This window comes from Somniosus microcephalus, chromosome 19 (genome assembly GCF_052327205.1).
Source record: "Somniosus microcephalus isolate GS21.2 chromosome 19, FLI_Smic_1.0, whole genome shotgun sequence".
Lineage (NCBI taxonomy): Eukaryota > Metazoa > Chordata > Chondrichthyes > Squaliformes > Somniosidae > Somniosus > Somniosus microcephalus.
The window spans coordinates 20114128-20257871 of NC_141005.1; the positions used below are offsets into that span (position 1 = coordinate 20114128).

Here is a 143744-nt window from a genome sequence, read left to right on the forward strand (position 1 = left end):
GTTAGTCGGTATGATGGGGGAAGTCTATGAAAACAAGAGCTAGTTGAACCAACTGCCTCCCTCATCAGTACATTTTCCCTCATTTCTGTGATATCGTGTCGGCAAAAAAAATAAAACAACACAATATCCAAACGGTAGCTGTATGTGTAAACGAGTTTGCAATCTGTTGTCACTCTTGCCTGTCAGAAATGTCAGCCGCAACATTTTCCCACTGTTGGGTCCACTATCTACATAAGCCTCTGACAAGAAAGTTAGGCCCACTATCCTTTACCAAGATGGCGTCGCGTTCCCTCCTCCAATGAGACGGCCGAGCGGCTGCGGCGCGCCGACCGAATGAGCATGCGCAGTCAGCAGGCTTGTCCAGGTTTGACCCCAGCGTCTCTCCAACCCGGAAGCGGTAGCGGTTGACGGGCTTGTTTTTGATGGAGTTGTGTTTCTGTGTGTTTACGAAAGAGGCAGAAAGATAAAAGGAGAGAAGAGCTCGGGGTAAAGAGCCGTCTACTAACCCCTACAGCTAAAACTAGAGAGTCATCATCATTATACTATGTTAGGTTATACATATGCCAGAAAGAAGAGAAGTCCAGGAACACAAGAGGAGGTTTTGGCCTAATTTCTTATTGTTTTTGTGTTTCATATTATTCGTCAAATTTTTGACCTGATTTCTAATAAGTGGGATTTATTCGTTATGTAATTATTCTACGTGCAGTGAAGTGAATATAATCGTGTTGCTATATCTATGTGTGTGTATATATATCTCCAGTGCTGCTGTGTGATTGCAGATTGCAGGAAATTCATTATTAAAAAGAAAAATCTTACTTGCCATAACGTCGTTGTGACAGTTTGTACCATTCATTTCAAGAGGTGAAATTATAAATGCAACAGTGCATGGAGTGGATTTGTTAGAAAAACAAATTATTTGTTCTTAATCGGTGAGTTTTTGTGTGTGTTTTGTATTGTAAAGTTATGTGTAAAAGTTATACAGCATGTACAGGTCTACATGATATTTGTCATGAAACGTGCAAGGTGATTTGAACAATAATATGATCTTACAGTGTTCTGTCTTGTAGATGAAGTGGTATTGTATTTATTTGCATTATATGTTTAATTATCTAGTATGGCTTGCAGGGAGTTAGAAATTAATGAATCTATCCAGATGTTCGGATCAATGAAAACGAAGCCTTGAAATTAAATTACAAAACTTTTAAAAAGTTTAGATTTCTTCATGCAGTAATCTAGATTATGTTTTAAAATAATTCCTGTAATTTACAGTGTTGTCACTAGAATTTCAGAAAAGCATAATGGTGGTTGGCTTAAACCTGTGTTCAATATGCATTTGTATTGTGAGATACAACCAGCAGTACATTGATCAATTCAGTCTTTCCAAATGTGTCCAGAGAGCACGATTTGGGATGTATAACACTAGGGTAAAAAAGTGATGGTGCATGTCTGTCACTGGTGTTTTGAGGTGAGGATCACAGATCTTAGACTGTTTCACTGTGATTTCCCCCCCCCCCCCCCCCCCCCGTATAGCTTAACAAATAAGCTTGGTAGTAGATCTCTGGGAATGATTGTCTGAATCCCTGTAATCTTGCAATCATAAACTGTGGTCCATGGATAATATAAAGGTTAAGTACTTAATTATTGTTCTCTTCACCAAAAATTACAGCCTTATAATCACTGTCAAGCACATGTTATTCTCAACTTGCACAATTTGATCCCTTCAAAACAACATTGATATCCCTACTGTGTGTGTGTGTGTGTGTGTATATGTGCACATAAAGATAATATGTCTTTTAAAAAATTAAATCAGAACCTTCTAGATCTGTGTTACTTACAAGTCCTGGGTATGAACTTTTGTGAAAAAGAACCGCATGGAAATATACCCTACATGTGTCATGTGTCAACACAGTGGGGTACAGATACAGAAATATTTAAAAGCAGGGTTGTGTCATAAAACAGGCACATGGTGTTCTGGGTTTTATTACTAAAGGCATTGAATAGAAAAACAAGGAGGTGGTGATGAATTAGCAGGATATCTGTTAGACCACAGTTAGAATGCTGTGTACAGTTTTAGACACCCAGTTATAAAAATGATGATGGAGTCATGGTAAAGATGTAACATAGATTCACTCGGATGCTGGTGGGATGAGAGGATCTAGTTATGTATTGACAAGTAGTTTAAGGGAAGATCGAATGGAAGCATTCAAAATTATGAAAAGGTTTGAGAGGTTAAACAAACAATGAAAGATTACTTCCACTGGTCAGTGAATCAGGAACAAGGGCATAAATTTAAGATTATTACTAAAAGGATAATTTGAGAGCTTAGAAGAAAGTTTTTCATGATGGGTGTTATTACAACATGCAATACATTGCCATAAGTGGCAATTGATGCTAATCCAATCATGGTGTTTAAGCAGGAGTTGGATAACCACGTGAAGAAAAATATTAAAACTTATAATGAAGAGCAGGAAAATGGGACTCTGGTGGTTCGCATCAGTGTGAAGCTTGCAGTGGTGCAGCATAATAGCCAAAGTGGCATTCTGTGCTTAAATGTGTATGATTCTGCAAGCTCACATTGGCTGTATCAGTTCAGTTTACACCAGGTAGCTTATTGGGCTCTGAAATTTAGTAGCCAAATGGGTACTTTTGGTAGCCAGAAGCCTCTCTAGATTTTAACCTCTTTCTATAAAAACTTGGGCGGTGCCAGTCGTCATGGATATGTTTCTAACTTCTCTGGCAATGTTTTGTTCTTTCATAGGGGTTTCAATGTGCCCAGTCAAGTAGATAGCAATTTTGCTCTGAGAAGATGGATTTGAAATGATGCATGCAGAGTCTTCCTGTTATTGGTGTTCTGTACCAGTTCAGTCCAGGTCAGTCGGTGCCTGAATCAGTGCCTCATGTCCATGCACCAGGACTGATGAACTGATTTCCGGTCTCAGACAGCACTATACAGTTCAGGTAAACTGCTGCTTTACTTCATTAACTTCTTGTCCCCATTATTCTCTTTCTGTATGATTGGCAATGAAAGGGCCCCCATTTCTGCTGTTTAACAAGCTGTGAGAAGATGTGTGAGCGTAGTGCCAGAATGACTGTCCTTTCCACCTGTTGCTTCATCCGGTGAGCAAGCATTAATTCAGAAGCCAGAACCATAAGAGTTGAGAGCATGTGCAGGAACATGGGGCATAGGGAGCAATTGAAGACTGGAAAGGATGTGGGGTGATGGGGATAGGGAAGCCGGACTTAGTGCGGGATAGGCTGTGGTGGAGTTTTGGACGAGTTGCACCTTATGCAGGGTGGAACTCGGGCAAGCATTGAAGCAAGCAAGCCTGGAAAAACATAGGCACAAATAATGGCGATGAGGTAGTGGTGGAGCAAGGCCTTTTGCAGAGGTGGAAATAGACAGTCTTGGTGATAGCTAAGATGTAGAGCTCAGGATCCAACAGGGCACCAGGATTCTGCATCACTGGACACGGCCTAAATGAGCTGTTAGGGAGAGGGATAGCATCAGAGGGATGGCGTCAGGGGCTAAGATGTGGTATTTTCTGGAAGGAGAAAAACAGGATGTCTTCCGTCTAGTGAATGTCGAGTTGAGGAAAGTTCTTGCTCACCCAGGACATGATGTCAGTTAAGCAGTCAGACAGCACAGTGGTGGCAGGGAGACGGAGCTGGAGGTCAGTATACATGTGAAAGCTAACTCCATGCCTACAAATAACGCATCTTGTAATATGGACAAGGAAAAGCGTAGCATCGGCTAACCTAATCGCAAGCTGCTGTTATATTGGAGCTTTGCTTCAGACTGTGCTGACACTTTTATAGGAGTGTCCATAAATCTCTGTATTGGGTTGAACCTCTAAAGGCAGATACACTAACAGGGATGTAACTGAGTATATCAGGTATTGCTTCCCCACTGAGAGAAAATTCTTTGAGCCATGATCTCACTGGAACCTCAGTAAAGCATATGGTCAGTGTGTGAAATTTTCCTGCTAAGTCCATTTGAACTGAGAAAAATCATCCAGCAGTATAATTAGATCATCGATTTCTGGAGTTCCGCATTCGTGTAGTGCCTCATGAGAACATAACATAAGAAATAGGAGCAGGAGTAGGCCAATCGGCCCCTCGAGCCTGCTCCGCCATTCAGTAAGATCATGGCTGATCTGATCCTAACCGCCAATCTACTATCACAGAACCATCTCCTGAATCTAACAGAATTAGACACACAAAATAGGAGCAGGATCAGGCTACATGGCCCCTGGGCCAGCTCCGCTACCCACAGGGCCATGACCGATCCGAACCTAGACTCATGTCCAAATTCCTGCCTGCACCCCGTAACCCTTAATTCCCTTTACTTCTAGGAAACTGTCTATTTCTGTTTTAAATTTATGTAATGATGTAGCTTCTACAGCTTTTTGGGGCAGCATATTCCATGGACCTACCACCCTCTGAGTGAAGTAGTTCCTCATCATCTCAGTTTTGAAAGAGCAGCCCCTTATTCTAAGACTATGCCCCCCTAGTTCTAGTTTCACCCATCATCGGGAACATCCTCCCCGCATCCACCCGATCTAAACCCTTCACAATTTTATATGTTTCAATAAGATCGCCTCTCATTCTTCTGAACTCCAACGAGTAGAGTCCCAATCTACTCAACCTCTCCTCATATGTCCATCCCCTCATCCCCGGGATTAACCGAGTGAACCTTCTTTGTACTGACTCGAGAGCAAGTATGTCCTTTCTTAAGTATGGACACCAAAACTGTACGCAGTATTCCAGGTGCGGTCTCACCAATACCTTGTACAACTGAAGCAATACCTCCGTATTTTTATATTCTATCCCCCTAGCAATGAAAGCCAACATTCCATTGGCCTTCTTAATCACTTGCTGCACCTGCATACTAACCTTTTGAGTTTCGTGCACTAGGACCCCCAGATCCCTTTGCACTTCAGTACTTTCCAGTTTCTTGCCATTAAGATAATAACTTGCTCTACGATTTTTCCTGCCAAAGTGCATAACCTCACACTTTCTAGTATTGTATTCCATCTGCCAAATCTCTGCCCACTTACTTAGCCTGTCTATGTCCTCTTGCAGGTTTTTTATGTCCTCCTCACTCACTACTTTCCCTCCCCTCTTAGTATCATCTGCAAACTTTGATATGTTACACTCGGTCCCCTCCTCCAAATCGTTAATATAGATTGTAAAGAGTTGGGGACCCAGCACTGACCCCTGCGGAACACCACTAGTTACTGATTGCCAGTCTGAGAATGAACCATTTATCCCAACTCTCTGCCTTCTGTTAGATAGCCAATCCTCTATCCATGCCAGAATATTACCCCCAATCCCGTGATTTTTTATCTTAAGCAATAATCTTTTGTGTGGCACCTTGTCAAATGCCTTCTGGAAGTCTAAATACACTACGTCCACTGGTTCCCCTTTATCCACCCTATATGTTACTTCCTCAAAGAACTCCAGCAAATTTGTCAAACATGACTTCCCCTTCATAAAACCATGCTGACTATGTCCTATTAAATTATGATTATCCAAATGTCCTGTTACTGTCTCCTTAATAATGGACTCCAAAATTTTACCTACCACAGATGTTAGGCTAACCGGTCTATAGTTTCCAGCCTTCTGTCTACTGCCCTTTTTAAATAAGGGATTTTAAATGAGAGGATTTTGAGCTATATAACACTAAGGGGGAAAAATTCGGTATCAACCATTTTGGGGCGCTAACATCGGCCGGCCGCAAACTTTAGTGCGCGGCGCAAATTAGCACCGGCGACCGCGAAATTCGTCTCCAGCACCCCTGGAGGTGATTGGAGTGCTAAATCAAGCACTACACACTGCTCTTAGGGCGCTAACGTCGGGGAATGGGGTGCTACCTCAGAGCGCTACTCAAGCTGTCAATTACCCAGTACTCGGACAGACTGGCGCCTTCCAGTTCTTAAAGGGAAGGTTCAGTCATGCTGCACAGCCTCACTCTGATCATTGCTGCTTTTGACCTGGGCCTGCAAGGAGGTGCAATTCTTCAACCAGGAATATCATGGCTGCTCAGAGGCCCAGGGAGAGAGCTCGCCGGTTCAGCGACCAGGCATTGGAGGCTCTGGTTGTGGATGTGGGAAAAATGGGAAGCGCGCGCCTTTAAATAGCGTTCCCCCAGCTCCCAGCCGACTGCAAACCGTCCCCCTCTACCTGTCGTTCCTAGTGCCAGGCGCTGAGGCAGGGGGCGAGAATCAATTTCTGGTCTGGGATGCTACTGGGGCGATGCGCGCTTAGATGATGTCACAATCTCTGGGTGCAGGAGATCGTGGTGGTAGTGTTTAGCGCCACCGCAAACCGCCAGTTGAATTTCGCGGATGGCGCTAAAAGTGGCGCACACGGGCGATAAGTCGTTGGCGTCCCCTGGAGGCGCTAACCAACCGAATTTTTCCCCCTAAGTACTTCTAGTTGCAGGTCTGTTGGTGGTAGGAACAGTTTGAAGTGATTTAAGAGCATCACTTGAGAGGTGTATGTGCTTATGTTTCTTATTGTGTATCGGTACCAATGTGTTAAACACAGTGTAGAGGCTGGTGAGGCTTTATATTGAAGCTAGCTCATGCATGCATTCAAGAGGCAGACAATGTTAACACTCAGACTCCGATCAACAATAATGTGAGATTAGAATCTCATGTTATGCTGCTGAGTACTAGCATTTGGCCACAGAGAAGAAAGAAAAGAAAATTAAAAAAAAAATCTACTCTTATCTTGCCCACAGGAGCAAGAATGTTTAGCGCTGTACAAACCTCCAAATCGCAGTTCCTGGACAAAGCCCGGGCAGCTCGGGAGGAGAGGAAAGGACAGAAGGAACGCGAGCGTGCGACCATTCAGATTCAAGCGGTGGTCAGGAGGTACCTCTGCAGGTGTCGGCTGCTTCGAGAAATCAGGTCAGTTATTTTTCGAAAGAAGTTTCATAATGACACGATCTTCAAAAGAATAATAAACCTACCTCTTTGACCAAGCTTTTGGTCATCTGCCCTAATATCTCCTTATGTGGCTTGGTGTCACATTTTTTCGATAACGCTCCTATGAAGCACCACGGGACTACTACATTAAAGGTGTTATATACAGGAAACTTTGTGCTATCCGGCACCGACGGGACCGAGCTGTTGCCGTTCCCTCAAAACTGCCGGACACTCCAGCGCTAATGTTGAAGCATACGGAGATTTTCAGCTCCGTGTGAATCAACAAACCCTGTTGCTTAGCAACAGCTTCTAAACAGTCGGCAAGCATCTCTGTAGCGTCTCTAGCTGAAGCTGTTGCTTAGCTATAGACTTTGCAGAGCTTGACTGTTGAGAAAAAAGCAACGAAAAGAAACGAAAAGAAAAAAAACGGCTCCTGATTTTTGCCGGTGGCTCGAGCTTGCCGGACATTTAGCCTCCGGATAACACAAAGTTTCCTGTAAATACAAATTGTTGTCCTTGTTGTTGCAGAGAACAATCTAGAAGTAATAACATAACACTGTGCTTTAGAAACAAAACAAACTCCCAATAAAAGACAAAACAGCCATGATCTTAACAACAACTCCTAACTCTCTATAAAGCCAAAGAACATCCAAGACTTGGGAGCATTGCTCCCATATCTGTGGAGACTCTTCTAAAGCCTCAGTCCTTCCATTCCTCGTGGAGTTTTCAGGCTTTTAAAATACAGGAAACTCTTGATTTACTGGCACCCAAACAACCGGAAATCTCGGTTAACCGGCAAAATTCAGGAGTAGGTTTAGTTAAGTTTTTCTTCATATTAGTGGCCGTTTCTTGATTCTTGGCTGTGTAATCGAGGGTTCCTGCACTTGTTGCTAAGCAACAGGGACACTTGGTCTGTGGCCGGGCTTCTTGCACCTGTTGCTAAGCAACAGGGAAGCCTGGATTTGTTGCTGTGTACGGAGCTCTCGTACCTTTTAACTATCACTCTCTGTAATCCAAACTTTTTGATAAACCGGCACCACGCCGGCCCCGTCGGTGCCGGATAAAAAAGAGCTTCCTGTACTAGCTTGGTAACACCCCATTATTTCATGATCCCTTTCAGCCTGCATTATGGGGCTCAGGCCATCCCTACCTGGAAAAGAAACACCGTCCCAAGTGTCCTAGGAAAGCTGATCCATTCCAGCTGAAACGGTGAATGCCTGAACAGGGTCAGAGGTGTAGAAAGGAAACAATGGATAATGTAACATCTGCAGATACATGGCAATAGCCTCAACAATAGAGCGGGCAATAAAGCTCCCTCTCCTTCCAAACAATACAGTGAACTCTTGCCAGAAACCAGGAAATGAAACACAAACAATCAACTCAAAAAGCGAAAAAAGTAAGCGAGGAAAAAGAGATGCTATAAATTTGTTAAGCCACCCAACAACTGTTTTTTTTCTTATTAAGGTGGCCTTGGATTCATGATTTTGACTGGTTCAGTTAAAATCAATTCCCTCACAATTGGGAATAATTAGTTACACTTGTGAGGAAAGATTTTTTTATTCAGAAAACTCTTTTTTCCAACATTAAATGCCATACACATTGAAATAACAGTTATAATCTGTATAAATATCCTATTTGTGACTGCTGCCGTGACAGCCTTATAAGTAAAAGCACTGCCCAGTGTAGACCAGAAGATCTCGTGTTTGATCCCTGAATTCGCTGTCCTCAACTGGGATGGCTACAATTGGCCCCAGTGGGACCGAGGGACAGAGACAATTGGGCAGTGTTCCCACTCTCCTATCCCGTAATCCCTGCTGGCAAGTGCATGCGTGGATGTCGGGTAAAAACAGGGTCTGGCTTGGCCGTGGTGTTGTCCACGTGCTGCTTAAACTGAAAGGAAAATCTGAAAATTATCAATGGACATGGACAGAAAAACAGCACGACTTTTAAAGGAGGCACTGCGGGCATGACTGCCTCTTTGGGTATCCTGAGCGGCAAGTCTTCAAGGATCACTTAGAGTAGTACCACTGCCACCTTTCATAGGTGCTGCTTATTCCAGCAAGAATGCCTTAAACCCACTGCCATACTCTTTTAATCTCTCCCTCATCTTTTAACCACTGTCTTGTACTTAGCTGCTTCTTGATTTACCTCATTCTGCCTTATTTAAACCTTGCTAGTGTATCGCACTGTAGGCCTTGGCCCTTCACCTAGGCTTCTTAAAACAAAAACCCTGTGTGTCACCTTTCCGAGAGCCACTCTGTCGTCTTCCCTTTATGAAAATGTCACCAGCATTGGTTAATTAGGTGATGTTGCCTTTGCAGGATGGAAGTTGATGATTTTTTTGACATCAGTGAAACAAATTCATCAAAAAGAAGTGCGATCGCTGTATTTAAAATCACAAGGAAGTTGCTCTTTGTGTTTCACGTGAAAGAAGATAAAGAGGTAAGTGTGCAGCCTGGGGTTAATTCTATGCCCATAGGTGAGGAGGGCAAATTCATTCATTTGTGATCCTTTGAGCACTGCTGTGCCTTTTAGAAAATTATAGTTGACTGGGATTAAGTAATAAGGCTGTAATTTATTCTGGGGGTTCAGATTTCATGTATTCTCCACTGTCCATTTTTTAAATACTGTTTCATTAAAATTATCCTAAAAAATGTTAAAAGTGAAACAAAGGACTCTGGGACCTAAGTTTAAAACCAACTCCGATTGGATTGGCAATTTCACTCCAAGGTCAAAGGATGGCTGGTGTGGGAGATAGGAAAACTGTCACACCAGTGCTGTAGGGGATACGGTTTTGTGGTTGATGGTGAAGGCAGATTATTGGGGCAGAGATGAAAGAGGTTTGCCCTTCATCTAATTGTGTTATAACCGATCAGACAATCCTTGCTACTGACACTAAGGGCAGGATTTTCATTGGGCCGTGGAGTCGGGATTGGAGGCGTGTGGGGAGTTAAAATCCCGAAATCACGGGTTCCGACCCCATCCCGCACCCAAACCCACTTCCATGCCAGTTTCAAAGAAGGCGGGTACCCGTCCCACACTGGGACCCACCTACCCGAGGCGGGAAGGGGATTAGTGCCAATTAACTGCCTGTTAACAGGCAGTTTTTGGCCTAATCCCTATTTTTAAGGTTGAAGTGTGGGATTCCCGACGACTCCAAACCACGCCAAGTTAGAGGAGGCGGGCTGTCGAGTTGAAGGACTTGGAGGGGTCGAGATGTCGGTGTTCAGGTGAGTGATGGGTGCATGAGTGCAAAGGTAAGTGTGTTTGGTGTGTTTAAAGAAGTTTAAATGACCTTTTACCTTTACAGCCTTCCTTCCTTTAGGTTCCGGGAGTCCCTCATCTCACCGGCACAGAAAGCAGAATGGCTGCGAACTGTCAAAAGTGACAGCCTTCAGCTTACTGTGCAGGAGAGATTTCTAACCCGAGTCTGTGGAGAAGGACTCGGGTTAGAAGTAAGACTGTCAGTGTTTGTCAGCTTCAAACAGCTGTGAAACGCTGATATTTCATCTGTCAAGGACTCTTGACAGATGAAATTTCAGTCTGTGACGTCACCTGTTGCCGGGTGGCCGTTAATTGGCGGGCTCAACCAGGTCAATCAAGTGAAAATCATGTGGATTGGCCGCATCTCGATGGAGGCGGGACTACAACCCCGAAAGTTGTAGTCCCGACTCCTGAAGGAAAATTTCAGATACTTGGGGTAGGATTTTCAATTTCCCAGACTCGGCTTCCCTCATGTTGATGAGTGCAAAATTCTCAAATAAAACGTCGAGCTCTGGGAACTAATGCATCATGAGATCACATATGTGGAATTTAAGAGGTATCTAGTTTCTTTAGGTCAGCATGTTGGTGCTGTACGAAATGATAATCTGCAAATTTGACTCCATTGTTCCCCTATTTGCTGAATTCTTGGTCCTGGCTACGCCATCCTGCACCATCACCAAGTTAAGTGGACAGGCTGGTAACCGCAGCCCACAGCTGCCAGTGCCACAAGTGTAACTTTCCGTTGTTAGGACTGAGAGAATGGCTCCCCTTACACCCTCCAGTGAGCAACAAAACTAACTTCCATTTGACATCTTGTGCCAGCAAGCCAGTAGAGATTGGGGAGTAGAGATTGGTTTGATTTCGCCAAGCATGCACAACTGTGGCATTCCAGAGCCCATCCTTCTAGTGACTGCATAGGGGATCAATCACTAAATTTGTGGAAATTGGGAACACCATTTGGCCATCAAGCCTCAATGTTGCATGCATATCCTACCCCTTCTCTAGATCTGCATAGGTTGTCTGAGTAATGAGTTGTTATTTCTTTCCAGAGACTTCAGAAGCTGTGCCGCTGTATCCTTAATAGCATGGAAGTAGAGAATGAGCCCAAGGTTTGTATGTAATGGTATTGGATTTCAAATCTGTTAAATGTTGCCCATTTCTATGCACCTCTGATGGTTTAGTTGATAAATGTTCTGTCCAGTGTGGAATTCAGCCATAAGACCAGCAAGGTCAGGTTCAATTCCAAGTCACATGGAGTTCCAGGATGTTTTTGGGATTTCATTCCGTGATGTTGCCAACTTGTCCAGAAAACTAAGAACCAATGGCCTTGATCATCAGTCTTGTCTCAGCTTATTTACCATACTGGTATTAGTAAACTATAGGGGAAAAAATAAACTTAAGCCAATTCACTCTAATGCTGTGCAAAACATTTATTGTGTGATGTTTTAGTTAATTGCTCCTACCAGTACCAGCGACAGGTCTGTAACCCACCACTACTTCACTCTAGTGTTACACAACATAAATACTCTCTCCAGGCACAATGCAATTTGGGAAGGACAAAATCTGTAATACACAACGAGTGGCTAGGATTTGGAATGCACTGCCGGGGTGGTGGATACAGATTCAATAGTAGCCTTCTGAAGGAAATTGGATGAATACTTGAAGGAGAAAAAATTGCAGGGATATTTGGGGAAAGAGTGGGGGAGTGGGACTAAGTGGATTGCTCTTCGAAAGAGCTGGCGCAGACTGGATGGGCCGAATGGCCTCCTGTGTTGTACTATTTTATGATTCTATTCGAACACTGAGTGTTTTACACAGTTCAAGTGGACATATGAAAATTTCATACAATCACCTTTGAACTTTACTGAAATCCCATTGACAGGAATATTGAGCTGGGCCTGGACAGTGCAGATAATTTATGCATTTTTATGATTGTTTTTATTGTCACTGGTGCATATTTAGCAGTATCGGGGACTAGTGTGTGCCCCTACAAGCGTGCTCCTGCTATTTTTTGGGGGAACAGGATTATTGACCAATTCTTGTTGCCATCTAAAATATATTTTAAATTTCCTGGCTGTTTATTCGCAGGTCTGGTATGTGTCATTAGCACTCTCCAAAGATCTCACCCTGCTATGGATCAAACAAGTTAAAGAACTACTCTGGCTCTGCTGTGAGCTTCTAAAGCAACTGAAGGTAAATTGAATCCTTCTTGTACAAAGTTCCAACTGTGCATAGAGAGGCGGGGGGGCAGAAGTGGAAACTGCTAAATTGCTCGTTCAAAAAAAAAATGACTGCCTAAGTGTAACCTGTAGGATTTCAATAGACGGACTGTAATGCACACTAGACCAGAGTATTTAGTGAGGGTGATTTTTCCCTTTTTTCTTTTTCATGGAGATCTCTCTGGGCCGCTATCAATACAATACAATACAAATCGCTTTATTGGCATGATAAGGTACATCTTATGTTGCCAAAGCATCAAAATACATTTATGGTTGAACACATAAACGCGGTTCCATTCATACAGTGTATAAACAGGTATATCCCTGAGTTTATAAATATATTTTCGCCTTGTTTATATATACTCTTGTCTTAGTTTACTGGTTGTCCCTCTGTTCATGGCAAGCTGTAACATAGTGTGCCGCCAGTGTTACACAGCTTCTCTCCTCCCCCAGTAGGAATGGGAGTTTTTGGTTGTCAGTCAGATTTCTGAATTCAGGGCATATTTGTGAGAATTTTTGATAGAAATTCTCTCTGATGCCCTGATATTTTCCACAGGCTGTGAGGAAGTGCATCTCTGTCTCAACTACTCCCTGACTGCAGTGAGAGCATATCCTGTCTTCTCTTGGCAGCCTGGTCTGCCTGTGTCTGCCTTTTTCGATCGCTAGGCTATGTTCGCTAAGTCTGTACCTTGTCAAGGTTCTTCTCAGTTTGTTATCCTTTACCATGGTCAGGTAATCAGCTATGTTGTATTGTCTGTTTAGGGCCAAGTAGCAATTGAGTTTGCTTTGGGTTTTTGTTGTTTCTGCCCAATATGACAGATATTTTTCCTTTTGCTTAGCGACGATTGTGTTGGGTCGAATTCTTTGTGTTACCCTGTCACTGTCACTGAGCCAGATGATTCATGTCATTTTTTAATGCCATGTGTGTTCTCACTGAGCTTATTTAGTGTATTCGTAACAACCTACCATCAGGAAAAAAAATTGCGGTTAAGCCGCTGATGTGTTGCTTCTGTAATGCGGTGTTTTATGAGGAACAATTGTTGGCTAAAATTACTATTTTTCTCAACTAAATTAAAATTAGAGCTAATTTTTTTCTGTGAAGGCAGTAGAGGAGCTGCCCTCCAGAATTCGGTAGAGTATGGGGTGGCTCAAAGTCCTGTTGCTTATTTAAGATAAACCATGGATTTATTTAACAGATGGAAATATTTGTATTTTTTGTTTTGCAGCCTGATCTTCTGCAGGACTGTAAGTTCATCACATTGTATCTCACTATGCTGGTCACATTCACAGACATTTCAACCTGGAAAATACTGAGGGGGAAAGGTCAGTGGCAAAACAACCACTCTAGTGTCTATTTCTGCATTAAGTCGCTGATAAATTGACGTTTTTCAAATGCTGTAGACGTTACTCTGGATTTTTGAGGTACAGGCAATTAGTTCCCACCTAATTTTCTGTAAGTTCTGTATTTTTTCCCCCTTCCTCTTTCTCTTGGATCTTGCTGTTCTGTGCCTCTGCACATGTGTCCAGCTGTCAGGCTTGTGCCTTTGCCCCTACGTAACGCAGCAGCCCAAGTGATCTGCTGTTCATTTTTCTCCCCTCCCTGTGTCCTCTCTGAGGAATTGCTTGTTCTCCACCAGGTGCTCTCCCCAATCAGCACAGCTGAATTCAAGAACTTACTGTGTGGGAATCGCAAGTTTCCGCCCATCATAAAAGCAGAGTAAAGAGTAGATCAGTATCATATATCTTTTATTTCTGTTTAACATAATGGGAATCAATATAACTATTATTTGAATGCAAAATAGTACCTTGTTCGCAGCCAAACATTTTTTTGATGTGATTTATTTTTCTTCTTCACTCCAGTTTTCTTCCTCTCCTGAAGCTGCTGACTCGTGCTGGAGTATAATTCGACAGGCATCGGGCATCCTCTGATGCCTTATCCAAGTGGCTAATCCTTGGATAGGGAGTGTCAGTAGGCTTTTCAATTGCAGGGGGCTTCAAAGCTGAGGCCAATACTATCCTCACCCGATGCCCACACATGCATTTCCAGCAGGGACCACTCGAGAGTGATCAGAAGTGAGAACCCTGGCGGATTTTTCACCTCCCTCCCTCTGTTCCAAGGTCACTGGGGGCCATTGTAGAGCTCTGACCGCCACTTCAGCTAATTCAGCACAGAGAGTTGAGCCTGAACCTTCCGAACAGTGCAGTACATTCACTAATTGAACAATTGAGGAATTTATGTATGTAATCATTTATGTGGACCACATTGCTGTAAAAAGAAATAGTAATTGTTAATTTCTGAAAATTTTGATAGCCACATTTAAATGTAATGCTTTTAGAGCAGTGTAGAGATTTAGGCCTAGAAATTGGGTTGTGGGCTCGCCAGGGCTGTAGCGCCAGAAATTTTGCGCCAGCGTTAATGCGGCAGCGCCCGACGAAAATTCGGTTGCGCCGGCCCCAGACGGCGGCGGGCGCTAAAGGAGGGTTTTAGCGCCTGAAAACGGGCGTTGAATTGGGTTTCCCGGCGCTAATCCCCCGCTGCGGCACCCGATGCGGTGCGGCAGGCTGGGGAACTGCAGGCCTCCTCCTTCTGTTAAGGAGGAGCTGCCTGCAGCCGACAACTGTCCGGCGGATTCCCCCGACATCTGAGCCCGGCACCTCGGGGAAGTGCCGGGCTCGCAGCACACACTCATCAGGGCCACGGGGGAGGTGATGCAGGAGTCCGGGAAGGGAGGTGCGGGCAGGCGGCCGCCGGGAACGCGGCCGGCCGCCGCTCCACCTTTATGCGCCGGCGCAAAGGCGTGTAAGAACACTTTTCACATTCGTTAGTTGCGCCTGCCACGGGCGAGGCGGGCGCAACTGAATTTGGGCTTGGGGCCAGGTTACCACAGCAACCGGGACGCTGCGCACACCGATGACGTCATCGGTGCCGGCGCAGCGCTACCGGCTAACGCCGATGGTAAGGCCCAAGTCAATTTGCAAAACGGCTATAAGTCCGGCGCAAGGCCCTCTAGCGCCACTAATTGGGCGCTAAGCCCACTCAATTTCTAGGCCTTAGTATATTCAGTGAACTTGTTGACCTCTCATGTTGCCAACCCCACTTGTTATCCTTGATGACAGGAGAAGCCCTGAGACCCGCCATGAACCACATCTGTGCCAACATCATGGGACATCTCAATCAAAAGGGATATTACACTGTGCTACAGGTTTGTCCAAAAATGCTGCTTAAATTCAGTAAATCTAGTGTTTGAAAAGCCACTGTGCTGTCTATTGTTGTCGTTACTTTCAGTGAACATTAGGGATGAGACTGAGCTTTATTGTTAGCCAGATGTCTGATATGAGCAAAAAACCCCATCATCGGGTTAGGGAGTCTCCAAAGAAAACTGCTGAGAAATCCTCACAGGTGGAGTTTCTGTTTGCCTTACAGGGCCATGCACATTGTCCCCATAGGGGCACACCCCACTTCCCTATGTGAGACAATATCGGGTCTGATTGTTAGAGACAATGCTTAAGGACCACAAGTACTCCAAAACATGCTGCTGGAGTTTAACCAGCTAAAATTGGGCAGTTTTTCATAATACAGACTGAAGTTGGCTCATGTCTCTACAAGTATGTATAGCTCTTAAGGCTGATTTCACCTAGTATACAAAATCTTTGTTTACATCTTTTTTGGTTCGTTGGTAATGGAAAATAAGTTTTTTTTTAATCTCCAGATATTGTTAACAAATGGACTGGCAAGATCCAAACCATCTCTGTCCAAAGGCACTTTAACAGCTATTTTCACCCTTGCATTACGGTAAGAGATCTTGCTGAGCAAACTTCATACCTTCTGGTGCATCTTGCCATAAACCTTCCTTAAAGATGTCAGTTAAGTTTTCTATAGTAACAGAGAAATAAACTTCATAGATGAAGAAATCACAGTCTATCTTGAAGGGCCACATGAACAATGCAAAAACAAATCCTTAATCAACCACTTTACTTGCCTGTCTTATAGACTCTAGGTTTGGCACATATTCTTCCTTTGTCATTGATACTTACAATGCAGCTCATGGCTGTTTGCAGCCCACTTCCTCGTTACCTGTGACTCTAGGCAGACCTGTGGCTCGGTGTACCCCTGGATCGAAGCAAAAGAGGAAATAGCAGAGGCGCTGACCATCATTTTCCAATTCTCTCTGGCTTCAGGTGTGGTACTGGAGGACTGCTAATGTGGTACCCTTGTTTAAAAAGGGAGAAAAGGATTGACCGAGTAATTACAGGCCAGTCAGCCTAACCTCGGTGGTGGGAAAATTATTGGAAAGAATTCTGAAGGACAGGATAAATCTTCATGGCAGACTGGTCATGAAGTTAAAAGCCCATGGGATCCAGGGCAAAGTGTCAAGTTGGATTCAAAACTGGCTCGGAGGCAGGAAGCATAGGGTAATGGCAGATGATAATAAAATCGGCTATGTGGTTGATACTGAAGAAGGAAGCTGTAGACTGTAGGAAGATATAAATAAATTGGTCAGGTGGGCAGAACAGTGGCAAATGGAATTCAATCTGGAGAAGTGTGAGGTAATGCATTTGGGGAGGGCTAAAAGGAAAGGGAATACACATTAAATGGTAGGACACTGAGTAGTGTAGAGGAACAAAGGGACCTTGGAGTGCATGTCCACAGACCCCTGAAGGTAGCAGGCCAGGTAGATAAGGTGGTTAAGAAGGCATACGGAATGCTTGCCATTATTAGCCGTGGTATAGAATATAAGAGCAAGGGGGTTGTGCTTCAACTATAAAACACTAGTTAGGCCTCAGCTAGAGTACTGCCTGCAGTTCTGGTCACCACATTACAGGAAAGATGTGATTGTACTAGAGAGGCTACAGAGGAGATTTACAAGGATGTTGCTGGGAGTAGAGAATCTTAGCTATGAGGAAAGACTGGATAGGCTGGGTCTGTTTTCCTTGGAACAGAGGAGGCTGAGGGGAGACCTTATTGAGGTGTATAAAATTATGAGGGGCCCAGATAAAGTGGATAGAAAGGATCTATTTCCCTTAGCAGAAGGGTCAAAAACCAGGGGGCACAGATTTAAAGTAATTGGTGGAAGGTTTAGAGGGGATTTAAGGGGAAATTTCTTCACCCGGAGGGTTGTGGGGGTCTGGAACTCACTGCCTGAAAGGGTGGTAGAGGCAGAAACCCTAACCACATTTAAAAAGTACAGGAAACTTTCTGGTATCCGGCACTGACGGGACCGAGCTGGTGCCGTCCCATCAAAACTGCCGTAGAAACCAGCGCCAATGTTAAAACATACGGAGCTTCTGAACTCCGTCTGAAGCAACAAACCCTGTTGCTAGCTTCAAAACAGTCGGTGCAGCTTGCAAGCGTCTCTGTAGCTAAGCAACAGCTTCAGCTAGACGCTTGCAGAGCCTGACTGGAGAAAAAAAGCGATGAAAAGTAAAAAAAACTTATCTGCACCGACTCCTGAATTTTGCCGGTGGATAGAGCTTTCCGGACATTTTTAACCTCCGGTTAAACGAAAGTTTCCTGTACTTGGATGTGCACTTGGGATTCTGTAACCTGCAGGGCTACGGACCAAGAGCTGGGAAGTGGGATTAGGCTGGATAGCTCTTTGTTGGCCGGCGCGGACACGATGGGCCGAAATGGCCTCCTTCCGTGCTGTAACTTTCTATGATTCTATTCTATTCTATGGATCGCCATTTGTGGCCTGCCCAGCTGTAGACCTGGTCCGAATCAGCATTCATTGTGTTTTCCTCTCCTCTTCCTGTTCTCCAGCAAAAGACGGCATTTTAAGAGGCAGGGCTATCTCATCTTCCATACAGAAATTAAAATCATAGAATCATAGACTAGTACAGCACAGAAGGAGGCCATTCGAACCCAGCGCGTCAGTGCCGGCTCTTTCGAAGAGCAATCCAGTTAGTCCCACTCCCCACTCTCTCCCCATAAAAGAGCTTTATTCAAATTCAAATTAAATGTTATTTTTCCTCTACCTTCCTATGGGTAAATACCTCACCTGCAATTGGCAACTGCTCCCAGCAACAATCATTGAGCGCTTACTGTGCAAGGAATCACAGGCGTAGACCCACATCCCATCACTGGTATGCAAATTGATGCACTGTTTCTGAATGTAGACTTTAAGCAAGACATTGAAAAGGGAAACTTTCATTTGATGCACCTTATTACGCTTCTCAGAAACATCTCCGCACTTCCCATACAGTGAATCACTTCTGAAATAGAATGACTGTAGGCAAACACAGCCACTGCCTTGCACGCCGCACGATCCCAGAAAGGGTAATGAAATGAATGATCATTAATCTGTTTTTGGTGGTGGTTGAGGAAGTAATGTTGGTCGGGACACTTCGAATACAGCCAGGACTTTGATTTGATATCTGAAAGACAGCACTCCGCGAACTCTCAACCCATTGACTCCTAGTTAAGAACCTTACCAGCCGAGCCAAGATTTTACAATTAATTGGTCTGGATTGTGGGGCTGAATCAGAATGTTTGATGAGTAACATTGTTTTAGGTCAAATCCAAATGCAGAGGCTAGATGGGCCTTGGAGTTGAAGTGGAATCTCCTGTTGAAGAGCCTTAGGTTCCAGTGTCCTAGCTACTGGTCTCAAAGTAACTACAGGAAACTCTTGTTTAAACGGCACCTAAATCTCTATTAACCGGCAAAATTCTCACTCCGAAACCAACACCTCAATAACCGGCAATGTTGCCGAGTCCGAGTCTCCCGCGGTGACCGAGTTAATCAGTGGGGTTGGTTCTCCAAACTGCCACTACTCGGCTTCTTAGCGCTGTCGGAAGTCGGAACACCTCAATAACAGGAGTCTGACTCTCCCGCGCTGCCGGTAGTCTCTTCTGATCCGCCATTTTACAGGGGTACTGTGTGTCTCCCACGCTGCTGGTAGTCATTGCATTGCATTAGCCTCAACTGGCAGTACTGTACTTAATCAAGCATCTTCCACCATCCATTTAACACAACATTCTGTAGGTGAGTACCCAATTACTGTATACTGCACATTTCTTAATTTTTAAGTTTTCCTTTGTTAAAAATAGCCTCGGTAGATAACCCTCTCCGTCATCCGGAATTTTTAATCAACTGGCAACACGCCGGTCCCGTTGGTGCCGGATACCAAAGGGTTTCCTGTATTACAATTTGGGTGCACTCCAGCTACTTTTTCTCCTGCCTAACAGATAGATACCCTTCCAGACGCAAGGCCATGCTTTCTGTGAACTGAATGTGACCTTGTACATGAAATATTCTGGCATAGTGAGCCACATGATAAACAATGAGCTTTTTTAGGGATGAGGTGTGCTCTGGAAATAATGCAGATTATCTTCTAGCTGCTGATCTTTCTGCTTGATGGGTAGATAACTCTCTGGCAGACCATGTATCACAAGCTACAAACTACAAATCAGGTTAATAAAGAAGTAAAATTAAACGGAAGCAAGAGAAATCAGCAGATTGCACGAGGTCATAATGCCTCCCATAAACTCAAGTCGTTCTTTCAAAACCATAAAAGTCCAGAAAACTTTAAGGAGTTTGTAAAACTTTCAACAATTTCCATTCTTTATGCAACACGTTTACGTGAGAAAGACGAACCTATGGAGTTCTCCGTAAACTTCTGCCCAGACAGCGCTACAGCAAAACGGTAATTCATAAACCAGCAGAAGGCTCCAGTATTTATTTCTTGGTCTGGTGGGCTCTGAGTATCGAGCTCACAATCAACACCCGCATCCTAGCTCTGAGGAAAGATTGGATAGGCTGGGGTAGTTTTCTTTGGAACAGAGGAGGCTGAGGGGAGAATGAATTGAGGTGTATCAAATTATGAGGAGCCTAGATCGAGTGGATAGGAAGGACCTATTTCCCTTAGCAGAGAGGTCAGTAACCGGGGGCATAGATTTAAAGTAATTGGTAGAAGGATTAGAGGGGAGTTGAGGGGAACTTTTTTCACCCACACGGTGGTGGGGGTCTGGAACTCACTGCCTGAAAGGGTGGTAGAGGTAGAAACCCTCATCATGTTTAAAAAGTACTTGGCTATGCACTTGAAGTGCTGTAACCTGCAGGGCTACGGGCCAAGAGCTGGAAAGTGGGATGAGGCTGGATAGCTCTTTCGGCCAGCACAGACACGATGGGCCAAATGTCCTCCTTCTGTGCTGTAAATGTCTATGATTCTATGATCAGACATGTTGGCTGAAATGCTTACTGCAGCAGATTCACACCTGGTGGGTTAGCAATCCCAAACAATTTGCATTACCTCTGATTTGCAGCCCAGTAATCAAGTTCCTGAAGAATTGCACCTTTCTGGACAGTGTGAACATCTACCTATTAAGTCCTCTATCCCAGAATGAATTAATTCTGGATCAAAACTTCTGGGTCTAGTACTTGGGCATATAATTTAAGCTGACACTTCACTGCAGTGTTGCATTGTCTGATGGGCTGATTTTTGGATGATATATCACATTGAGGACCTGTCAGCCTGTTTAGGTAGAGGTAAAAGATCCCACTGCACTATTTGGAGAAGAGCTCTCCCACTGTCCTGGGTAACATTCTTCCCTCAAAAACCCACCAAAACCAGATTCACTGGTTGTTCATCTCAATTAAACTAAAGCAAAATACTGCGGATGCTAGAATCTGCCTTGTTTACGTACATAACAGTTGTGACTGCACTTCAAATGTAATTCATTGGATGTAAAGCGCTTTGGGACATCCTGAGAAGATGATAAGTTGCTATATCTATGCAATGTCTTCCTTTACTTTCAAACCAATAAGATGGCAAAAAATCTACTTCCACAGCTTGTCTGTGTAATTGAAATGACTTTATTTACAGATCTATGAGCTTTAGCTGGTGGGAATCTTTTGTCTGGATAATGTGTGTATTGCAGCTTGCTGACGGCTCCCAGCTGTGGAGTAACCACTTTAAATTAAAGAAATGTTAAAAATATTGGCCTAGAAATTCATTGTAGCCACTTTTGGGGCGGTAAAGTGGGGCGGCCGCTAAAGTTTGCGCCCGCCGCCAAATCGAGGCCACTTCTCCGATATTCATTAGCTTCGCCCTAAGAGTTCGCTCGAGTGCTAAAACTGGTGCTGGACGCCTCTCTTTGGGCGCTAAGCCGGAGGTGCTGATCGATAGCGCCGAGGCCGGGCGCAGCGCAGGTGCGGCCATCTCGTGATTGACAGCAGACACCCTGGCGCCGGCCAGCTCTTAAGGGGGAAGGTTCGACTGTGTCTGCTGCCACGCCCTGGATAGTGGAGCCCTCCAGCTAGGCCTGAACACTGCTGCTGGACCCAAATAGCGCCTGAAGCCATGCAGAAGGCCCGTGAACGTGCGCAGCGCTTCTCGGAGCGTGATCTGAGTGTGCTGGTTGGTGCTGTGGAGAAGAGGCGCCATGTTTTGTACCCGGACAATGGCAAGAAGGCGCCGTTCCGCGTCTACAGGAGAGCCTGGAGGCATGTCGCCAGCAAGCTGTCAGCCAACAGCGAGGTCCCCAGGAGTCCAATGCCGCAAAAAGTTTAATGACCTCACTCGCATTGTCAGGGTGAGTACCCTTTCCAGTGACCTCCTCATCCTTGCATGTGCACCTCACATTATGGGCAAAGGGACCTGAAAGCCCCAATGGCCAGCCCTCATCCAGCAGCGATGGGACAGGCATGAACATCAATTGCACATTCTACACTTAACACACTGGCCAAACTATTCCACCATGGGAGGCAGTGCACACAAGATCAGGGCGACACACTGGCCAGGCTATTCCACCATGGGAGGCAGTGCACACAAGATCAGGGCGACACACTGTACTTAGAGGCCGTCCTTTCTCTTGCAGGCCAAGCTGGCGAATAATAGGAAGAGCCGGACTGCGACCGGGGGAGGCCGACCCCATATCCAGCCACTCACCGAGCTGCAACATCGCGTGGAGTGCATCATGGGTGGCCGGGTGATTGGGCCCGTTGCATGTGGAGATGCCGACCCTGTTCTGGCCAGCAATGGTAAGGACATCACCTTTTGGACCTCTCTCGTCCCACTTGCGCATCAGATCTACATCCTTTGCCACTGTCCGACCAATGCGCTGAATGCCACCACTCATGCATCCCTTGCTGACGCCCTCTCCTCACTCTAAAGCTACTCTTGTGCCTTCCTGCTTTCAGATGGTGAGGAGGAGGTCCCTGAACTTGCCAGTGACAGCCCCTCAGAAGAGGAGCAGGAGGAGGAGCAAGAGGAAGGCGGCCCATCAGGGGAACCCTCAGCCGCGGCCACCCAGGCCAATGTAGGGGACACGTCTTCCCTGGAGGGGAGCGTGGCGGAAGTGTCGAAGGGGAGGGGAGCTCATGGGACCTGCGGCCTGCAGAAACGCGGGAGGGGGGTGGAAGCTCGGCGGCCTTCTCCCCAGAGGGGGGATGCGTCGGAGGGGAGTCCAATTGCTGGGCCCAGCGGCGTCCAGCAACGCAGGAAGGGTCGGCCAGCTCGGCAGCCTTCTCCCCAGAGGGAGAGTCCGGCCTCCAGTCCGGAGATGGTCTTCGCCGAGGAGATGGAACGCCTCGAGGACTTGTCCGCGGACTCGGAGCGCCGGCACACGGAGCTCATGGCGGCAGTGGCACGGTTGCCTGAGGCCATCGAGTCCCTCTCTCGGAGTGTGACCGAGTTCGGGCCCTCAGAGGCCACCAGTCGGGCGGAATTCCGGGCAGATCAGGCAGCGAGTCGGGCGGAATTCGGGGCAGCTCTGGCAGCGAGTCGGGCGGAATTCGGGGCAGCCCTGGCAGCGACTGGCCAGGTGATCTGTGGTGCCGTCCAGTCACTGGCTGCTCTGATGCGGTCAGTGAACAGGTCAACACGGGCACTCACTGCTGCCACACTCGCTGTGTCAGCCAGGCATCGCCAGGGCACCCGGCGCGCTGCAGCAGCACAGCGGTCTGTCCCTCGGCAGATTGGTGCACATGCTGCAGTGCTGGCCCGGGCGAGTGCCAGTGTCTCAGGCGACCAGCGAGCGCCTGCCATCCGCCAGCTTGCCCCCATTCCTCCAGCCGCCACTGCCACTCCCCCAGTGGAGCTGCCAGGAGCTGCTGCAGCGACTGATGCTGGCCAGCCACAGCTGCAGCATTCAACAGCCGCCCGCTCGACGGCCAGACCTCGACTAGGCCGACCCCCAAGGGCATCTGCCGTCACGACATGTGCCCCTCAGGAGCCTGCCCCCAGCCTTGCAGCAGCCAATGGCCTTACTTTGAGGAGGAGCAGCAGGGCGGGCAGGGGCCACACAAAGATGGCCAAGGCATCGCCCTAGCGGGCCAAATAGTCGAATGTGTGGCCAGTTGTGTTTGTTTTTTGAGGCCGAGAATTGGATGTTTGTTTTTTGAAGGCCGATGATGTGATGTTTGTTTTTTACGAAGGCCGAGAATGACGGCCATTTTAGTTGCACTATTTTGTTAATCCTCTCCAGGTTGTGGGAGCGAGTAATGTGTTTGAGTGTTTTTTGGGGGTTTCGTCTGTTTTTGGTTTTCATGTGGGAAGGGACCTGAGTTTGAACAATAAAGCATTTTATTTATCAACATTGTCCATGTTTGACCTTTGAAGTGTTTGTTGCCTTAACCGGCTGAGGGCTTGCGGAGCGGCTGCAATCATGTTCTTTCATTGGCACAAGCCATTCCCTGACAGGGGGCCTAGAAGTGACGTTCAATAAGCCGCCGATGGGCGGCCCTTGGACCTTGTGCCTCCCTCCTGGGCTGGTACTCCTCGTCCTCCTCCTCCTCATGCTCCTCCTGCTCCTCCTCCTGAGGTGGTGGTCCAACGTGAGGTGGCAGTGCCTGAGTCCTGCGGATAGCCAGGTTGTGCAGCATGCAGCAAACGACGACGAATTGGGAGACTCGATCCTGCGAATACTGGAGGGCTCCCCCGGAGCGATCGAGACAGCGGAACCGTTGCTTGAGGACGCCGATTGTTTGTTCTATGATGTTCCTAGTCGCTTGATGGCTCTCGTTGTATGCCTCTTCAGCAGGGGTCATGGGCGCGCGGAGCGGGGTCATGAGCCAGGTACACAAAGGATAGCCTTTGTCCCCGATAAGCCATCCTCTTGGGGGAGGCTGTGCCTGGAACATGTCAGCCACAGTTGTCTGTCGCAGGATAAAGGCATCGTGGCTGCTGCCTGGAAAGCGGGCATTGACAGCTAGGATGCGCTGCCTGTGGTCACACACCAGCTGTACATTGAGGGAATGGTAGCCCTTCCGGTTGCGGTAATCCTCGGCATGCTCAAGAGGTGCCCGCAAAGCCACATGCGTGCAGTCAATGGCGCCCTGCACCATGGGGAAGCCCGCTATTCTTGCAAATCCCACTGCACGCTGCTGCTGCTTGTCCAGGGTCATGGGGAAGGAGATGAATTGATGTCTCCTTGTGAAAAGGGCTTCGGCCACCTGGCGGATGCAGCAATGCACGGCGAACTGGGAGATGTTAGCGATGTCCCCAGTAGCGGATTGGAAGGAGCCGGTGGCATAGAAGTTGAGAGCCACCGTCACCTTCACTGCCACCGACAGAGACGTCCTGCGCATCAGCTGTGGCTGCAGATCTCTGTGAAGCAGCCGGCAGATGTCTGCAACCACCTCCCTTCTGAATCGCAGCCTCCTAACACACATCGCGGCAGACATGGTCAGATAGGAGGTCTGCTGGTGGTATACCCTGGGTGGGTAAGGCCTCAGTTGGCGACGCCTGTTGCCCCCTCTGCGTCTAGCCAGGGCTGCCACTCTCTCACGGCGTCTGTAAGCCCTTCTGGCATAAGGCTGAAAGTCAGCATTGCCACCCAATGCAGCCCCCATTATATGCTGGCAAACACTGAGCTCTCAATGAAGGCAAAGATAATTGCTAAGCTCTGGCCTGAGCCAAAAATACCTGTCCTAGTGTTGGTCCAAACCAGTAAGCTCCCCTCCTTGGTCTCTGTCCAAAAAAACCGTTGCACAAGAGTGAATGCTGCAAAATGGCGGCCCTTTATAGTGCAGGGTAAGTGCCCTTTAATTAGCGCTCCCCGCGGCCCGGCTCGGCTGTGTACCGTTCCACTTCACAGTCGTTAGGGCCGCCCGGCGCACAATGGGCCGGCGCGAGTGAAGTTCCGGTTTGGGGCGCACAAAGGGCGTTGCACTAGTAAATGACGTCATGATCTGTGCGCGCAGCAGGGCGCGCGCTAAGACTTTGCGCTGGCGCTAAATGTGTACTGAAGTTGGGGCGAGGCGCAGATCGCGCTGCGCCCGGGCGCTAAGCGCCTAGCGCTCGAGATCTACTCCTAAGGCGCTAACGGCTGGCGCGCCCAACTGAATTTCTAGGCCATTGGCCTAGAAATTCAGTTGGCGCCGCGCCAGGGCTTTAGCGCCGGAAAGTTAGCGCCGGCGCTAAGTCCCCCTGCGCGCGCCAAGAATTCAGTAGTGCCGCGCCCAAACGGCTGCCGGCGCTACTGAAGGGTGTTTGCGCCTGAAAACTGGTGCTACGCGCCGCATTGCAGCGCTATTCCGGCGCTGCGGCGCCCGATGCGGTGCGGCAGGCTCGGGAAGTGCAGGCCTCCTCCTTCAGTTAAGGAGGAGCTGCCTGCACCCGCCCGCTGGCCGGTAAAATCGCCACAAAAATGAGCCCGGCACCTCGGGGAAGTGCCGGGCTCGCAGCCGAGAAGCATCTGTTCCGCGGGTGGGGGAGTCCGGGGAGGGAGGTGCGGGCAGGCGGCCGGCGGGAAAGCGGCCGGCCGCCGCTCCACCTTTATGCGCCGGCGCAAAGTCGTGCAAGACTCTGTTGCCAGAGTCTTAGTTGCGGCTGCCACGGGCGAGGCGGCCGCAACTGAATTTCGGCGCTGGGGCCCGTCGGCATGGCAACTGGGACGCTGCGCACACCGATGACGTCATCGGTGCCGGCGCAGCGCTACCGGTCTACCGCCGATTCCAGGGCCCCAGGGAATTTTTAAACTGGCCATAACTCCGGCGCTAGGCCCCCCAGCGCCCCAAATGGGGCACTAGGCCTACTGAATTTCTAGGCCATTGTCTTTTATGATTTGAAATGAGATAAATCTCCAATTAGTCACACTACGTACATGAGGGAGAAAGGATTAGAAGGCTATGCTGATAGGGTTAGATGAAGAGGAGTGGGAGGAGACTCGTGTGGAGCATAAACACCATCCTAGACTAGTTGGGCTAAATGGTCTGTTTCTTTGCTGTGCATTCTATGTATAATACCATTGGTTTAGTCTATTCATACTAGTGTGCTTTTAAAAAAAAAAAAAAACTACCAATTGTTAGCTCTTTTGTTCCAGTAATAGTTTATATTCTTTTTCTCCAGGCCAGTGATTGCTGCCCATTTCTCAGACAACCTGCTCCGCTCCTTTCTGCTGCACATTATGTCAGTCCCAGCGCTGGTGACGCATCTCTCTACTCTAGTACCTGAGGTAAAGAAGTGTCACACGGAAAACTCTGCATGCAAATTATTATCTATTTGTATAGGTACCTTGCCACCCTTTTTATATTTAAAAAAATATACTTTTTTTTCCAACTCTTCCCTCCTCCCCAAGTTGCCAAGCTTCAGATGCCGACCAACTTTCAGTTTCTTCCAATGCGTTTCTCTGAGAACAGGACAGCAAGCTGTCAACAAACTGCCATCAATTTCATTGTTGTACTGGCACTAAGGGATACAACGAATGATAATGGTCAACAAATGGTTCCTCTTCTCCCCATTCCCCCTCCCTCGCAGAAGCAGCTTTAAAAAAGTGTCTTACCTTTGCCTTCCCCATCCCCTCCAGACTGCCTGGCTAATATTTAAAAAAATCTGAAACAGAAAGTGTTAGAACCGTAGAGCGGGTTGGTCGGCATCTGAAAGCGAGCGATTTCTCTTTCCAGGTGCTGATGAAGCCGCTTTGCGTTTCTACGTTTTTATTTCAGATTTGTTATTTTTGGTGAATTGCTGCATTGTTCCGCACTGCAATATGGTGCATTATTGTCCCAAGACTGCAACTCCCAACCCACCTGTTAGTGGGCATTTTGGTTTTTTATTAACCGGTAATCTACTTTGGTGGTGTCTGAGAAGGCTGAAATCATCTCTCGAGAAGCGCACTGTATCTCCACAAAGCAAACCGACACATTGTTATCAGCAGGTTCAGGGAACAGGCTATTCATTTAATAAGGGAAGAATTAGTGGAAAATATTTTCAGTACATCAACAGAAGTTTCTATAAAATATTTTAGTACTTTTGAATTGTTTTGGATACTAAAATACTGTGAGATTTATTTGGAACATATTTTGTGAACCTTTTGCTCCTGATGACATTAAAAAAAAAAAAAAAAAAAGTTTCTCCTGCCTCTGTTAGAATGAATAGAAGTTTAGCTTCAAAAACTGTGGCCACTTTACAAGAAGAAATATCATTGATTGTAGCAATTTTTTCCCACTTTGACTCTGGCATACGCTTTCTTTACTGCCGATCTACCCAGTTCCTTTGCATTTCATCTTGTGATAGACAAGTAGTCAATTGCGTTACATCTTGCAATAGCTGGGAAGTTCAGTGGGATCACTTTTTTTTTTGCTTTAGTCACAACGGTTTCTGAGGGAGACTCTGAGCTGAACGTGGTGCAGTGTGACCATGCCTCGCACCAAAACACTGTTGCGCCACCTCCTCCCTTCCACTAGATATCCTCACAGCTTCCCACCAGATCTGAATGAATTGTCTCTTTCTATTCAGTGCATGGCTATGGTCCATTCCCATGAGCTACTCCGGAAATTCATCCTGTTTTTAAGTCGAGACGAGCAATGTGCTGATATCTGTGTGTGCCTGGAGGGAAGCCATACACTCTGTCTGCTGGGTGAGTGTTCCAGGGATATCTACTTGTTCAAGGTTATGCTTACAATGTTGCTTTTATTTTGCAAATGTTTAAAGAAGTGATTTGTTCCGCTATTACATATGCAGCTGCCTTAAAAACGCTGTGCATGCCAAGTGCCCCGTTATCCTCTTGTCAGTTATTGAGTGGGCCCCAGTTTTCCCTGTTATGAAGTAAGAGAATACCAGGACTCACTCAGTGAGTGACGTAAAGGATAACGGATAATTGGGAGTGATTACAAGACAGGAATCTTATCGAAGGTTGCAGATAAAATGACCCAAATTTGATTCTCCAGTCTGTTCTGTGATAATTTATCTCAGTCTTGGTAAAAGATAGGATGGCACAATTGATCTGAGCGCTCCTGGGCTATGTAGGGAGAAAATAAATTCCCAGTATTCCCCACCATCAGTGACTTTTGCTGGAAAAGTGCGTGTGAATGTTGGTTTAACCTTGCGTATCATGTCTTCCATTCTTGAATAGCCTACTGATGCTCACTGGGCTCACGTGAAGGGTAATTTGGCAGAATAGCGCAGGTGCTTATCAAACCACAGCCTAGTATGAGTCAGTGCATTGAGGGAAAGCGAGGAGAAAATTGGGAGGGGAGGCGAATTAAGCTCCTCTTATTTGGACTACAGAACAGAATATTCTCTGAATATTGACAACAGTGGCTATTAGTTTTTAACTTTTTTTTCAAAATTAAATCTGCCCAACCGACGCAGGGAATCTAATTTATCTGGCCTACCTGTCTGAGAAAGTGTTGGAGGAGGAGACAAATCACTTTGTCAGTGTGCTGACTGCCACGCTGTCGTATTGCCAGAAATATGTATCTCAGAAGAAGTCCAACCTGACGCACTGGCACCCAGTACTTGGCTGGTTCTCGCAGACTGTTGATTATGGGTATGTGCTAGCAGTGGATGTCTACTGTTGAGTTAATTCGATATTGTCTTATGAATCTAATGTGTTCATTTTCTTTAGTTTTTTCTGTCTCTGCTCATTGACCTTGATCTCGTGTCAACCTTGGCCTCAATGGGAATATTTGTGTACTGATGTCACTTACGCTGTATCTAATCGGTGCTTTACTTGACCTGGGAGAATTTGATGCTGACTCTGGGTGCAAAATAGAGGCAAAATGTGTCAGCCCCCCAGCACTGATGTACATTACCTTAACATCAACATTTCAACAAAGATCCAAAAAAAATTAAAACTGTGCCCAGCCTTATCAATTCGGGGCAACCTCAATGCATATGGGAGTGAGTCCAAAGTATATCTCAAAACATAATTTAGCACTAAATTCCATCTCAAACAGTGATGCCACAAGAATAGTTCATGTGGGAAACATTGGTGCACAAAATTGTCCTCCAATCGACTCTTTCACGAGAGAGAGAGAGAGAGAGAGAACCAGAAGCATAGTTAGTATGGTAAAATGGAAGATCTCCAACTGGTGCACTAGGAGATGCTCTTCTGAAGTTGGGCTAAAGGTATGTTGTATAGATACAGTAAAATCAGCTTTACTCTGAGCCTTCTCCCAGACAGAGTTGTCAACAGAAAGTCTGTTCCCCGTTGGTACTTTTTCTGATGTACGAGTGCTTGGTGCTGGATTTGAATGCAAAATTCAGGAAATGTTCTGTCCTTCAATGTTGACATTTTTCACATTGATGAGCCCAGATTTTTAAGCTCCAGTTTTCACCTAATAATAAAAACAAAACCACAAATAAGTAAGGTACATGTTGAAATTCAAGGCAACAAAATGCAACTAATATTTAATAGTTTTTCTGTATGTATCGTTAAAGAAGCTCCATTCTAGAGAATCTGCTCCAATGACTCCTTCATTGTGCCTCTTCTCAGGTTGAACGAAGCGATGCCTCTAGTCACCAGGCAGTTGCAATACTTGTGGAGTGTCCGGGTCATTCGCATGTTGTTCCATGATGTGCTGAGCAAGAAACTGGCTGAGAATCAAGACATGGCCCATACACATGCACAGTACTCCAGTCCTTCAAACAACATTCATGTCAAAAGTAAGCATCTGTTTTAGTATTTAGCCTCATTGAAAAGCACTAATCTAAAGGATTGTTACCTCCCCAGCTTCATTCCCCTGTTGGCTCAGTGCATATCTGCATTGCCCCGTGTGTGACATCAAGCCATGCAGACCAGTTTGGTCTTTAGGCTGATTTCAGTTGGGGCACGACAGTTGGCCTCAGCACCCCTGGGCTATAAGGGGAGGGGATGAATTAGCCAGGGTACCCGCTGCTTATTGCTGGCCAATGACCTTTGCTAGGAAGTGCGTCTGTGTGGACATTGAGTAAAGACTGGGCTTTTCTTTATTTTATCCACCGTACCTCATCATGAGTCAGTGCTGTAAGGAGAGAAAAAAACTGGGAAAGGTGAAAACAGGGTTTGGAATAAAAATGAGACAGCTGTGCGATGTAGCAGCTTACAGCATGCTCCTTTCATCGCTGGGACCTGGGTTGGAAACTAGCCCAAGCCAAGGAATCAAAGGGCTGGATTTTCATTGAGAAGTCGGGTAGGAGGCGGGACTACAACTTTCGGGGTTGTAGTCCCGCCTCCATCGAGATGTGGCCAATCCACGCGATTTTAACTTGACTGACCTTGTTGAGCCCGCCCAGCGGGCTCAGCAGGCCAATTAAGGGCCACCCGGCAACAAGTGATGTCACAGACTGACATTTCATCTGTCAGGAGGTTTTGACAGATGAAGTATCAGCGTTTCACAGCTGTTTGAAGCTGTCAAACACTGACAGTCTTCTAACATGAGTCCTTCTCCACAGACTCAGTTAGAAATCTCTCCTGCACAGTAAGCTGCAGGCTGTCACTTTTGACAGTTCGCAGCCATTCTGCTTTCTGTGCCGGTGAGATGAGGGACTCCCGGAACCTAAAGGAAGGAAGGCTGAAAAGGTAAGAAAAGGTCATTTACACTTTTTTAATTACTTTAGATACACCAAACACACTTACATTTGCACTCATGCACCCATCACTCACCTGAACACCGACATCTCGACCCCTTCAACCAGAACACCCAACTCCTCTAACTTGGCGTGGTTTGGAGCCGTCGGGAATCCCACACTTCAACCTTAAAAATAGGGATTAGGCTAAAAACTGCCTGTTAACTACCTGTTATCAGGCAGTTAATTGGCACTAATCCCTTCCCGCCTCGGGGAGGCGGGTCCCAGTGCGGGGCGGATACCCGCCTCCTCTGAAACTGGCATGGAGGCGGGTTTGGGTGCGGGATGGGGTCGGGACCCCTGATTTCGGTATTTTAACCTCCGCACGCTTCCAATCCTGACTCCACGGCACAATGAAAATCCTGCCCAAAGTCTCCCCTTTCTCATAGCCGTGAAGTTCCCAACTGAAATGAGATTGGAGCAGTATGTCCCTTGTAGATGCAAGTCTGTACCACAGCTACACTTTGCTGTACCTGGGAATGCTTGCTGTGACAGTGGATGTCTAAATCGGGAAAGTGCTGCATTTCCCAGATCCACCATCCATCACCTAGATGAGCATAAAAGGAACTTTTTATAAAATGGTTTCATTTTTCTTGTAGATCTCTTCAGGCGAGCATTTCAGAAGTCGGCGTCCATGCGGAACATTCTGAAGCCAGTTGGCGGGAAGCGTGTGGACTCTCCTGAGGTGCAGAAGGTTTGCAGTATCTGTGTGCTGTATCAGACAGCACTGACTACACTTACCCAGATTCGACTCCAGATTCTCACCGGTCAGTCTTGTTGTGTTTTTACGTCTCTGTAAAAGAATTTTTTTTTTGAAGTGGCGCAGACAAGATATTTTTCCAAATGAAAATATGCAAATAGGTAAAGAAGCAGAATAAAGTTACAGTGAAGGGATTTTACTGAGGAAGGTTTACCCCTGTAATTTTCCCCATGCCCTTTTAATTTCTTTTTCAAATATTTATCCGCTTCCCTTTTAAAGCTATAATGGATTCTGCTTCCACTACTGTTTCAGGTAGGGCACTCCAAGTCCTGGCAACCCTCTGTAAAATATTTTCTTCTAACCTTTCCCTTCATTCTTTTGGTGATCATCTTGAATTCATGCCCTCCAGCTAGTGACTCACCAGAGATAGTTTTTGCCTATTTACCTTATCAAAACCCCTCAAAGGTTAGAACAACTCTACCAGATCTCTTAACCTTTCTTTGTTCCAGTAAAAAGAAATCCATCTTTCTCTAGTTTCATTATTACTAAAGCCTCTAATCCCTGGTATCATTTTAGTAAATCTCTTCTGTATCCCCTCCATGACCTTGGCATCATTCCTCAAGAAGGACCCCCAAAACTCCACACAATGTAACTGTCCTAACCAATGATTCATACAGGTTTAGAATCATCTCTGCTTTTTTTACTATCTGTAAAACCTAGGACCCAATAACAGCTTTATCAATTTAGCCTTCCACTTTTAAAGATCACACCAGGCATTGTATCTACTCAGTGCGCCATTAGGAAAGCCTGGATAATGAATGTTTGAAAAAGTATATATATTTTTTGTTAAAAATAGTCAGATAGTGTTGGTGGTTAATGGCACTGATAAATAAAACATTTCAGAGTCAGAAATATATTGAGATTAATGCATAATGCATTGTAAGTGATTTTTAACAGGCCTGATGGTGAGGGTTGAGTGAACATTCTCAGCCCATCTTGTATCCAGGGATGAGTGCTTTTTGTGTTTTGAGTGATTGTATTTCTGTGTTTCAGGGTTAACCTATTTAGATGACTTGTTGCCCAAGTTGTGGGCATTCATTTGTGAGCTAGGACCCCAAGGGGGCCTGAAGCTATTCCTTGAGTGCCTGAACAATGACACCGAGGAATCCAAGCGGCTTCTTGCAATGCTGATGTTGTTTTGTGACTGCTCACGGCACCTTATCACGTAAGTTTGTGTGAGGTTTGATTAAGCCCTTTCAGTAACATAGACTTGCAGGCTTAAGCAAAGTGTCCTGGGGAGGGGAGGGGAGGGGGTTTGTGAAATAAGCTTGAGTTAAAGGGGGACGGAAGTTAAAGGTGAGGACTTTCTGCTCCAAGTACTCCCACATTTTATAGAAGAAAATACTTCGGAAAATTTTCAATACAGGAAACTTTCTGGTATCCGGCACTGACGGGACCGAGCTGGTGCCGTTAGATCAAAACTGCCGTATAAACCAGCGTTAATGTTAAAACATACAGAGCTTTTCAGCTCCGTGTGAATCAACAAACCCTGTTGCTTAGCAACAGCTTCAAAACAGTCGGCTGCAGCTGCAAGCGTCTCTAGCTGAAGCTGTTGCTTAGCTACAGACCTTGCAGAGCCTGACTGGGGGGAAAAAAAGCAACGAGAAGTAAAAAAAACTTATAGAAAACGGCTCCTGAATTTTGCTGGTAGATAGAGCTTTCCGGACTTTTGACCTCCAGTTAAACGAAAGTTTCCTGTACTGTTTATTTAAAAAAATGTCCGTTTTTTTGCCAGCGTGGAGTCAGACAGGGAATCATCCCCACACAATCTCTCAGGAAGAGCAGGTGTCACAACTTTAAACCAGACTTGTAGCCGCACCAGAGCCGCCCACTCTCAACAAGCCATACTGAAGACTGGGAAACCCATGTCCTCCACTTGTAACATATGTTTTTGCAAACTCTTAACCCAGTTACTGCTGTGAAATGAGAGTGAGATTGCAGATTTGCGGGAATGCATAGTGGTGGTGATCTCAACCCATTTATATTTAAAATGGTGGCCATGGCACAGTGCTGCTTCAGAGGATGAGCACATCTAATTTTGTTGAACCAAAATCTTGAAACCCTGGCGCTGAATTATATTTTTTAGGCTGACTTTTACTCGTGGCTTGCTCCTGTGGCATATCTATCTTTGACAATAAATATGATCCTAGTGCCCTGCTGAAAATTCTCTTTTTTTTAAAAAACTTATTTTTCAATTGGCACAACATGTTGACAAAAGTCACAATATTAGAAATTACCGCCTGGCCCCCTGGAGCCTGTACCAGTATGAGCTCCACATCACAACTATCTACTCTAATCCCATTTCTCTACTCCTGCCCAAGTTCTTTTTAATAATTCTTTAATTTGTTTTTCAGTACGTTGCATGGGTTATTTGTTGATGCAGTAGTGCATTTTACTTCCATGGCATTTACAGGCGTACACATTAATATATTGAGTCTGTTGCTGTAATTGTGCACAGTGGTATAGTAGTGTAATTAGCTGTTCTGCTAATTAAAGTGAACAGTTCCATTGAGAGGAATGTGATTTTATTGGAAGGATATTTGGCCTGGCACTTTAAGTTGTTGCGAAAGAAATAAGGGGCATTTATACAGCGCCTTTCGCAACCTTGGGATACCTCAAAGTGCTTCACAATTAATGAAGTACTTTTCAAGTGTAGTCACTTGTAATGGAGGGGAACACGGCAGCCAAATTGTGCATAGCAAGGTCGCACAGCAGCAGTGAGATAATGACCAGATAATTTTTTTAGTGGTGTTGGTTGAGGGATAAATGTTGGCGGGGACACTGGGAGAACTCTCTTGCTCTTCTTCACATAGTGCCGTGAGATTTGTTCCGTCCACCTGAGAGGGCAGATGGGAACTCGGTTTAATGTCTCATCTGATGATGCAGCACTCCCTCAGTACCGTTGAGGACTCAAAACCTGACTAGTTAGCCACTAGCAATGAACACAAATGGGCAGGATTTTCATTGGGCCGTGGAGGCGGGATTGGAGGCGTGTGGGGGGTTAAAATCTCGAAATCGGGGGGCACAAACCCATCCCGCCTCCATGCCAGTTTCAAAGGAGGCGGATACCCGACCTGTGCTGGGACCCGCCTCCCCGAGGCGGGAAGGGGATTAGTGCCAATTAACTGCCTGTTAACGGGTAGTTAACAGGCAGTTTTTAGCCTAATCCCTATTTTTATTGCTGAAGTGTGGGATTCCCGATGGCTCCAAACCACGCCAAGTTAGCGAGGTGGACTGTCGGGCTGAAGGGCTTGGCGGGTTCGAGATGTCCAGTGTTCAGGTGAGTGATGGGTGCATGAATGCAGAGGTAAGTGTGTTTGGTGTGTGTAAAGTGTTTAAAGAAGTTTTACTTACCTTTACAGCCTTCCTTCCTTCAGGTCTCGGGAGTCCCTCATCTCACCGGCACAGAAAGCAGAATGGCCGCGAGCTGTCAAAAGTTGCAGCATTCAGCTTTCTGTTCCGGAGAGATCTCTAAATCAGCCTGAGAGGAAGGAATTAACTTGGAGTACAGATTGTCAGTGTTAGCTGTCAAATGCTAATATTTCATCTGTCAAAAACTTTTGGCAGATGAAATGTCAATCTGTGATGTCACCTGTTGCCGGGTGGCCCTTAATTGGCCTGCTGATCCCGCTGGGTGGGCTCAACAAGGTCAATCAAGTGAAAATCGCGTGGGTTGGCCACAACTCGATGGAGGCGAGACTACAACCCCGAAAGTTGTAGCCCCGCCTCCTACACACCTCCTCAATGAAAATCCAGCCCAATATCTCAGTTTTAGTTTCACTTCATTGGGAATGATTGTTGTTCATGTAGCACTACTTCATTGACAGCTGAACCCTATGGGACTAGTAGGATGTCACACCACTGCTCCTTAGTGGGAAGTTAAATATAATTTGTTTAATTTGGTGGTTCTCCTTGACGCACCCCAGCCTCTGTTGGTTGAGTTTCGTGATTCATTGGGTGGTTGTTTAGTGTAGCTATGGATAATTCTTTCCCTCTTTTTCCTCCATTTTTGTACCACCTATCTCACCCCCTGTCTCCTGTGCTATGTGAAATTAATTCCTAACATTATTATTACAGGATCTTGGATGACATTGAGGTGTATGAGGAGCAAGTCTCATTTAAACTGGAAGAGTTGGTCACCATCTCCTCCTTCCTGAATAATTTTGTATTTAAAATGATCTGGGATGGCATTCAGGGTGAGTTTACTCATGTGATATCAGAAATTGTAACTGGTCTATTGTGACGATTAACTAGCTAGGTATGTGGAAACACTGGGGTGAGAGAGCTGTCCTATGAGGAGAGATTGAGTAGAAATGGCCTATATTCTCTGGAGTTCAGAAGAATGAGAGGAGATCTCATTGAAACATATACATTTCTTAGAGGGCTTGACAAGGTAGATGCTGAGAGGCTGTTTTCCCCTGGCTGGAGAGTCTAGAACTAGGGGTCACAGTCTCAGAATAAGGGGTCGGCCATTTAGGACTGAGGTAAGGAGAAATTTCTTCACTCAAAGGGTTTTAACTCTTTAGAATTTCCTACCCCAGAGATGCTCAGTCGTTGAGTATATTCAAGACCGAGATCGATAGATTTTTGGGCACTAAGGGAATCAAGGGATATGGGGAGAGGGCAGGAAAGTGAGTTGATGTAGAAGTTCATCCATGATCATATTGAATGGCGGGAGCAGGCTTGAGGGATGTCTGGCCTACTTCTCCTATTTCTTATATTGTGAAGAGGATATCCTTTTATTATTTTAGACTTGCTGCTGAAATAAACAAGAAAGCGATCCTTTCACTTCTGAACTCTGGCGTTGAATCCAGTTCAGACTAGGATAACGTTGATCTAAGCATCTCTTGGCTGCTGCCTTGGTCTTATGTTGGGTGTTTTCTGTGAAATTAATTTGGATGAATCCCCAATCCAATTCTCGGTGAACACAAGTACATAATATAAGCTGCTTTTACAGTTGGCATTATTTGATCCTTAAAAATAATCATGTCCATGCACGTTCACAGGTAATCAACTGCACCTAGTATCACAAGAAATCCATTTCAACACATCTGAAGAACCCGGTACAGTTGCATTCTCAGCCTCGGATAATCTTACAGATTTTTCTGTAGTGCCAGGCATTGTTGAGGCTTCAATGTTTAAAGATTATTAGTTGAAAGGTGTTTTTACCAAAAACAAATTTTTAATAAAATAAAATTAGTTACTAGTAGACAACCCTGCCTATTTTTGTTAAATCTGAATCAAATGGCAGAAATTGGACAGAGCTATTATCTGGCAACATTAGACCCCGTACCTTCGGGGACTCATCAGGCTACTTTGAAAATTGGGACAGAACTGATGCACAAAAGATTTTTTTCCCCCTTTTTTTAAAAAAAACGTCCCGTCGTTCCATTCCGGCCAATCCCAAAGGGCAAAAATAAACTTCTCTTGGGCCTAACCTCCAAAGAAACGGTTGGTTACTGCATTTGGAAGACATATTGAGCTTTCTGCAGCTTGTAAGTGTTTGGAGCTAACTCTCTATCCAGTGCCACCTCATTGGAACAACCTTTCTCACCATTGACAGATCGCTTCTGTCATTTCAACCTCACCTGCCATCTATTCCATCAGAATCGTTGCCCTTGAAAATTTCTTACCTTGGTCCTTAGAATCCCACCAAGATCAGCCCCAACACCAGCATCACCGGGCACACCAGCAGCGCCAACAACAACAACACCAGCCTTCTTCGCAATCAACTGATGCTGCACAGGGCATCAGCACCCGACCACATTGCTGCCCGGCATGCCAGGGATGGCCTCACCATGGCCAGATTTACTTCACTTGACGCTGTACACCCTGGATGCCACTTGATGCGCCAGGTTGGCACCGCCCCACACCACCACGATAAAGCATCCCTACAATGCCCAAGCCATTCCTTTCACACTCATCACCATTGCGGGGGGTGCTCTTATGTCTCACCATTCAACTCACTAAGCCACTTCCAAAGGTGCACACAAATCTGTCCAAGAACGCAAAGTGCTGAAAATAAAGGTTTCAATTACCAGAAACTTCACATAAACATTGACTAAACCACCCAAGTGCCTACCCTTGTGAGTTGTTAGTTGGTATGCTTGCAGTAGGATGTGGGTCAGTGTGAGAGGTGGCTAGTGAGATGGGGAAGTGATAATGTAGATAGAGAGGGATGGGTGGAGGTGCAAGGTAAGTTGGTGTGAGTAAAGATGTGCAGGGGTAGGGTAGGAAAGGCAGAGTGATGGGGAAGTGATGAGTGGCACAGCAGGATTATAAAGTACTGGCTAGGCCACAACTGGAGTATTGCATCCAGTTCTGGTCGCCACACTTTAGGAAGGATGTGATTTGATAGAGGTGTACAAGATTATGACGGGTTTGGATAGACTAGATGGGGAAAGGCTGTACCCACTAGTTGATGGTACAAGGACTAGGAGGCACAGATTTAAGGTTTTGGGCAAGAGATACAGAGGGGATATGAGGGAAAACTTTTTTACGCAGCGAGTGGTGAGGACCTGGAACTCGCTGCCAACGGAAGTGGTGGAAGCGGAGACACTCAATGTTTTCAAGGGGAGACTGGATAGGCACTTGAGGGAAATAAACTTGCAGGGCTACGGGGATAGAGCGGGGGAATGGGACTGACTGGATTGCTCTGCAGAGAGCCGGCACAGACTCAATGGGCCAAATGGCCTCTTTCTGTGCCGTTACGACTCTATAACTATGAGCAAAATGCAGAATGAGCACACTGAGAAATTACCTCAATGCATCCCTAATTTGCCATATTCTTAGAGGCAAGCAGATCCTAGTCTGAATTTGTCCAATATCTGGATGTTTCTGTTAATCTAAATGGGTAAATTCAGACCAGTTAGTTTTTTAGCAGTGGATTTGACACAAAGTTGATCTCTTTCTTCCCCCCCCCCCCCTGCCCAACTAAACCAGGCTTGTGTTGGTAAGGGGCAAAAGGTGGAAACTTAATCGGGATAAATCCAGATTAAAATGTTTGTTTCTGTATCTCTAGAAAATGCAAAAGGAGAGCAACTGGAGCTGTTCCATTCCGTTCACGGGTGGCTGATGACGCTCTATGAGCGAGACTGCCGACGACGCTTCGCTCCCGATGATCACTGGCTGCGCAAGTAAGTGAAGAATGGACTCGCAACACAGTAGGTGGGAGAGCAAAGCCCTTGCCTGCACCTTTCCATCCTTCAAAAAAAATGATGCAAGTAACAATCCAGACTGTTGTGTGGCCTTTCCTGTCCTGGACACAGCTTGCTCCCAGACTACTGGTTAACAAATGATGGCCAGATTTGACAGTAAATGTGTTTTTGGAAAATATTGAGAATGAACAGGGACTGAAAGCTCATTGATAAAATAGACACAGATCATGCTAATCCTTTCTCTAACAATATTTGGGGTGGGGGGGAACTTGGAAATAAAGAAAAAACTTTTTTATGCAACAAGTGGTTAGGGTTTGGAATGCACTGCCTGATAGGGTGATGGACACAGATTCAATAGTAGCCTTCAAAAGAGAATTGGATAAATACTTGGAGAAAAAAATCGCAGGGATATGGGGAAAGAGCGGGGGAGTGAGACTAACTGGACTGCTCTTCGAAAGAGGCAGTGCAGACTCGATGGGCCGAATGGCCTCCTTCTGTGCTGTACTATTCTATGATTCTATGAGAACAACTGCTCACTGGTAAGGTATTGCAAGAGAAAGAATTAGCATGGTATGGGTGTGCTCATATGAGGAAACCGCACAAAATGCAACATCAGGCAATGATCAGCAGCCGTGTGAGAAATGAAAAACTGGAAACAATAAAATTGTTCTGGGGAAGACTGGAGCATTTGAAGAGTCTCCTGAGATTGGAATCCATTTGGAAGAGACAGGAGAGTGGCCTATATTCGTGGCTAATCTAGATGTCTAAGAGATTAGTTGCAGTAACCCATGATTTCTGAGAATAAGTTACCCAATAAGTGCCTTCATTCTGTTTCGGAATGAAAATTTAAACATGTATAGGTCTAAGACCTTGGAGTCAAAATGTTTTGATTCCAACTATTCCAGTGTCGGGTGTGGCTCAGTGGGCAGCACTCTCGCCTCTGAGTTAGAAGGTTGTGAGTTCAAGTCCCACTCCAGAGACTTGAGCACAAAAATCTAGGCTGACACTCCAGTGCAGTGCCGAGGGAGTGCTGCACTGTCGGAGGTGCTGTCTTTCGGGTGAGACATTAAACCAAGGTCCCGTCTGCTCACTCAGGTGGACGTAAAAGATCCCATGGCACTATTTCGAAGAAGAGCAGGGGAGTTCTCCCCAGTGTCTTGGCCAATATTTCTCCCTCAACCAACATAACAAAAACAGATTATCTGGTCATTATCACATTGCTGTTTGTGGGACCTTGCTGTGTGCAAATTGGCTGCCGCGTTTCCCACATTACAACAGTGACTCCACTTCAAAAGTACTTCATTGACTGTAAAGCACTTTGAGATGTCTGGTGGTCGTGAAAGGCGCTATACAAATGCAAGTTTTTTTTCCTATGTCACAAGAATTTGTGTAATAGCATTCCCTCTAGGGGCAGAAACTGGTACCACAGCACTTTGATTTACTGGTGGGGCCAGTGGTGTGCACTGAGATTAATGCTGTCTGCATTTCATACTCTCAAAAAAAAAGTCTTAGAATTGTACAATTTCTTTCCCTGGTATTGCACATTTTATTTATATTGTGGAAAAAATATTTCTTTACAGATTGCAATTTATTTTAGTATTTATAAATTATGGCCTGGTGTATTCCTGAGTGGAAGGGTTGCAAGTAATTGTAGAACACCTGCTTTCATGGTAAAGGACCTGTTGCAGAGCAACTCCTGCGCTGTTTGGTAAAATAATGAGAAGGTCATATAGTTTCATATCTTTCCTAATGGAAACTGTGTCCTGGTCAACAGTCCCAGCCAAATACCAGCAAAAAAGAAATCAGATTAAATAGTTATTCATCGCATTCCTGATGCAGAGTGGCTGCTGTATTTGCCTTCTTGGGTAACTTCACTGCAAAAGTATTTAATGGTTTTAAGCACTTTGAGACATTTTGACATGATCATGAGACGCTATAAAACTCCCACATTCTTTTTTATTAAGGGATATTTAACCCTTACTGTTTTATTAAAATGATGGGAATATTGGTCAAAAAATTTTTAAGTCCCTGAAGTCTGAAACTTTGATTTTCTTTTTAGTACAATTATTTAAGTTTTTCAGCTCCCAGATGGTTAGGTGGTTCGTTCTCTCATTTATACAAATGACGAGAACACTGTTGCTTTGGCATGAGCCGTTTTACTGCTTTGAATTGTTGTTGATCTAAAAGCACATTCCTTTCCTGAGTTGGCCGGCAATGTTAGCAACTGATTTTGTACATTGAGAGTTGAAGTCCTAACGTCTCCACATTCCAGAGGTTTTGGCCGCCCCATAATGAGCTCTTCCTCTTCTTCACAAAGGGACCTGAAGCCCAGCTTGATATTCCAGGATTTAGATAAAGGGAAGAAGAGAGCCCAGTTACTATTGCAGTACATCCCGCACACCATTCCACACAAAAACGTAAGTGCTGACATGAATCAGTCATTCATGAAAGAAAGACTTATGAAATAATACTGAGCGGCCTACGGGTGACGCTGTCCAGGGAGAGTATAAATACTTGGGCACGGGCCCAGCTTGCGCAGGACATTCTTAACAGGAACTAGTGAAGGACACAACTAGACCTCCATGTTGTAAAACAGTTGATTAAAGCTTTGTTTAACGCTTAGACCAAGTGCCTAGTAGTTTTCTTACGTCAAGTGCCTTGTGAATGATGACGTGGTGTGTTTGTACAGAGAATCCCAGTTAATTAAATAGCCCATCTAATAACAAAGTTTATTAAATATCCAGGCTATTGCCATGAGCAATTTTCCCCACTAACTCTTCCAGTAATGTTTCACTGACTGCCCCGACCGGCTGCCTCACCTGAGACACCCTTGGCGTCGGTAAAAGATTCCAGCTGACTGAACTGGCACACTGAGGAATACTGTTAATGGTCTTGCTGGAGTTACTGAATCACAATGCTACTATTTCAAATGGGCTGTCAGTGGTGTTTATAACGTAACTGCCCCAGCATTATGATTCACTTAAATAAGCTAAATAGTTCGCCTAAACCAAAAATGGGTGCACTGAAATATCATTCAGCCAAGGCTTCTTTTACACTACCTCCCAAACCCGCGACCTCTACCACCTAGAAGGACAAAGGCAGCAGGTGCATGGGAGCACCACCACCTCCAAGTTCCCCTCCAAGTCACACACCATCCTGACTTGGAAATATATCGCCAATCCTGCATCATCACTGGGTCAAAATCCTGGAACTCCCTCCCTAACAGCACTGTGGGAGTACCTCCACCACACGGACTGCAGCAGTTCAAGAAGGCGGCTCACCACCATTCTCGAGGGCAATTAGGGATGGGCAATAAATGCTGGCCTTGCCAGTGACGCCCACATCCCAGGAACGAATAAAAAAAATACACTTATCCCGTATTGACTTAAGTACACTGTACAGTGCAACCTCAATTATCTGCGCTGATGGAGGGGCCCTTCCTGTTGGACAATGGATGTTGTCACATAATCAAGAGTTCCCCAATTTTCATCCTCCACATATGGCCATATCTTAAGCATGGGAATGAAGACAAGCAGAATACAAATAACAAAAGAAACAACAGTGGGCTCTACGTTAGGAAAAAAAAACAGCATGGTCACTACCTTTTTTTTTAAATTATATATATTTTAACAATTTGAAGTTCGATTGATTCAAAAATTGTATATATACTAGTGGATCCATCCAAACCCCTTCCAGTCTCAGTTATCCATTCTGTAACAATGGCAAAAATGGTTAAAATTGTAGAAGGAGCAAAAATGTTTGATGATGAATCTAGATTTATTTTAAACTTCATTAAAATTGATCCCAATTTACCAAACAATTCCACAACAGGGAGAGGATTTTAAAAAAAAATCATAAATCTGTCTATAAGTTGTTACTCTCGTTAAACCAAACTGGCATTGTCCTTTCTGTTATTAGAGGGTGCTGCTTTTCCGCAACATGGTAACAAAGGAGAAGGAGTCACTGGGATTGGTGGAGACGAGTTCTGCATCCCCTCATGTCATCCACATTACAATACGCAGATCCCGAATGCTCGAGGTAACAGACCCAGGCTTTGGTGACGATAGCACTGTGCTTTGCTTTAATACACTGTAATTTTAATGGCCCCACTGTTGGGCTTTCTCTTTGTTTTTGCAGGTACAATACAGAGATCAAGACTTTCCCCAAATGTTCTTGGATAGTTCCTGAACTTCTCTAATTGTCCTACATCCCAAACTCGTCTGGTTTTGTTCTTTAATGGAAACTGGCTCTGGTACAAAGTGCACTGGCTTGTATTTTGGGAAGGGGGGTGGGAGGAGCCCTAATCGTTGTATTTCTGGCCAATCTTAATGGAAAACACCACACGCATGCTCAGGTAAAGCTCAAATATGGACATCTTCTCCCAGGTTTTTGCCCATACTGCTCTACAGAGGATTCAGTGGAATCATTGGGATAACCATTTGTCCTTTGAAACAGGCTTTGAGTAACAGTGTAATCCACCAATCCAAAGGCTTTGCTAGCCTCCAACATTAGTCTTTAGGTTTTCTTTTTGCCCCTGTTCTCCCATTAAATAATCCAGCTGTGTGCATTGCTAGAGAAATAAGTTCTACATTAAGCTGCCAAAGGCAATGTCTGTGTAAATACTGCAGTGACAGGAGATGTAGATATCTGGAATAGAGATAGCATTCTGCAATGAAATATGGGATCTTCTGTGCGCCAGAAGGCAGACGGTTAGTAATGGAAAAATATTGGGTGAATTACTGTGTAGGCCTAATGTACCACAGCTGTAACCTTTAGCCAGTACAGTGTAAATGATCCAAGCTTAATCATAAACGAAAGAAAATGTTATTTTACTTTTTAATGAGGGGAATTATTTTCTGTTTTCCATCCTAGCTGAGTTTATTGGGATGGAAACCTGTTCCCAGGTTTCTGCCATTGTGGCTTTGAAACTGGCCACTGGGAAATGCTACAAGTGGAGCCCAGGATGACCACTGGTACATGTGGCTTTAGACCACGTTGAGCGCTTTAATCCCAAACACCGTGTTGCTCAACAGCCATTCTCGTATTGCTCGTTACATGCTGCATCAAAACGTAACGTGACGTGGGTCTTTGGCTGGGTGTTCAATACCTGGTGAGTTCCCTAGTCTGGAGGGAGTGGGAGAGAAACACTGCAGGGCCAATAGGCCTCTATTAGAAACATGGTTTCAGTAGAATTCATTCATTTGCTCTGAGGATGCTGGAGTAGCCCTGCCTCCAAATAACAGTCTGTTGCTTTTTCTTAGCGGACAGAAGAGGAGAGAGATCAGTGCTGAAATCCAGCTCTGGCAGTGTCCCAGAGGTTAAATGCAAGTGCAGAAAGCAGCAAAAGGTAGAAGTGGGCCACAGATGGTCCCCAGCTAATACCCGCTTTACTGCAGAGTCTGGGAGGCCAACAGCAAGCATTGTGTTCTCTCTGTCGTTTGCTAATATTAGTCAAACAACATTGATGGCGTTGCTCATGGACAAAAGTTTAAAAAAAAAAATTCTCTTTGCTGGAAAATGAGCGAAACCAGTCCTGATCATTGTTTATCTCATACTTCATAAATCATTCAGTCCATTCACTGATGCTCAAGACACTCGGTTCTTTAAATAATATGTAGATAGATGTTTCGATGTCAGCTTGGCTCAATGGTGACATTCACACTTCTGAGTCAGGGGTCATGTGTTCAAGTCCCACACTGTGACATGAGCATATAATCTAGGCTGACACTTCACTGAGGGAGTGCTGCATTGTCAGCGGTGGTACCTTTTACATGCAACATTAAATCAAGGCTTCATCTGTTGTTTATGTGGCTGTAAAAGATCCCATGACACTATTCAAAGAAGAGCGAGGGAGTTCTCCCAGTGTCCTGTCGAACATTTACTCCTCAACAACACCACTTCAACCGAATAACTGGCCATTTATCTCATTGCTGTTTGTGGGACCTTGCTGTGTGCAAACTGGCTGCTGTATTTGCATACAAAACAACAATAACGGTACTTCAAAAGTTATTCATGGGCTGTGAAGCTCATTGGGATGTCTTGGGGATGTGAAAGGCTGCAAATAAAAGCAGGTTCTTTCAACGTTTTCATTGTTTCTGTAGTAATGAGATGATAGCGGAACTGTCCTGTGTGTTTTTCTAGGATGGGTATGAGCAGTTACGGCGACTACCTGTAAACACTATGAAAGGAGTCATCAGAGTGAAATTTGTGAATGATCTAGGAGTAGATGAGGCTGGGATTGACCAGGATGGTGTCTTCAAGGAATTTTTAGAAGAAATCATCAAGAAGGTCTTTGACCCTGCTCTGAACCTCTTCAAGGTAAACCACTGTTTGGGTAAAAAGTGGGGGCAATGTAATTCGAAGAAAAGACTTTACATCTCTCTCTATTTGTGACATTTTCTCTCTCTCTCTGCATGTATGGGATTTGGTGGTGCATTGCCTCTTGTTCAGTCTATGTCTCTCTCTTTCTCTATCTGGGTGCTGCTCAGCTATATCTCCTTGTTTGAGAGTGTTTCAGCTCCAGGAATAAAGAACGTTAAATTCTTGTCTGCTTAGTTTTTAGTTCCGTTTTTTTCCCCTTGCAGACAACCAGCGGAGATGAGCGACTGTACCCATCCCCCACCTCTTACATCCACGAGAACCACCTGCAGCTCTTTGAGTTTGTTGGAAAGATGCTGGGAAAAGCTGTCTATGAGGTAAAAACAGGGCTACCAAACCTTGTATTAAGGAGTGCTGGTTAATAATTTAGTTCACAGAAGGATTGAGGGACATGGTGAAAAGCTGGGATTGATCTATTAAAAAGAGACAGGCTTGTCGGGCCTAATAGCCTTTTCCTATCCCTAAAAGTTCCTGAGAGTTTACGTTCTCCCGTTTGCTTTTAAATTTCTTAGAACTGCTACAGTAACCACCAAACGCATCATGGAAACCACAGGAGTGTGGATTGCTTTGTATACGTAATGACGTCAAACCCACTCACATTGCACACTCCCATCAAATGAATGTTGGAGCTGCATCATTGGTCATCACTTTTCAACCCCCCCCCAGGCCAACTTAACATACATACACAAAACTGGAAAAAAAATTACACCGCAGCCTTCAAGGTTGATTTCACTGATGTTTCCCAAGACACTGAACCCATGGGGGGGAAATGAGCGTTGGAGCTTCAGAAAATTAAATGGAGGAGTGAACAAATGGAATTTCAAAAACCTCCATAAGAAATTATTATGATTACTAATTCGCAGCAAAATCTTTCAAATACCGACGGGAATAGGAACAGCTTGCTTTTATAATCTGCCTCTAATGTAGTAAACAAACCAAAGCAGTTTACAGAGGAGAATTGGAGGCTGAGCAAGGAGAAGAATTAAAGAGAGACGATTGAAATCATGGTCAAAGAAATAGGTTTCCAGGATGTTTATAAAGGAGGAAAGAGAAGTAGCAAAGCAGAATGAGTATAGGGAGAGAGTAAAGTTAGGACAGCTCTTCTGCCACTGATGGTAGAGCGGAGGGAGAATGGATACACAGGTCAGATTCGGAGGACTGAAGGGCCTAGGCTAGGACATGAGCCTGAAGCAGATTGCAGAGCAAGGCTGTGTGGAGGAATTTCGAATACAAGTCAAATGTATCCTTTATCTTTTCCCCCTACAGGGCATAGTAGTGGATGTCCCCTTTGCTTCATTCTTCCTCAGTCAGGTGCTTGGACACCATCATAGTGCATTGTACAGCTCAATCGATGAACTTCCATCTCTGGACTCTGAGTTCTACAAAAATCTCACCTCCATTAAGGTAATTATGGGAACTGATATTGGTCGAAGGAATGTTGCGCCTCAAAAGACAATGCAAAGCAGTGTCCGAGAAATTGATTGTAATTTAAGTTTGCCTTCTTTGCCCTCGTCATCCTGCATAAATGCACTCAACTGAAACAGTCAATAATCAGCTCAGCACTGGCAGGAATACCATTTAACTGTTATCCCATATCAAGAACTGGAAAAGAGACAATCCGCTGGCTGTACTACTAGCAACTTTATTTCCCCGTTGCACGTGAAAGGGCGATGCCGCTTCCAATATATCGCAACATGGTACCAAAATCGTGTAAAGAAGTTAACCATAATGCTGGATTTGTTGCAACTTCTCCCACAGGAACAATCCTGAGTAAAACCTGATTTCAAAGTTTTACTGTAAGAATAAGGCAAAAGGAGAAAAGAAGAGAAAAATAATTTTACTGTTTCCTGCCAGAGATTCTGGTCTTTGCACATTGTATTGCACTTTGACTTGCAGGCATTATTACACTGTGATCTTTCAGTGATTATGACATTTGGTGTGCCAGTTTCTCTCTGGTAACTCACCCAAGAGCCATTATACACATGTGAGCTTTGACCGTGTGTCAGCCGTGAGTTTCAACCTCATCAAAACAAACCCGATTCTAACTTGAACTTGCATCCAGGAACTTTAGTACTTTAGCGGGGGTTGCTGATGAGTGGAAATCCGGGCTAATTTTGTTTTTTACCCCCTCCCAACCCAGGGGTGCTGATAATGCCAGTTGTAGAACACCTACTGCCACCTTGGCTGAGATCAGAGAACTCCGCATAGGCAAGGGATCAAACTTGGGACTTTCCTGCTTTGCATAGCTCAGCCCAACGCACAAATTTATTGAGCAATTGGTGGAGCCATCTGAATTCTTGAGTGTTTTGTTGATCATTCCTTGGTAACCATTATTTTCTATATAATTTAATGCCAAGTTGGGGAAAAGTGTTATTTTCCAATCTTTAGAGAAGAGCTGATACTGAAGAGTGAAACTGGTTCTACTTGTTTTATATTCGGAAACCCAGGTAAAGGGTGAAGACTCGTGACGCAGGACACCAGCAAGAGTAGGAGAGAAATTAAAACAAGTTGCAATGATTAGCGGACACCGAGCTCGGGGTTCAATATGGGATCCTGGGCTTCATAAATAGAGGTATTGAGTACAAAAGTAGAGAAGTTATGCTGAACCTTTATAAAGCGCTGGTTAGGCCACAACTGAAGTATTGCGTCCAGTTCTGGTCACCACACTTTAGGAAGGATGTAAAGGCCCTTGAGAGGGTGCAGAGGAGATTTACCAGAATGGTTCCAGGGATGGGGGGATCTTAGCTACAAGGACAGGTTGGAGAAGCTGGATTTTTCAGAAGATTGAGGGGTGATTTGATAGAGGTGTACAAGATTATGATGGGTTTGGATAGGCTAGACGGGGACCACTAGTTGATGGTACAAGGACTAGGGGACACGGATTTAAGGTTTTGGGCAAGAGATACAGGGGGGATGTGAGGAAAAACATTTTTATGCAGCGAATGGTGAGGACCTGGAATTCGCTGCCGACGGAAGTGGTGGAAGTGGGGACACTGAATGTTTTCAAGGGGAGACTGGATAGGCACTTGAGGGAAATAAACTTGCAGGGCTACGGGGATAGAGCATGGAATGGGACTGACTGGATTGCTCTACAGAGAGCCGGCACGGACTCGATGGGCCGAATGGCCTCCTTCTGTGCCGTTATGACTCTATGACTAATAGCCTGTCGATTGTAGGAGTAAGGGAGATATGAGGGAGATAATTATTCCACAATTTTTGAAGATCTGGGATAGAATGAGTTGGAGTAGGAAGCAGTACAGTGTGTCTGGATTTCAGTTCAGTGAGGATACAGGGAGGAGGAAGTTTTTGCATATGTTTTATATGCATCTTGGGGTGGGAACATATAAGATTCTGAGGGGGATTGACAAGGTAGATGCTGAGAGGTTGTTTCCCCTGGCTGGAGAGTCTAGAACTAGGGGGCATAGTCTCAGGATAAGGGGTCAGCCATTTAAGACTGAGATGCAGAGGAATTTCTTCACTGAGAGGGTTGTGAATCTTTGGATGCTGAATCATTGAGTATATTCAAGGCTGAGACCGATAGATTTTTGGACTCATGGGGAATCAAGGGATATGGGGATTGGGCAGGAAGTGAGAGTTGAGGTCGAAGATCAGCCATGATCTTATTGAATGACGGAGCAAGTTCGAGGGGCTGCATGGCCGACTCCTGCTCCTAATTCTTGTTATGGAAGAAACTTTCAAGGAGCACAGTCTGTGGTTGTACAGTGATTTGTATTTGTGTTTTTGTTTTACAGCGTTACGATGGGGACATTGGTGACCTTGGTTTGACATTGTCCTATGATGAGGATGTTATGGGCCAGGTAATGTCCTTGCAGTTCATAGATTAGTAACAAATGACAAAACCCAGGGTCTATGCCTGGGCTATACAATGTCAGTGGCTCGTGGATCTGCCGTAAGACCAGTGGCGTCCTATCTTAAGTCAGATTCCCATGCAGCCAACCGCACACGTGGATTTTGATAGTAGCTCTGTTGTGATCTGGAGCAGTATGGTGTGAACAAAGACTTGAATCAGATGCAACATAAAACGCATGAATAATTCAGCCCCTTGGTTTATTATTACCCAGCAAGTTTCCATCTAATTTCTTAAGTGAAACTGATATGTTGGAAATGTAAATGGGTTTTCACACATGTGTTGATGTTTAACAATTCAACTTAATGACCAGCCTTGTTTTGTTTCACCCTCTGGTATTGCTGCACCCATGGTGGGTATATGCCTGGTGTGGAACCAACTCACACAGACTCAGAACGTACCGGGTTTACTCTCCAGTCCATGGCGAGTTAGCAGATCTTTCCTGGGGCAGCAATCGAGGTATGGGCTCACTGCTTCTGGACTGGGGAAAGAGTAGGAATTAGCTAAGGTGCCTGCTCCTGATCACTAGTCAGTGACACTCTTACTAGACAATTTGTGTATGTGCAGTTGGATTGGCTAGGATTGGGATTGGTAACAAAGCCTGGGTGAGGTACTGCATAACGCTGCTGTTAGGCCTTGTGGTACTGAGGTGTATAAAATTATGAGAGGCCTAGATAGAGTGGATAGGAAGGACCTATTTCCCTTAGCAGAGAGGTCAATAACCAGGGGGCATAGATTTAAAGTAATTGGTACAAGATTAGAGGGGGGTTGAGGAGAACATTTTTCACCCAGAGAATGGTGGGGGTCTGGAACTCACTGCCTGAAAGGGTGGTAGAGGCAGAAACCCTCATCACATTTAAAAAGTACTTGGGATATGCACTTGAAGTGCAGGGCTATGGACCAAGAGCTGGAAAGTGGTGGATAGCTCTTTTGCGGCCAGCACAGACACGATGGGCTGAATGACCTCCCCTTCTGTGCTGTAAATGTCTATGATTTCTATCCTATGCAAGGCTTCAGGTGTCTATGGAACCATGGCTCAGCAAGAGTCAGCAAACTCAGGAGACTGTTTACTCAGCTGTCTTGTTTGTAAGTAGCTGAGTAGTTGAGTTCGGATTGTACTCAATTTGATTTTCTTTCCAATTCAACAGCTTGTTTGTCATGAGCTGGTGCCAGGTGGAAAGACCATTGGGGTAACCAATGAAAATAAGTGAGTACATCATTAACCAGTGTGGAGGGCATTTCTCCAATAGCGGTGTGTTGTTAGCCTTGTTTTATCATTTAAAATTTCTCTTCCATTTTCAAATATATTTTCCCCTAATTTGTGCATTTCCCTCTTCCCATCTCCCATCTCCCCCCAACTTCTCACAGGATAATAAAACACACCATTCTCCGCAGGAGTTGTCAGGCACCCTGTTCTTTAGGTATCTCTGCTGCCGTGCAGTCAACAGCAAAATGATGTGCGTGTGAATGGGCCAGGGTTACACGTCCACATTTAAATCTTTCACTTGTTATTTTTTTTAAACATATCTCCCTTTCATGAACCATTTTGTTTGTCTCAGGAAATTCAGTGCAAGTATGAAATGGGAAGTGGCCTTAGGATAACTCGCTGATTGTGGTGTTATCCCTCCACACAGTTCCACTGGTATAGTTAGACCAAGTGACACTGTTGATACCCAGTATGGCTTGTATTACCCATTTGAAATCTATAATTCCTGCTGATGGGGGTAATTGTGACACATAAAAATCCTCTCACAGGGTTACATACTTCCCAGAGCATAATCCCAACCCAGCCATATGTCATTGATAACATTCAATAAATGAGAATGTATTATTAGCGAGCAGAGGCAAAGCATGTATTCTGTTAATATACAATTAAAGCTTGTACATGGGTAGCCCAAAATTGCAGCGCATCTCCCAGAGAAAAAAATAATGAACCTCCAAATAAAGTCTGAAGCAAGGAAAAGGCATTTGACCCATCAAACTGCTCAATCCAGAGCCAATAGCTATTTTATGAGCGTGATAGTTTCAAGCAGGGTAAAGTATGAACCTGACTTCAAACATGTGTTTCTTTTTTCTCTTGACCGCAAAGGTGGTAACATCCTGGAATGAAAACAGAAAATGCTGTAAACACTCAGCAGGTCAGGGCAGCATCTGTAGAGAGAGAAACAGAGTTAACGTTTCAGGTCGATGACCTTTCGTCAGAACTGGTAACAGTTAGAGATGTAACAGATTTTTAAGCAAGTGTACAAACGGAAATCCCATCGGAGAGAAGAGCAGAACTTCTTCAAGGTGGGCATTCCTAGGAGAGAAGTGGCAGTGAATTAAACACTAATACAAAAGCAAAATACTGCGGATGCTGGAAATCTGAAATGAAAACAGAAAATGCTGGAAATACTCAGCAGGTCAGGCAGCATCTGTGGAGAGAGAAACAAGAGTTAACGTTTCAGGTCGATGACCCTTCGTCCAACTATTTCCAGTTCTGACAAAGGGCCATCGACCTGAAACGTTAACTCTGTTTCTCTCTCTACAGATGCTGCCCTGACCTGCTGAGTGTTTACAGCATTTTCTGTTTTCATTCCAGGATGTTACCACCTTTGCGTGTCCGTATAATCCCTTTGGCATGGCTTTACTACAACTGCTCTGATCCCTTCTGATTTTTTTAAAGTACTTTTATTTGCTGTATTTTTTGTATTGCCTGTCTGGCATTTCTAAATGAAACGGCCATCCATCTTCTATTAGATTACCTGACTTCAGTCAGACAGCCAGGATTCCCCAGTCTGTGGGCCTCTCCTCAGCTAGCATGCAGACTGTACTTGTTAAAGCATGAAAGAGTCTGATGAGGAAAAAGATTTGGTAGTGATAAATGACGATCATACCCTGAAAGCATCGATTCCATGTGAAATAGTTACAAATGAAGTTATTTCGAGAACTGGGGTGCTTCTGGAGAGCACTGGATTATAAGTCACAATAAATTGTACTGACACTGTACAGATCAATGCTGAGGCCATTCTGGAATGTGGCGTGCAGTTGTAGTCACCCTTCCTGAAAAAGGATATAAATGCATTTGAGAAGGTTCAGAGAAGAGTGGCCTTCGGGAACTAAGTTATGAAAGAATGCTGAAGTGGCTCAATGTGGTTTTGCTGGAGAAAAGACTGAGGGAAGGCAGGATCACAGGCCTTCAATGAAAGGTACAGATAGATGAGGTTGAGGTTAACAAGCTATTTAGCTTGGACAATGTGCACAGTACTAGATGATACAAGTACATAATTCACAAGCTTCAAGGAAGGTTGCAGATTAGCAAAAACAAATTTTCCACAAGAGAGTGGACATCAAGAGCAGGCTTCGAGATAGCAGTTGATTTGGAGGGTGCAATGGGTGGTGGGAGGGGGGTGGAAGAGAATTCTTTGATAGAACAATTATATCTATTGGCTCTAGATTGAGCAGTTTGATGGGCCAAATGCCCTTTCCTTGTTTCAGACTTTATTGGAGGTAAATTTTTTGGGGGGATGGGACGAGCTGCAGTTTTGGGTATGGTGGGGCAACCTGTTTGCATAACAGTAGCGTATTGACCATGCTCCCTGCATCATCAGCTGACTGTCCAGTGCTGCCAGCTTTTCCTACTCTCTGAAAAGGAGTGGCTTGTGACCTTGAGATGTCCTGTCTAGTTCAGGGCAATTAGAGCACATTTTAGACAGTAGGAAATCTGTGACTTGCCTTTCCGGGTGATTCTGTCCTTCACGCAGCCATCAGGATCAAATTGTGAGATCCATACCCTTGCTGTAGTTCACTTTACTCTGTTGTTATGCACCAAATATTTTCTTCTAAGTCATAGTTGAAAGCTGGTGCGGTTTGACACTTGAATGGTCAGAGAGGACTAGGATTTGATCTACAGCCAACCAACAGGTCCAACACTACTGCTAGAATAAAACCAAAGTGTGGGAGATACACAGTAGAGCCTCTGAACTGTTAGACCCAAGACATCAACTTGTCTTTCTCTTTGTTGCGGACTGCCCTGCTGTGCATTTCCAACATTTTCCAATTTATTTCCGATTTCCAGCAATTGCAGTTTCTCTTCTTGCCTCTGCGGCCATTGCCACCAGCTTATGTTGTGCTAATGCAGCACTTTAATGCTCCTGTTTTTGTAGTTTTTTTAAGAATTTGCAGTACAGAAAATGCATGTGTTTGGAAAGTTGGCCAGGTTGTTTAATACTCAAACTGGGCTAAAATTCCTGCCATCCACCAACAGAATCAGTTACATCCACCTCATGGCTCACTTCCGAATGCACACTCAGGTTAAAGATCAGACGATCGCTTTCATCCGAGGATTCCGGTCCATTATTAACCCAGAGTGGCTCCGCATGTTCGCAACTCCGGAAGTGCAGCGCTTAATTGCCGGAGACAATGCAGAGATCGACCTGGAGGACCTCAAGTAAGACACTCAACAGACTTTTAAGTAAATTGCAGACAGTTTGTTTTCTCTCTTTTTAATGTCACTGTTGGAAAGGGGAGTGAAGGGGGATATTGTACTGAAGTATCAATGTGTGTGGTGTCACGGCTGATGAGGGGCTTGCGGGGTGATGGGGAACGTGGGCTTGATTTCCCCACACTGCTGTTTCCTTGGCCTCAACTGCATCACCATGGACAGGCGCCAGGAGGGGCTAGGCATATTCCCAGGCGGAACCACTAGTCCAGGATAATGCGAATGAATGCACTAGATTAATGTGCACACATACTACTTAAATGGCAGAATGACTGAAATGCCCTGGGTGATTTGCTAGTTATTTTTGTTCCTTTGATACAATAACCTCCCTCAGCCAATGTTTCTTCAATGCCCTATTTGATTTTTCTCCCCCACATAAAACACCTTCAATCTGTAATACATGAAATTTGTTATGTATGTCATGCACTCCTTATTTGCTCATCATTGTTCTGTGACACTCGGTCATGCCTGCACACTTCTACCTGTAGATGGAACACTAATGCATTCTTAAGGAAATTCAGTGTCCTGAATTTCTGTGGGAAAAGTCACAGGAGATTCACTAGTATTACTGAGATTTATCACGTAGTATAATTTTGTGAACAAAAGAATTGTGATGATTATTTCGGGCTTATTTCTGGTCCATGAGGTATAATCACTTTTCTCCCCTATACAGGAAGCACACTGTGTATTATGGTGGTTTCCATGGCAGTCACCGCGTCATTACCTGGCTCTGGGATATTTTAGCTCATGACTTCACAGCAGAGGAACGAGCCATGTTTCTTAAGGTTAGTGTACCTCTCGCAGTTCTCCTTGCCACTTTTAAAAGCTAATCCTTCCGTGTATCCCTCTTCTGGTATCCACATTTCCTTTATTTAGACAGGTTTCTTCGACAAGTTATCCTGTTCCATGGTAAGGGGCAATTTTCTAGGAGTCAGACTTGGCCACAATTGGTCTGATCATGGCGTAGGACCACTTCGGATCAGTATGTCAGTGTTCTGACTGTCTAGACCAGTATCATTGAAATGGACCTGAATTCACTTCTGCTGCTGAACCCCGATCAGCATCAACAAAATATTTTTATACGAACTTTAATACTGTATGATAGCCAGATTTTGTTTAATTGTCGTCTCTCATACTGACTTATATGTGAAGGGTGTGGGTCTGTTACTCCCTCGTTTTCCTTTACATGAGCTGGAGTCTACACTTTAAGCCTGACCAGGACTGCTGCCTTGCAGCACTACTGAAGAAGAATTTACACATATCTAACTTGTTTATACATGCTGTGGATATTCTACCGATTCCCACCATGATTTCAGAGTTTTGACTGAGCTTGCTGGGTGAGCAGCAAAATGCTGATTGCCGACTGCAAACTCCACAGGGAACGAAAAACCGTTCAGGAAGTTATGCTGGAACTCGGGAGGCCAACCTACAAAGCAGCAGTGGCACTGCCCTGGGAACAAAGTATGCCTGTATTTTCAATTCCAAGAATAGAGCAAGAGGAATTTGGAGAGGGTGGAAAATCAGATGGAAGACTACCCTGAATAAGTCTGCCTTGTAAGGGAAATTGGGTGGGCTCCACAGTTTCGTTAAAAGTAATAATAGCTGGAAAAATACAGATTGAACCCAATTGCTAACTTCCCAGTGACTGGGGTGTTTTCAGGGACACCCACACTTACAGTTTGGGATGTATTTTCCCTTGACGTAATGCAGCACAATTAACTGAGGCTTTGTTTCTGCCTCGTCTCCTTTTCCAGTTTGTCACAAGCTGTTCTCGGCCACCACTCCTGGGCTTTGCCTACCTCAAGCCTCCCTTCTCCATTCGCTGTGTGGAGGTGTCAGATGATCAGGTAAGTTATATTTTCATTTTCATTTCCCCCCCCCCCCACACCCAATTTTGTCATCTTGTCTCCTAAATATGCTGATTTATTCTGAGGTACAGTTCCATAAGCACCAGCAGGCCCTCCTCTACTTCACCTGAATGCTCTTTCTTCATCTGTGAGCTCAGACGCTGAGTGTCAGCAGGCTTACTCAACCATACAAAGGTATTGCAGCCGAGTCCAATAACATACACGTGCCAGAGGTCAGTGGATAGTGACCAGTATAGAATCATAGACGTTTGCAGCACAGAAGGAGGCCATTCGGCCCATCGTGTCTGTGCTGGCTGAAAAAGAGCTATTCACCCTAATCCCCCTTTCCAGCTCTTGGTCCGTAGCCCTGTAGGTTACAGCACTTCAAGTGCAGATCCCAGTGCAGGAAACTCTCTTTTAACCGGCAAAATTCAGGAGTAGGTTCAGGTAAGTTTTACAATATACTAGTGGCCATGTAACCGGGGTTCCTGCACCTGTGGCCGTGCAACAGGGACTCCTGGATCTGTGGCCGTGTAACTGGGACTCCTGCACAAGTGCCGTGTAACTGGGGCTCCTGTACCTGTGGCCGTGTACGGGGCTCTCGTACCTTGGTAAGTATACCTCTCTGTAATCCGGACTTTTTGATCAACCGGCACCACGCCAGTCCCGTCGGTGCCGGATAAAAAAGAGTTTCCTGTACTTGTTAAATGCAATGAGGGTTTCTGCCTCTGCCACCCTTTCAGGCAGTGAGTTCCAGACCCCCACCACCCTCTGGGTGAAAAAAGTTCTCCTCAACTCTCCTCTAATCCTTCTACCAATTACTTTAAATCTATTCCCCCTGGTTATTGATATCTCTGCTAAGGGAAATAAGTCCTTCCTATCCACTCTATCTAGGCCCCTCATAATTTTATACATGTCAATTAAGTCTCCCCTCAGCCTCCTCTGCTGCAAAGAAAACAACCTCAACCTAGCCAATCTTTCCTCATAGCTAAATGGGAGCTCTGGCTGATGTTTCTCTTCCTAGCTCAGGTGCACAAAGGCCAATTGCAGCAACCCCCTGCTGCCACTTCAGCTAAGATCAGTTAATTCAACAGAACGGGGATTGAACATGGGACATTCCAGGATTGTAGGGCGCAGTTTACATCAGATGTATTTATAAAAGCGGCCAATTTTTAAAAAATGTCTATATTAGAAGTCGCGGTTTAGGCTTTAAGATGTGTTTGTTTCAGGACACTGGAGATACACTGGGCAGCGTGCTGCGGGGTTTCTTCACCATCCGCAAAAAGGAACCAGGTGGTCGTCTGCCAACCTCTTCCACCTGCTTCAACCTCCTGAAACTTCCTAACTACAGCAAGAAGAGCATCCTACGAGAGAAGCTCCGCTATGCAATCAGTATGAACACAGGATTCGAGCTCTCCTAATCACCATGAAAAGGACGTGGGTGTGCATACACCTTTGTGCACGAACGCAACTGTGCACCGCACAGGACCGCTGTGGTCGGAGCATCCTTGCTGCTCTGTGAGAAATCGGATGACGCTTCACCAACAGCAATGAATCGTTTTGATTTTAAGACCGTGATGTGTTTCAGGGTAAAGCTGAGTGACCAAGGCTGTCATCACTTGTTGGATTCATTTCCATAAAGGGGCATGCATATAAATCCATCGCCAACATAGACCTCTGAGTGAATCAAAATACAGTTGAACTGACCTCCTGAGTGAGGTGTCTGATTCAGGGTGTCTAAAGTCCAGCTTTATCTTGGTTTACACTGCCCAATAATTAAGAGGCTACATTAACACTTCTCACACACAAAACTGCATCCAGGATTACAATGTTAGATTCCTTTAAGGATACTGTGAAGACATGTTGTAGAGTTCCTACATTTTGCTAATTGTACACTATCACATTAATATAAAATGTGTGGAAAATTACTTTTAGCAGGTATTCCTCGAAGGACAGGAGGTGAACATGTTATGAAGGCTGAAAGGTATTGCAGTACCATGTGGTGTTTGGTATAGTAGATTTGGCAAAGTAGTTTCCATCTGGTTCCCTCCTTCCTCTACTATCACTCGAGATGCAGAACCACAGCACCGAGCCTGGATCATCTGCTCTAATATGCCATTTATAATTGTAGAATGGGCGGTGAATCGACGCAAGCGATCAAGTCATTAATGAACGAGCACCTTTTATTTCCGTCCCCCCGCTTGTTGATTCGTGGAGCTGCTGAATAATCTGAAAGGTGGCAAATTCTAACACTTGAGCATTGGACTTTAGCACAAACAGCACTGTATTATATCAGTTTTATTTTCCCTTCGTTTTGCCGGATGAAGTGGGACTGTACAGAGAATGTTGGCAGGCCGCTAAATCGCAAGTACTTCAGTGGAAAGATTCAAATTAACTCTGGGTTTATTGTCATCAACTTATCCCCAAGATTGGATTTCTGTCTTAAACTCCGAGGCAGCATCCATCAGTATTTATAATTTGTAGTAGGCAGTCAATATTTAATGTAAAATAACTTTTTTTAATGGGCTTTGATGATGATGCAGGGAATTTGACAACTGCGTGGTCTCGCATATCGCGGGAGATGAGACTTGTGTAATATTAGCAAATTATTTTGGATAGTAAGTTAGAAAAGTTTACTATACTGTACACTAAAGTAATTTATGACTAACCTACGTGAACTTCTCAGGCATTGACTATATTGTATTTTAAGCAGGTTTATCCATTGATGCCAATAAAAAAAAATTCCCCACTTTTTATTAATTCAGAATATCTGTCCGAGACTTGGGATTTTAACAATGTGCCATACACAGTACTAGTGACCGCAATGCTGGAATTAAAACCTGATTGATCACAATACATATCCACAAGCTCCAAAAAATAGTGGGTGAGGATTGCTTATTGTGGGAGCAAATGGTGACACGGTCAAACTAGTTCCTAGATTTGGATTAATGTACTGTGACATCCTGACACGTGCATCCAAGGGTGAATTAGATTAGTAAGAATGGGTCTACCTGATCATTGTTTCTGTATTGGTAATGCACTGATCTAAGAGGGATGAGAGAAATTAAACACGAATAGACAGTTTCTTTTGGAGTCGGAAATTAGGAAACCTTCTAAAGATTTCTCTATGGGGAAAGTGGGGTTTGTCTTTTTTGGAAGGGTATGAAGTCTTTGCAGACCATGCTGATGTATTGCTCCACTGCATTGGCAAGCATTGATGAATGCCCATTACCAAGGACAGATAAAACAATTGTTGTCCTTGGACTTAGGACGTGAATGTTCTACCCCTATTGATGAAGGGAAAGGGTGTGTGAGTTCATTTAAAAAAAAAAAAAAAAATTATAGCCAGTGTTTGGATGGATTACAACTCTGGGATAAACCAGGCTGCTCCCTCCATCAAAATGAGTAAGACCATACCAATTGAGTGGTTTGGTTGCTGCCCGAAGTTTTGTAATGTGTGCAGCTGATGGGAGGGTGTTTTCCTGGTAGGATGAGTCTGAAATTGAAACAGTACTAGGGGAATGGACAGACTTTGAGGACAGGTAGCGTTCTCTTCCTGGACCACAGAATCCAAACGATACAGCACCGAAGGAAGCCATTCGGCTTACCGTGCCTGTACCGGCTCTTTCAAAGAGCTCTCCAATTAGTCCCACTCTCTTCTCTCCCAAGTATTTATCCAATTCCCTTTTGAAAGTTATCACTGAATCTGCTTCCACCACCCTTTCAGGCAGAGCATTCCGGATCATAACTCACTGCATTAAAAAAAAATTCCCAGCTCGCCTCTGGTTCTTTTGCCAAATACCTCAAATCTACATCCTCGGGTTACTGACCCTACTGGCACCAGGAACAGTCTCATTTACTGTCAAAACCCTTCAAACCATATTGACATTGAAGCAAAATTTGGGGGAAGTCAAATCACTTTCAAACTTATTTTTAAAGATATTATACTTATAATATACACAACTATTGTATTACTCTGACATTTGGGGGAGTGAGTGGTGTAATGGATTAGCACTAACAGTAGGACACCAATGTCCTGCTCAGCAGGTTACTATCACTAATGTTAATGAAGTTTTCTGATGAGGTATGTAGTTAATATATCTCCTGTATTCAATCATGTGACTGTCATACAATTAAAGCCCTGCTCATTATGTGAGGCAGTTCAAAGCTTCTATTGCACAGTGGCCCTCGAGCAAACCAATCCTATTATGGGGCGAATGAAAGTCGGGCAGTGGTCTTTGTTTTTCTTTTACATAGGAACAGGAGAAGGCTATTCAGCCCCTGGAGCCATTGAAGTAGATCAGACTGATCTGCATCTTAACATTTACCCAGACAATTTTCTACGCTGCTGTTATGGCAGTGATTGGGCTCTGTTAATCCCCACATAACAAACAGCATGTAGCCCCTTTACATAGAAAGAACATGGGATCAGGAGGAGGCCATTCAGTCCCTCAAGTCTGTTCCACTATTCAATTGGCTGATCTGCATCTTAACTCCATCTACTCACCTTGGTTCCGTAACCCTTACCCAACAAAAATCTATCAATTTAGTTTTGAAATTTTCAATTGACCCCCCAGCTTCAAGTTTTTGGGGGCGAAGGTTCCAGATCTCTACCCTTTGTGTGAAGTGCTGCCTGGTTCTAATTTTAAGGTTATGCCCCCCTTGTTCTGGACTCTCACCAGAGGAATTCATTTCTCTATCTACCCTCATCAAATCTCTCAATCATAAAACACCTCAATTGTATCACCAGTCTTCTGTACTCCAGAATATAAGCCTAGTCTATGCAACCATTCCCTCTAATTTAACTCTTCTAGGCCCAGTATCTGGTGGACCCTCCCCATGCCAATAAATCCTTCCTGAGGTGCAGTGCCCAGAACTGAATACAACTGTAACATAACTTCCACTCACGTATTCCAGCCCCCTTGAGATGGAAGCCAACATTCCATTAACTTTTTAAATTTGATTTTCATGATTTCTGTACATGAATCTCTTCCTCCAGTCCCTAGCTTCTCATCATTTATAAGTTTATGATCTTCTTTGAATATCAAAGTGCTGTTTGTTTTTTCCAAAAGTCAGGTTGCAGTAAACCCAGTTGCTCATCCAACTGTAGGTATTCGGACTGCTCGTTTTCAGTCATGATTTGAGATGATTCCTTGTCTTTCTCACTTACTTCAGCTGGTGCCAGTGTTGTTCAACACTTTTAGTTTGCAAATGGCACTTCATGTTCCCAGGCAGCAGTAAAATATGTTCTAAGGCGGTCAACTTAAAATTATAATTTGTGATACAGAAGATCTGATGGCGGTGTTGCAATTAAAATATCTTATTTCTGTTCCATGATAGTGACAGAAAATCTGCTGATTGTTATATAAAGGAAAAATCATTCTGAATGATTTTTAAACCCCTGCAGTATTGAAGAGGAGATATTTCCTCTAACAAATGGTCCCAGGCTTGTCCACCTGAGTTCATTTGCGTGAGCTGCTTGAACACATTCTGGGTACATCCATCCAAATTGGTGTTCAATTCATACCAAACTTCAGGCCAGTTGGTTTTGCAACAGCAATCGGGCACAGCACCATCAAGGATTTAACATCCAGAATGTTGCAGGACTTTATAGCCTGTGCTAACGCTTAAGATTGTGCTCACGCTGTTCTGGCTGCACTCACCCATTTCAAGCTTCCTAAACATGTGGTTCTTTTTGACCACCAACTGATTTGCTGGAGTCTCCTGTCAAAAAATTACCGAAGGCGCTTTTGAACAATACCAGAGCCGCGGGATCGTGGCTACTGCTTCTCATTTTCCCCGTTAACAGCACTTTACAAAACGACCTTCTTCAGGAACTCATGATTGTTGATCAGTAAGATTAACAGCAACCAACGTGGAAGGGATTTTTACAACTGATCTTGGGATCGAGCGGAGAAAAAAATTAAATCACTTACTTAGAGCACAGGAATTCTTTTTATTCACTTACAATTCAGCACAAGTGATCAGAGAAAATTAAAGCCTTACAGGATGAACTCGGTAATGAACCAACACTAAAATTAGTTAATTAGCAACACTGATTACAATTCAACAGATTGTGGGAAACATCAGCCCAGAATATCTACAAAAATAAAAACAGAAGAACTTTCACCCAAATGTTAACCAGCTTTTATCTTTCAGATGCATCCGATGTATTTGCAGCACTTTCCATTTTTAAACCAGATTGTGCAGATTTATTAAAGTATCACAATGCATCCATATATTTAAAAACAGCAGACAGGATCTCTAATATTACTACCTCATCTCAGCCATGTTATTCAAGCAAAAGTCTGATGTGCCCCACATTGAACAAGGAGTGACACGATGTTTCTGCCTAACTTCCCTCAACCCCCCCACTCCAGTGGCTGGCCACAAAGATCTGGAAGTAGGCCACTCTCTGCACAGTTATATTGTGCAGAGCAGGAAGGCAGAGTGAGGAAGAGGAGAAGAAATAAAACAGCTTGTTGGGGGAAAATACTGGGAAGTGCAGTGGGTTCGATGTCCTTCTCAGAACAGTCGTAAATTTATTGTTAATGGAAGGAAAGATCCTCTCTGCTGAGTGTTCAGGATCATGGGTTTGGTGGTCTCACCCCAGTTCTTACTGGGCAAGAGTCACAACTCAAAACTAAATTTGGGAAAAAATTAGCACTGAATTGGCAATCTCCAAGAGGCCACAAGCACGACTGATGAGAGAACTGGAAATGTCACACTGCTGCAGAAACAAGTGTTCTTCTGAAGCTGGGTTGAGGGTCCCCAGAGTAAAAGGAAACCTAACTCTGCATCTAACTCATTCTATGCCCAACCTCAGAGTATGGGATGCTGACAGAGTGCCAAAAATGGAGAAATATTCTCTTCCACAGCATCCTTCACTTTGATGATAAAAATGCAGATGTACTTTCCATGGGAAATGCCAAGGTACAAAAATATAAGCAAGGAAAATAGGGGGGGGGGAATAGCTTGAACATGACCTGGTAGCACAACACACCTCAGGTGACAGCAAGTGAGTTTCACTCAGAATGGATCCATTTTATACAGGATGTTGTGCACACTAATGCACCAATGATTAGCTGTGCCCAGCTTTCCATTACAAGTGTCCTTTCCACCCAAAAGCACAGGATCAAAGATTGCTCACAAAGTGCTTTTAAGTTATGTGAAAGTGCAGTTGACAGCATGCATAAACATCGCTCTTTTGCCATCGACTACACTGGGAAATATAAAAGCACTGACCAACTTTGATCCAGCGACAGAAACCCATTTTTCCACAAATGAGGAAGCACAATGCCAGGTGGCCAGAATAGCACCAATCACCTGAAGTCAGAAATACAAAGCAAGCCGCCCATTTAAAAGCTCCAAATACCTTTGCCACTGATGCGAAAAGATTTATTTACAACTGTAAAAGTTAGAACACGCAGACAGCAACTGTGCTAGTCTTCATTTGTCCTCCTGTAAACGTGCTCCTTTTTGCCTTCCTGCATGGCAGCGTACCGTGCCAATGTGAACAGGTAGTCACTCAGCCTGTGAGGAAACAGGTAAAACATGAGGATGGTGATCACTGCAGTAGAGTAAAACATTCTAGTTCGACAAGGTTCAGGTCTGTGACCGAGGACAGATCATTGTAGGGGAATGTGATCTGCCCATATCCCAAACTTCAACTCAGTAGGTGATATTTCCACAAAGAAGCTGGTTATTTAACAAGTGCTTTGGCTTGATTCGGTTGAAGTTTTCAAGATATTAAGAGGGACAGATAGTGGGGGGGGGGGGGGGGGGAAGAGAGAGAGAGAGAGAGAGAAACTTTCCACTGATTGGGGAGTCTCGGACTAGGGGCCATAGTCTAAAAATTAGAGCCAGGCTTTTCAGTGAAGTTAGGAAACACTTCTACTTGTAAAGGATGGTAGAAGTTTGGAAAACTCTTCTGCAAACGGCAATTGATGCTAGATCAATTGTTGATTTTAAATCTGAGATTGTTAGATTTTTGTTAACCAAAAGTATTAAGGGATATGGGGCCAAGGTGTGCATATGGAGTTAGGTCACAGATCAGCCATGATTTCACTGAATGGCAGAACAGGCTCAAGGGGCTAAATGGCCTCCTCATGGTTCCTATCTACTTCAGTTAATTTTATTTGTTTTAAATCCAATTACCCTACCTCACATGTTTCCTCTCTTGGAAGGTTCCAGATGTGCCCAAAAGCCCTCTGGTAGATGCCATTTTCCCAGTGACTGGGCTAGCAACCGTTTAGCTATTTCACAATGGGCCATCTCCGCTGCTATGTTGATCCTATTCTCAGCCAACCTCCACACACATTTCTAGCAAGAGACACTGAACAGCAATTACTAGTTTGGTGCACAAAGAAACCAAATATAAAGATCCTATCGCTGCCTAGCTAAGATCAGCTAGATGCAAGACCCTTAAGTGAAAGGAGCTCAAGACATTCTCAAACCTAGTTCCTAGTGGCCACAGGCCTACAGTAATAAAGTATGGGATCCTGGGAAGTTGCTGGAGCAGAGAAGGCTAAGAGGAGATTTGATAGGTGTTTACAATCATGAAAGATTTGGCTAGAGTAAATAGAGAGAAATTGTTTCCAATGGCTGAAGGGTCGATAATGAGAGCACAGATTTAAGGTGATTGGCGAAAGAACCAAAGGCGACATGAGGAAAAACTTTATGCAACGAGTGGCTAGGATCTGGAATGCATTGCCGGATAGAGTGGTGGGTACAGAGTAAATAGTAACCTTCAAAAGGGAATTTGATAAATACTTGAGAAAAAAATTGCAGGGATATGGGGAAAAAGCAGGGAGTGGGACTAACTGGATTGCTCTTCAAAAGAGCCAGCGCAGACTCAATGGGCCGAATGGCCTCCCTCTGTGCTGTACTATTCTATGATTCATTCTCTGGTCTAGCTACACATCAACAATTTCTACAGCACAGAACTAGTTTACCTGTTGAGGTATCTTGCAGCATTACGGTCGGCTTCCCCAGCTCGTACGATGCAGATCATACTGAGGAAAATACACCATTAAACTGCAAATTAGTGTGAACTCAAAAAACTCAGATTTTACAATGTGTTTATTTTTTAAGATTGGCATTTCTGGCAAGTGTCCTTTATTTTTAATCTTCTATTCATCGGTCTGGCCTGAGGATAAGAGTCAAGAGGGCACACCACCTACTCCTGGCTGGTCTGCCCGTGCCTCATGACCACTGCCAGAAAGCACCATAGGAGGAGGAGAGGTTGGGGGGGGGGGGGGGGGTGTGAGGGAGGGATGGTGGGATCAGGATAAGGACAGGGGTGGGATCAAGAATGAGACAGAGAAAGGGGTGGGATCAGGAGTGAGGTCAGTGGGTGTGACTTTCCCTTTTGACGTCACTCCCCTCCCCCCCCCCCCCCCTTGCCCTGACCCCCAGTAGGAGACTGCACAGCCTTCACTTGGCATCTCCCTGCTCAGAAACTTAACTGGACCAGCCACATAAATACTGTGACATCAAGAGCAGGTCAGAGGCTAGGTATTCTACGGTGAGTGTCTTACCTCCTGACTCCCCAAAGCCTTTCTACCATCTACATGGCACGAATAGGGAATGTGATGGAATACTCTCCACTGGCCTGGATGAGTGCAGCTCCAACAACACTCGAAGCTCGACACCATCCAGGACAAAGTAGCCCGCTTGATTGGCACCCCATCCACCACCTTAAACATTAACTCCTTCCACCACCGACATACCGTGGCTGCAGTGTGTACCATCTACAAGATGCACTGCAGCAACTCGCCAAGGCTTCTTCGGCAGCACCTCCCAAACCCGCGACCTCTACTACCTAGAAGGACAAGGGCAGCAGGCGCATGGGAACACCACCACCTTCAAGTTCCCCTCCAAGTCACACACCATCCTGACTTGGAAATATATCGCCGTTCATTCATCGTCGCTGGGTCAAAATCCTGGAACTCCATCCCTAACAGCACTGTGGGAGCACCTTCACCACACGGACTGCAGCGGTTCACCACCACCTTCTCAAGGGCAATTAGGGATGGGCAATAAATGCTGGCCTTGCCAGCGACGCCCACATGCCATCAACAAATTTATAAAAAAAGCAGGCTGTTTGACCGTGGGAGCATCACAACTGAGCCCCAACCTGCACTCGCTCAATTTCTGAACACATACACACTTCAGCAGGGCCTGTTGGATAATGATCAGGAGTGGGAATTGAGGCTCCACTGATAATTGTAATCTGTCTAGTTGCGATTAGTAAACTCGGACTCTTCCTACTGTGAATAGCTCAATATCACATCAGACTGCGTATTCACCTACTTAGCCAGAGCAAGGCTGCATGAGTGGAATTAGGGAGGGAGGTTTTATATAATGCTGAAGATTGTGCAGCGCTTCTTACGATACAGTCCCCCTTTCATTTATATTTTGTTTATCGGCACTATTCACCTAAATGCAAAACATTAGTGATTGCAGGTCAGATTGCAGGCAATACTGTTGGAGTGGCAGTAAAATAGCGACCCTGTTCATAAACTTACCTCCTCTCTGCCCTGCGACAGATTGCTCGCGCCAGGTGCAGGGTTGCACTGCATTTTCCTCCTGACTGCGAAAAATAAGAGAAAGGATTGTGGCAGCCTTCGGCGTTGGGCGAAATACAAGATATCAACAGTAAACACAGAATTTCAGTCAGTGGGTGCAGCAGTGCCACATGTTGGCACACTCAAGGCATTGCCAGGGAAGCATGACAAGTTTCACTGATCTCAGTCATGCCATCAAGGGCAGCATTGGAGAGGTTAAACTGGAGTTCGAGTCACTTCTGCGTGCCTTGCTCATCAAGTATTGGCAAAAGGACTCTTAGCTGGTAAATAAGAGGAAAAATAGAAATGGGGCTTAAGAAATATATTTCAGTTTTAAATAAAGATCATCTAGCAAAGCTCTGGGCCTTTGAAGAGCCGAGAGGTGGCATGATTTTTATTTCCTTGTCAACTTTCAGTGATTCGATCGACATGGTAGCCTGAAATGCAATTCACATCTAACTTCAAAATGCTGTTCATTTTCAGGAGTTTAAAAAAAGTACATCCATAAATTTGAATTTCCCCACACTTCTTGCTATCATGGCTTTGATGGCTTGGGGGGGGGGGGGGGGGGGGGGGAAGAAGAGAAAGAGGAAGGAAGGGGACGATTTTCTACCAGGCCTCTGCTAGCACTCTCTGAAAACAGCTTTCGAGAGGTTCATGAATACGTCCAGAGTCATAATTCTCCCTCTGTGGGGTATGTCTGGCCCCTGCTTGGCACCTAGTCAATGAAAACCACAGTGTGCACAACTGCTCTGGTGGATGATTATGGCCAGATACATTCCCCATCACTCTGCTTTGTTGAAACACAGACCTACGCCTTTGAAACTACGCACTCCATTCCCGAGATTTTAGGCTCAGGTCTTGGGAACTGCCCTGCTCTAGAGGCCCAACTACACTGGCCGACAGAAAACCACGTTTCTTTTACTTGAACTATTTTCATGCCAGATATGACCGACGTTGCACTCATGATGGCAGTGCTAAATCTGCAGCACGGTAAAGCACAAGAACGCAAGTGGGTTTGCAAGATATTTTAACAAAGTGACAGTACCTGGTTACAAACATGGTTTTGCAGCTTAATATTTTGTGGAAAGCAAGCAGATTTGAGAGTACAGTATGCTGCGGCAGTGTGATATACATACTGGTAAGATGAAGTTAGTGAGAGGTGGGAGCTCCTCCGCATATCGATCAATCCACCCTTCCAGCTCGATCACTGGCTTTTCACTAAACGTTGTTCTCTCTGATATAAAAACACAAAGGATAATCAACATTTTCCCTGATGTTAAAGGAGAAGGATCCTCTGAGCAAAATACTGTGCAAAGTAACTAATTACTCCGGGTCAGTCCCATATAGGCGTTTTAAAAAAAATATATAATCCTAGTTACAAGCAGTACATTGATGTAACATGTTGAGGCAGCAATACATGGTGCCACAGCAGAAGCTGGGTGATAATCACACATTCGTGTTGCAAATCTCAGCTTGCTATAATGGGGAGGTGCTGCGCAGAAGCTAGTTTTACTCTACTTTAGCACCATCTTGGGACATGGGCAGTCTTAACCCATCTCTTGGCTCAGAACATTACTGCCCTGAGGCTACATTACCACGTGGCAGGATTGGAGTTCGCTCGTGATTCCCACAGGGACCATTCCCAATTTTAGCCAGTCTGGCAACAATAAGGAACTTTTTTTTTTTTTTTTATAAATACAAGAGGCAGGAAATGTCACAGGTGGAGGTGCACTGCCCTCAAGCATTGCCCAATAGTCCATTCAGGACAGCAACAGTAGATGTTTGGGAGGGATAGCCTGCTCACTATCGATCAGTCAGTGTGTGTAGAGAGGCTGGGGAGGGGGTGGAAAACAAGGGTTCTGCACAACCAGGAGAATTAAACTTTACAATCAGCTTTAATTGATTTCCTTTGAAATCCCTTACTAAGATGGCTTTCTCGTGCAGAGGAGATGGGAGTAGCTATGTTGGATCCAACATCTTGCAACACACACTGGATCTGTGAAACAAGCCAAACAAAATTCAATATTTAACATAGCCACAATACACAGGCAAATACCTGAAATATTGATTAAATCAAGGATGCTCTGATTATCTTAGCCACTTATCTCAAGTGCCTATTCTTCACAGTCATTATATAAATTACAGATATGCCTTAGATATTCTCTCCAATTCAGTGGTGCTGGTTACACCGTAAACGGTCCCCGCATTTTATATTCATGGGTTCGCCCGTACTGCCTAATATCTAATTATACAATAGCGGAACTTGGAAGGTGCAACAATACAGCTCCCTTGTGATCCGAACCGGAGTTACTGTCTTTCAAGTGTGTGCTTCAATCTTTCAGTAGGTGGACTGCAAACCCGAGAGATGAGACCAGACACAAATCTGTAAGCGGCTTTATTTTAGACAGTAGAGTACCAATTGTAAATAAACCTCACTTACTCCATTCAATTTCACATTTTAAAAAAATCAGGAAAAAATAATAAACCACACCCGGTCCCTTTCATGGCTGGGCAACTAATTTTGGTATTACAGTACCATTCTTTCTAGACAACCTCAAACTGCAAAAACTGAGCTCCTGCATCTTAGTTTGCAACTCCATATCAAGGCCTGTCCCTTGCAGACTATTAAAAACCCGACTGACTGCACGTGTCCTTTCTTTACTCTTCAGCTCATCCATCCCTTTGTTACCCCTAGACTGGACTATTCCACCACACTCCTGGCTGGCCTCCTATATTCCACCCTACGTAAACTTGAGGTCATCCAAAACATAGAAGATAGGAGCAGGAGTAGGCCATTCAGCCCCTTGAGCCTGCTCCGCCATTCAATGAGATCATGGCTGATCATCCAAATTCAGTACCCTGTCCCTGCCTTCTCCCCATATCCCTTGATCCCTTTAGCCTTAAGAAATATATCTCAGCTGCCCGTGTCCTAACTTGCACCAAGTCCCGTTCGCCCATCACCCCTGTGCTCGCTGACCTACATTGGCTCCCGGTTAAGCAGCGCCTTGATTTCAAAATTCTCATCCTTGTTTACAAATCCCTCCATGGTCTCGCCCCTTCCTATCTCTAATCTCCTCCAGCCCCACAACCCCATTGAGATATCTGCACTCCTCTAATTCTGCCCTCTTGAGCATCCCTGATTATAATCACTCAACCATTGGTGGCTGTGCCTTCTGTTGCCTAGGCCCCCAGCTCTGGAATTCCCTGCCTAAACCTATCTGCCTCGCTACCTCTCTTTCCTCCTTTAAGACGCTCCTTAAAACCTACCTCTTTGACTAAGCTTTAGGTCACCTGCCCTAATTTATCCTTGTGAATCGGTGTCAAATTTTTTGTCTTAAAACACTCCAGTGAAGCGCCTTGGGACGTTTTACTACGTTAAAGGTGCTATATAAATACACGTTGTTGTTGTTCTTGGATCCACATGGTGAAGGTACAGTGCCATTGACTCCTTTCCCATTCAGGTCCTGCCAGTAGGTCCATCAACCAAACCAACCACTTCCTCACCCAAAAGGTACATTTTAAGCAACACCTTCATTTTGGGCTCACGTGAAAAGAATCATTCGCAACCACAAGATGATGTTTGATAGGTCATCCGAGACAAGGTAACCAATTGTTTAATGTGGAAACTAATGCCTGGCTCGTCGACACCTCAAACTCACTCCCCAGTAGCTACAACCTGTGACTTTTTAAACGTGTAAATTCACTGTTTTAAAAAAAACACTTAATATGTAACATTCCCAAATTATTTCCAAGAAAAAGAGATCACAAATCCCAAAATGCGACAATGTTGAGCCTCGAACATTTACAACCTTTTCAGCGATGGGGCATAGCATTACAGCCTTATCCGGTCCTCATCCGATTCCTACGCAAGCGTTTTCCCGGGGGGGGGGGGGGGGTGAAGAGAGGGGGTCACTAAACAGCAATAAGTAGAGGGAATCATGGCTAATTTTCTTTTGCCTTCCTCGCCCAGGAAGAGGTCGGTTGTGTTCCGACCACCATCCTGGCTCTTATCTGCAACTTTCTGGTCTACACAGCCGAGGATATTTAGACATTAGGCCATCAGGAGAGTTGGAAATTTCATACCTTTTAAAATCACTTCCAAATTTCCCAGCTCAGAAATTGTGCAAAAGTATATGTTTTTAATTTTACAGTCCGAGTCAAAGATTAACATTAAGTGACCTAAATGTGAATGACAACATAATAAAAATAATCAGTATTGGTTTTACTAAACTCACAAAACACAACTTGGGTGTTCCTGAATTGAGTCTTACACACTTTTGAAGATAAACTCCAGCAACTGATGGGCCATCTCAAAGCATCCACAAGCACAGCAATAATCTCGATGTATATGGCACTGGAGAGACTAGAGAAGTTGCGATTGTTCTCCTTGGAGCACAGGAGGTTAAGGGGAGATTTAATAGAGGTGTTCAAAATCATGAGGGGTTTTGATAAAGTAAATAAGGAGAAACTGTTTCCAGTGGCAGGAGGGTCCATAACCAGAGGGAACTTAGGAGCAGGAGGCGGCCATTCAGCCCCTTGAGCCTCTTCCGCCATTCAATTAAACCTCAACTCCACCCACCCGCATTGGCTCCATATCCCTTAATACCCTTAGAATTACAGAAATTTACGGCAGAGAAGGGAGCCATTTGGCCCATCGTGTCTTTGCCGGACGAAAAAGAGCTATTCTGCCTAATCCCACTTTCCAGCTCTGGGTCCGTAGCTTTGTAGGTTACAGCACTTCAAGTACATATCCAAGTACTTTCTTTAAATGTGATGGGTAGTGAGTTCAAGACCCCCACCACTCTGAAAGTGGTTCTCCTCAACTCATCTCTAATCCTTCTACCAGTTACTTTAAATCTACGCCCACTTATTGACATTAGCTAGCAAAAATCTATCAATCTCACATTTAAAATCATTAATTGAGCTAGCATCTGCTGCTTTTTATGGAAGAGTTCCACACATCTACCAACCTATGCATGAAGAAGTGTTTCCGAACTTCTCTCCTGAATGAGCTGGCTCTAATTTTAAGGTTGTGTCCTCTTGTAGACTCCCCCACCATCTAACCCATCAATTCCTTCCAAAATCCTAAAAACCTAAATAAAATCACCCCTTAACCTTCTATATTATAGGGAATACAAGCCTAGTCTAGGTAATCTCGCCTCATAATCTAAGCCTTTGAGTTCTGGTAATATTCTGGTGAATCTGCTGCACTCCTTCCAAGGCCAATATATCCTTTCTAAGTGTGGTGCCCAGAGCTGTACATAGTACTCCAGATATGGTCTAACCAGGGGAGTGGGACTAATTGGATCACTCTTTCGAAGAGCTGGCACAGATACAATGGGACAAATAGCCTCCTTCTGCGCTATTTGATTCTATGATTCACTGTACCTTGTAAAGTTCCTCCACAAACTCATGACCTTGCTCCAAGCTGAACTCCACTGCCAGCCTGAAAGAAACAAGAGACAGCTCGCGGTCACTGTGATGCTTCACAGGCAACATAAAATGTGAGAAAACCACAACAGTGTAGCACAACGTTCTCCCTCTCTCCCCCCCCCCCCCCGGGAATGCAAATTATAGGTATTTGAAATAGTCTTTACCCAGTTCCAAGTGGGCATTAGTACACAGCCCACTATTCTATACGAACAAACACTAAATTGGTAATCTTACTCAAGAGAGGCAATGAAGATATCTGGTATGGGAAATGGAAAATGCCACACTGATAGAGGTGGGGTACTTTTGAGGTTGGGATTAAGGGACATGATTGGGGCAGGGTGGGGGGTTTATGCCCTATTTGCTGTACCTGACCAAGAAGTGCTTGATGTTCATATTGGCTGTGAATAGTGGAAGAAACGTTCACATGCACGTGAAATGGGAATGTTGTCCCAAATACCATCAGTCAGGACTGAATTTCAATCCAAGATCCCAGCAATGAAAGGACAGTGTGCCAACACACTGCACACCCAATCCGTTGGTTTATTGCAGAATATAGAGAGGCAATGTCAGCACAAGGCGGTCCCGGTGATAGAAACATAGAAGATAGGAGCAAGAGTAGGCCATTCGGCCCTTCGAGCCTGCTCCGCCATTCAATGCGATCATGGCTGATCATCCAATTTCAGTACCAGGTCCCTGCTTTCTCCCCATACCCCTGGATCCCTTTAGCCTTAAGAAATATATCCAACTCCTTCTTGAATATATTTAATGAATTGGCTTCTACTGCCTTCTGTGGTAGAGAATTCCACAGGTTCACCACTCTCTGGGTGAAGAAATTCCTCCTCATTTCTGTCCTAAATGGCCTACCCCTTATCCTTAGACTGTGACCCCTGGTTCTGGACTCCTCGACCATCGGGAATATCCTTCCTGCATCTAGTCTGTCCAGTCCTGTCAGAATTTTATAAGTTTCAATGAGATCCCCTCTCATTCTTCTAAACTCCAGCGAGTACAAGCCCAATCGTCCCAATCTCTCCTCTTACGTCATTCCTGCTATCCCAGATATCAGCCTGGTGAATCTTCGCTGAACTCCTTCCATGGCAAGAACATCCTTCCTCAGATAAGGCGACCAAAACTGCACACAATACTCAAGATGTGGTCTCATCAAGGCCCTGTACAACTGCAGCAAGACATCCTTCTTCCTGTACTCAAATCCTCTTGCTACGAAGGCCAACATACCATTTGCCTTCTTAACCGCCTGCTGCACCTGCATGCTTACCTTCAGATTGATTCAGAATAGTGCATTATTTTTTCCCCTTTTGTACTTCTCCCCTTTCCCGCATTCTCTCCCAAAGATGATGGCTCCTGCTCGGGTTTGGTTCCATGGGTGCCGGCTGCCCTTTAGTACCTTATCCAACTTGCCGAATTTTCATGTTTAAACAGCGAGTGTCGGATGATTAAACTGTGGGAGGCATCACAAGCAATGTCCTGATCCAATATCCCAATAGCAATTTCTACCCAGGAGCACTGCAGCCACTTACGGTGCCTCAACTGCTGCCCCGACTGAGCGAATCTAACAGAACACTAGGGATTGAACCGTCCTGGTCCCGAAAGCTCACTGTGCAGTGCCGGCATCCCTCAAGTAGTACAAGAAATACAGGTCTGCCACCAGCACAAGTTTCTCAATAGCTCCAAATATTCTCTAAATGTTAAGAGTTACATACCCGATTGCAGACGTCAATTCATCCGTGCTGCCCAAAGCTTCAAACACATCATCATCCTTTTGCCTGCGCTCCCCAGTGAATGTGCTGGAAAACCCTTTCAAAACATGGAAATTATGAAAGACCTAAGGAACAAGCATCACTGCAAAACCCTCTGGGGTATAAATTTATATTAGCCAGTAGCGTTGAAGTAGAGAATAGAAGTCGGGTGGAGTGCAAAACAGGATACAGATTTGCTAATACAAAAGCAAAATACTGCAGATGCTGGAAATCTGAAATAAAAACAGAAAATGCTGGAAATATTCAGCAGGTCAGGCAGCATCTGTGGAGAGAAACAGAGTTAACGTTTCAGGTCGATGACCCGACGAAGGCTCATCGACCTGAAACGTTAACTCCATTTCTCTCTCCATAGATGCTGCCTGACCTGCTGAGTATTTCCAGCATTTTCTGTTTTTATTACAGATTTGCTATCGCTCATTTTGCACAACTGCGCAAGATGAATTTACACCCCTCTGGAATACTTAAAAAATTGAAGAGGGCAGAGAATGAATATAGGAAAACAGCAGCAATCTTATCAAACTGTCTGATCCATTAGGGCATGAAGGTGCAGTTCTAGGGCACTTATCACTATCATCTCGAATAATGATGCTAGTTCCTGATCCTAGGTGACTCTGAACCACTCTCTCACACCTCCTGCTGGCCTGCTCGGAGCAGCACTGGCAGAGGACTGGGAGCAGGACATCTGTGGCCCAGGTAAGTTTCAAAGAGTTCTGAAGATTTAATTCAACAATTTTTAAGTTTTACAACAATTACTGTTGAACAATTTTCTTTTCACCTATATTTTGTTTCATGCAAGGTGTGAAAAAAAATCTCATGCTGAAAGGATCCTCTAAATAAGGACAATTTCATTCCCACCCCCTCCCCTCCCCCCCCAAAACATACAAAAAACAAAATAACTTTGTTACATGGAGAGAATATTGCTTTCTTTTATGAATCAGCTTGAAATTCTCCCTATCCATTCCATCTCCTTTACTGAATCTAGTGGAGCAGCTTTAACCTCTCTTGAGAACCGAGCCAACAGATCCTATAGTATCATCGCAAACCTTTGTCTCCTGTTTTTGTGTAAATCTTTGGAGTTTTGTGTTTCTCGGTTTTGGCATTGGAACTGCAAAACAAAACAATATTTTTTTTTTTTAATAAATTGCAGCAACTCATTAACTGTACGATCATGGGCTATCCCCAAAGCGCAGCAAAAATGATCTGTAGACTCCTCCAAAGGCCCATCAACCAATGGGCTACAAAGTCATACAATCCAGAAGATCCCACATTCGGTCTGTGCTATCCTTCAGTTAGCTGACGGGACAGCAATTGGGGTGCTACAACTGGCCTCAGCGTCGCTGGGTTCGGGAATGATGGCTCTTTTTGTCCCCTAGCCCAGGAGTACCAAGGCCAGGTTGGTCATGGAAGGGTTCTGATGAAAAGTCATCGACCTGAAAACGTTCACTCTGTTTCTCTCTCTACAGATGCTGCCTGACCTGCTGAGTATTTCGAACATTTTCTGTTTTTATTTCAGATTTGCCTTTGGCCACAGAAGGGGTAGTTTATGCTACAGAAGATGAAGTTAAGATACATTATTGGAGCAGAGCAATTGCTGGGAACCAACTTCCAATACTGATTTTAAAAGGGAAGGGGTTTTTTTTTAGAACTTGGAAGACAGATTGGGAATGCTTTTGTGGGGTGGCAGATGATGAGAGGAGCTCTTCGATCTCAAGGCTTGGGTCAGGTTAGGTCAAGAGGGCATATTCATTCAAAGAGTTTCCCCAGAAGGGAAACCTCTTATTTGAAATATATATATTCAGCTAAGTTTTTGTTTTAAACAACACAGGTTTCTTCACTCTCCACTTCAGAAATCCTACCCACCCACCTATCCACCTAGCACAACTGACCCCGTCCACTCTGAAGGCTGGTTTTGGGTCTGGTAGCAAGGGGTGATCAAGTTGGGGGGGGGAGGGGAGAAATTCTTCAAAACAATGACCTTGGAAAACCTATTTAATTAAAAAATATATATTCTCAGCTTTTGTTTTTTTTTAAAAATATGCTGGTCTCCCCAACTCAGTGCTCAGGAAACCCTTCTAAGAAATCCTTCTCACTGCTGCTGCCTTCTCCTACTGTGACCTTCCTTTAGTATCTATACTTTTCACCCCTCACCACTTCCACAAATCACACTAAATAACCAATCTATCGCCCCACTTCAAAAAAAACTCCCATCACTGCACATTTTGTCAGTTTGCACCCAGAACCCACCCCCACCTACTCATCCCAGTGATGCCACCCAAGTGTAACCTCCCACCACTACCATCACCCCTCTCCCTACTTGGGGGCCCTTCCCAATTCTGCCATCGTCTCCTACCAAACCCAATACTCCCTCCCCAAGGCTCCCAAACACCACGACCACCCCTCCCTCTCATAACTGGTCTCCCAGATCCTCACTCTTCCCCCACATCCCATGATCACCACTCAAACCCCAATGCTCCTCTCCTCTCCCCACCTCACTAATACAGCTGCACACATTTCCTACCACCTGCCTTCCTGGAGTCTCTTCCTCTATATCCTTAACTTTAAAAAAAAAAAAAAGATAAAATTAACTACACTGTTAAACTAACTTTTAATAGCAACCAAGGTCACCTGATTTAGTTTTCATGCAAATATACACAATTATAGAATTAAAACCCAAAATTACCACCAGTATTCATGTAACTGTTATAAATGTAATTTTATTTATTCAATCACCACATCAGGGACCCCAATATATTACATTATATAGCAAAAAATCCAACACCATGGGAGAGATTTTTTTTTTTTTTTTAATATAAAGTTTCACATGGTATTGCTCACAGGACTTTCATACCATGTAGAGTACAATGTATTAAGTCCAATTGTTAAGTGAACACAAGCTCAGTGTTTAATTGTTTGGTCAAAGAGCTTTCAATTTGTAAAGTGCTCATCAGTTTCAAATCCAGGTTAGAAGCATAAAGTAACCTGTGTTTTTTTTAAGATTGTATGTTGCATCGGTTTTACATCCACTTTTAAATATATATTAAACTTAATTGATGCTGGAACTTGGTCAGATCCTTATAACATCCCCACCTATTTTCTATTAAAAGGGGCTCCATCTTCAGGAAAAGGTCTGTTGTGTTTTTTTTATAGAAACAGGAGTAGACCATTTAGCCCCTCGAGCCTGTTCTGCCATTCAATGAGATCACGGCTGATCTGTGACCGAACTCCATATCCCTTAATACCTTTGGTTAACAAAAATCTATCAATCTCAAAATTAACAATTGATCTGGTATCAACTGCCATTTGCAGAAGAGATTTCTAAACTTCTACCACCCTTTGTGTGTAAAGTGTTTCCTAATTTCACTCCCTGAAAAGTCTGGTTCTAATTTTTAGACTATGCCCCCTAGTCCTAGAATCCCCAACCAGCAGAAATACTTTCTATCTACCCTATCTGTTCCCCTTAATATCTTGAAAACTTTGATCAGATCGCCCCTTAACCTTCTAAATTCTGGGGAATACAACCCTAATTTGTGTAAAATCTCCTCATAATTTAACCCTTGGAGTCTGGGTATTATTCTGGTAAACCTACGCTGCACTCTCTCCAAGGCCAATATATCCTCCCTAAGGCGTGGTGCCCAGAACTGCTCTCAGTACTTCAGGTGTGGTCTAACCAGGGCCTTGTTTAGCTGTAGCATAACTTCTCATCATAGAAACGAACCACAAACCCCATATCAAATTAAGAACATGAGCAGGATTTATCTGGTCCCATCACCTGTTTTGCAAGTGGGGGAAAGGTTTGTAATGATGGTAATTGCAGCAGCTTGAGCAGACAAAAAGCTAAGCTGACGCTCCAGCGCAGTACTGAGGGAGAGCTGCACTGTCGGAGGTGCCGTCTTTCAGAAGAGACGTTAAACCGAGGGCCCCGTCTGCTCTCTCAGGTGGACGTAAAAAGATCCCATGGCAATATTTCAAAGAGCATGGGAGTGCTCTCCGGTGTCCTGGGCCAATATTTATCCCTCAATCAACATCACTAAAAACAGATTATCTGGTCATTATCACATTGCTGTTTGTGGGAGCTTGCTGTGTGTAAATTGGCTGCCCTGTTTCCTACATTACAACAGTGACTACACTTCAAAATTACTTCATTAGCTATAAAGCAGCTTTGGGATGTCCTGAGGTCGTGGAAGGAGCCTACAGAAATCCAAGTCTTTCTTTTTGACACCAAGTGCCAGTATTGAACTGTTGGGGGGGGTGATGTCCAGTTTGAACAACTCCACTCTAAAACTCCTACAAACACAACACTTGTTTTTGTATCTCCCTCCTCGGCCGGTGCTCACCTATCCCCGTCCATGCTACAATATCTTCGCCTGCTCCATGCCCAAGCCGCCACTCCCCGGGAACGGAACACACAACCGGCCAGCCTCGCACAACTGGAGGACATTACGCCTCCTCCGCGGCAGTCAGGCCACCTCGCCAGCCGAGGCCGGAGGGCGGGGCCCACCATCCCATTGGCCGAGCCCCCGATCGCACCGGCTCAGCTTATCCCTCCGTTGGACGAGCCTGCCGAGCTAATTGGCCCGCCGGCGCTCGGCCAACCGCGAGGCTTTAAAGGGGACTTTTGATTGGCCGTCGCTTTCCCTCAGCGATTGGTTTGAGGGGCGGCTGAGGTTGATTGGTCGGCAGCGGATTTGATTGACGGGGACGGTTTGCACGCTCCGATTGGTGCAGGTGGCGGAGGTGCTTCCATTTGATTGGCTGCCGGGGGATCCGCCCCGCCCCCCTGGGGGGCGTGGTATCCCGGGAGACGGCACGGCACAACCGTCAAAGGCGACGCGAGAGAGGTTGGAATAGGCCCGCTGGTTCTGAAGGTCCTGGGCCGGCGGGCAGGCAGGGTTTGGCCAAATTAGCAGCGTTATCTCGATGTAAGTAGCTGGGCAATCGCCACTGCTTCGTCTTTTCTTTTCATTGGGACAGAAAACGCGCGTCTGGGGGAAAAAAAAACATTGCTTCAGATCTTCTTCATCAGAGCTGCAATCAAAAAAAGCACAGACAGCATTTAAAATCTGACCAGGACAAGTCAGAGAGGATGACTTCATACATGCTCTGTCAAAGGTGGGAGCACCCTCGCCTCTGAGTCGGAAGGTTGGTGGTTCAAGTCCCACTCCAGAGACTTGAGCACAAAAATTCCAGACTGACACTCCCCAATGCAGTGCTGAGGGAGTGCTGCATTGTCAGAGGTGCCGTCTTTCGGATGAGATGTTAAACCGAGGCCCCGTCTGCGCTCTCAGGTGGACGTAAAATATCCCATGGCACTATTTTGAAAAAGAGCGAGGGAGTTCTCCCCTGGTGTCCTGGACAATATTTATCCCTCAACCAACATAACGAAAACAGATTATTTGGTCATTATCACATTGCTGTTTGTGGAAGCTTGCTGTACGCAAATTGGCTGCTGTGTTTCCTACATTACAACAGTGACTGCACTTCAAAAAAGTACTTCATTGGCTGTAAAGCGCTTTGAGATATCCGGTGGTCGTGAAAGGCGTGATATAAATTTAAGTCTTTTATGTTAAACCTGCCTTTGTGGAAGTAAAAGATCCCATAGCACTATTCAAAGAAGAGCAGGGGAGTTCTCTCTGGTGTCCTGGCCAGTATTTATCCCTCAACCAACATCACTTATAAACAGATTATCTGGTCCTATGACCATACTTCAAAAGTGTGAAGCACTTTGGGGCGTCCTGAAGTTGTGGAAGGCGCTATATAAATGCAAGTGTTTCTTTTTTTTTTATGTCCAGCTAACTCCACTGTGGGGAACCATCACCAGACGGTCTGCCATGGTTCACTAGGCTTAGGTAAAAAAATGTGGCCTGGTGAGCGTCGCTGACAAATTTTTAAAAAAAAGTTTGTTCTCTATATTTACTGTTCTAGGAACATTGGATTGAAATATCTTTGAATCAATGTTTAGTCTCGCTCAAAGCTTCTGTAGTAATTTTATTGCCAGATTAATTTTGACTTCCTGATTTTAACAAGTGATTCTAATCAAGAAGAAGTTAATGGGTTGATTTCTTGTCAAATGAAGTTAAAATGTATCTTTTTTTAGGACACACTTTTTACAATGGCAAGCAAGACATTTATTATATCTGCTCCGGGGAAGGTTATTTTGCATGGAGAGCATGCTGTGGTCCATGGAAAGGTAACTCATCATTTAAAAGAGGAAGTCTCACTAAAAAGCAACCCATATGATTCGGTTTAATTTCAAGGCATTGATCTCATCAAAGAGGTTCAGGTGATGTCAAAGAAACGCAATAGATATTTTTGCCATTTGTAACTGCCATCTGAATTAGTTGATGTAATTGTTGCCTTGTAATGGGAGTGAGCAATGTGATACCGTTCAGCATACTCGCAACAGGTGCCTTGAAGTTTTACATTTGTGCTGTATAAATCAGTAGGTTTGGCTAAAGAAGGCCCTTCAGATGAAACACCACCTCCATCGTCTTCCCACAACAGCATCTAGTTGTTTCTTAAACAAGTCCAGCGTTCGGGCGTCAGCTGCTTTTGCTGACAACCCTGTCCAGCTGTTGATCAATCTCTATGATGCTTTCTGACATCTGCCCTGAAATTGCCCATCACAACTCTGAACCTGTGCCCTTTGGCGGCCTCTGTAGCATATCGGAAAGTGTTGCTTTGGGTAGTAAATCTGGGGGTTAAATTGGATCACGTAGCTGTGTTAAGCACAGTACAAACTTGGAGGAACTACCCCCTCCCCAGCACCATCCTCATGATGATGAGGTCCAAGGCCTTCGATCCGGGGCTCCCACTGACCTCGACATCTGTGCGCGAGCGCCTAATGCTGCGCCAGGGCTGAATTTAACACCCTCTCTCTATAAAGTCTCCTTTGAGATGCTTCTTTTCAAGACTTATCAAGTTGTTCCTCACAGCTTGTCCCTCTGACAACAGGGATCAGCCTCATTGCTCACTTCTGCACTGTCCCTGTGTCCTGAATGGTCTCCATGATGGATGGTGACCGGATACTCTGTGCAGCACTCCAGATGTGGGTTCAGGAGATTTTAATTTTACCGATTTGGCAATATAACCCTATTTGCGTTGTTTATTGCCACCTTTAGACATGGTAAGCAATGAGTCAACCAACACCTTGAGGTCCCTTTCAACTCCCCTTTTTGCCAAATTCTGTCCCATCACAGACTACATGTGCCAACTGTTCTTGGATGCCTCCGGAGTCCAGTTTACTAGTTTGGTGTCATCTGCAAATGTCACTCCTTTGCAATGAGATTGTGATTCATTGTCAATTTATGTGTAGAAGAAACTGGAGGGCTTGCAGCACAGACCCCTGGGACACCCCACATCATACTTTCTCCCCCACTTAGCATTGTAACCTAACTCCTCTTGTGACTAGCCTCTGGCTCCTTCCCTTTAACTAGGTTACTAATCTACATCTATGTCTTACTTTTGATAGCTGATCTTAGTTTGTAAAGGAGTCTGATGCAGTATTTTATGAAAGCCAAGGACCACGAACACATACAGCTTGCTTCCCCCATAGCTTGATTAAAAATAAAAACAGAAAATGCTGGAAACATTCAGCAGGTCAGGCAGCATCTGTGGAGAGAGAATGAACATTTCAGGTTGATGACCTTTCATTTGATTTATTGACTGATATTAATGTAGTTTTGCATTAAAAGACCTAGAGACCGTGTAAATTCCAGTTTCTGAGCAATGGCAAATCACTTGTTCCACTTGTAATCACTCCCATGTAATTGATTTTTTAAAAATGACCTGCAGAGTGTAATGGCAATTTTTTGTCATTTTCCATTTCTTGTTCCCTTCACAAAATGGGTGTTGTGGCAGATATCAGCAGCTAAAAACTCAATGCTTTTGCTTGGTATCATTAATGCAGCAGAGAACGGATACGGGGTAGGACATTTAGGACTGCGAGGAGGAGAGATTTCTTCACTCAGAGGGTGGTGAACCTGTGGAATTCTCTACCCCAGAGGGCTGTGGAGGCCAAGTCACTGACTATATTTAAGAAGGAGATAGACAGATTTCTAGACACAAAAGGCATCAAGGGGTATGGGGAGAGAGCGGGAATATGGTATTGAGATAGAGGATCAGCCATGATCTCATTGAATGGCGGAGCAGGCTCGAAGGGCCGAATGGCCTACTCCTATTTTTCTATCTATGTTTCTAAAGAGAGATTTGGCCATCACTGAGTTACTTATCCTGTAAGTGAAGGGCTTGCAGAGATGTATATTTTGTTTTGAAATTCCAAGGTACTTACGCAAACTCTTTTTATGATTCTAGGTGGCTCTGGCAGTCAGCTTAAACTTAAAAACATATCTCCGGATACGACCATGTTCTGATCAAAGAGTACAATTAAACTTGCCTAATATTAACATCCATCTTAGTTGGAAATCTGCTGCCCTCCAGTTCCTGCTGACAGCAATTGATGGTAAGATGCAACTAAATGAATAGAACTGTAAAGAATAAAGGACATTGCACCTGTCATAGTAAGTTCTTTCTGAGGGGAGAGGCAGAGACATTAATTCATAAGGATGTGAGCTTGCAAGCTGGCACAGCCCATAGGAACACAGTGCTGTACCCTGCCCCAGTGGGATCATGATCTCAGCCCAGCTGGCACAGCCCATAGGAACACAATGCTGTACCTGCCCCAGTGGGATCCGGATCTCAGCCCAGCTGGCACAGCCCATAGGAACACAATGCTGTACCCTGCCCCAGTGGGATCCGGATCTCAGCCCAGCTGCTGTGTGGTGGTACGCAGGCAGAGAGGCCTGGTGAATCTCTGCAGGAAAAATCTCAGGGAAGAGACTCTTGCCTATTTCCTGGTAGTCAGTTCAGAGCAACATTGGCAGAGGGTTGATGCAGGGAGTCTGGAGTCAAAAGTGGAGAAAAATTGAGAGGAAAATTAGAGAAAACATTGTGATTTAAACCATGTTTTCTCTCATTTTATTCTGGAATGTGGAATTGAGTTAACCTAGATGGCTGGTAAGTAACTTATATATTTGTTTATATAGTATAGATTTGAATTATAAAGTAATTCCTAATATAGTTACTGGCTATGTCAATTTTTTTTAATTCATTGATGGGATGTGGGCGTCGCTGGCTAGGCCTGCATTTAGTGCCCATCGCTAATTGCCCTTGAGAAGATGGTGGTGAGCCGCCTTCTTGAACCGCTGCAGTCCATATGGTGTAGGTACACCCACAATGCTGTTAGGAAGGGAGTTCCAGGATTTTGGTCCAGCGACAGTGAAGGAACGGCGATACAAGTCCAAGTCAGGATGGTGTGTGGCTTAGAGGGGAACTTGTAGGTGGTGATGTTCCCATGCGTCTGCTGCCCTTGTCCTTCTAAGTGGTAGAGGTCGCAGGTTTGGAAGGTGCTGTTGAAGGAGCTTTGGCGAGTTGCTGCAGTGCATCTTGTAGATGGTACACACTGCAGCCACAGTGCGCCGGTGGTGGAGGGAGTGAATGTTGAAGGTGGTGGACGGGGTGCCAATCAAGCGGGCTGCTTTATCCTGAATGGTGTCGAGCTTCTTGAGTGTTGTTGGAGCTGCACTCATCCAGGCAAGTGGAGAGTATTCCATCACACTCCTGACTTGTGCCTTGTAGATGGTGGAAAGGCTTTGGGGAGTCAGGAGGTGAGACACTCGCCGCAGAATTCCCAGCCTCTGGCCTGCTCTTCTAGCCACAGTATTTATATGGCTGGTCCAGTTCAGTTTCTGATCAATGGTAACCCCCAGGATGTTGATAGTGGGGGATTCAGCGATGGTAATGCCATTGAATGTCATGGGGCGATGGTTAGAGTCTCGCTTGTTGGAGATGGTCATTGCCTGGCACTTGTGTGGTGTGAATGTTACTTGCCACTTGTCAGCCCAAGCCTGAATGTTGTCCAGGTCTTGCTGCATATGGACACGGACTGCGTCATTATCTGACAAGTCTCAAATGGTGCTGAACAGTGTGCAATCATCAGCGAACATCCCCACTTCTGACCTTATGATGGAGGGAAGGTCATTGATGAAACAGCTGAAGATGGTTGGGCCTAGGACACTGCCCTGAGGAACTCCTGCAGTGATGTCATGTAATTGAGATGAATGACCTCCAACAACCACAGCCAACTTCCTTTGTGCTAGGTATGATTCCAACCAATGGAGAGTTTTCCCCTTGATTCCCATTGACTTCAGTTTTGCTAGGGCTCCTTGATGCCACACTCGATCAAATGCTGCCTTGATGTCAAGGGCAGTCACTCTCACCTCACCTCTTGAGTTCAGCTCTTTTGTCCATGTTTTGGACCAAGGCTGTAATGAGGTCAGGAGCTTAGTGGCCCTGGCGGAACCCAAATTGGGCGTCAGTTAGCAGGTTATTGCTGAGTAAGTGCTGCTTGATAGCACTGTCGACGACACCTTCCATCACTTTGCTGATGATTGAGAGTAGACTGATGGGACGGTAATTGGCCGGGTCGGATTTGTCCTGCTTTTTGTAGATAGGACATACTTGGGCAATTTTCCACATTGCCGGGTAGATGCCAGTGTTGTAGCTGTACTGGAACAGCTTGGCTAGGGGCGCAGCTAGTTCTGGAGCACAAGTCTTCAGTACTATTGCCGGAATGTTGTCAGGGCCCATAGCCTTTGCAGTATCCAGTGTCTTCAGCCATTTCTTGACATCACGTGGAGTGAATTGAATGGGCTGAAGACTGGCATCTGTGATGCTGGGGACCTCAGGAGGAGGCCAAGATGGATCATTACTCGGCACTTCTGGCTGAAGATAGTTGCAAATGCTTCAGCCTTGTCTTTTGCACAACTACAATATTTTTGGCAGTAAAAATGTCAGTCATTGATCTATCAGCCTGTAATCCTACAGTGTGACTGTCATCACATCCAAATGCGCTTGTGGCTTCTATCCTCAAGAAGAGGAATCCTAGTCCAAAAACTAGCAAGGAATCTCACTGATACCAGTGGCTTTTAAGGTGGTTCCTTAATTGTTGTTTGTAAATAAGATGCTCTGGAGACACATAGAGTATTCAGAGAAAAGAAACCGTAATAGAGAAAAGAGCTGGGTGGATTTCACTCATGAAGAATATGAACAACAGATGGTGGCTTTATATAAGATCAGAGTGTTATAAGATTCAAGGCAACATCCCTTTTTATCAATTTTTTTTTGGAAAGACTTTCCACTTGGTACTTCATTCAGACATCATGAAGAAGCTAGAAACCATGGGAGTACCTGGGTAAATCGTGGATTTTATCACGCTTTTGTATTTTTGCACCAAGATCCATGTACGGGTAGATTTGTTGAAAGAGGATGAAAGTACAATTGTCCGCGGTCGCTTAGTCTATTCAATGTCTCCTTCAGTGATCTGTTGAAGGGTTTGGTGAAGGATAGAGTAGGAGTGTCTATTTCAGGCATTTTTGAAAGTATGTTGATGCTACTTTTCACCAAATTGTTGGCTAACTCACCGAGCGATCCAGTACATTCCACGCACCAACCTGAACAACGGGCTAACCAGTGGGATATGGTGGTGTGTGCTCCCAAATGTGGTATTGTTCTTTTGCATGGCTCAAGAAGGGATCTCAAAGGTACTTATTGGAGCATACATGGGGCAATTGTTGATTCATATCAATACCTGGAGGATGCCGACTTCAGCCTGGACATACAGGAAACTCTCTTTTAACCGGCATCTCAATATCCGGAGATCTCTCTTAACCGGCAACATTCAGGAGTAGGTTCAGGTAAGTTTTACTATATATTAGTGGCCGCGCAACGGGGGCTCCCGCCCCTGTGGCCGCGCAACGGGGGCTCCCGCCCCTGTGGCCGCGCAACGGGGGCTCCCGCCCCTGTGGCCGCGCAACGGGGGCTCCCGCCCCTGTGGCCGCGCAACGGGGGCTCCCGCCCCTGTGGCCGCGCAACGGGGGCTCCCGCCCCTGTGGCCGCGCAACGGGGGCTCCCGCCCCTGTGGCCGCGCAACGGGGGCTCCCGCCCCTGTGGCAAGTATACCTCTCTGTAATCCGGACTTTTTGATCAACCGGCACCACGCTGGTCTCGTCGGTGCCGGATTAAAAAAGAGTTTCCTGTAATTCACCAGGGCAAAGGGCATTTTGATCTGTCTTATTTTTCTTCAATGATAGCTAAGTCCCAATGCAGTTTAGGCTTGTAGCATATAGGACATATATCCATATAGTTCTCCTTTTGTGGCTCAGAGCTCGTAGGCATGCAACAGAAAGGCTTTCTCTGGCCTATTTGTGTGATCCAGGACCAAGCTGTGTGGTGGATCAATGACTAAAAGAGGCAGCAGCTGCAGGAAAAAGGGCTCCAGCCTATGCGAGCCTGTCCGTTATTGATCAGAGTACCCTGGAGGAGGAGTTCGCTGTACAGTGGGTGTGCCTTTTTCCTGATGACTTAGATTAAGCACTGATGATGCATTAGCCTGGACTAGAACAGATGCCTGGTTAATTGAAGCTACCCTGCGCAAGTCCTTCCATAATGCTGAAGGCAGATGTCCGTATTCTCGCTGATGAGGAAACTGTGATTTGGAACAACTGTTATTCAAAGGCAGTAATTGGAGGCCAGATGTGAGATCATGCTTTCATATGCTGACAGTGATCAGGTTGCAGGAACCATTATTCAGTGGTTCAATGCTGTGGTTAGGCGGATGATGGCAACATACTCTCTCTTTTTAAGGTGATTGTGCTATTCTTCCTACTCTGCTTCAGATAACCTTGCAACCAATGCCCTGATGGTAGGCTTGTCCTATTTGAATATTCAGTGGGAAGCTTAGCAGTACCCTGTGCTCTTTAGCTAGTTAAGCTCCAACAGTATCCATGCACACCCTTGGGGCTCCTGCGTCCTGGGTCTGCCAACCTATGCGCAAGTTCTTTGGACTTATGTAGGTAGGTTTATGTCCCTAGTGGGAGAGAATGGGCACACAGAAATTTTACAGATGTAGATCTGTTCGCAGTTAGGTTTGGAGACTCTTAAGCTTGGTGATGTTTCTGCATGTGTTAGACATCCAGCTGTCTTTTTTTAAATCTCTTCCAAGAGCTACTAATAGCTGAAAAAGGACTTGTGGGATATTTCCCTCTGGTTACCAATCCAAGGGATAATGTTGCTGCAAGTGTATTTTTTATAAAATATAACATACACTGACTTTTTCACTCACATTCGCAACCAGAGAAAAGTATACCTGCTGGAACTGGTTTAGACAACAGTCACCAACCAGTGAGAACTTCCCTGTCCTATGAACTGTTTGATCAGATTGCTGTCTTGATTATTAAGTGCTGTGGGACATTTTTCTACATTTTAAAGGTGCTACAGAAATGAAAGTTGTTGTATTTTCCCACATTTTGTCAATTTATTCCATTATATTTGTTAATGTAGATCTTGTACCTGAGCATATATGCAGTTAGTTGCCAATGTAAGAGAAGTCAGTTGTGGAAAACATGGTTATTTGGGTCACTGGAGCCCATACCTCTGGTATTCTAACTCTTCTAAATGTTAGCATACAACTATACATTTTGTCTCTACTACCCTGCTTGGCACAGTATTTCAAATACCTTTAAGTAAAGAATACATAATGACCCCAACGGTGCCGTTTCCTGTTCTCGCCCTGAACTAGACAATTTCATTCACTTTGCTTCCAATTTCCACCCTTCCCTCACCTTCACATGGTCCATCTCCGACTCTTCCCTTCCTCAACTTCTCCGTCTCCATCTCTGGGGATAGGTTATTGACAAACATTCACTACAAGCCCGCTGACTCCCACAGCTACCTGGACTACACTTCCTCCCACCCCGCCTCCTGTAAGGACTCTATTCCATTCTCCCAGTTTCTCCGTCTCCGCCGCATCTAGATCCTAGATCCGTCCAGCAACACCACCAGGACGGCGTTGCATGGCAGGTGAGCGCTGCGTCACCTAACTCCATGCCCCCAGACCAATTTCACTCGGTTAGCGTTGCGGCCATTTCCAGCAGCCGTTAACTGCATTTGCCGGTGACATCGGCAACTTTGTTGGCGAACACAAATTTTTCCCCCTTAGTGTTAACAGAATGACTTCTTCCCAGTGGCCCCATTAACGATGCTGATGGTTTTCTTTTTGTAGCTGATGTCCGGAATCCAAAGGCTGCGAGTCAGGAACAGGTGGAGCAACTGAAACGGTTTGCAGGAATTCCAGAAGGCTGTATGGACACAATGAGCCTCGGTGTCCTCTGCTTCCTTTATCTATACGGCGCTATCTCCACCAGCTCTAGGTATTGAGTCCATTCTCTCCCATTAACTCACTGCAGTACGAAAGATACAATTCAACTTGGCACCAATTTTGATGGTTGCGTCAGGACAGGCAGCAGATTTGTGTCAATATTGCAGCTGCTAAGGGTGCTTTAAGGTTGCAGAAGCACAGCACCCAGTAAACATAGAAACATAGAAGATAGGAGTAGGCTATTCGGCCCCTCGAGCCTGCTCCGCCATTCAATGAGATCATGGCTGATCATCCAAACTCAGTACCCTGTCCCTGCCTTCTCCCCATAGCCCTTGATCCCTTTAGCCTTAAGAAATATATCTAACTCCTTCTTGAATATATTTAATGAATTGGCCTCAACTGCCTTCTGTGGTAGAGAATTCCACAGGTTCACCACTCTCTGGGTGAAGAAATTCCTCCTCATCTCTGTCCTAAATGGCTTACCCCTTATCCTTAGACTGTGACCCCTGGTTCTGGACTCCCCGCCATCGGGAACATCCTGCATCTAGTCTGTCTAGTCCTGTTAGAATTTTATAAGTTTCAATGAGATCCCCTCTCATCCTTCTAAACTCCAACGAGTATAAGCCCAATCGACCCAATCTCTCCTCATACGTCATTCCTGCCAGTATATTATACAGTAGAGCTGTATAATAAATACACTTGTACTGGGAGGGAGTTCGGGTGGACATAATCATAACCTAAAGATAAGAACAAGGGATGAGAATAAAGGTCAACGTCATAGAGATAAAAATAATATAAATACTCTGGAGACAGAAAAGATTATAGGAAGTAATAATAAAATAACTGACAAAAATAAGCAGGAGTAATGAATAATAGGGATAATTGAAACATGGCTTCAGACGTTACAAGACTGGCAGTTAAATATTGCAGACTGAAATAAGAACATAAGAAGTAGGAGCAGGAGTAGGCCATGTGGCCCCTCGGGCCTGCTCCGCTATTCAATAGGATCATGGCTGATCCGAACCTAGACTCACGTCCACTTCCCTGCCCGCTCCCCGTAACCCCTAATTCCCTTATCAGCTAGGAAACTGTCTATCTCTGTTTTAATTTTATTTAATGTCGCAAATGTAGTTAGAAATGTTAGGGAGGGAAGTATGGGTGGTGGGGTAGCTGTGTTAATCAGAAACAACATGAAGGCAGTAGCAAGAAAGAACATAACCAAGAACGGGATAGAAACATAATTTTGTATACTTTTTACTTCTGGAGTATGGTGCAAGGAGGCATGAGAGCCATTTACAGTGGTTGTGTGGAAAGAAGTGAGGGCCAGTCGAAATCTGATGTTGAGAAAATATGCATGTTTCTAAGACTCCAACCCACTGTAGTGCAGCAAGCAAAACTCCTGCAATAATATTGTGCTGATTTTGGATTGTTGTTGGCAGGCAGTTGCCAAGTGTGGACATTCTGGTTTGGTCTGAACTTCCAACAGGAGCTGGGCTGGGATCCAGTGCTGCATATTGTGTGTGCCTGGCAGCAGCCCTTTTAACAGCCAGTGGGGCCATTACCTGCCCGGCTCTGCAGGAGAAAGGCACCACCAGGTAAGCAAAGAAACCTCTGAGGTTTTATACCCTGTCTTAGGAAAATATTATTCTAATGATTAGACTTACAAATTTATTCAGTCAAAGGGAAAAGCATTAGGCCAGTGTGGATATTTTGATTCTAAACAGGAAGTCTCTGTTGCTGGTTAAGTTGTCACAGGGTATAGAGTTAGATTATTAAACCATTTGATATGGTAGCGATATCCACATTCTCACTACTACAAGTGAATAAGATTCTCCTGAATTCCCTATTGGATTTATTAGTAACTCTTCTCTTAGGCAGTCCCTCAGAACCGAGGATGACTTGCTTCCACATTAAAAATGAGTTCTCAGGTGACTGATGAGTCCAATGCGGGACCTACAGTCTCTGTCACAGGTGGGGGGCAGACGGTGGTTGAAGGGGCGGGTGGGTGGGGTGCTTGGGTTGACATGCGCTCCTTGCGCTGCCTGTGCCTGGCTTCTGCTTTCTCCCGGCGAAGAGACTCGAGGTGTTCGGCGCCTTCCCGGAGCCTTCTCCTCCACTTTGTGCAGTCTTGGGCCAGGGAGCCCCAGGTGTCAGTGGGGATGTTGCACTTTTTCAAGGAGGCTTTGAGGGTGTCCTTGAAGCATTTCCTCTGCCCACCTGGGGTTCTTTTGCCATGCCGGAGCTTCGAGTAGAGCGCTTGTTTTGGGAGTCTCGTATCGGGCATGTGGACGATGTGACCCGTCCATCGGAGCTGATTGAGCGTGGTCAAAGCTTCGATGCTGGGGATGTTGGCCTGAGCAAGAACACTGACGTTGGTGCGCCTATCCTGCCAATGGATTTGCAGGATCCTGCGGAGGTAGCATTGGTGGTACCTCTCCAGTGCTTTGAGGTGCCTGCTGTACATGGTCCATGTACATTAGTAACTATCTTATATTTATGGCCCCTAGTTTAGGACTCCCCTTCAAATAGAAACATCTTCTCTACGTCTACCCTATTAAACTCATTCATAATCTTAAAGAGCTCTATTAATTCAATTCAACTTTATTGTCATTGCACAAGTACATGAACAACGAACACGAACAACGAAAAGGTCACCTTCAATCTTTTCTTTTCTAGAGCCCCAACCTGTTCAGCCTTTCCTGATGGTTATTACCTCAGTTCTGGTGCCATTCTTGTTATGGCTATGCTTTCTACTCGATTAGCAGGAGTGGGTCATGAGTACAGTACAGAGTACATAGGATCAGGAGTAGGCCATTCAACCCTTGAGCCTGTTCTGCCATTCAGTTAGGTCATGGCTGATTTGTATCTCAACTTCATTTACCCAACTTTACTCCATGTCCCTTGATACCTTCACCCAACAAAAATCTATTGCTCTCAGTCTGAGGGAGAAAGGAATAGAAGGTTACGCTGATGGGATTGGATGAAGAAGGGTGGGAGGAGGCTCGCGTGGAGGATAAACACTGCACAGACCTTTTGGGCTGACTGGCCTATTTCTGTGCTGTAAATTCTATGTAACTCTGTAATTCTATTATTGGGTATATTTACCTGGAATCCTCTAAGGTGTGTATTTAGTAAAATATTTGTAATCATATAATCTGTAACATGTTCACCTGATAATGGATATTTGAAACCGCTAATGAAATAACTAGACTTTTGGTTCTGACTGTTTTCATTGGATATTTGAGGTCAGATTATCCAGCCAAATGACTGAATTTCACATGCTCAGTGCCAGATAAGAGTGTGGCTATCCAGATAATGCATTTTTACACTGGCTGATCTGCAATGGGCCTATAAGCAGCTGCAGGGAGACCTATCTTATTTTGACATCACTGTCTTTTAGCCACTAAGCATCTAGCCCTGCCACTTGGCAAGTACAAGTTCATTTTTTTTTTTAACTTGCCTATGTTAATTTTTCACTCGTCAAAAGCCGCAACTTTAATCCGAGGAAATGAATCTCTTTGTGGGGGGGGTGGGGGAATGCACCTTTTGATACTGATGAGGAGGTAGTTAATGGAATGGATAGAAACTGCAACATGGTGACGAAAGATGAGATTTCGGTAGGAATGGCAATAAAAACTTGGAATCTGATTAATTGTTTTGCAATTGCTGAACACAAAATGCAATTGCAACATGTAGATTCAATATGAAAATACATGCGATGGGGCAGGGAGAAGAAATAAAGCAAAATTGCCATTAAACACAGTCTAATAAAGCCATGTCCTGGCAGTGTTTTGTTAGATAGAAATGTTGTTAGAATCACAGAATGATACAGCACAGAAGGAGGCCATTCGGCCCATCGTGCCTGTGCCAGCTCTTTGAAAGAGCTATCCATTAGTCCCACTCCTCCACTCTTTCCCAATAGCTCTGCAAATGTTTCCTTTTCAAGCATATAGCCAATTCCCTTCTAAAAGTTCCTATTGAATCTGCTTCCAGCACCCTTTCAGGCAGCGCATTCCAGATCTCCCTTCATCCAGATGAAGGGAGCCAAGTGGTCTCACCCTTTCTTTGATTATCCTTTTTACTTAAGTGCTCCTTACTTGATAAGATTCTAACTATATCACAATGTTCCAAATATTAAACAATGCAACCAGTACTTGCAAAACATAGCAATTGAAGATAAGATGATTGCCTCTACACAAGGGCAAATGACATTTAAGCAAAAACGAATCAATTATCCCTACTCACAATGACCAAAGGTTTAATGCTTTTTTTTCTCTATTTTTACCCATAATCAGATGGAATGAGGATGAGCTGGAACTGATTAACAAATGGGCCTTTCAGGGAGAGAAGCTGATCCATGGAAACCCGTCCGGTGTGGATAATGCTGTGGGAACATGGGGTACTGTTTAGTATATATTGAAGTCAGAACATTTTACCAGTGCTTAACAGTTATAGCAGTTCTTTCACAAATGTTGTGGCAATTTGCCTTGATGACTTGCCATCAACAGCACCCAACAATATGTAGGATGTGAATTCTGCCATTTTAAATTTGAATGGGTCCTGACTCCTGAAAGATGTAGTCAGACGCAGTGCAAAACCAGTGTTTGTATCTCTATTGGGCGAGACAACGGACAGCACACTAAGAAAAGTACATGGAGAGCAGCAATACACCTATGCTTATTGTAGCAAGAAAGTGTGCCTCCTGGCTTTTTTTAGGATTGAGAAACCAAGGTAAAGGATGATGGTGAAAGCTGAAAAGAGGCAGGGAGCTAAATCTGGAAATAATGATTCAATGATACCAAACAGCCTGAACATTGGAGGGGGAAGGAAACACAGTTTTGAGGCCCTAGTAAAGACTGAGTTCTAGTAGGAGACCGTGCGCACGCTGTTGATTTAAACATGGTGAGGAGGGCAGCAAGGAAATAGAACATGCAGAATAATGTATTTGTTGTTTAGGAAGAAAAAGAAAGGAACGGTTTGAGGATTACTGTCTAGATTAGTATTGGTAAAATGGAGACGAGATGGGTTGCGACCAATGTTCCCTTTAATTTTTTTTGAGTGCGCGGCCCAATCAAAATACCGCGTGTGCGGTTTTTCCTATTTAAAAGCCAGTGAGCCGGCTACGTGGGAGCTGCTGAGCGCTGCGCGGCCATGCAGCTTAAAGGGAACATTGGTTGCACAGGACAGTTTAATTAAATCCATTTAACAGTCGGTACTTTGATATGGGTTAAAGAACTGATCTGCAGTCTTTCTCAAACAGTTGATGTATTTATTTCAGCTGGTAAAGAGCACAAGTGAATCAGAGTTAATACGGACTGACTGCTTGAAATCACCGAACATCTGAAAATAGTCACTGATGCATTTCAATTTAAATTGCATACTGTCTTCTCGCTTGATAAAGTGCTTGCTTAGAAAACACATTTTATTATTCATTGGTACAATGTGTGGTGCACTCCTGCCACATTCAGACAGTACATCAGCTAGTTCATGCATGTATTGATCTGCTACATTTGAGCTGAGTAATCTACTTAATTATCTAACGGAGCTGCTGCGATCGATGACCCCCCCCCCCCTCCCCTGGGACCAAGCTCCGATTTCAAGCCTCCTGCTGCGCGTGACTCGCCCCCACCCACCGCGAAGCTCCAATCCCAAGCTTCTTGCTGCTAGTTTCCCGCCGACCCGCCTGTCAATCTGGCCAGCTGCCGGGCAGGAAACGAAAGAAGAAAATGTTAATGAGGTTCTGCCGTTAACATCAGCAGGACTTCCGCTTCCCCAGTCTTTCCGGGTTTTAGCCGCGCTACACCTCGTCCTCCCCAATCTTCCTGTTGCAGAAGCATTTGTCCATGACAGTATTGGTAGCAGTGACCACCACACAGTCCTTGTGGAGACAAAGTCCAGTCTTCTCGCTGAGGACACCCTCCATCCTATTGTGTGGCACTACCACCGTGCTAAATGGCATAGATTCAGAACAGATCTAGCAGCTCAAAACTGGGCATCCATGAGGTGCTGTGGGCCATCAGCAACAGCAGAATTGTATTCCATCACAATCTGTAACCTCATGGCCCGGCATATCCCTCACTCTACCATTACCATCAAGACAGGGGACCAACTCTGGTTCAATGCGGAGTGTAGAAAAGCATGCCAGGAGCAGCATCAGGTGTACCTAAAAATGAGGTGCCAACCTGGGGAAGCTGCAACACAGGGCTACATGCATGCAAAACAGTGGAAGCAACATGCTATAGACAGAGCTGAGCGATCCCACAACCAACGGATCAGATCAAAGCTCTGCAGTCCTGCCACATCCAGTCGTGAATGGTGGTGGACCGTTAAACAACTGACGGGAGGAGGAGGCTCCATGAACATCCTCATCCTCAATGATGGCGGAGCCCAGCACGAGAGTGCAAAAGACAAGGCTGAAGTGTTTCCAACCATCTTCAGCCAGAAGTGCCGAGTGGATGATCCATCTCTGCCTCCTCCTGAGGTCCCCACCATCACAGAAGCCAGTCTTCAGCCTGTTCGATTCACTCCACGTGATATCAAGAAACGGCTGAGTGCACTGGATACAGCAAAGGCTCTGGGCCCTGACAACATCCCGGCTATCGTGCTGAAGACTTGTGCTCCGGAACTAGCAGCGCCTCTAGCCAAGTTGTTCCAGTACAGTTACAACACTGGCATCTACCCGGCAATATGGAAAACTGCCCAGATATGTCCTGTCCACAAAAAGCAGGACAAATCCAATCCGGCCAATTACTGCCCCATCAGTCGACTCACAATCATCAGCAAAGTGATGGAAGGTGTCATCAACAGTGCTATCAAGCGGCACTTACTCACCAATACCCTGCTCACGGTGCTCGGTTTGGGTTCCACCAGGACCATTCAGCTTCAGACCTCATTACAGCCTTGGCCCAAACATGGACAAAAGAGCTGAATTCCAGAGGTGAGGCGAGAGTGACTACCCTTGACATCAAGGCAGTATTTGATCAAGATTGGCATCAAGGAGCCCTAGTAAAATTGAAGTCGATGGGGAATCGGGGGACAAACTCTCCACTGGCTCATACCGAGCACAAAGGCAGATGGTTGTTGGAGGCCAATCATCACAGCCCCAGGACATCGCTGCAGGAGTGCTTCAGGGCAGTGTCCTAGGCCCAACCATCTTCAGCTGCTTCATCAATGACCTTCCCTCCATCATAAGGTCAGAAGTGGGGATGTTTGCTGATGATTGCACAGTGTTCAGTTCCATTCGCAGCTCCTCAGATAATGAAGCAGTCCGTGCCCGCATGCAGAAAGACCTGGATGACATTCAGGCTTGGGCAAGTAACATTCGTGCCAGGCAATGACTATCTCCAACAAGAGAGCATCTAACCACTGCCCCTTGACATTCAACAGGATTACCATTGCCGAATCCCCCAACATTAACATCCTGGGGGGTCACCATTGACCAGAAATTTAACTCGACCAGCCACATAAATACTGTGGCTACAAGAGCAGGTCAGAGGCTGGGTATTCTGTGGCGAGTGTCTCGCCTCCTGATTCCCCAAAGCCTTTCCACCATCTACAAGGCACAAGTCAGGAGTGTGATGGAATTCTCTCCACTTGCCTGGATGAGTGCAGCTCCAACAACACTCGAGAAGCTCGACAACATCCAGGACAAAGCAGCCCGCTTGATTGGCACCCCATCCACCACCTTAAACATTCACTCCCTCTACTACCGGCGTACCGTGGCTGCAGTGTGTACCATCTACGAGATGCACTGCAGCAACTCGCCAAGGCTTCTTCGGCAGCACCTCCCAAACCCACTACCTCTACCACCTAGAAGGACAAGGGCAGCAGGCGCATGGGAACACCACCACCTCCAAGTTACACACCATCCTGACTTGGAAATATATCGCCGTTGCTTCATAGTCACTGGGTCAAAGTCCTGGAACTCCCTCCCTGACAGCACTATGGGAGTACCTTCACCACACAGACTGCAGCGGTTCAAGAAGGCGGCTCACCACCACCTTCTCGAGGGCAATTAGGGATGGGCAATAAATGCTGGCCTTGCCAGCGACGCCCACATCCCAGGAATGAATTTTTTTTAAAGTGACAACATTTCACAAATATCACCAGTTGCATTTAATTTTTTTTCAATTCAGCGTTTCTGTTTAAATTGAATTGAGAATAAATGGATAATTTAAATGGGATTTTTTTGACTCCCTTTCCAGTTGGTCATTATTCATGCATCAGCCTTGATGGTGAATGTTGGCAGGTGATTCGACCACAGTGGGAGGCGTCACAGCAGCACCCAAATCTGTCCTTGCTGATACCACAAAGGCACACTTCCAGTAGGGGTTACTAGGTAGTGATCAAGCAAAAGACCCCCAGCCAAGTTTCCCTTTTGTAACCCATGGTCACTAAGTAGTGGCACGTCCCTACTGCCAACACTGGCGGGATTGGTTACTGAGCGCAAACTGGGGATCAAACCAGGGACTTCCCAAGTCTGCATGGCTCAGCCGCTTGCTGGATGGACTTGCTAATCAATCGGGATTATCCGCGGTTTAATGAAATCCCGGTGCAAGTAGATATATTTATCCCGGAGGTGAGACGCTCAGCGACGAGCCCAGGATCTAGCTTGTAAAATATGGCTTTTATGTCAGTCTACTGTTTGCAATCTTTAATGATGTGTTTTCCTTTTTCTGCTTTAGGCGGAGTGTTGAGATACCACGCAGGTAAAATTGTCCCTTTGTCCAGGTACCTATTTTTACTCATTCTGACTGACTTTAGAAAATAACTCTAATGTTACTAGAATGTGGTACTTTTAATAACCCTGTAGTGCTTTCCAGTGTACTCCAATCCTTTGCATGAAAAATTAAGGATTCAATAATTTGATATTGACAAGCTATTAAATATTTTGATGTGATGGAGAAGGGTGTTTATTTGTTAATTTATCAAAATTTCCAATCCAATAGATAAATGTTTTCTTTTGTTTACATATTTAAAATGGGGGACATTGATGCTGGAGACTTGCCCATTTTTGGCATGAATTACTTCTGTCTGAGGCTGCAACTACATAGCTCCAATAACTTAATCCCATTTACCCCTTATTTTGTAAAAACAGTGCCTTGTGGTCATGTTCTTTTTTGTTTTGTTGAAAAAATTAAAATTTAACATTCTGATTTGTATTTTTACTAAGTTTTCATATTTATGGTCATCTTGTAAACTTCCCCATTTCCCCCCCCCGCTGCCCCCTTCTCAAATTTGGGGTCTCTGCACCACATGCAGTTTTACAGCTACGAGGGTAGGTGAGATGCTCCCAGATCTTGGTGATTTTGAGCCAACTACTGTACAAGGAAATTTGACAGGGGATGGGCCAGAGTGACTCTTTAAATTCGTCCTCGCTCCTTTGATTGTGGCCGAGGTTGCAGCTGTAAGCACACGTCCTAAAGTCAATGACAGAACACTTGTGAAATATTGTGCAGTCTATCGGAACGTAGCAAACACCACCTTGCCATTTGTTGTATGGAAATGTCTTGTCAATTTTTTTTGTCTTCTAACACTTCTGTGAAGCATCTTGGAATGTTTTACTACATTAAAGGTGCTATATAAATACAAGTTGTCATCGTCGTCGTCGTTGTTTGCATGCAAGGTTGATTGGACTTATAACAAATAGGTCCAGTCATAGTGTAAATAATCTGCTCTGGGTTAATTGCTTGTCTGTTTGTGTTCAAGTAAAAAGCAGAAGAGCAAGCCTACCCTAATTTAAAATGTGTAAGCACCAGTACTTCACGTGCAAATAAAGTTCTGTATCAAGCGTTCTGAACCGTGTTACAACAGAGGAGGATCTTTTTCTCCAATTTATGTCCATGGAATACAGGAAACACATTGGAGAGAATGAGGAACAAGAGCAGGGCGAAGAGGTGCAGGATCCAAGCTGAGCTTGGTCCTTGCTCCGGACATTTTTTTTACCTACAAATGTCATTTGATCAGTTAACGGATTAAACATAACTTTTTTTTAAATGGACCGTATAAACTTCTGGCTAACTTCAGTCAGCTTATTCATCCTCGGTGACCAATGTCTGGTCTGACAGCATGTTCCTCCTTGAGGAAGTATGTCTGTTCACTTGGGGGAAGCAGATGATAACGGTGAGAGGCAATGTTCCCTCTAAATTTTTTTTGGGCCCTCGTGGCCCCTTTAACGAGCTGCGCAGGCCATTCAAAATTCAGTACACGCGCGTTTTTTATATTTAAAAGCCGGCTCACTGGCTGTGCGGGACCTCTACGCAGCTGCGCAACCGCGCACCTTAAAGGGAACTTTGGTGACAGGCCTGCAAATGGCACTGATCGGGAAGGCGTTCATGTATGTCTCAATGACAGCAGTGTGGATGAGTTGAAAATAAGTGAATGGGCATAGTGGCATGGAGATGTTGTAGTGGTTCTTGTTATTTTATAATTGCTTCAGGATTCGAATTGCAGTTAAGGGGTAATCTGTTTGCTACGTGCTGGTGATATTGCCATAGAACAGCAGTGACATGAATCTCGTCATTCATGTGGAAATGACTAATGAAGTAATACTGGGCGGCCTGCGGGTGGCGCTGTCCAGGGAGAGTATAAATACTCGGGCATGGGCCCAGCTTGCTCAGGACATTCTTTAACAGGAACTAGTGAAGGACACAACTAGATCTCCATGTTGAAAAACAGTTGATTAAAGCCTTGTTTAATACTCAGACCAAGTGCCCAGTAGTTTTCTTACGTCAAGCAGTTTTTAACTTTCCTGTGTGGGGGACCTCTTCTAAATAGTGACAGTCCCCCGTCCCAACTCCTGAAAGCCAGTGACCCAAAGTAAATCTGTACTATCACTTCAGAAAACGTCCTCCTACGTCAACAAATACAGGAAAATAATACAATACAGAAATATTGATACAGATAATCTTTGGCTTGTCCTGCTATCCTCTTGAAGATCTCTCGGGGTCCTTGGACCCCAATTTGAAAAGCTATGCCATAGAGTTTGATTACGTTCAATTAATGACATTTTAATCTGTTTGTTATAGGTGGGGATTCACTTTTATATTAAAAAAAAAAACAGGCATAAAATAAGCAGGATAATTTTTGTATCTAACTTTAAAAAAAATTAAAATCTAGTTTCAAGTCTTTCCATTGAAAGAAACATGGCCTTTAACTATCTTCTGACAAACGACAGCATACATATCATCGTACCACACGTGTGTGATGCCATTGTGAGCTGTAGTTTTTCTCTCTAACCCAGTTAGTATCCGGCATCTTGGTAAGATTCAGCTCACTGAGTGGTACAGACACAGCTCATTCTTTGAACACTAACTGGTTTCAGAAAGGGAAGGTCTCATGTTGAACAAAGTGTTTCCTTTGTTAAGCAAACAGTGTAGAAACAATAATGAATGACTTGGGGCCTGAACAAATTTTCCCTTTTTAAATGGAGAAGTTCTTCGCACAGTGTTGAATGCATGTGGATATGATATTGCTATAAAGTGAGTACAATAAATGTAATGTATTCAAATTTTTTATTTTATTTTTAGTAACTTTTTCTCGCTCTCTATTTCAGAATCCCCACCCTCCGGATACTGCTTACTAACACAAAAGTGTCAAGGAGCACAAAAGTGCTAGTAGCGGGAGTGAAGGACAAACTCAATAAGGTTCGTCCTTTGCTTTTCTTTAAATGATCCCTGTCAGCAGAAACGAATTGTCTCTTGCTTTCAGAGACTGGAGCTTGAAGAATTTCTCCCCTAACACACAAATGTGCGAGGCAAATGGCAGGCATGATCTTCAGAGCTATCTAGCCAACCCACAGTATATCAAGACTGTGAATGCGTCCGGTATTGTTCGGTTTAAGCTTAGAAATGTCAATGCTCACCTGACCTATGCAGCTGGTTCAGGTGATTAAGGATGGAAGGAGTGGGGGATAATTTTGGAATGAGCATTAATGGAATATTTACACCACCTTTATCTGAATTCATTCGAGACTGCATTCAAAGTGAATCTAATACTACAAATAAGTAATTTCACTCTTGGAATACCTTTGTGCAGAAGCATTGCAAATACAAACATTGGCATTTTGGTGAACGGAAGGGAGGAGGTTATAGTTCATTGGATGAGGGACTAGAAGACTAGATGCAGGAAGGATGTTCGCGATGGCTGGGGAGTCCAGAACCAGGGGTCACAGTCTAAGGATAAGGGGTAAGCCATTTAGGACAGAAATGAGGAGGAATTTCTTCACCCAGAGAGTGGTGAACCTGTGGAATGCTCTACCACAGAAGGCAGTTGAGGCCAATTCATTAAATATATTTCAAGAAGGAGTTAGATATATTTCTTAAGGCTAAAGGGAGCAAGGGATATGGGGAGAAGGCAGGGACAGGGTACTGAGTTTGGATGATCCGCCATGATCTCATTGAATGGCGGAGCAGGCTCGAGGGGCCGAATGGCTACTCCTGCTCCTATCTTCTATGTTTCTATGTAACGGTCTTCCTTCCACAATTTGACTGGCTTTTCAAATCCAAGTTTGGTATCACCCAATCACTACTTTACTTATCTGGTATTGTCTGTTACTCTGTTTCAACCTTGATGGGGTCTTTGGCACTTCATCTTGATTTCTGCTAGCCTGTGTGAAAGGAGTTGAATTAAGCTCGGCAAGTTTCTGCAGTGCATCCTGCAGATAGTACAAGTACATAGTGCAGACACAGGGAATTCCAGGATCTTGATCAGCCACCATGTAGGAACAGTGATCTGTCCAAATTGGGATGGGCTGCAATTTGGAGGGGAACTTGGGAGGTGATGGTGTTCCTAGGATTTTGCTGCTCTTGTGCTTTTAGGTGGTAGAGGTCACGGGGCAGGGAGTTGCTGCTGAATTAAGCTTGGTGAGTTTCTGCAGTGCATCATGCAGATAGTACAAGTACATGTTGCAGACACAGTGTTCCGGTGGTGGAGAGGCTGGTTAGTAGTGTTTGCTGCTCACGTAGGCTGCTTTGTCCTGGATGGTGTCGAGCTTCAAGTGTTGTTGCAGTTGCACCCATCTAGTGAGTATTTAATCTGAGTTGATCCCTGTAGATGGTTGAGAGGCTCTAAGGGGTGAGGGAAGCACCTCATCGCAGAGTGCCCAGCCTCTGCTCTGCTGTGTCTGCAACATGTACTTGTACGATCTGCGTGATGCACTGCAGAAACTTACTGAGCTTAATTCAGCAGCAACTCCCTGCCCCGTGACCTCTACTACCTAAAAGGACAAGAGCAGCGAAATCCTGGGAACGCCATCACCTCCCAAATTCCCCTCCAAATCACAGCCCATCCCAATTTGGATATATCACCATTTGTTCATGGTGGCTGGATCAAGATCCTGGAATTCCCTAACGAGCACCATTGTGGAAGTACCACGAGCACAAATGCTGCAGAAGGTCAAGGAGAAGGCCCACCACCTTCTCAAGGCAACTAGATAGGGACAATGTAAATTGCTTTTCCAGCGTCGTCTACATTTCAAAAACGATTTTTAAAAACATTAACACGCCTCACCTTGATGAGCACAAAGTATTTTTTTTGAAGTAGGAAAAAATCTGATGACTGACCTGAGGAAATTTACCTCGTGTATTGAAATTTTATGGGAGATCTGTGGTTTGCTTGCCTACTGTTCCAGACCCTTGTCACGTTTGAATAAATGAGACTAAAGTGAGTTAAATTTTTTACCTCCTTTAGTTGCCGAACATAATAAAACCTGTCCTGGATTCGATAGATGCTATTTCGCGCGAGTGTGAGCGCATTCTGGCTGCAATAGCATCTGGCAACGCTATCGACGAACACTACACCATCCTGGAGGTAAACTTTACACACGGCTCCCGCATTAGTGCAGAGTCTGGTCAAATTATAACTTAAAGAATGCAGTTGATGGCTTTTTGATTTTACTGGAAGAAACACTAATGGGCCCAGAATTTGAGGTCCTGAAGACGGCGAACTGGCAGCATTCGCCGTCAATCTGCCTTTGAAACTGACCGCAACTTCGGGATTTAGCGCATGTGCAGCCTAATGTGGAAATCCTGAAGTTGCGGTCTGTCATTCACTGCTCCTCCACGAACTGCACTGTGGGGCACCCCCTCCCCGCCAGAGCCGGCAATTAGTGAAATCTCTCAAATCAGGGAAACCAACAAAAACTTTGGCTCTTCCGCAGTAAGTACGCTGTTAAATTCCCCACTAAAAGTTCGACCCAAAGGGATTAGGTGTAGCTAGGGTTTTAACAGCGTATTGACTGCTAAACAATGGTTATGACCCTGAAAAACTCATTTAAATTTTCTGCAGTGTCAAATTTATCCATTTTAATTAAAATTAAGAAACTTAAAAAAAAATGTAAAGTTTGTTCATCTTTCTTTCAGGTTTGCCTTTTCCCCATGTGAGAGCCCCAATCTTTGTTTTGCTCTCTAACATTTTAAAAAAGTTAGCATTTTAAGAGCTTACCCACTATTCACTGTCTGTGAGAATTCTGCATTTTGATTGGCTGCTTAGATAGCTTGTTAATGTCACAGCAGCTCGCACTAGGGGATCCCCACTCTACTCTGTTGATTTGAATTACACGTCGGAAAATCCAAACTTCTTGACACAGAGCTCGTAAGATCTTCGTGCGAAGCTTACTTCAGGGCCAGTGGCGAAAGCCTTTGCTTCGCCGCTGACCGCAAGTTCCAGGCCCATATGTCATGTGTTTGATAAGTTGATTCTACTTGAATCAGAAGGATTGCTAAACGGTGCTGAGGTAGCCTCAAGTTTTGACACTGTAGTTTATAAGAGCACCTGTAAACACTTGCCTCCATGCTGAGAATGATCATTTCGAAGCCAATTGCTGTACTCTGGAGGTGAAGAAAATGGATTTGTGTAATGTTTTGTCGGATGAACTCCCAGTTGTCATGTTACTGGAGTGTATTATATGAAAGGTATTAATAAAAATAGTGAATATTTTTCATTTATAGTGAAGGGTTTAGCTATCCATTAGATACAAATTGAAAATAAGAAAGTTAGGAGAAAAGTGAGGCAAAGCTGTTTAATACAATAAAGGTAACAGGGTTAAGTCATCAAGACAATTGGATGCATATCTGCAGGGAGAATGAAGTGCAATGTAAAAAGGTGTGAAATTGAGAACTGATAGAAAGGGGCATGCTTGGTAGGCCTAAAGGTCTCTTCCTCATGTGTTTTTTTTGGTGATATTTTGCTCTGTCTCTTCTGAAGGCATTGACACCCACTGACCTGTCATTCCACAGGACCCAGGGTTTTCAGTTACCTGATCCAAGTTGGCATTCTTCACGTGAACCTAGACAGTGACTGTTGGTTATTCCACCACGGCACAGCTCATCTTGTCCTCATCCAACATTCACGTATGGGTTACTGCATAGCAATTAGGAGCAAGAGTCCTGGATGATTTCCCCCCCCCGACTGACCGACCAACCAAGGAGTATTGAGGTCAATTGTGGCACCTTTGCTACTACCCACTGCTGAGACAGCTAATTCAGCACAGTTGTACTTGCACGTCTATATGGCTGAGCAGCATGTTCCCTTTACCAACTGAGCCATTGGCGGAGCTCAGTCTTGTACAATTTAGGATTACGTAACAGGTCAACAGAACAAACATTATCATACCTATTCGGTGGTGATTTTCTTGTCTTAACGATCTTGTTTCCCTTGCTGATTTCAGGAACTTATTGACATTAACCAGCATCACCTGAATGTCATTGGAGTGGGCCATTCCTCATTGGACAAGTTGTGTCAGGTAACTGCAGCCTATGGTCTGCACAGCAAACTGACAGGCGCAGGAGGTGGTGGATGTGGCCTAACGCTACTTAGACCAGGTACAAATGAGTGTTTGTTTGTTTGTTTTGTTGGGTAATCTTCAATGATTTTACATTTTTCATTCCCAGCAGACAGAACCAATTGTTTATTCAAGTAAATTAATTAGAAGTTGTTATAAAATAAGTGGAAGAGCTTCATCACAAAAATCTACCGAAGGGACAAAAATACACAAACTGAGAGTGAATAGGATCTCTTCTTTTCACCTTCAGGATCTACTTGATATATCTCCTCTTTTGAACCCTGGTGATGTCCTGCACTGTGGATCCTTGGCCAATCACCTAGGTTTCTCAATAAAAGCGTTGGGTCCTTGGACGCTTTCATATTCTGTAGAGTTGGTTTCGTTAAAAAGTATAGAAATTCTAAAAATAAACATTTATATAGCGCCTTTCACCACTTCAGGACATCCCAAAGCACTTTACAGCCTGAAGTACATTTGAAGTGTAGTCACTGTTGTAATATGGCAGCCAATTTACACACAGCAAGCTCCCCCAAACAGCAACGTGATAATGACCAGATAATCTGTTTGAGGGATAAATATTGGCCAGGACACTGGGGAGAACTCCCCTGATCTTCTTTGAAATACCGCCATGCAATGTTCCCCCTAATTTTTTTTCCCTGCACAGGCTGTGTGGCCGCTGAATCTCTTCCAGCGGTTACAGCTGATGAGCGGCCTGCTCGGGACCTCGCGATCAGTACGCGGCCGTGCACCTTAGGGGGAACATTGGTGCCAATGGTACCTTTTGCGTCTACCTGAGATGGTAGACAGGGCCTCGGTTTAACATATCCAAAAGCGGGCACCTCCAGCGGTACAGCACTCCTCAGTACTGCACTGGAGTGTCGGCCTAGGTTTCGTGCTCAAGTCTCTAGAGGTGGGTCTTGAACCGTCTGACTCGGAGGCGAGAGTGCTACCACTGAGCCATGGCTGACACTACGTTCTGAGGTCTTGCTCCAGAAAGGTCTTGATATTGCAGTCGATACTTGGCATTTCACAAAACACTAACATGTCTGTCTTCTCACTGATGTATCCTGCTTCGGTATGTATCCTTATACAGCTATGTACAGTCCAGTGTTAAAATGTTGGCTGGCAGCCCCAATCACTGGGAGGTTCTTCTTAATTACAAATATTTAAATACTTTAGGTATGGATTGTCTAATTAAACATTCATTGTTTTCTCTTTAATAACGTTTATAAGTGATAAATATGAGAGAAAAGTGGAGTGTAACCCATTTCACAATCAATAATTTGTATAGCACATTGAAATGTCGCCAGTGAATTATTTTTGGGATGCTGTGACCTGCTTATTTGGCCAGGAGATTACTCTGATGATCAGGAATCGAGAAATTTTGGAGACAGAGAGGGTGAAGCACCTTAAGTTTATTTCTGTGCTAGGAATTGATTGCCCTGAAACATGTTTTCCACCAAAAAGGAAATGTATCTGCAGTGTTGGAGTTTGGCCACCAGATGTCAGTGTAATGCATCTAATTGCTAGACTGGCCTGAGCGATTCCTCAGGCTGCTTGGCACAGGTGGAACTGCTGCATGGTAAGCTGGCTTCATTTTGTTATGGAGCAGACTGCACCAGTCCCAGTGTTGGTCATTCTTACCCATGTTCTTTAGCATAAGTGAAAGACCCATAAAAATGGAGCAGTTTCCACAGGAAAGAGAAAAGCTTAATTACCATCAATTGAGATATCGACATAGACCCAAGAAGCTTCAGCTATCTTAAGTTCTCATACTTTCAGGCTTAGTTACTTCTCTCCAGGATATTCTCCTGACATTAAATCAGCATTTATTGTGTTTTAAGTACCTTTTAGCTGTAGCTATTTGAGAAACCTACACCGTTAACTAAACACAACTGAAATCACACAAATACAGCAAAAATTCTCGAGTATTTTTTTTTTTAAAGTGAGGACCAGATGATTTTTTTTGGGTTCAGTCAATGTCTATGACCTGATGTCCTCTCAACCTCGGGATTAAATTTATACCTGCCTTCTTCACTCCTTAGCCATTCAGTTATGTAACAATACTGGCACTTGTACTGGAGAATGTTGATTCACTATCCTTGGCTGTCACAATTTCTGCTACTGTTTGAGCCCCTTACCTTGGTTTTTTTGTGCTTCTACATAATCCCTGTCTCTGCAGTCACAATATCCAAGAATTCTCCATTGCTACTGACACAGTAAGGGGATGGTTAACGGAACCCTCGCCCCAGTGTACGAGAGCATCTTGTTAAACCTCAGTCAGGTTTAGATGTATAGTGTTCTTGTCAGTCAAAATTCTGTAATTTCATAGACTGCTGTCTCTCTATGTTTCTGCTTTGGCCGAAATCGGCAATCCAGGTGCAAATTGCGCTAATTTTCCAAAGTGAAGTTATGGTTCAGGTTTCCGCTCAAACTCATTTGCATATCACCTAACGTGAAACCTTCCATGAACCAGCGCAATCGGGCAGTGTTTTAGAACGTAATTGTGGTTTTCTTCTGTATAAAAAATATTCCTCGATCTATTTAAGAGTGGTAACTTGGTGCAGTTTTATTAATGCAGCTGAAAATGGGTTTATCACAAAATAAGCGTTTTTAATAAGTGTCACCCCACTTATGAGTAATCCGATTTGAAATAACTGAAAACATTTTTAATAAACTATACAGAACCATTTACTGAACCATTTACTAGTTTCATTGGTGTGCAGTAGTCAGTTTCTTAGTAAATTAAATATCTTTAAAAGGTGCCTATTTGTGCCCTTGCGCCTTTACAAAAAAGGCTAAATTTTAAGAGCCTACTCGAAGGCCCGTAAATGGACGTAATTAGCGGAAACCTGGCACGGTGATTAATTCAATCTGCAGGCGTGGCCAGTTTTGTGGACGGGGCCGGCTTCCGGTGCAATGTTTTTTTAAACCAGCGCAAAGATCGCGGAAACTCGAATTTGCGCTGAATGTAACTTGCGCTTGAAATTCCTCTCGAGCTGGTTTGGCCGATTTTGGGTGAATTGTGTTTGGGGAAAAAAACAGTGCAACCGAGCGGAAACTCTACCTCAGTGTGTTTAGTTTACATGGGTACTTGTACCTTTCCCCCTTTCTCCACCCCCCCCCCCCCCCACTACTTCTACATTTGCTTGGCATGTTCTGTAGCTATTTGTGTTATCGTTAATGTAGCTGAAAACTTCATGCATGAATTACATTATAAAATGGACTCTGTTCTATTGCAGTACTACTCCAGTTACTTTGGTATCTTCTGTTAATTTTGTGTTTCAGATACAAGTTCTTCCGTGGTTGAGGCATCTAAACGGGCTTTAAAAGACTTTGGGTACGACTGCTGGGAAACAAACATTGGTGGATCCGGTGTCTCCCTGCATTCACCATCCTCCTTGCAGAAAGACATATTTCAGCTTTTATGTGATGTAAGGAATTGCCAGTGAAGAACTTTGGAAACTTATTGCTGTTATGCTAATCATTTGTTCATACTCTTGTGCACTCGACAGATTCTGCCAGTGTCCTTGGGATTTGATAACTCATTCTACACCTCGTCACCTCCCCATTTCCCCCCCCCCCCCCCCCCAGCCAAGGAGCAATCAGCCCAGTAGAAACTTTTCTCTGGCCACTTCCCTCTGTACATGTAACATTTGTGGATCTTTTTCATTGCCAAGGACTGCTTCTTTCCAGTATAGTGAGTGCCTGGTTGAAGCATGGTGCTGATAAATAAATGCCTCAGAGAAAGCATTCATCAATCCAGATGGAGGAGATTATTCAAAGTGCTGTACTTGGCTGGGAAATGCTGCAGTGGAAGGGGATGGCACACCAGATGCGCTCTGTAATGGCTGCTTTTTTAATTCAAACAAAAACTGGTTATTAAAGTATTTTTTTGTGTTCTAAACAATGCACGTTGTGTTGAAGATGGTCGTATTCTGGAGCATTATAGTGAGAGTTTACTGGAAAAAGGTGATTAAATGTACCTGGGTCCGATGTGGTGTTTCACTGTTTGATGCATTGTTTACTCATTTTATCGATCCCTTTTTTTGTCCCAAGAAGGACAGTCTAACTGCTTTATTGTAACCCATTCCTCCCCCACCACACCCCGCACACTGCTGGAGTGAAAGGTTCAGGGTACCTTTCATACATGCTTTCATTGGCTTTGGGAGAAGGGTATTGGTGAGAATCTTGGAGTAGGTGACTGTCTGTCTGTAAAATGCAGAAAGCCCTTCCTTTCGATCTTGCAATCCACTTCCCTCTGTCGGTGATCTTGGCTGTTTAATTTTTGGGGGAGGGAGGGATTGGGGACAAGAGATTGCGACAGTCTGAAGCAGTGCATTTTCTGATGTAGCACCAGTGAGCCATAGCAACCTCTCCCTCTTTCTCCCACCCTACTGCTTTTCTCCCTTATCTTCAGAAGGTGCTGCTTCAGGCTGGTGTACTGTTCCACACTCAGTGCCCGCATGGCCATTCATACATGAGCTTAGACCGTGAGCGCGGGCAGGCAGTTTGACCATCACTGGAGAAGGGGGAAATCGGAGCCAAGCCTGACCCTATTTCCTCCCCATTGCACCCTAAACGTACTGAGGCCAGGTATGGTGTTTTAATTGCAGTGGCTTTCAAATTGGGATTCCTAACAGATTAATGAAGTCACTACATAAAATCTGGATTTCTGTTAGTGCCTGTATAATTTTGATTGATTGAAATCCCAAGCACAGTATTTCTGTTGTCCATACCATTTAAAAAGGTGATTTCGGCAGAGAATGCTGTCTATCTCTAGGCTGCTAACCATGCCTTTTAAGGCAATGGGGCCTATGGGACTGCATCAGTATTTGCAGGGGATTTTGAAAACCACTGCTGCCCAAGCTGTGATTAGCTAGCTCTGTGCAAATCAGGAATTAAAGCTGGGAGCTTAGTGACATGCTGGATGTGCATTTACCAAAGTCCAGCCTCCTCTCTTTAACCTTGATATTAGTGACATGTGACACAAAATCCTTACCATAAATGGCTGGCTAAACATTTGCAGCTGTGGCCTTTGGAAACATTGCCGCACTGAGTAATAGAAGGTATTTTACAGCCAAGAGTTTTGATGATGACTCCTTTTTATTTCAGATAAAAAATCACAGACACCAATCCAGCTTGGTGGACAGATGAGCTTCGGGTTTATCCTAGCTTCACTGTTACATGTAAAAAAAAGACTTGCATTTATAGCGTGCGCCTTTCACGTCCCAAAGCGCTTCACAGCCAACGAAGTCCTTTTTGAAGTGGAGTCACTGTTGCAATGTAGGAAACGCAGCAGACAATTTGCGCACAGCTAGCTTCCCAGCAATGTGATAATGAGCAGGTAATCTGTTTTAGTGATCCTGATCGAGGGATAAATCTTGGCCGGGACCCCGGGGAGAACGCCCCTGCTCTTCTTCAAAACGGTGCTTTTATGTGCACCTGAGAGAGCAGATGGGGCCTCGGTTTAGCATCTCATCCGAAAGACGACACCTCCGACAGTGAAGTGCTCCCTCAGTAATGCCTAGATTTGTGTGCTCAAGTCCCTGGAGTGGGACTTGAACCCACAACTTTCTGACTCTGAGGTGTGGGTGTCTTGCATCCAGCACACATTTATCACACTAAAGCAATCTTAAATCAAAAATGTGACAGTTGTTTGATGGATCCTTCAACTTGGAGCCAGAAATTTGCAAGCAATTACAATTGTGCTCTGATTGTCCTCAGGGATTCACGAGCAGCTGCAATTACACGGATTTGCCTATTTAAGCTACTTCTCTATAGGGAGCACTTGAGCAATGGTGTTAAAGGTATAGGCCAGGTTAGCAGCTGAACACCGCACTCGTGTTCCAGACCATACACTACCCAGGAGCAATGCCACAGGAGATCCAGTAGTATTTAAAACCAATCTGCTTTTGGTACACATAGTAATAATTATTCATTTGGGGTAAATGATGCAGTATAATTGTTATGGACACTAAAGCACAAATGGTCCTGAAATGAGGGGTATTTGACTGGATTGACCTGCACAATGCTATGTTTGAAATAAAGTATTAAAATCAATTATTACAGTTCTGGGATTGTGTGAAAGGGAGATGGGATTCAAGCAGATAGCTCGAATGTTTGAACAGGCACAGCGTTTTTCCTCTGCTGCAATTTTCCCTAAAGAAGGTTTTAATAATTGCAGCTTTGAGTTGCAGTTGGGAGAGCATGTATCCGCAGAAAAGTATTGGAGATGCCTTGGGGACGTTCTGAGCATTTGACAAAACACATACAACTATTTAATTCAGATGATGCATGCAACTTGAAATGACCATTTTAAAGTTAATTACTATTTACCCATTTAATCTCCTGAGGAAAGTTTCTGTAACACTTCTTCCTGTTTCTCCCCACAAAGGTTGATCAAGCAAAACTCTAGAATGCCTGTCCAGCAATGCAGCTGACAAGCCACATTCTTAAGTGATTTGATATTACCATGATCCCGCCCCCACTTCCGAGATCACCACGTTGCACACAACATTCAATCGCCCCTGTCCATACTTACCCTGATAACCCTCAATTTGGTTCCTTGCAAGATATTTAACCAACTTATTTTAAAGGTGTAACTAACTGGGTGTCTATTCCATGTACCCAGTACTCATTTTGGCATTTCTGAAAATGGCACCACTTTGTCATTGTTTTCTTGAAGTTTAATACAAATTTTATTCAACTTCTTTACTGTTCTGTGATGTACATGTCGAGTGCCACCTGACACATTACAATCACCTGTATTATAGAATGTAGAAGCCCGCTACTAACATATATCCCCAAAGAGTAAAGTCATTATGTTGTCTCAATCATGGCGTTTTAACATCAGACATGTCAAAGCGTTTTTCTTTCACCAATTTTCTCTGCAAGCCTCTTTTTTTTCTCCTCTCCTGAAAGTGTTGACTCCTTGCTGGGGTAGCGACCACTATTTCATCCGCGTAGCCATTCTTCATGCATGAGCCTAGAACCGTGAATATGGGCTGGCCGAAATGACCATAGAGGACATCACAGCCGAGCTGCATCCTGTGTCTCACTCGATGTCCACTTTTACAGCAGGGAGTCATTGGATAGTGATCAGGAGCAGAAATCCTGAGTGATGTTTTAATTTCTTTCTCTCTGGACCAGAGACGCTGAGATAATCAAACTGCCGCCACAGCTGATATCAACTGACCCTGCACACACCAGCAATTGAAGCTGGGATCTTCCTGGTCTGAAAGATTTTCTCTAACTCTGATTATATTGAAGATGTGGGCTGAAAAATTATAATAAAAATTATGGGTGGCCACTAGGGGGTAGTAAAGAGCTTCTTTTCTTCAGAAAGCACGTCTTATAAAGCAAATATGGAACCTTTCCTGGAATACAGTTAAGGGGGAGCAACAGATTCACTTCAAAGGATCTATTCCAGCATTATATATGAGTACTATAAAACTATTATTTTCATGCAGATTTTAATTTCACTGATTTCATGGTTTACAAGCCCATGAAAATTACAGTGCAATGAAAATGAATGCAAGCCATTAATAATGTACTTTATAACATTCAAGGAAATTAAAATACAACCAATAGGTCAGGATTCTTCAAGTGCAAGGAACCTCAAGGGTTTTACAGTGTATCTAATGGGAAAGGTATATTGCATGTGATTGTGTCTTTCAATGTGTATCTAACCACAGTCCAGTTTATAATCTACCTCTCCAGTGTTTTAAGCATTCACTGATTATTCCCATTTAAGGCTATCAGATCCAAGCCTGCTTCTGTCTGATGGGTCTCACGTTCTCAACCCCACTCATTCGCTGTCTTACCATTTGCCTCAGCCCCCAATTACTGTGGCCTAAAAAAAACATTCAAAATTAAGGAAGGAAATCAGGTGGAATGTTTCAAGTAAAGAAAGAAATGGACAGAGAAGGCAGTCAAAGCAGACAATGTACATGAGATTGAACCAATTAGATCTGTGTCTGGAGAAACGTATGATTGAGGGATACGATGAGAAGGGATTTGTGGAGGGAAGCTGCATCTATTGAAAAGGCTTTAGCTTTTTAATCCTAATGATGTCAGGAAGCACATCTTCACACAAAGAGTCGTGGAAATCTGGAACACTCTCCCCCGAAAAGCTGTTGAGGCTGGGGGGGGGTCACTTGAAAATTTCGAACCTGAGATTGATAGATTTTTTGCTAGGCAAGGGTATTAAGGGTTACGAAACCAAGGCAGGCAGATGGACTTAAGATACAGATCTACCATGATCCAATTCGGCGGTTTTCAAACTGGGGGTCTGTAGAGACTTTCCAGGGGGTCCGCAAAATAATGTGAGTACCGAGCAGGGCCGGCCTTACGGGACATGTGGCGGACACACTCCGCTCCCGCCTCCCCGCCACCGCTCATTGTTGCACTGTACAATAAAGAGTCATTCAGTAAACTGATTGGCCAACTGGGATTACTTCAAAAAATGGTATTGTAATAAGGAAACAAACTTAATATAGTGGATTTGACAGAGAGCAAGGAGCTGTCATTTTCACACCCAGGATAGATAGACTCTGCAGTGAGAAGCAAGCACCCCCATCTCACTGATATCTGTAAGTAAATACCTGTTTTCTTAAAAGCATTATTAAAACACTCTTTACAAGCAGCACTTTCATATTATGAGTGTTATATAGTATTATAATTTAGACGGGGAGTCCGTGATCACTAATCCATTTGAAAAGGGGGTCCTTCAACCAAAAAAGTTTGAGGACCACTGCTCTCATTGCATGGCGGAACAGGTTCGAGGGGCTGAATGGCCTCCTCCGGTTCCTATGTTGCTAGAATGACCTTTTCTGTATCTATGAACTAGGGAGAATCCTGGGTAGAGCAAGAAAAAGGGGTGGGTAGGATGATTAAGAGAATGGGAGAGACAGACAAGGAGAAAAAGAACAAGGACAGAGAGAGACAGATTGAAAGCCTGGCTCTTGTCCAGTTTATTCAACTGCTCCATTTCCTGACATTTTATTATACATGAAGAAGCAGCTTTACGTTGATTAGACTTTGTGATACCAAGGCCCTCATCAAAATAAAATACCATCCCTCATCAAACAGTTTTTTTATGTCAGAAAATTATCAGAAAGTAATGATTTTCTACTGGCCTCAATTCGACCTTTTACAGCGAATCTTTCAATTTATTGTGGTAAAAGAAATAATTATTAGATACTACAGCATACGTGACAACATGTAATTAAATCCAATCAAATGCACTTTTTGCATCATTACACAGCTGGGTGCATATAATGTAGCTCAGTCTGCTTGTTACTTTGACATTTATTGGAGTCAATTACAGGAGTGCTATATCTGCTGCAAATGCAGTACATGGCGGTTAACTTTCTGCATTTTTGAATTTACTTTGCAACTTAAATGAGAGAAAATAGATATTTTTCCCCTTCTCTCCTCTCCTGAAGGTGCTAATGGTCACTTCACAAAATGGGTTCAAATTAAGTTGCCCTTCAGCCCATTTGATCTCACTGGTCTGGAATACCAGCCCTGTTGTATTCCCATCTAGTTGTTTCTTAACTGTTCCAGCTGCTCTTCAGTATCTTGTCCACTCTGCACATGAGCCTCAGCAATAGGTGGCGATAGGCTATTCAATCATTTGGGGGCGGGGAAGGAACATCACAGCCCAACCCAATCCCTGTCCTCATCTGACAACTATACAAGTTCGCTTCCAGCAGGTGCCACAGGATAGTGATCATGAACAGTAACCAAGGCTGATTTTATTTTCACCTCCCTAGCTCAAGGGTGCTGAATCTAATTGTAACACCCCAGGTGCAACACAGGATGGAACCTGGGATCTTCCTGCTCTGTGGAAAAAAGGAAGGTTATCCCCTCTCCAAACCCCCTAAAAATTATAGTGTAGAAATAACAAAAGGCAACATATATGTTACATATCAAACAAAACATGCACTGGAGTGTAGTACAAGTCGTTAACTGCTGCAGTTATTCTACAAGGAGGCCTCCAGAGGTGGCATTAGTAGTTCTAGTGGCACAGAGACCCAGCTCGGAAGATGTGTTTCTCGAGCATTGGGGCCAACAAACATAAATGGTTGACAGCACTGGAATGTGCACGTGCGTGAACATAAAGGCAGGGTTGGGCTTGGATGCAATGTCCCTTGCTCCAGCCTCCCGCCAGCACTTGCTGTTCAGTCTCGCAGCTGAATATTGAAGACTCGGGTGAGTTACTAGAGGATGGCTGGTGCCGGTGGGACTGGACCAGTGAGAATGCAAGATGGAGGATGAGCATGTGGGATAAATTATTAAGAGTTTAGCAGAAGCAAGAGAGGAAAGTTGAGTAGCAATGATCCCAGTAATGTTATTGAGAGAGAGAAGGTTGTGATGGGGCGAAAGAAGAATTCTATTGACGATTTAGGCAGGCATCCTGTTCAAGAAAGCTGTAAAAGCAAAGGGTGAATAACTGCTGGCATTGCAAAGTTCAACAGACGACACCCTGGCACTTTTGTGTCAGCGTGTCAATGTGAGCATTTGAAAGTGGGCAGGTTGCTTTGCCAGCTGCCATCCCCAGTGTTCCTGAGCAAGTTGCTTTGTCAGCAGCAATGACAGCAACTGTTTTGGAGGAATATCAATACATTGCTTGCAAGCAGGACACTTTTAATGGTGTACGTTGTTTTAAAAGGGTCAAATTATTGGTATAAAAATTGCTCACAAAGTCGACGGATAATTTCAAATTCTGATTTTAAAAAACAGAAACGTGGCCTCTCCCAGTTTCAGCGTGGTGTCTTTGGGACTTGTGAGCATCCACTGGTAACTCCGATATGCTATGGATTGTCTATGTGTCTGTCCTCTCCTATAACCTGTTGTATGTTGAGCCGAGGAGAGAAGCGATACCCCACACCTTCCTGACTCTCTGTCAACACTGCGTTTCAGCAGACCACTCAAAGTTATGATAGGCTGGCTTGATGTCTGATTTATTTTCTCTTCTCTTGGAAAATGCCTAGCCTCTGTAGGACAAAAGCAAAATACTGCGGATGCTGGAAATCTGAAATAAAAACAGAAAATGCTGGAAATACTCAGCAGGCCAGGCAGCATCTGTGGAGAGAGAAACAGAGTTAACGTTTCAGGTTGATGATCCTTCATCAGAACTGGAAAAAGTTGGAGATGGAACAGGTTTTTAAGCAAGTGTAGGAGCAGGGAAAGGGAGGAGGGGAGGAAAGAACAAAGGGGAAGGTCTGTGATAGGATGGAAGGCAGGAGAGATTAAGAGACAAAAGGGATGATGGTGCAAGGCCAAAGGAGATGGTAATGTGACAAGTTAAGAAACAAAAGATGACTCTAGATGAAGTGTAAATGGTGATGGCATAATGATCGACAGCTGCCATGTGAGAGAGAGAGAAAAACAAGATAGGGGCCGAGGTTATGGTCTGAAATTGTTGAACTCAATGTTGAGTCCAGAAGGCTGTAAAGTGCCCAATCGAAAGATGAGGTGCTGTTCCTCGAGCTTACATTGAGCTTCATTGGAACAGTGTAAGAGGCCGAGGACCAAGAGGTCAGAGTAGGAGTGGAGCGGAGAATTAAAGCGACAGGCAACCGGAAGCTTGGGGTCCCCCTTACGGACTGAACGGAGGTGTTCCGCAAAGCGGTCACCCAATCTGCGTTTGGTCTCCCCAATGTAGAGGAGACCGCATCAGACCTAATGTCTGATTTATTTTCTCTTCTCTTGGAAAATGCCTAGCCTTTGTATTATCTGATATATTAGGTGGTGTCCAGTGAGGTGCAACTGGGACAAGGGCAGAAATTGATCCTGATCATTGTTGGGAGCACGGAAAGACTTGGGGAACTGTACTGGAGACATTCCTATAGGCGAAAGCATGCTCCATCAACCCAACGAGTGACGGTTAACTCTGGTGAAACTTTTGTGTGGAAGAGACAGCGTCCCGGGTGATGAGAGTGTTTGGCAGAGAGTTACAGAGAGACAGGAGTGTTTCAAATGTTTTGGGTTTTATACAAAATATTAAGGTGCTGCTGAAGCAGCTTTTTTTTGCTCCCGGTGTAAGCATGGAGGTTTGACTTAAGTACTTCAACTCTATAGTACTGCTCCTCCGGTAATCCTGTGGAGGCCTGGCTGAATCTCTTTGATATTGGACAGGGTAGACGTTAGCTGTTCACTTGACTGGTCCCCAATGGCACGGTGGGGAATTCGCTAAGTGGAGACTCAAGACACAGAAACCTGCAGCATTTTAACCAGCATCAGCTCGTACCGATACACCAACATCCCCTACATCTGCAACAAGACCCTTCCGAGTTGCTTTTGTCTTGCATAGAAATAACTTTTGTCCTCATTCTCCAATCCACCCACGCTGGGAAGGTGGTTGCATAATCACCCTCTTCGCCACCTGCCTGGGCCTTCACAAATTGCAGGGTCCCCCCACCCCCCTCTCTCCCCAATTTCCCATGTTTTGTGGGGAAATCACATGCTCAGGATCTGCAGTTTCTGCCCTGTCCCAGATTGCATGGCTGGGCATTGTATCCTCCTGGGGCTAAGCTCTGTGTCACCAATTTTCTTTTCGCGGCCTGTGGCAGACGGGGACAGAATTGTCTCCGGGCTTCATGGTGCCTCTCCCCCATTTCCTGGAGGAGTGGTCCTGTCAACATAAGAGTACAAAAATCAGGTAAGTGAGAGGAATATGGCTTCTGGAGTGTTGCCCCACCATTTGCGCTGTTCACGTGCTCAATGCTCGAGGGGCTGAATGGCCTACTCCTGTTGCTATGAGGCAAGGGCTGCTTGTCCGACCCAGGTGTCGAGCATTAAATGGTCGGTAGAAACAGGATGAAAGACCTCTCTGACAACCAGGACAAAGCAGCCCGCTTGATTGGCACCCCATCCACCACCTTAAACATGCACTCCCTCCACCACCGGCGTACCGTGGCTGCAGTTTATACCATCTACAAGATGCACTGCAGCAACTCGCCAAGGCTTCTTCGGCAGTACCTCCCAAACCCGCGACCTCTTCCACCTAGAAGGACAAGGGCAGCAGGTGCATGGGAACACCACCACCTCCAAGTCACATATCATCCTGACTTGGAAGTATATCGCCGATCCTTCATCGTCGCTGGGTCAAAATCCTGGAACTCCCTCCCTAACAGCACTGTGGGAGTACCTTCACCACACGGACTGCAGCGGTTCAAGAAGCCGGCTCACCACCACCTTCTCAAGGGCAACTAGGGATGGGCAATAAATGCTGGCCTTGCCAGCGACGCCCACAACCCATAAACTAATTTTTTAAAAACCAGGGCCCGTGCATTTGCTTCTGGGGCATTTCCTAGCACAGGCCTGAAGCAGGGGAAGCAATTCTTTATTTTAAAGTCCAGTTCTGCAGGCGGCATAAAGGCTGCCGACAGGACCACCCCCCAAGGCTTGTAACATTAGATTGCCACCCTCTTTTTAACGGACTGCAATGTCGGCTGAGGTCCAGGAGCATCTCTGTGGCAGGCGGAAGGTCTTGCGTCCACCCTTTGGGGATTTGCGCTAATCAAAGGTGGAGTGGGGTGGGGGGGGGGAGATGGAAATCCTCAGCCATGGCCTCTGCCGGGTGGGCTCGTTCAATTTGTGCTAACGGGATTGATTTTAACGGGAAAAGAAATAAAACAATGTTGCCATTGAGTTATACACCAATGTCTCTCGCCTCCATGCTCTGAGCTATCTATCTAACATTACTAAAGTCTGTGTAGCACATAAGCTGGTTATGCAGTTGGGTGGTACATTCACGCCGAGATAAACACATTGAAGTGAAAGTGTTGAAATGTCACTTATAGTCACAACTTCAGCTTAACTGTTCCGGTTAGCAGAATTGCTGTACTACAAATTAGAAGCAAGAGAAAGAGACACCCAAAGCACTGCACTGCCCTAAATCTAATTTCTCCAAAAGACTAAAATACTGCACTCACAGAGTTCAGACACGTATAATTTTAATCTCCAGAATGTGACCTTCATTTTAACAGTAAATTTGAAATGTTCACTTAATATTCAACCCCTGGGATTTTTAAGTAAAGATTGATTTTTTGTGCCATGCTCAATGGGATTTTTCCTATTGAAAATGTGTAACTAGATTGTCTGCAGCAGTGAGCTTCAAAGGAGAGTAATCTTACAAAAGAATGTCTATTTGAGTGATTTCAAAAGGTGTTAGAATACATGTGATGTGACAAATAGAAAGAGAAAAGAATTCGCCAGGCATTCCGTAAGGATGTCTTTGAGAGCTGTATAAAAGGAATGTGTGGAGACTTGTCGGAGGGAGTTTAATGTGCTCTCTCGGGTCGGGAGGCAGAGTGATGATGCACATTATATCAGACTTCGGCAAAATGGACGATTGGTTGGAAATTATGTCCCACAGTCCATCAGAGAGAGTTACCTTGAAAGTCATGGTTTATTGGGTCGTCTCACTATCAGGAGTGTAAACTCCGAGTGTTGTAGTCAGGAGAGTGGTATATCGGATGGTACCATGATCAGAAGCACTGTATGTTAGGCCAAGGGTGTCTAAACCCTGAGCTACATGCAGCCTTTGAAGATAAGCAACTCTGTCCTATTTCTCAGTCACTGGTTTGCTCTGTTTGAATTTTGTGGGTCTAAATTTTTGGAAAGAGTTGTTTTGAGCACTGTTGTCTCCGTGGTTAAGTCATGAATCAGAACACCAAGATCTGCTCGTACCCACAACTTGAGATAGATTATTGCAACATAGATTTAAACTTAATGGAGCTCATTATCAGTTTGGGAGTGGGTGGAAAGCTGGCGATTGCGGATCAGCCGCCGGTTACTTTTTTTCGTTCCTGGGATGTGGGCGTCGCTGACAAGGCCAGCATTTATTGCCCATCCCTAATTGCCCTCGAGAACATAAGAAACAGGAGCAGGAGTCGGCCAATCGGCCCCTCGAGCCTGCTCCGCCATTCAATAAGATCATGGCTGATCCAATCTTGTCCTCCACTCCACTTTCCCGCTCTCTCCCCATAACCCTCGACTCCCCTGTAGTTCAAATGTCTGTCAATCTCCGCCTTGAATATATTCAGTGACTCCGCCTCCACAGCTCTCTGGGGCAGAGAATTCCAAAGAATTACGACCCTCTGAGAGAAGAAATTCCTGAGAGAAGGTGGTGGTGAGTCGCCTTCTTGAACCGCTGCAGTCCGTGTGGTCAAGGTACTCCCACAGTGCTGTTAGGGAGGGAGTTCCAGGATTTTGACCCAGCAACCATGCAGGAAGCTGATATATTTCCACATCAGGATGGTGTGTAACTTGGAGTCGATGGTGTTCCCATGCGCCTGCTGCCCTTGTCCTCCTGGGTGGTAGAGGTCGCCGGTTTGGGAGGTGCTGCCGAAGAAGCCTTGGCGAGTTCGGGCTTGGCTGTGATGCCCTATTGTGGTCAAATAGCTGGCTGCCACTTACTGGCGAGGCTTTCATTCAACGAATGGTGACTTGGATGAGGTTCCACCAAGCCCCTTGGAACTATTCCTCAGCACAAATCAGTGGCTTCAGGCAGAGAGGAGGGCCTGAAAATGAAAGGGAGCAAACTTCAAAATAAAATCTCCACCCTCACTCCAAAGCAATACTGTTTGCACCGGTGTCCAAAAAATGGCAATTATGGGTGACTTTTCACACAGAGTTTAAAACCTGGCCGTTAATTATGTTAGAGAAATGTGAGAACTAGGCGGCAAAAGGGAAAATCATTAGAGTCATTTATTTTGAAGAGGAGGGTTGTGCGAATAATTATGGTCACGCTTTGTGTTTTATAATGTTTGTGTAGTCATTGCTCTGTGAAGTCAGGAACTATGGGTCCTTCTGATAATACAATTCCCAAGCAGTAAAGTCATTTGATTTCTGAATTGTGGCCTCTGGACAAGAAGGACTATTTCCTCTACAAACACCTTCGATACAATAAATCAGGTTACAAATTGCAACTGTATAAAGTTTATGGGGAAAGAAAAGGTTACCAGCAAGTAAATATTGTGATGAATATATTTAATTCAAGATGCATTTTCCCCCCTTTGTTTGTGTTGACCTGCAAGGGTTGGATTTTAAACCCATCAACCTGCAAACATGCAGCTCGTTCTCTCTTAACTTATTCCCAGCTTTGTCAGCCTGCTTATGTTATCTCAAATAAATTTTCTCAAAGGAAATGACAGCAGCGACACTTAAATCAGCCGTTATCTTTATTCATGAGCTTCTGAGAAAAGATTACATTGTAGCAATCAAACTGAATTTGTTCAGTAACTGCGTTTAAAAAAAAAATTGTTCTGCGAGGCTGATGTTTGTTAACCCTTTGGGAGCACGCAATACTTTTGTGTGCATTTCTTTTATCCCCTGCCGTTCCCTCCCCTCCTCTTCTCGAGGTGCCAGGGTACAGTTCAATAGCTGCCAGGAGCCGTCTGCTACTTGGCTCAAGTGTACCTTTCATATGTGAACCCAGACTTTGCGTATCAACGGGCCGTTTGACCATGGCAGGCATCACAGCAGTCAGGTTATCTCCTCACCAGGGGTCACAGTCTAAGGATAGGGGGTAAGCCATTTAGGACTGAGATGAAGAGGAATTTCTTCACCCAGAGAGTGGTGAACCTGTGGAATTCTCTACCACAGAAGGCAGTTGAGGCCAATTCATTAAATATATTCAAGAAGCAGTTAGATATGTTTCTTAAGGCTAAGAGGATCAAGGGATATGGGGAGAAAGCAGGGACAGGGTACTGAATTTGGATGATCAGCCATGATCTCATTGAATGGCGGAGCAGGCTCGAGGGGCCGAATGGCCTACTCCTGCTCCTATCTTCTATGTTTCTATGTTTCTTACCTGATGTTGACACACCAATGCTTTCCAGGATGAGTCACTGAATCTGGAATAGGAAACCCTGGCTATTTTTTTTTTGTCTCTCTCTCTGTCTCCCTACCCTAAGTTCAGCTCCAGTGCCCCCTTCTGCGATCCAAATTTCAACGAACTCAGCATAGACCAAGAATCAAACCTTTGACGACCCAGTCTGTGTGGCACAGTTACACGTTGCCCTCACCAAGTGAACCATCCTGATAGTCCATCTCTTGTGGGCTTCAGTGCTTGCATTTTTATATTCACACAGTAACTACAGAGTGTTTATTTCCAGATATGCTTCCAATACACGGTGTAACAGATTGCTGGCGGTGACTTGGGTACAAGCTATGTTGAGTGATAGATACGTTGTATGCCGGTTAACGGACTACTGACCATGCATTGCATGTAGGTTGACATTCAATGGAGTTGCATATAATAATATACGGCTGTCAGTAAGTTGTATACAGGATAGTTGATACATGGTGGGAGCTACATGCAGAATAGTAGACATTCACGCATAGGCATCTTCCACCCTTTAAAATTAAGTTCGGGACCTGGAACATCAGGACCCTCATGGACAACCCCAACAGCGACAGACCGGAACGCCGTACTGCTATCGTTGCCCGGGAGCTCAGAAGTTTCGACATTGACATCGCCGCCCTAAGTGAGACCCGGCGGGCAGGGGAAGGCCAGCTCACGGAGCAAGGTGGTAGCTACACCTTCTTCTGGAAAGGCAAACATGAAGAAGAACGCCGCCTCCATGGGTAGGCTTAAGAGTAGACATGTATACAGGGTAGGAGAGATCTGCCGATGAGTTGGGTACCGGGTAGTAGAGAGCTGACTGTCGGTTGCCCACGAGCGATTGGTATAATTTATCTACTATTTCCCTAACTTATTTTGCCTACTTCTCCCGCTCTTTTTGACGTTGGTGTTTTTGCATTTTGGCTTTTTTTTTCACCTAGATTTCTCAATATTATTGGAAAAAAAGTAGCTTGCTTTGCATTTCCTATGTTCCCCAAATAAACAAAAGCATCTTTCAGTAGAAGGGCTGATTTCAGGTCTTGGTGAATGTCGAGTGAAAGTCGAAAACTAAACATTTTCACAGCAGGACACACCGGAGCCATCAGTAGTAAAGTAAGGGGTTGGTACATTTGTTTTGCTACAAATAAACACCAGTGTTTCTGTTACATCTCAATAGGTGTCAAACTCGCTCCAGTTGAAAAACAGTCAGAGCTTTCACTTGCTGACCCCACATGTCTTTGGTATGTAAACACTTACACAACGCGGTGTCAAAAAAAATTCAAAGCCAAATTTCAGCAGGTGCTGTGCCCATGATTTTCCCCCATGCGATGCGTTCCTGATCTTGCATCTGCACTCAGAACAGCGCAGTGCTTTCCCGCAGGAATGAGGAGGGTATAGGGAAGTGACTCAAACTCCTCAGTTAATTGTGGGCAGCACGGTGGCATAGTGGTTAGCACTGTTGCCTCACAGCGCCAAGGACCCGGGTTCAAATCCGGCCTCGGGTGACTGTCTGTGTGGAGTTTGCACATTCTCCCCGTGTTTGCGTGGGTTTTCTCCGGGTGCTCTGGTTTCCTCCCACAGTCCAAAGATGTGCGGGTTAGGTTGATTGGCCATGATAAAAATTGACCCTTAGTGTTAGGGGGATTAAATACGTGGGGTTACGGGGACAGGGCTTGGGTGGGATGGCTGTCAGTGTAGGGACCGGGTGCTAGGGTTTGGATGATCAGCCATGATCTTGTTGAATGGCGGAGCAGGCTCGAAGGGCCGAATGGCCTACTCCTGCTCCTAGTTTCTATGTTTCTATAATCGTGCAGCGCCTGTGGGCTGGTTATAGGCTGGCCTTGGTAGAGCCCTGGGAGCCTGTCACTTGTCTGGACCTCTGGTGCATGGCATGGGGAGGCTGGAACAGAGGAGAGGAAAATGATTAAATAATTGACCCCATCCAACAAAATGCCAAATTTACATGGTGATTGTGGTGGGGAGGGGGGGTGCTCCTGAGTGATGGATTTATAAACACACATCTAAATGAATACATTTATGTAAAGCAGCTCAAAGTGTTTCACACAATGAATTACCTTTGAAGTACAGGACATATTTAGACAAAAATGGCAATTTCCACATGTTGAGTTTCTGATATTGTCTGTATCATCATCGAGGAAGCACAGAGTGGAAACTAATTTCTTTCTCTCCCAAAGGAGCGGGGTGGAGGGGTGGAGAGGTTCAGGGAGGGAATTCCAGAGCGTAGGCCTTAGATAGCTGAAGGCTCAGCCACCAATGGTGGGACGAAGGAAGAGGGGGGATGCACAAGAGGCCGGAGTTGGAAAACGTAGTGTTCTCGGAGGGTTGTAGGACTGTAGGAGGTTACAGAGAGAGGGAGGGGCGAGGCCACGGAGGGATTTGAACATTAGGATTAGAATGTTTAAATCAAGTTGTTGCTGGACCGGGAGCCAGTGTAGGTCAGCGAGCACAGGGGTGACGGGTGAACGGGACTTGGTGCGAGTTAGGACACGGGCAGCCGAGTTTTGAATGAGCTGAAGATAATGGAGGGTGGAAGATGGGAAGCTGGCCCGGAGAATATTGGAATAGTCGAGTCTGGAGGTAACAAAGGGAAGGATGAGGGTTTCAGCAGCAGATGGGTGAAGGCAGGGGCGGAGGGTGAAAACTGGAATTTAGAAGAAAAGTTTTATTGAAAGGGCCGTATTCCGTACACCTAAACTGAGCCATGCTGGATCAAAGAAAGTTTTCTTTCCGTTTCCACAGAAAAGCAGTTGCAAAGTCACTTCTCTCTCAGCCTTCGCCACTTAATCTGTTTCTTTTGCCTTAATCCCACCCATTAAAATTTCAAACTCCCTCGCAAAGTGTTTGTCTTCCAAGGTCTTGGGCGACTGTTCAGTTGTAACACGCAGACAATTGGCGCCGATTTCTTTTTTTTTTATCTCTGCGCAGGCCTGACATTTTCTCTCTCTCCTTGACCCCTTTTCATGTCCCCTCTGTTATCTGGAATAATGTCACTGGCTCTTTAGGCTCTATTCATCGGAGCAGAAAGAGCCTTGCGCTGACATTGACAGAAAATACCATCTGTCCCTCTTAGGGGAAAGAAAGCTTCAAATGAACCCGTCACAACTGCTTTTTCCCCTTGCTTGCCATTTAAATACGAAAAGTGTGGGCATAATTAAATTCCAATAGAAAGCTGAATTACCAAGACAGCGCGGAACAAGAGCTGTGCTGACAAGATGCCTCAGACAGTGGAGCAAAGGGTTTTCCTTCTTAAAGAGGTAGTGTAACAGGAAGGGGTTTTTAAAAATAAAAGGGTCCCTCTTTCAGAATCCTTTTTAAAGAGACACTGCCTTGCCATGAAACATTTTTGTGCTTATTTCCATCCCCCCCACCCCCCCCAAATCTGTCTCCGTTTTTTTCTCCTCCTGAAGACACCGTCTTAATGCTGGGCTGCAATCCCATGGCACTGGCCCCTCCAGCACCTTGCCTTACATAGAATTACATAGAATTTACAGCATAGAGTCGGTGCAACAGGTCCATGCCGGTGTTTACGCTGCACACAGGTCTTCTCCCATGCCTACTTCATCTCACCCTATCTGCGTAACCTTCTATTCCTTTCTCCCTCATGTACTTATCTAGCTTCCCCTTAAAGGCATCTATGCTATTCGCCTCAGCTACTCCATGAGGTAGCGAGTTCCACATTTTAATATTCATTCATTTTTTGGGTACTAAAGAAATCAAGGGATATGGAGATCGGGTGGGAAAGTGAAGTTGAGGTCAAAGATCAGCAATGATCTTACAAAAGCAAAATACTGCGGATGCTGGAAATCTGAAATAACAACAGAAAATGCTGGAAATACTCAGCAGGTCAGGCAGCATCTGTGGAGAGAGGAACAAGAGTTAACGTTTCAGGTCGATGACCCTTCGTCAGACCTGGAAAAAGCTGGAGATGGAACAGGTTTTTAAGCAAGTGCAGAGGGGGGAGAGGGGGGGGAACCAAAAGGGAAGGTCTGTGATAGGATGGAAGGCGGGAGAGATTAAGAGACAAAAGGGATGACGGTGCGAGGCAAAAGGAGATGGTAATGGGACAAGTTAAGAAACAAAAGTTGGCTCAGCCATGATCTCACTGAATGGCGGAGCAGGCTCGAGTGGCCGTATGGCCGACTCCTGCTCCTATCTCTTATGTTCTAACCACTCTCTGGGTAAAGAGGATTCTCCTGAAATCTTTATTGGATTTATTTGTGACTACCTTATATTTATTGTCTAACTGGCCAATTTTTGTCTTGAGCTTAGGCAGTGAGTGTTGGCAGGCTATTTAACCATGGTTGATGGTCATAGCTGAGCCCGGCCCTGTCCTCACTTGACATCCACACATGCTCCTACCAAAAGAGGCCACTGGATAATAAGCAGGCAAGAGGGGCCACTATTGCTTTTCTCCTCCCTAGCCCAGGGGGGCCACTGAAGACAACTGTCAGCCAACCTCATGAATGTGTGACACCATCACGACAAAAATGACACACAACTGCTCGTCCCCATTCCCCACTTAAAAAATGTTTCCCTAATATATCCTTCCAGGAAAGTGGTGTCTCTTCCGGGTCAGTGACCTTATTCAGGGAGGGGGAAGAGGGAGAATCTACTTGGTAAAGGTGTGAGAAAAGTCAATTAACCCTTACAATGCTGACAAGTCTGGGGAATTCCTGTCTCTCTGGCTCAGCTCGTTTGCTTTGCTGTCGCCTCACACACTGTCACCAAAATAAACGAATAAAGCTACTCAACATTAGCGCTATAACTGCATGTTAGCCTTAAACTACTGAAACAAATAATAAACACACCATTTTAACTAAAAATATAAGACAATTCTGCTTTCCCAGTTGTCCCTAATTTCCCCTAATCTCTATCAATTTTTATATTTTTATAAAACACTTTTCTACCTAACTGAATCAATCCTAACTTGCTTCATCTCCTTAGTGTAGATTTTAGAAGCTTCCATTTATCCGTTCATCCTTTCTCCAGCCTCGCACTTGTCCATGTTGGATGTGGGAGCCTGTTTTTTGTAAAAAAAAAGGTGCACGTTTTTTATTGCCTGAATCCAACCTTTAAAGAGTGTTTCTTCAGCCGATTGAAAGCCCTGGGTCAATATTTCATGTGCTCTTATACATTCTAAAACCTGGAAGCACTACTGAGCTCATTGCTGGTCGCTGCTTTGTTAAGTGAGTTTATTCGCCTTTGCTGAATGTTTTATCGTATAGTGGAATTAATGTTATTATTGATTAATATTCATCCAGTTCCATCAGAATTAGTAGCTTCTCCAAGCCAGTACCTCAATGATATCATCAGGTCTCACTCTTTAAACAGCATTGGGAGGTGCTTTTAGACTCACTAATGGGTTCTCGGGGACATTCCAAGGTCCGGGACTACGTGGCGAGGGTCGCACTGAAACTTGGTGCACCCGTCATATAAGCTCAATGGGGAAAGGCCACAGTTCAGGGCCCTCCCGCCATAGTACACCAAAGTGCTGGAACCAGTGTAAAACCCCTCGGTCTGAATGTATGAGGGAAATGTTTTAATGTAATGTGTTGCAAATGTAAATGTAATAACCTGTATGATCTGTATTATATTATCTGAATTGTGACATTTGGATTGTACTGAATGTAACTTTACAAATTTTATGAATAAAGTTTATTTCTGAAACAAAATAAAATGGGTCCTCGATTGCAAAACTCAAACAGAGACCCTTTGGGGGAGAAATTCAGAGGTGCCCCCTTTGGGGCACTAACTTCGCCGGGGTGTAAAAAGTTTGTGCCCCCCGCGCCATAAATTCAGTGGTAGCGCCCCTAGCAGGAGGCTCCTGGAAGCGCTCCACCTCCTTCCTGGGGCGCTACAAGTGAATATCGCGGGGCTACGTGCAACAGCGCCACGCGCCCCTGATTAAAAGGGAGGGGCCTAGCACAGTGCGCACCGGGGCTACGCTGGACCGGGGAGTGGGGGTACCGGCAAAAGAGCCCGGCACTCAAGAGGGCAGTCGGCCCCAAAAAAATGGCCGCCCGACACCTGCCCGTTAGTTTGCGGCCGGGGTGTGAGCGGGACGCAAACTACTGCCACCGCGAACCTCCCGCTGAATTTTGCGGGAGGCGATAGCTGCGCCGCGCCCGGGCGCTAGGGGCTTCGCGCCCCGTTAGTGCCTCCCGAGGGGGTGCTAACGGGAGGCACAAAGCAACCCAATTTCCCCCCCTCTGAGTTTCAGTTTGCAGTTGCCCTTTGCTTATTTTGCTCAGGGAGATCCATTGCCACCAGCTACAAGTGAGGGAATCCAGCTCCATATTTTTATTGTTAAACGGGGGGGCGGGGGGGACCTGCAAAAGCCATGCAAGAGCCATGAAAGCTTAGCACGGAAAACCCCAAGTTTTTGTTAGTTCCACTGATTGCCGGCTATGTTGGGGGAGGGGGGGACGGGGCGGGCACAGTGCAGCCAGTGTCAGAACAGTGAATGACAGACCGCAACTTCAGGATTTCCGTGTATAATGCGCGTGCGCCAAATCCTGAGGTCGCGGTCAGCTTCAGAGGGGTAACGCTGAAGGTTCGCCGTCATTACCCCGGCAAAAAAAACGGGCCAATGTCTTCGTTAAAATAGCAGACTAAGAAATTAAATTGAACATATCTTTATGCTAATCTCCATACAGCGTAATCTTAAAGCCATTAAAAAAAACTGGGAACAGAAAAAGGCCTAGGACCAATATTCCTATCCTATTTTTCATAGATTAGCACGACCTAGCTGCCTTCTCACTGTACCTCACAAGGGCGCAGATGTTCAAATTTAAATGATGAATTTCACAATTTAATTAACGTAAACCTGCTTTAATAAGTGAGTCCCACGATCGGAATCTTTTTTTAAAATGTATAATCTTTCAAAAGAATTGTGGCTAGTTTTAAAATCCTTTCCCCTTCTCCATTCCCGTTGATCTTTTTTGGACAGGGGGTAAAACACTGTCTACTTAAGAAAGAGCAGAAGAGACAACTGATTGTCAGTGTGATTGCAGCTCATTAGGTCAGAAAGCTTCACACTCGCTTCCCCATTATAAACGTCATTGCCATGAATTCTCTTAAGTAAATGGCAGCAGCCCTCTTTACATTAAAAATATAATTTTTACAATGTAAATATTTGTAATTATTTATATTAAAAATGCCACAGGCATATTTATGTGGGAAAGTGTCTGCTTCTACACTTATAAATTCCTTAAAGAATATTTCTCTCTCTCTCATAACCTCCTACTATCTTTCTCTTTCTTTTCTCTCTCACACGTTTTCCCATCTCTCTCGTCTCTCGCCTCCCAACGTTTCCAAGCATTTTTTCTAATTCTCTTCCCCACTGATTCTTGCCACCACACTCTGCCCCCTCGTTCCTCCTCCCCAATACTCCCCAGCTTTCCTCTGTATGATCAGAGTATATTTGTAAAATTTGCTTACTCTGAACAGAACAGTTCTGTGGTTGCAATTTTTGCTCATTTCCCAGTAATCTGATCTTCTACCTCAAATACACCTTCTCGCACTATCCCCTTATCCCTTAATTCCCTTAGTTCACAAAAATTTATCAACCTCTGTCTTGAATATACTCAACGACTGAGCATCCACAGCTCCCTGGGGTAGAGAATTCCAAAGATTCACAACCCTCTGAGTAAAGAAATGTCTCCTTATCTCAGTCCTAAATGGCCTACACCTTATTTTGAGACTGTGACCCCATAGTTCTAGACTCCCCAGCCAGGGAAAACATTTTCCCAGCATTAACCCTGTCAAGCCCCTTAAGAATTTTATATGTTTCAATTAGATCACCTCTCATTGTTCTAAACTTGAGGAAATATAGGCCTAATCTACTCAATCTCTCCTGATAGGGCAATCCCCTCATCCCAGGAACCAGTCTAGTGAACCTTCGTTGCACTCCCTCTAAGGCAAGTATGTCTTTCCTTAGGTAAGGAGACCAGAACTGTACACCGTACTCCAGGAGTGACCTCACCAATGCCCTGTAAATGCCCAACAACACTCAAGAAGTTAGACATCATCCAGGACAAAGCAGCCCGCTTGATTGGCACCCCATCCACCACCTTAAACATTCACTCCCTCCACCACCGGCGTACTGTGGCTGCAGTGTGTACCATCTACAAGATGCACTGCAGCAACTCGCCAAGGCTTCTTCGGCAGCACCTCCCAAACCCGCGACCTTTTCCGCCTAGAAGGACATGGGCAGCAGGCGCATGGGAACACCACCACCTCCAAGTTCCCCTCCAAGTCACACAACATACTGACTATCTCTGTAATCTCCTACAGCCCCAACCCCACCCCCGAGGTATCTGTGCTCCTCTAATTCTGCCCACTTGAGCATCCCTGATTATAATCGCGCAATATTTGGTGGCCGTGCCTTATGTTGCCTAGGCCCTAAGCTCTGGAATTCCCTGCCTAAACCTCTCTGCCTCGCTACCTCTCTTTCCTCCTTTAAGACGCTCCTAAAACTGACCTCTGTGACCAAGCGCCTGCCCTCATTTATCCTTATGTGGCTCGGTGCCAATTAGTTTGTCCAGTGAAGCGCCTTGGGACATTTTGCTACGTTAAAGGCGCTATATAAATACAAGTTGTTGTTGTTGACTTGGAAGTATATCGCCGATCCTTCATCATTGCTGGGTCAAAATCCTGGAACTCCCTCCCTAACAGCACTGTGGGAGTACCTTCACCACACGGACTGCAGCGGTTCAAGAAGGCGGCTCACCACCACCTTCTCAAGGGCAAGTGGGGAAGGACAATAAATGCTGGCCTTGCCAGTGACGCCCACATCCCATGAACGAATTTTTAAAAATGGTATTGAGCCCCTACAGAGCAGGAAATGGCAGGTGGGAATGCTCCCAGTCGCTTTGTTAGCTAGTTTCAGCTGGAATGGAAGTTGGAGTGCTACAGTTAACTTCAGACACAAAAGACATCAAGTGGTTTGGGGAGAGAGCGGGAATATGGTATTGAGATAGAGGATCAGCCATGATCATATTGAATGACAGTGCAGGCTCAAAGGGCTGAATGGCCTACTCCTGCTCCTATTTTTCTATGTTTCAGCATTCCCGGCTTAGGGAAGTAAAAATCAACCAGAGTTCCTATTCCTAATAACTACCCAGTGATCCGTTGGTGTGGGTGTCAGCAAGAAAAGGATCGGAGGAACTGTGAAAGCCTTCCCCACGGCCGGATAGACCACACACAAAAGAACGGGCACTTGGACAGGGTCCTGGGAATTGCCAAAGTCCACGAAACCGTACCCTAGCCAGAGCCAATGGCTTCAGGAGCGGAGGGGAGAAAATTTGAAAAAAAATAATAAACTGAAAAAACTGCAACTTCGAAATTACTAGACTGAAACGATGTTGAGATTGCTGTTTAGTCAACCTTTACATATCAACTGACACAAGCCAGAGCTTGAGAGAGGCAAAACCAAGAGTCACAAGTGTGAGTCCAGTGAAAATGTGTGAATTGTCCTGTCACAGTTGATTATTAAAAGCCTTGTCCTTTGCAGGGACGTATGGCATGACTGTCTGAGAGGAGGCTAAGTGTGAATGAACGAGAAAATGACTGATCCCCGGTGGCAAGGACGTACTCTTGGAGAAGGACTGCTCCACTGCGAGCAGCAATGACAGGCCGTTGAAGAAATAAAGTAAACAAAAAAAAATTAAAATTTCTTGAAATGTTATTGTTGTGTTTTTATGCAGTGTTACAATGGTTAAACTGCACAGACATTGTGCTGTTTTGGACAGCTCCCTGTGTATTGGACTGTGTGGGACAGCTCCCTGTGTATTGGACTGTGTGGGACAGCTCCCTGTGTATTGGACTGTGTGGGACAGCTCCCTGTGTATTGGACTGTGTGGGACAGCTCCTTGTGTATTGGACTGTGTGGGACAGCTCCTTGTGTATTGGACTGTGTGGGACAGCTCGCTGTGTATTGGACTGTGTGGGACAGCTCGCTGTGTATTGGACTGTGTGGGACAGCTCGCTGTGTATTGGACTGTGCGGGACAGCTCCCTGTGTATTGGACTGTGTGGGACAGCTCGCTGTGTGTATTGGACTGTGTGGGACAGCTCGCTGTGTATTGGACTGTGTGGGACAGCTCCCTGTGTATTGGACTGTGTGGGACAGCTCGCTGTGTATTGGACTGTGTGGGACAGCTCCCTGTGTATTGGACTGTGTGGGACAGCTCGCTGTGTGTATTGGACTGTGTGGGACAGCTCGCTGTGTATTGGACTGTGCGGGACAGCTCCTTGTATATTGGACTGTGCGGGACAGCTCCCTGTGTATTGGACTGTGTGGGACAGCTCGCTGTGTGTATTGGACTGTGTGGGACAGCTCGCTGTGTATTGGACTGTGTGGGACAGCTCGCTGTGTGTATTGGACTGTGTGGGACAGCTCGCTGTGTATTGGACTGTGTGGGACAGCTCGCTGTGTATTGGACTGTGTGGGACAGCTCGCTGTGTGTATTGGACTGTGTGGGACAGCTCGCTGTGTATTGGACTGTGCGGGACAGCTCCCTGTGTATTGGACTGTGTGGGACAGCTCCCTGTGTATTGGACTGTGTGGGACAGCTCCCTGTGTATTGGACTGTGTGGGACAGCTCCCTGTGTATTGGACTGTGTGGGAGAGCTCCCTGTGTATTGGACAGTGTGGGACAGCTCGCTGTGTATTGGACTGTGCGGGACAGCTCCCTGTGTATTGGACTGTGTGGGACAGCTCGCTGTGTATTGGACTGTGTGGGACAGCTCGCTGTGTGTATTGGACTGTGTGGGACAGCTCGCTGTGTATTAGACTGTGTGGGACAGCTCGCTGTGTATTGGACTGTGCGGGACAGCTCCCTGTGTATTGGACTGTGTGGGACAGCTCCCTGTGTATTGGACTGTGTGGGACAGCTCGCTGTGTGTATTGGACAGTGTGGGACAGCTCGCTGTGTATTGGACTGTGTGGGACAGCTCGCTGTGTGTATTGGACTGTGTGGGACAGCTCGCTGTGTATTGGACTGTGTGGGACAGCTCGCTGTGTATTGGACTGTGTGGGACAGCTCCCTGTGTATTGGACTGTGTGGGACAGCTCGCTGTGTGTATTGGGCTGTGTGGGACAGCTCCCTGTGTATTGGACTGTGTGGGACAGCTCCCTGTGTATTGGACAGTGTGGGACAGCTCGCTGTGTGTATTGGACAGTGTGGGACAGCTCCCTGTGTATTGGACTGTGTGGGACAGCTCGCTGTGTGTATTGGACAGTGTGGGACAGCTCCCTGTGTATTGGACTGTGTGGGACAGCTCGCTGTGTATTGGACTGTGTGGGACAGCTCCCTGTGTATTGGACTGTGTGGGACAGCTCCCTGTGTATTGGACTGTGTGGGACAGCTCCCTGTGTATTGGACTGTGTGGGACAGCTCGCTGTGTGTATTGGACTGTGTGGGACAGCTCGCTGTGTATTGGACAGTGTGGGACAGCTTGCTGTGTATTGGACTGTGTGGGACAGCTCGCTGTGTATTGGACTGTGTGCGACAGCTCGCTGTGTATTGGACTGTGTGGGACAGCTCCCTGTGTATTGGACTGTGTGCGACAGCTCGCTGTGTATTGGACTGTGTGGGACAGCTCCTTGTGTATTGGACTGTGTGGGACAGCTCCCTGTGTATTGGACTGTGTGGGACAGCTCCCTGTGTATTGGACTGTGTGGGACAGCTCGCTGTGTATTAGACTGTGTGGGACAGCTCGCTGTGTATTGGACTGTGTGGGACAGCTTGCTGTGTATTGGACTGTGTGGGACAGCTCGCTGTGTATTGGACTGTGTGGGACAGCTCGCTGTGTATTGGACTGTGTGGGACAGCTTGCTGTGTATTGGACTGTGTGGGACAGCTCGCTATGTGTATTGGACTGTGTGGGACAGCTCCCTGTGTATTGGACTGTGTGGGACAGCTCGCTGTGTATTGGACTGTGTGGGACAGCTCGCTGTGTATTGGACTGTGTGGGACAGCTCGCTGTGTGTATTGGACTGTGCGGGACAGCTCCCTGTGTATTGGACTGTGTGGGACAGCTCGCTGTGTATTGGACTGTGTGGGACAGCTCGCTGTGTGTATTGGACTGTGCGGGACAGCTCCCTGTGTATTGGACTGTGTGGGACAGCTCGCTGTGTGTATTGGACTGTGTGGGACAGCTCGCTGTGTATTAGACTGTGTGGGACAGCTCGCTGTGTATTGGACTGTGCGGGACAGCTCCCTGTGTATTGGACTGTGTGGGACAGCTCCCTGTGTATTGGACTGTGTGGGACAGCTCGCTGTGTGTATTGGACAGTGTGGGACAGCTCCCTGTGTATTGGACTGTGTGGGACAGCTCGCTGTGTATTGGACTGTGTGGGACAGCTCGCTGTGTGTATTGGACTGTGTGGGACAGCTCGCTGTGTATTGGACTGTGTGGGACAGCTCGCTGTGTGTATTGGACTGTGTGGGACAGCTCGCTGTGTATTGGACTGTGTGGGACAGCTCCCTGTGTATTGGACTGTGTGGGACAGCTCGCTGTGTATTGGACTGTGCGGGACAGCTCCCTGTGTATTGGACTGTGTGGGACAGCTCCCTGTGTATTGGACTGTGTGGGACAGCTCCCTGTGTATTGGACTGTGTGGGACAGCTCCCTGTGTATTGGACTGTGTGGGAGAGCTCCCTGTGTATTGGACAGTGTGGGACAGCTCGCTGTGTATTGGACTGTGCGGGACAGCTCCCTGTGTATTGGACTGTGTGGGGCAGCTCGCTGTGTATTGGACTGTGTGGGACAGCTCCCTGTGTATTGGACTGTGTGGGACAGCTCCCTGTGTATTGGACTGTGTGGGACAGCTCGCTGTGTGTATTGGACTGTGTGGGACAGCTCGCTGTGTATTAGACTGTGTGGGACAGCTCGCTGTGTATTGGACTGTGCGGGACAGCTCCCTGTGTATTGGACTGTGTGGGACAGCTCCCTGTGTATTGGACTGTGTGGGACAGCTCGCTGTGTGTATTGGACAGTGTGGGACAGCTCGCTGTGTATTGGACTGTGTGGGACAGCTCGCTGTGTGTATTGGACTGTGTGGGACAGCTCGCTGTGTATTGGACTGTGTGGGACAGCTCGCTGTGTATTGGACTGTGTGGGACAGCTCCCTGTGTATTGGACTGTGTGGGACAGCTCGCTGTGTGTATTGGGCTGTGTGGGACAGCTCCCTGTGTATTGGACTGTGTGGGACAGCTCGCTGTGTGTATTGGACAGTGTGGGACAGCTCCCTGTGTATTGGACTGTGTGGGACAGCTCGCTGTGTGTATTGGACAGTGTGGGACAGCTCCCTGTGTATTGGACTGTGTGGGACAGCTCCCTGTGTATTGGACTGTGTGGGACAGCTCCCTGTGTATTGGACTGTGTGGGACAGCTCCCTGTGTATTGGACTGTGTGGGACAGCTCCCTGTGTATTGGACTGTGTGGGACAGCTCCCTGTGTATTGGACAGGGTGGGACAGCTCCCTGTGTATTGGACTGTGTGGGACAGCTCCCTGTGTATTGGACTGTGTGGGACAGCTCGCTGTGTGTATTGGACTGTGTGGGACAGCTCGCTGTGTATTGGACAGTGTGGGACAGCTCCCTGTGTATTGGACTGTGTGCGACAGCTCGCTGTGTATTGGACTGTGTGGGACAGCTCCTTGTGTATTGGACTGTGTGGGACAGCTCCCTGTGTATTGGACTGTGTGGGACAGCTCGCTGTGTATTGGACTGTGCGGGACAGCTCCCTGTGTATTGGACTGTGTGGGACAGCTTGCTGTGTGTATTGGACTGTGTGGGACAGCTCCCTGTGTATTGGACTGTGTGGGACAGCTCCCTGTGTATTGGACTGTGTGGGACAGCTCGCTGTGTATTAGACTGTGTGGGACAGCTCGCTGTGTATTGGACTGTGTGGGACAGCTCCCTGTGTATTGGACTGTGTGGGACAGCTCGCTGTGTATTGGACTGTGTGGGACAGCTCCCTGTGTATTGGACTGTGTGGGACAGCTCGCTATGTGTATTGGACTGTGTGGGACAGCTCCCTGTGTATTGGACTGTGTGGGACAGCTCGCTGTGTATTGGACTGTGTGGGACAGCTCGCTGTGTATTGGACTGTGTGGGACAGCTCGCTGTGTGTATTGGACTGTGCGGGACAGCTCCCTGTGTATTGGACTGTGTGGGACAGCTCGCTGTGTATTGGACTGTGTGGGACAGCTCGCTGTGTGTATTGGACTGTGCGGGACTGCTCCCTGTGTATTGGACTGTGTGGGACTGCTCCCTGTGTGTATTGGACTGTGTGGGACAGCTCCCTGTGTATTGGACTGTGTGGGACAGCTCGCTGTGTATTGGACTGTGTGGGACAGCTTGCTGTGTATTGGACTGTGTGAGACAGCTCACTGTGTATTGGACTGTGTGAGACAGCTCACTGTGTATTGGACTGTGTGGGACAGCTCCCTGTGTATTGGACTGTGTGGGACTGCTCCGTGTGTATTGGACTGTGTGGGACAGCTCCCTGTGTGTATTGGACTGTGCGGGACAGCTCCTCCGATGCAGCGCACCATTTTGGAGAGTTGGTACAAGTGGATCTGTTTGAAACAGCAGACAGAATCCGTCAGTCTAAAGAGCTGATCCCGTGTAACACAGTCCATTCCGTACAGCGCCCTGTGTAACATGCTGTTCAACAACAACAGCTTGCATTTATGTAGCACTTTTAACGTAGTAAAATATCCCAAGGACGATATAGACGGGTTGGTCAGATGGGCAGAACAGTGGCAAATGGAATTTAACCCTGAAAAGTGTGAGGTGATGCATTTTGGGAGGACTAACAAGGCAAGGGAATACACAATGAATGGTAGGACCCTAGGGAGGACAGAGGATGAGAGGGACCTTGGTGTGCATGTACATAGATCCCTGAAGGCAGCAGGACAGGTAAATAAGGTGGTTAAAAAGGTATATGGGATACTTGCCTTCATTAGCTGAGGCATAGAATATAAGAGCAGGGAGGTTATGATGGAGCTGTACAAAACGCTGGTTAGGCCACAGCTGGAATACGGTGTGCAGTTCTGGTCGCCACACTATAGGAAGGATGTGATTGCATTGGAGAGGGTGCAGAGGAGATTCACCAGGATGTTACCTGGGCTGGAGCGCTTCAGCTATGAAGAGAGACTGGACAGGCTGGGGTTGTTTTCCTTAGAGCAGAGAAGGCTGAGGGGGGACCTGATTGAGGTGTAAAAAATTATGAGGGGCATAGATAGGGTAGATAGAAAGGAACTTTTCCCCTTAGTAGAGGGGTCAATAACCAGGGGGCATAGTTTCAAGTTAAGGGGCAGGAGGTTTAGAGGGGATTTGAGGAAAAACTTTTTCACTCAGAGGGTGGTTGGAATCTGGAACTCACTGCCTGAAAGGGTGGTAGAGGCAGGAACCCGCACAACATTCAAGAAGCATTTAGATGAGCACTTGAAACGCCATAGCATACAAGGCTACGGACCAAGTGCTGGGAAATGGGATTAGAATAGACGGGGCTTGATGGCCGTCGCGGACACGATGGGCCGAAGGGCCTCTTTCTGTGCTGTATAATGACTCTATAAGTCACTGCAAGGAGTGATTATGAAACAAAATTTGGCACCGAGCCCTATAAGGAGATATTAGGACAGATAAACAAAAGCTTGATCAAAGAGGGAGGGTTTAAGGAGCGTCTTAAAGGAAGAGAGGCGGAGAGTTCAGTCTTTGCAAACCATTCTTTCTATGTAACACACTATTCAACCCATGCAATTTTTACATTTACTATGTTATCTAGTTTAACATTTAAAATATTTTAAATTTCCCCTTCTTTTAAAACTCAGTCCAGTTCCAGTTGTGATCTTGCAGCAAACTTCCCTCATTTTTCAGACTATGCTGTGGCTCTTGCTCAGTGGGCACAGGGCGGCTGGAATGAGAAATGGAATAACATGGCCCTGGGGCTGCAGGAGGTGATGTGGGTGTTGGCCGACGCACAGCACGATAAGTAGAGGGAACTTTACTTGGTATCTAACTGTGCTGTACCTGACCTGGGTGGCCAAAGTGGGGAAAACATTCCGTGCCCTCGCACTAACATTCATCGCCCTGCGCGCCAATTAACTTTTGTTCAAAAGATTAAAAATGAAAATCAAATGAGTGCGCCTGCTATTTTGTGCAGAAGCTCGGGTCCATTAACTAACGGTGGGTCCAAGCGCAGCTGGTGGGGGGTAATGCTCAAGGTGGTCCTTTCAGCACTCCTGAGCAAAAACCAGTAAAATGAATTTAATTTAAATAAACACTAGTAAATCACCAGTGAGGCAATAACAGCTAAGGACTCTGGGAGATTACAAATGAATTCTGTTTAAGACTGATCGTAAAAAATAAATGAAGAAATTTGACGGGAAATGAATTTTCATTTGTCTCGGGCTTTTATTTGGTGTAGCAAAGAGAATTTCTGATTATTGCGATCAGACCGCTGTGACTGTCTTATCCTCAGCCTTTCTGGGTCGTCAGAAGTCGATTTTTCTTTGCTAATGCACCCCTGACCCGGCTGCATGCTTCCCTCCCGGAAAACTGAGCGGTGGGATTGCTTAAGGTCAGGCCCACCCAATGTAGCTTTCTTTAGGGTGAGACGGCACGTTGTTATGCCCTGGGCTGGTTTTTAGAGTAATGCCTGGTGGAGGAGAGAGCAGTTCTTTCCCCTCTTTTAGAAGTTTGCAGGAGATGACTATTTGGCCATGTCGTGTCTACGCCAGCTCTTTGCGAGAGCAATCAAAATTAACCTTGCTAACCTGCTCTCTCCTCATAAGGTAAGTGTTGGCCAGAACAACTTCCCTGCTGGGATCTTTTATGCCCACCCAACAAGGCAGGAGGGGCTACAATTTAACATCTCGCCTGACAGCACAGCACTTCCGCAGTACCGCACTGCAGACTCAGCATGCCTAGTTTATGTGCCCAAGTCCTGCGGTGGGGCTGGAATCCATTGGCCTTCTGACTCAAAGGCAAGAGTGCCACCACTGAGCCAAGGCTAACGCCTACTGTACTGGACTACCAATCCAGGAGTAATGAGTTCAATCCTACCATGGCAAGTTGTGAAATTAAATTCAATGGGCTCGATTTTCAGTGTGCCATGGAGTCGGGTTTGGAGGCGTGCGGGGGGTTAAATTCCTGAAATCGGGGGTCCCGACCCCATCCCGCCCCCAACCCACCTCCATGCCAATTTCAAAGGAGGCGGGTACTTGCCCCGCACTGGGACCCGCCTCCCCGAGGCAGGAAGGGATTAGTGCCATTTAACTGCCTGTTAACAGGTAGTTAACAGGCAGTTTTTAGCCTAATCCCTATTTTTAAGCTTGAACTGTAGGATTCCCGACGGCACCAAACCACGCCAAGTTGGAGGAGTCGGGCTGTCGGGTTGAAGGGCTTGGAGGGGTTGAGATGTCAGTGTTTAGGTGAGTGATGTGTGCATGAGTACAAAGGTAAGTGTGTTTGGTGTGTCTAAAGTGATTAAAGAAGTTTTACATACATTTTCTTACCATTACAGCCTTCCTTCCTTTAGGTTCGGGGAGTCCCTCATCTCACTGGCACAGAAAGCAGAATGGCTGCGAACTGTCAAAAGTGACAGCCTGCAGCTTTCTGTGCAGGAGAGATTTCTAACTGAGTCTGTGGAGAAGGACTCATGTTAGAAGTAAGACTGTCAGTGTTTGACAGCAGCTGTGAAACACTGATATTTCATCTGTCAAAACCTCTTGACAGATGAAATTTCAGTCTGTGATGTCACCTGTTGCCGGGTGACCCTTAATTGGCCTGCTGAGCCCGCTGGGCAGGCTCAACAAGGTCAATCAAGTTAAAATCGCGTGAATTGGCCGCATCTTGATGGAGGCGGGACTACAACCCCGAAAGTTGTAGTCCCGCCTCAAACCCAACTCCTGAATGAAAATCCAGCCCCATAAATCTGATTATTTAGAGCCTAGCACCAGAAAAATGAAAGCTGCTGGATTGTAGTAAAAACCCAACTGTTTCACTCATTTTTTTTTATTTGTTTATGGGATCTGGGCATCGCTGGCAAGGCCAGCATTTATTGCCCATCCCCACTTGCCCTTGAGAAGGTGGTGGTGAGCCGCCTTCTTGAACCGCCGCAGTCCGTGTGGCGATGGTACTCCCACAGTGCTGTTAGGGAGGGAGTTCCAGGATTTTGACCCAGTGACAATGAAGGATCGGCGATATACTTCCAAGTCAGGATGTTGTGTGGCTTGGAGGGGAACTTGGAGGTGGTGGTGTTCCCATGCGCCTGCTGCCCTTGTCCTTCTAGATGGAAGAGGTCGTGGGTTTGGGAGGTGCTGCCGAAGAATGTCCTTCAGGGAGGGGGCATCCCCTACCCATTCTGGCCTACATGTAACTCAAGTCCCACACTATGTGGTGGCTTTTAAATGCCCTATGGCAACCAGGGATGGACAATAAATACGCTTTTCCAGTGTTATCTGCATCCCAAGAACAAATATATATTTAAAAAAACAATAGTTTCTCATTGTTGGTATCATCCTGGTAAATCTACATTGTGGCCTCTCTATGGCTTTAATGTCCTTTCTATAATGAAGTCCCTAAAACAACACACAGTGCTCTAGCCATTGGCTCTGTACAAATTTTCATCATGATCTCTTTCCATTTGTACTCTTATGCCCTAGGTATAAAACCCAAATTGCCATTAGACTTTGTTGTGGCTTTATGCACCTGCACTCTCACCTTCAATAAATGATGTATTTGAATCCCTAGATCGCTCTGTTCATGCACACTCTCCAGAAACCTTCCATTGAGTTTATACTCCCATTCCTTCCTTATCTTTCCAAAATTCATCACCTCACACTTCTCTGCATCAAATTGAATCTACCGCCTGACTGCACATTTTGTCAACCTATTTATGTTCTCCTGAACTCTTTCATAGTAGTGGTCACTATTTACCAAGACCCTGCTTTTATATCATCAGCAAGTTTAGATATTGTGCTCTCTACACCCAAGTCCAAATCATCTGTTTTTATTTAGCATTGAGGTACACCACTTCCAATTCTTCGCCAATCCAAATTTCAGTACTCATAACTTAATCTAGATCAAGTAATTAGTCAAGAAACCTAATTACAAATTTAATTAAATTTAATTAAATAAAGCAAGGTCATATAGGAATGGCAGTGCAGGTGGTGTGCCGCAACTGCAGCATGTGGGAGTTTGTGGAGAGCATTGGGATCCCGGACAACCACGTTTGCAGTAAGTGCCTGCATCTTGAGGAACTTCAGCTCAGAGTTTTTGAGCTGGATTCTGAGGTGCAGACATTGCGGGGCATCAGGGATAGGGAGAGTTACCTGGACACTTTGATCCAGGAGGCAGTCACACCCCTTAGGTTAGGTAGTGGTACAGGTCTGGTTAGTGGTCAGGGACAGGAGGGTGTGAATGCAACTCAGGCAGGTAAGGGGACCCCAGCTACAGTGCTGGAGGAGCCTCCGCCTTTGCCCTTGTCCAACAGGTATGAGGTTCTTGATGCCTGTGTGGATGAGCAAGCTGACCATGGCACCATGGTGCAGGAGGCCATTCAAGTGGGGGGAGTAAAAGGGAATGTAGTTGTGGTAGAGGGCAGTATAGTCAGGGGGATAGATACTGTTCTCTACAGCCGCGACCGAGAGTTCCAAAGGTTGTGTTGCCTGCCAGGGTTAAAGACATCTCCTCGCGGCTGGAGAAGAGCTTGGAGTGGGAGGGGGAGGATCCAGTTATCATGGTCCACGTAGGAACCAACGACATAGGTAGAACTAGGAATGAGGTTCTGCTGAGGGAGGTTGAGGAGCTAGGATACAAATTAAAAAGCAGAACCTCAAAGGTAATAATCTCTGGATTGTTACCTGAGCCATGCACAAATTGGCACAGGGACAAACAGATTAGGGGTTTAAATGCGTGGCTCAAAGAGTGGTGTGGGAGGAAGGTGGCTTCAGTTCATGGGGCACTGGCACCAGTACTGGGGAAAGAGGGAGCTGTTCCGTTGGGACGGGCTCCACTTAAACCGGGCTGGGTTCAGTGTCCTGGCGAACCAAATAACTGGGGCAGTAGACAATGCTTTAAACTAATGAAGGGGGGGGGGCGGTGGGTGGGAGGATTCAGGAAAGAGTAAATTTAAAAGCAGCGAGAGAAATGTCAAGGCTCTAGAGCAGAGTAGAGGTTTGGGTAAAAATAAGCAGAGTGGGCCAGGAAGGGACAGAGAGAGTAACAAAGGTAATAAGGCATCAGTGACTAAGGTGACATCAGGGAAAAATAGAAATAAGTCAAAGCTAAAGGCACTATATCTGAATGCGCAAAGCATTTGCAACAAAATAGACGAATTAATAGCGCAGATAGAAATTAATAGGTTTGATCTAATAGTCATTACGGAGACGTGGTTACAATGTGGACAAGGTTGGGAACTAAATATTCTAGGATACTTAACTTTTAGAAGAGCTAGGCAAAATGGAAAAGGAGGCGTGTTGCCCTGATACTAAAGGATGGGATAAAGACAGTAGAGAGAAAGGATCTTAGTTCCAAAAATCAAGAATTAGAATCTGTTTGGATGGAGCTAAGAAACAGTAAGGGGCAGAAAACATTGGTGGGAGTTGTTTATAGGCTCCCAAACAGTAGTTGTGATCCAGGGCAGAGTATAAATCAGGAAATTAGAGGCGCAATAACAAGGGAAATACAGTAATCATGGGGGACCTTAATCTACATATAGACTGGGCAAACCAAATTTGCAGTAATCGTGTGGAGGGCAAATTCATGGAATGTATGCAAGATAGTTTTCTAGATCAGTATGTTGAGGAGCCAATGAGGGAACAGGCTATTTTAGATCTAGTATTGTGCAATGAGAAAGGGTTAATTAATAACCTTGTAGTAAAGGGGCCTTTAGGGAAGAGTGACCATAATATGATAACATTTCATTTGAGTTTAAAAGTGCTTTAGTTAAATCTGAAACTAGGGCCTTAAATCGAAACAAAGCAAACTACGTGGGTATGAGGGGCGAGTTGGCTAAGGTAGATTGGGAAACTACATTAAAAGGTATGATGGTAGAGAAGCAATGGCTAGCATTTAAAGAATGAATACATAATTTACAACAACTATACCTTCTTTTAAGGCACAAAAACCCCACAGGAAAAGTGGTCCAACCGTGGCTAACAAGAGAAGTTAAAGATAGTAAATGCTGGAAATACTCAGCAGGCCAGGCAGCATCTGTGGAGAGAGAAACAGGGTTAACGTTTCAGGTCTGGGACCCTTCATCAGAACTGGAAAAAGCTGGAAATGTAACAGATTTTAAGCAGGTGCCGAGACAGTGGGGGAGAGGGGGGGGGGAGGAAGGAATTGAAAGAGCATGCTGTGAAAATGTTGCAAATGGGAATGGCAAAATCATACTGCATGAAAAATGGAGGCAGGGGTTATTATCTGAAATTGTTGAACTCGATGTTGAGTCCAGAAGGCTGTAAAGTGCCTAATCGAAAGATGAGGTGCTGTTCCTCGAGCTTACATTGAGCTTCACTGGAACAGTGTACTAGGCCGAGGACAGAGAGATCAGAGTGGGAGTGAAGTGGAGAATTAAAGTGACAGGCGACCGGAAATACTGTATTCGCTGCTCACGATGCGGTCTCCTCTACATTGGGGAGACCAAACGCAGATTGGGTGACCGCTTTGCGGAACACCTCCGTTCAGTCCGTAAGGGTGACCCTGAGCTTCCGGTCGCCTGTCACTTTAATTCTCCACTTCACACCCACTCTGATCTCTCTGTCCTCGGCCTCTTACACTGTTCTAATGAAGCTCAACGTAAGCTCGAGGAACAGCACCTCATCTTTCGATTAGGCACTTTACAGCCTGCCGGACTCAACATTGAGTTCAACAATTTCAGATAATAATCCCTGCCCCCATTTTTCATGCAGTATGATTTTGCCATTCCCATTTGCAATATTTTCACAGCATGTTCTTTCAATTCCTTCCTCCCGCACCCCCCACCCCTGCCCCCTGTCTCGGCACCTGCTTAAAATCTGTTACATTTCCAGCTTTTTCCAGTTCTGATGAAGGGTCCCAGACCTGAAATGCTAACTCTGTTTCTCTCTCCACGGATGCTGCCTGGCCTGCTGAGTATTTCCAGCATTTTCTGTTGTTATTTCAGATTTCCAGCATCCGCAGTATTTTGCTATTAAGTTAAAGATAGTATTAGTTCAAAGGAAGAGGCTTATAATGTTGCCATAAAGAGTAGTAAGCCTGCAGATTGGGAGGATTTTAGAATTCAGCAGAGGACCAAGAAATTGATAAAGAAAGGGAAAATAGTATATGAGAGTAAACTAGCGAGAGACATAAAAACAGACTGTAAAAGCTTCTATAGGTATGTAAAAAGGAAAAGATTTGCGAAAGTAAATGTGGGTCCCTTACAGGCTGAGACAGGAGAAATTATAATGGGGAATAAGGAAATGGCAGAGAAATTAAACAAACACATCGGGCTGGATTTTGATACTGGAGGCGTGTAGGAGGCGGGACTACAACTTTTGGGGTTGTAGTCCCGCCTTCATCGAGTTGTGGCCAACCCACGTGATTTTCACTTGATTGACCTTGTTGAGCCCGCCCAGCGGGCTCAGCAGGCCAATTAAGGGACACCCAGCAACAGATGACGTCACAGATTGACATTTCATCTGTCAAGAGCTTTTGACAGATGAAATATCAGCGTTTGACAGTTCTGTGAAGCTGTCAAACACTGACAATTTGTACTCCAAGTTCATTCCTTCCTCTCAGGCTGATTTAGAGATCTCTCCAGAACAGAAAGCTGAATGCTGCAACTTTTGACAGCTCGTGGCCATTCTGCTTTCTGTGCCAGTGAGATGAGGGACTCCCGAGACCTGAAGGAAGAAAGGCTGTAAAGGTAAGTAAATGTAAGTAAAACTTATTTAAACACTTTACACACACCAAACACACTTACCTCTGCACTCATGCACCCATCACTCACCTGAACACCGGACATCTCAAACCCTCCAAGCCCTTCAGCCCAACAGTCCGCCTCGCTAACTTGGCGTGGTTTGGAGCCATCACGGAATCCCACACTTCAGGAATAAAAATAGGGATTAGGCAAAAAACTGCCTGTTAACTACCTGGTAACAGGCAGTTAATTGGCACTAATCCCCGTCCCGCCTCGGGGATACGGCTCCCAGCACAGGTCGGGTATCCGCCTCCTTTGAAACTGGCATGGAGGCGGGTTGGGGGCGGGATGGGTCCGTGCCCCCCGATTTCGCGATTTTAACCCCCCGCATGCCTCCAATCCCGCCTCCACGACCCAATGAAAATCCTGCCCTTTGTGTCTGTCTTCACAGAAGAAGGTGCAAAAAACTTCCCGGAAATAGTGGAGAACCAAGGCTCTAGCGAGAATGAGGAA

General features: G+C 45.2%; 3 protein-coding genes across 7 annotated transcripts; 2 read left to right on the top strand and 1 right to left on the bottom strand.

The window, feature by feature from the left end:
• Nucleotides 1–379: 379 nt before the first annotated feature.
• Nucleotides 380–58428, top strand: ube3b (ubiquitin protein ligase E3B). 3 transcript variants are annotated; one of them, XM_085961314.1, is made up of 28 exons: nt 380–929; nt 2759–2958; nt 6746–6914; nt 9254–9374; nt 11246–11305; nt 12285–12389; nt 13642–13738; nt 15533–15618; nt 16126–16208; nt 26705–26810; nt 28094–28214; nt 28949–29126; nt 30075–30244; nt 31786–31953; nt 32940–33111; nt 36024–36142; nt 38968–39082; nt 41421–41520; nt 43022–43141; nt 45245–45421; nt 45688–45798; nt 46748–46885; nt 49234–49299; nt 50498–50556; nt 53596–53778; nt 54503–54614; nt 55584–55676; nt 56906–58428. In XM_085961314.1, exons 3-28 carry the CDS (start codon nt 6754–6756, stop codon nt 57095–57097), a joined length of 3213 nt encoding a protein of 1070 aa, XP_085817440.1. In that variant the 5' UTR covers nt 380–929; nt 2759–2958; nt 6746–6753; the 3' UTR covers nt 57098–58428. The 3 variants fall into 3 exon arrangements, with proteins under 3 accessions (XP_085817440.1, XP_085817441.1, XP_085817442.1); XM_085961315.1 differs by having other exon boundaries at nt 380–598; XM_085961316.1 differs by having other exon boundaries at nt 381–486.
• Nucleotides 58429–61612: 3184 nt separating this feature from the next.
• Nucleotides 61613–78023, bottom strand: mmab (metabolism of cobalamin associated B). 2 transcript variants are annotated; one of them, XM_085961320.1, is made up of 9 exons: nt 77790–78020; nt 74499–74560; nt 73399–73492; nt 71636–71693; nt 68171–68243; nt 67384–67481; nt 66206–66270; nt 64631–64690; nt 61613–63209 (listed from the first exon to the last, which is right to left on the bottom strand). In XM_085961320.1, the coding sequence occupies exons 1-9, from the start codon at nt 77954–77956 to the stop codon at nt 63119–63121; spliced, it is 768 nt and encodes a 255-aa protein (XP_085817446.1). In that variant the 5' UTR covers nt 77957–78020; the 3' UTR covers nt 61613–63118. The 2 variants fall into 2 exon arrangements, with proteins under 2 accessions (XP_085817446.1, XP_085817447.1); XM_085961321.1 differs by lacking the exon at nt 64631–64690 and having other exon boundaries at nt 77790–78023.
• Nucleotides 78024–78278: 255 nt separating this feature from the next.
• On the top strand, nt 78279–107444 carry mvk (mevalonate kinase). Of its 2 annotated transcripts, none has more exons than XM_085961317.1 (11): nt 78279–78374; nt 79550–79642; nt 81766–81913; nt 87572–87719; nt 89107–89262; nt 91963–92066; nt 96352–96397; nt 99222–99312; nt 101357–101476; nt 103335–103488; nt 106737–107444. In XM_085961317.1, exons 2-11 carry the CDS (start codon nt 79565–79567, stop codon nt 106898–106900), a joined length of 1209 nt encoding a protein of 402 aa, XP_085817443.1. In that variant the 5' UTR covers nt 78279–78374; nt 79550–79564; the 3' UTR covers nt 106901–107444. The 2 variants fall into 2 exon arrangements, with proteins under 2 accessions (XP_085817443.1, XP_085817444.1); XM_085961318.1 differs by lacking the exon at nt 78279–78374 and adding an exon at nt 78399–79215.
• The last annotated feature ends 36300 nt before the right edge of the window (nt 107445–143744 follow it).

What these genes read in the sequence shown, in the direction of transcription:
- ube3b (XM_085961314.1), top strand. Translation starts at nt 6,754, where the DNA reads ATGTTTAGCGCTGTACAAACCTCCAAATCGCAGTTCCTGGACAAAGCC. An exon ending in AAGTAGAGAATGAGCCCAAG is followed by an intron (nt 11,306 to 12,284) that starts GTTTGTATGTAA and finishes GTTTATTCGCAG; the next exon opens with GTCTGGTATGTGTCATTAGC. An exon ending in ACACCATTCCACACAAAAAC is followed by an intron (nt 41,521 to 43,021) that starts GTAAGTGCTGAC and finishes TTCTGTTATTAG; the next exon opens with AGGGTGCTGCTTTTCCGCAA.
- mmab (XM_085961320.1), bottom strand. Translation starts at nt 77,956, where the DNA reads ATGGTGGGCCCCGCCCTCCGGCCTCGGCTGGCGAGGTGGCCTGACTGC. An exon ending in TGTAGCATGGACGGGGATAG is followed by an intron (nt 74,561 to 77,789) that starts GTGAGCACCGGC and finishes TTTGTTTTGCAG; the next exon opens with TTCCAATGCCAAAACCGAGA. An exon ending in GCTGCAAGATACCTCAACAG is followed by an intron (nt 63,210 to 64,630) that starts GTAAACTAGTTC and finishes GTTTCCTCACAG; the next exon opens with GCTGAGTGACTACCTGTTCA.
- mvk (XM_085961317.1), top strand. Translation starts at nt 79,565, where the DNA reads ATGGCAAGCAAGACATTTATTATATCTGCTCCGGGGAAGGTTATTTTG. An exon ending in CCTGCTGACAGCAATTGATG is followed by an intron (nt 81,914 to 87,571) that starts GTAAGATGCAAC and finishes TTCTTTTTGTAG; the next exon opens with CTGATGTCCGGAATCCAAAG. An exon ending in TAATGCTGTGGGAACATGGG is followed by an intron (nt 92,067 to 96,351) that starts GTACTGTTTAGT and finishes TTTCTGCTTTAG; the next exon opens with GCGGAGTGTTGAGATACCAC.